The sequence below is a fragment of the Manis pentadactyla genome, chromosome 9 (assembly GCF_030020395.1).
Source record: "Manis pentadactyla isolate mManPen7 chromosome 9, mManPen7.hap1, whole genome shotgun sequence".
NCBI lineage: Eukaryota > Metazoa > Chordata > Mammalia > Pholidota > Manidae > Manis > Manis pentadactyla.
In genome coordinates this window covers 16,205,021-16,349,199 of record NC_080027.1, presented here as the reverse complement: position 1 = coordinate 16,349,199, position 144,179 = coordinate 16,205,021, and the positions used below count along the sequence as shown (strand labels likewise).

General features: G+C 42.6%; 4 protein-coding genes and 3 long non-coding RNA genes across 8 annotated transcripts; 4 read left to right on the top strand and 3 right to left on the bottom strand.

The window, feature by feature from the left end:
- The first annotated feature begins 12,384 nt into the window (after positions 1–12,384).
- On the top strand, positions 12,385–45,333 carry MS4A13 (membrane spanning 4-domains A13). Its single transcript, XM_036924135.2, has 5 exons — positions 12,385–12,525; positions 16,377–16,433; positions 17,384–17,503; positions 20,788–20,883; positions 45,217–45,333. The coding sequence occupies exons 1-5, from the start codon at positions 12,397–12,399 to the stop codon at positions 45,331–45,333; spliced, it is 519 nt and encodes a 172-aa protein (XP_036780030.2). The 5' UTR covers positions 12,385–12,396.
- Positions 45,334–75,861: 30,528 nt separating this feature from the next.
- MS4A8 (membrane spanning 4-domains A8) lies at positions 75,862–89,768 on the top strand. Of its 2 annotated transcripts, none has more exons than XM_036924411.2 (7): positions 75,862–76,100; positions 76,866–77,082; positions 80,286–80,408; positions 83,150–83,209; positions 84,193–84,327; positions 89,157–89,270; positions 89,448–89,768. In XM_036924411.2, the coding sequence occupies exons 2-7, from the start codon at positions 76,873–76,875 to the stop codon at positions 89,550–89,552; spliced, it is 747 nt and encodes a 248-aa protein (XP_036780306.2). In that variant the 5' UTR covers positions 75,862–76,100; positions 76,866–76,872; the 3' UTR covers positions 89,553–89,768. The 2 variants fall into 2 exon arrangements, with proteins under 2 accessions (XP_036780306.2, XP_036780297.2); XM_036924402.2 differs by having other exon boundaries at positions 75,877–76,100; positions 76,863–77,082.
- On the bottom strand, positions 77,089–107,000 carry LOC118931704 (uncharacterized). The gene is made up of 3 exons (XR_005032475.2): positions 106,898–107,000; positions 83,113–83,248; positions 77,089–77,440 (listed from the first exon to the last, which is right to left on the bottom strand). It is a non-coding gene; the product is annotated as an uncharacterized LOC118931704 (long non-coding RNA).
- On the top strand, positions 100,868–118,018 carry MS4A18 (membrane spanning 4-domains A18). Its single transcript, XM_036924378.2, has 7 exons — positions 100,868–101,118; positions 104,152–104,630; positions 106,920–107,033; positions 110,886–110,942; positions 112,582–112,674; positions 115,147–115,260; positions 117,582–118,018. Exons 2-7 carry the CDS (start codon positions 104,193–104,195, stop codon positions 117,813–117,815), a joined length of 1,050 nt encoding a protein of 349 aa, XP_036780273.2. The 5' UTR covers positions 100,868–101,118; positions 104,152–104,192; the 3' UTR covers positions 117,816–118,018.
- On the bottom strand, positions 109,326–111,546 carry LOC130684808 (uncharacterized). Its single transcript, XR_008999167.1, has 3 exons — positions 111,466–111,546; positions 111,285–111,385; positions 109,326–109,562 (listed from the first exon to the last, which is right to left on the bottom strand). It is a non-coding gene; the product is annotated as an uncharacterized LOC130684808 (long non-coding RNA).
- LOC118931697 (uncharacterized) lies at positions 115,209–117,341 on the bottom strand. Its single transcript, XR_005032472.2, has 3 exons — positions 115,836–117,341; positions 115,403–115,505; positions 115,209–115,298 (listed from the first exon to the last, which is right to left on the bottom strand). It is a non-coding gene; the product is annotated as an uncharacterized LOC118931697 (long non-coding RNA).
- Positions 118,019–126,983: 8,965 nt separating the features above from the next.
- Positions 126,984–135,792, top strand: MS4A15 (membrane spanning 4-domains A15). The gene is made up of 7 exons (XM_036924259.2): positions 126,984–127,226; positions 129,968–130,090; positions 132,195–132,251; positions 133,352–133,444; positions 133,788–133,901; positions 134,735–134,867; positions 135,642–135,792. The coding sequence occupies exons 1-6, from the start codon at positions 127,002–127,004 to the stop codon at positions 134,849–134,851; spliced, it is 729 nt and encodes a 242-aa protein (XP_036780154.2). The 5' UTR covers positions 126,984–127,001; the 3' UTR covers positions 134,852–134,867; positions 135,642–135,792.
- The last annotated feature ends 8,387 nt before the right edge of the window (positions 135,793–144,179 follow it).

The following is a 144,179-nucleotide window of genomic DNA, read 5'->3' as shown; positions in this document are numbered from 1 at the left end:
AGAGAGTAGAAGCCCAGGAATGCTAAACACCCAGCCCTGGAGATCTGCTCCAGGAGCACAAACCCACATTACATGGTGCTCTGGAGATTAGTGGGATTGGAAAGCAAAGACAGGCAAAATACTCAGGGACACTGAGATTCCAGCTGCTTGCAGAGAACAGGTATGCACACTGTCCACACCAGGACAAAAGAAAATGAGCACATTGAAAGACTTCCCAACAGCTACAACAGCTAGAGGGGTGATAAAGGGGCAAAGATGACACAGAGCTTGCTACTCGGAAGAACAGGCAGGTAGATAAATTGTCCTGGCACACTGAGCCCAGCAGGTTGAGAACTTTCAGGAGATACAGATGTTCCATCTACCTGGCTGGCAATGAAGCCCCAAGGCCCCCACTGCAATACACAGCCTGCCACTCCTTCCTCCTGGCAGGTACGTGTCCACACACCTGCTGCCCTGCCATTGTGCCAGGCCAGCCAGAGGGTTGCTTTGCCTATGGCAGCTACAGGGGCATAACACAGAGGCTCCTCCCTGCACACCTGGTCCACTGGACCTGGTAGTGGAGGCAGGCACTGCAGCCAGGAAGCAAGAAAGAGCTCTTTCCTCCCAAAAGTCATCCATGCTGCTCACTTGTGATTCCCGCCATTGGTCCAAGTACTCAGCAGCTCCAGAAAGTAGAGTTTCTGGGCAATAGAGGGTGCCACCTACACAGTTATTACTCCATAGGAATCACTAAAAAAAATGAAATGGCAAAAAAAATATGTACAAACAAAAATTCAGCAGACAATGGAAAGAGGGCTAAGTGAATCTGAAATCACCAATCTTCTTGATACAGATTTCAAAACAAAAATCATAAATATCCTCAAGGAGCTACAGAAAAATATTCAACATCTCAGGGAGGACTTCAAGAAAGAGATAGAAACTTTGAAAAATATGGTATCTAAAACGAAACATACAATGGAGATATTTGAAAGTAAATTAGAGGAGGTAGAGGAGATGGTAAATGAAATAGAAATTAGAGAACAGAAAATCAAAGAAGCTGAGGCACAGAGAGGAAAAAGGATCTCTAGGAATGAAATAATAATACAAGTGCGACCAATCCAAATAGGACAACATTTGCATTATAGGAGTACCAGAAGAAGAAGAGAAATAAAAAGGGATAGAAAGTTTCTTTAAGGAAATAATGGCTGAAAACTTCCCCAATATGCGGAAGGACATAGTCTCTCAGGTTATGGCAGTACAAAGATCTCCCAACACAAGGGACCCAAGGAAGACAACACCAAGACATATAATGATTAAAATGGCAAACATCAAGGACAAGGAGAGTATTAAAAGCAGCCAAAGAAATAAAAAAGATCACATATAAAGGAAAGCCTATCAAGCTATCATCAGACTTCTCAGCAGAAACCTTACAGGCCAGAAAGGAGTGAAATGATATATTCAATGCAATGAAACAGAAGGAACTCCAACCAAGAATACTCTACCTGGCAAGATTATCATTTACATTTGAAGTAGAGATTAAACAATTTCCAGATAAGCAAAAGTTAAGGGAATTTACCTCCCACAAACTGTCTCTATAGTGTATTTCAAAGGAACTGCTATAGATGGAAGTGCTCCTAAGGTTAAACAGTTGTAACCAGAGAAAATACAACCAGAGTAAAGGAAGTAGAACAATTAATTACTAAGCAAATGCAAAATTAAATCAACTACCCACAAAGTCAGTCAAGGGATACACAAAGAGTAAGGAATATGACATCTAATATATAAAGAATGGAGGAGGAAGAAAAAGGGGAGAAAAAAATAACCTTAGGATTGTGTTTGAAGTAGCATGCTAAGTGAGTTAAGTTAGAATGTTAGATAAATAAAGAAGCTACCCTTGAACCTTTGGTAACCACAGATCTAAAGCCTGCAATGGCAATAAGTACATAACTATCAAAAATCACCCTAAATGTAAATGGTCTGAATGCACCAATCAAAAGACATAGAGTTACTAAATGGATTTTTTTTAAACTGTCTATATGCTGCCTACAAGAGACTCACTTCAAACCAAAGACATACACAGACTAAAAGTGAAGGGATGGAAAAAGATATTTCATGCAAATAATAGGAAGGAAAAAGCAGGAGTTGCAGTACTTGTATCAGACAAAATAGACTTCAAAACAAAGAAAGTACAAGAGACAAAGAAGGACATTACATAATGTTAAAGGGGTCAGTCCAACAAGAGGATATAACCATTATAAATATATATGCACCCAATACAGGAGCACCTAAATATGTGAAACAAATACTAACAGAATTAAAGGGGGAAACAGAATGCAATGCATTCATTTTAGGAGACTTCAACACACCACTCACTCCAAAGGACAGATCAACCAGACAGAAATTAAGTAAGGGGACAGAAGCACTGAACAACACATTAGAACAGATGGGCCTAACAGAACATTCCACCCAAGAGCAGCAGGATACACATTCTTCTCAAGTGAACATGGAACGTTTTCCAGGATAGATCACAAATTAGGCCACAGAAAGAGCCTCAGTAAATTCAAAAAGATTGAAATTCTGCCAACCAGCTTGTCAGACCATAAAGGTATGAAACTAGAAATAAATTACACAAAGAAAATTAAAAATCCCACAAACACATGGAGGCTTCACAACATGCTCCTAAATAATCAATGGATCAATGACCAAATAAAAACAGAAATTAAGCAATATATGGAGACAAATGAAAACAACAACTCAACACCCTAAAACCTGTGAGATGCAGTGAAGGCAGTCCTAAGAAGAATGTATACTGCAATACAGGCATACCTCATGAAAGAAGAACAATCACACATGAACAGTCTAGCCTCACAATTAATGAAACTAGAAAAAGAATAACAAGTAAGGCCCAAAGTCAGTAGAAGGAGTGACATAATAAAGATCAGAGCAAAAATCAATAAAATTGAGAAGAATAAAACAATAGAAAAAAATTAATGAAACCAGGAGCTAGTTCTTCAAGATAATAAACAAAATAGATAGACCACTAGCCAGACTTATCAAGAAAAAAAGACAGTGTACACACATAAACAGAATCAGAAATGAGAAAGGAAAAACCACTACCGACACCACAGAAATACAAAGAATTATATGAAAAGTTATATGCTAATTGGATAACCTAGAAGAAATGCACAACTTTCTAGAAAAATACAACTTTCCAAGACTGACCCAGAAAGAAACAGAAAATCTGGACAGACCAATTACCAGAAATGAAATTGAATTGGTAATCAAAAAACTACCTAAGAACAAAATCCCTGGACCAGATGGCTTCACCGCTGAATTTTATCAAATATTTAGAGACAACCTAATACTCATTCTCTTTAAAGTTTTCCAAAAGTAGAAGAGGAGGGAATACTTCCAAACTCATTTTATGAGGCCAGCATCACTCTACTACCACCAGGCAAAGATACCACAAAAAAAGAAAATTACAGACCAGTATCTCTAGTGAACATAGATGCAAAAATACTCAACAAAATATTAGCAAACTGAATTCAAAAATACGTCAAAAAGATCATCCATCATGATCAACTGGGATTTATTCCAGGGATGCAAGGATGGTACTATATTCGAAAATCCATCATACATGACATCAACGAAAAGGACAAAAATCACATGATCATCTCCATAGATGCTGAAAAAGCATTCAACAAAATTCAACATCCATTAATGATAAAAACTCTCAACAAAATGGGTATAGAGGGCAAGTACTTCAACATAATAAAAGCCATACATGACAGAAACCCACAGCCAACATCATATTTAACAGCAAAAAGCTGAAAGCCTGTCCTCTAAGATTGGGAACAAGACCAGTATGCCAACCCTCACCACTTTTATTCAACATAGTACTGGATGTTCTAGCCATGGCAATCAGACTACACAAAGAAATACAAGGCATCCATACTGGTAAGGAAGAAGTTAAACTGTCACTGTTTGAAGATGACATGATATTATACATAGAAAACCCTAAAGAATACATCCCAAAACTACTAGAACTAATAATTGAATTCAGCAGTTACATATTAATGATGAACTAGCAGAGAGAAATCAGAAAAACAATTCCATTTACAATTGCATGAAAAAGAATATAATACCTAGGAATAAACCTAACCAAGGAGCCAAAAGACCTGTGCCCTGAAAACTACAAGCGACTCATGAGCAAAATTAAAGAAGACACCAATAAATGGAGATCTATTCTGTGCTCATGGATAGGAAGAATTAATATTGTCAAAATGGCCATCCTGCCTAAAGCATCTACAGATTTAATGCAAATGCAATCCCTATCAAAATACCAACAACATTTTCAACAAACTAGAACAAATCATTCTAAAATGCTTGTGGAACCACAGAAGACCCCAAATAGCCAAAGCAGTCCTGAGAAGGAAGAATAAAGCTGGGCATATTATGCCCACACATATATGGCCAATTGATATACAATAAAGGAACCATGGATATACAATGGGGAAGTGACAGCCTCTTCAACAACTGGTGTTGTCAAAACTGGACAGCTACATGTAAGAGAATGAAACTGGATCATTGTCTAACCCATACACAAAAGTAAACTCAAAATGGATCAAAGACCTGAATATAAGTCATGAAACCATAAAACTGATAGAAGAAAACACAGGCAAAAATCTCTTGAATATAAACATGAGCAATTTTTTCCTGAATACATCTCCTCAGGCAAGGGAAACAAAAGCAAATATGAACAAATGGGACTATATCAAACTAAAAAGCTTCTGTACAGCAAAGGATATCAACAGCAGAACAAAAAGGTACCCTACTGTATGGGAGAACATATTCATAAATGACTTATCCAAAAAGGGGTTAATATCCAAAATACATAAGGAGCTCACATGCCCCAACACCCAAAGAGCAAATAACCTGATTAAAAAATGGGTGGAGGATCTGAACAGACACTTCTTCAGAAAAGAAATTCAGATGGCCAACAGGCACATGAAAAGATGCTCCACGTCACTAATTATCAAGGAAATGCAAATTAAAACCACAATGAGATATCATCTCATACCAGTTAGGATGGCCAACATCCAAAAGACAAGAAACAACAAATGCTGATGAGGATGCAAAGAAAGGGGAATTCTCCTACATTGTCAGTGGAAATGCAAATTACTTCAACCATTGTGGAAAGCAGAATGGAGGTTCCTCAAAAAACTAAAAATAGAAATACATTTGACCCAGGAATTCCACTCCTAGGAATTTACCAGAAGAAAACAAGATCCCTGATTCAAAAAGACATATGCACCCCTATGTTTATCATACTATTTACAATAGCCAAGATATGGTAACAACCTACATGTTCATCAGTAGATGAATGGATAAAGAAGTGGTACATATACACAATGTAATATTATTCAGCCATAAAAAGAAAATAAATCCTACCATTTGCAACAACATAGATGGAACTAGAGAGTATTATGCTCAGTGAAATAAGCCAAGCAGAGAAAGTCAAGTACCAAATGATTTCACTTACTTGTGAAATGTAACAACAATGCAAAACTGAAGGAACAAAACAGCAGCACAGACTCCAAGAAGGGACTAGCAAAGGGAAGGGGTTAGAGAGGGTGGGTTGGGAGGGAGGGAGAAGGGGATTAAGGGACATTATAATTAGCACACACAATATAGGTAGGTTATGGCAAAGGCAGTATAGCACAGAGATGATAAGTAATGACTCTATAGCATCTTACTACACTGATGGACAGTGGTTGCAGTGGGGTGGGGTGGGGACTTGATAACATGGGTGAATGTTGAAACCACAATGTTGCTCATTTGAAACCTTCATAAGATTGTTTATCAATATCTTAATAAAAAAAAAAGCTAATGTCAGGCACTTAAGACTCTAATTTTACAGATGAGAGAACAAAGTCAGAGTAGTACAGGAGCATATACCCAGCCGGAACTGGAGCTAAGAACCAATCCAGACCTTGTGATTTTGCCAACAGTGTTCTATATGCAATCCATGAGGGCATGAGGCAGAGCTCTTAGGGAAGGGGGCCTGGAGAAAGCCAAAAGGGGCACAGCTTCTGGAGCTAGGTTGCTAGAGTTAGAATCTCAACTTGCAACCATAACCTGCCCCAGCTTCAGTAGTCCCATCTGTTATAATAATGAATAACAATGGTGAAGTTAAGTAAAAAAGCCAATGTGTTAAAGTACTTAAACAAGGAGGCCGTTAGACTGGGGTGGCTCTAATGCCCTGGTAACCTACAAAAGCAAACCGAAACCCAAGCCAGAGTCAGTGCCCTCGAATCCAAGAAAACAAAACTGAAGAAGAACTAACCACAAACAGCCAGCTAGCCTTTCCCAAAAAGGCAACCATTTAAACTACAGCCAATCAATTAATTTCATTGCTTTGTTTCCATATCTTCCCCATAAAAACGCTTCCCCTAGCTCCTCTCAGGGAAATGTTTCTAACCATTTTCAGTTTGTCACTACCTGATTTGAATCAATGTTTGCTCAAACTCTTTAATATATTTTTTGTACCTCAGTTTACCTTTAAGCACATGTAAGGCACATAATATACTGCAACATACTAAATGCAAAAAACAAGCAAAATAATTTTTGAATCGTATTTAAGTAATAATGCTAACTATATGAAAACTACAATCTCCTACACATGTGTGTATGTGTGCATGGATGTGTGTGTATATATATATATATATATATATATACACACACATATACATTATACTTCATATAAATATACACATATATGCACATATTGGCTTCTACAATAACTCCCTTGCTTAGTTTCCCCAGTGTTACAGATTTATTTTCATTTTTCTTGCTAGAACACACCGATATTTACACAGAGGAAGCATGTTTTCTCCTGTGTGTAAGTAAGATGAAATTTCTCATAGCAATTTGGACAAGATATATTTTATCAGGGCTTACAACGAACAGTCCTTGTAACAATCCCCAACAATGATTTTAACAACATTATATCAGGCATGATGGTCACAGCACATTTCCTATTGATGTCTTTTGTTTCCTGGGAACCAATACAAGGGAAATGAACAACACAAACTGCATGGAGAAATATCTAAAATGACGTAGATTAAAAATTAAGCTATATTGGATGTCAAACCATGACTGGTTGCCTTTTCACTGTTGAAGAACGCAGCATATTTGAGGATTAAATGACAAAATTAAAAGAAATGAATTCTGAATTTCCAAACCCAGGATATGGCACAGAGAAAAGTCAAGCTGATTTACTGATCTGTGATATTATCAAAGGAAATAAGAAGTAGCAAGGAACTTTGTCTCACACTTTGACTTGCTCATCTTTTCTCATCTATGCTCATATTAAATACATATTTGGGCCCCATCCAAGAAAATCATCAAAGATAACTTCCAGAGATTGTTGGCTAAACTTAAATGAAAGGAAAAGATACATCACTTCTCTCACACCAAATCAATCAATCATGGCAGCAAGTTAAAATAGGGGACCATCCCATCAGAACTGATTCTAATTTCTACTAAATCCATAATCTCAAGATTGAAGACACATGCAAGTTCACCTTCCTATAGCACAAAGAATGCTTAATATTGTCAGATCCCCATCCACTCATAGGCAAAGTACAAAGTTATAATCCTAACGTTAGAAACTAAAGTGTTTTATTACTTGAGAATAAAATCAGTAGCCTCAATGATATACTGATCAATACAAAATGTAAAGGCTTTAGAAGAGCCTGGGTATATATGTTTTTTCTTTTAATTGAAAAGCTGCAGAGTCACAATGTAAGGCAGCAGCTGGTGGTGGAGCTAAAGATAAAGCTGAGTTTACAATTGATTTTCAGGCTATAAAAATGACCATCAAAGATCTTGGCGGATTTAAGACATATTGGTAATTTAACTTTGGCAAAGAAGGGTTAGCAGCACTTAGGCAATTTCTTTATTAAAAAAGAAAATTCAGTCTCTTTCTGAATGTTTTGCTCACTACATATTTGCATCACAAGCCTGAATTTTAACTTTTCCAAAATACCAATATAAATTTCCTGGAATAAATGAGAGTTCGGTAGGGGCAGTAATGTCTGTTCTCCAGGTTGCCTAATGCTTTAGTAAGTCTGATAATTGCATAACAGCATGATCTGTACTTGCCAGTTAAGATTACATTGTTTCCTTGAATTTGGTTTTTCTTTTTTTCTTCACTTCCTCATCCACCTTCCCACACCAGACTCTTCTGTTTTCTCTAACTGCTACCTCTATTTCTTTACACGTCTAGATAAATACTGTTGTAACTGTTCTCCACATCAAGTAGAAAACTGATCCCAGGAATAACCTGAGAAGTAAACTCACCCCAGCAGGTGAATCAAAAAGTCATTCCGGTGTCTTGCTAAATATTCTCTTCATTAATTTCCTTCTTTGGCTACTTAATTTTTGTTTAAGTGAATCATTGAGTCAGCTACTTGCCTTTTTCAATAGTTAGACCTTCTAAAGTGCATTTGTGGCCCAAGTTTTTCTTAAGAGAACAGAGAAAGTGAAGGACCGACTCGACAGCAGAGCCGGCCAGCTTCGCAGGAGGCGTGTACATGGGAAACCGCCCGGAAGGGCCAATACCAGAGAGGGCGTCTGGGGACGCCGACCAAATGCACTCTGCGCGGGTCTGAGCGCGGGCCCACAGAGCCCCTGTGAGTCTGCGCACACGCCCTTCCCAGGCCCACCTCCCGCCGGAGCGAGTGCGCAGGCGCAGGAGGCCCTCGCCCAGCCGTTGAAGGCCCCCGCGGTGTGAGGAGCTCGAGGGCAGGCTAAGTCCTGGGCTCCTGCTACCTCAGGGATGGCCACTGGGCAGCGTCTGGGTTCCTAGCCCTGAGGGCACCACCTGCCGAGATCCGCCAGTTCAGCCGGGCCCGGGCACTGCCTAGGGCACTCTGGTGAGGTGCTGGCCACGCTCTCCTGGGCAGGTGACAGGCCTGCGCCTGGGCCCTCTTCAGCCTGGGCCTGGGCCTGAGAGGGCGAAGCTTGACCGTTGGGACTTTGAACAACTAAAATGAGGGGTAATGACTTCGCTTTGCTCATGTGATTTCTTAAGTGTTCAAAACTGGAAGGGGCAGGGAGAATTTGGTGCTGCTCCCCGCTGCCCGCCCGGTGTTTATTTCAAGCATGAGCCTCACCGTCTTAGCCCAGGACTGGTCCTGGACTTACGGAAATGAATTCCTGGACTCCGGAGCCAGGCCTGAAAATCACGGCGTGCGCCGTGGAAGGAAACGTGCACCGAGCTTTAGGGGACGGCGGCGAGGAGTATCGGGCAGAGACCCCTGGGGCAGAGGAGACTCCCCAAAGAAAATAGTTGCTGTTGGAGTTCTTAGGGCCAAAACCGAGGGAGTGGCCACGGTGCTGCGGCGGTGGGCAGGGAGCAGTTCAGGAGGGCTTTATATGCCCTGCCAAAGAATTGTAACTTTATTCTGAAAACAGTGACTCGTGTTATTGATGTAAAAACGACATGTTAGGAGATGTAGAACAATATAGTTTCAGATCCATTAGGGGACAAAATCCCACAAGGGGATACAATGATTAGCAAGGTTTTTATCTTAATATAAGAAAGTTGCTCTGGACACCAGGGAGAAATGCAGAAGTAACAAGAGAAAATTTTAAAGTCCTGGAGAAGCCTTTAGGATTGTGGAAGCGACTTTAGTAAGTTGTCTGATGGAAGAAAAAGTTCTTTCATTTAGAAAGAAAAACTAGTAGGTTGTAAGTCGGAAAAAAAAAAACACAAGCCTATGATGAATTTTAGTACAAGAACTTGGTTTTGAAAATTCAAATATAGCATTATGGATTGCACTGAATTGATTTTGAATTGCAAATGAATTGTCAAAAGATTTACTGAAAATAACACTGTTCCCTAGGTGTTTTTTTTTTTTTTCTTACCATCCGGAGACACAATTAGGTGCTCAGAGAAAATATTCGTAATATGTCAGTTAATAGTTTTTAGTCACAGACAGAGGCTTTTCAGTTAAGGAGGCTGTTAACTTAGAATAGGGGGATGTAAGTTGATACCTCTAAGAATTAAGGCATGGGGGGGAAGAAACCAATTGTTTCTGAGTTTTGGGGAGTGGTTGAGAAACAATAAGAATCAAATTTAAATAATTTCTTTTGATCAAAGCATGTGTATGTATTTTGTATTGTTTTGTAGAAGTTTGCAAATAAAGATACCACCAAAAATTGGAGACATAATCATCTAGAGGAAATGCTCATAGTATGGCTCCATGCATGTGTTCAAAACTCTCTCCAGCAGATGGACTTGTTTTAGGGGTATGTAAGACTTCACTTTGACTAAATTCAGGATCAGGAACTATTCAGTTTAATACGGAATGTTCTTGGATCTGAAGGAGGCAGATTTGGTTAAGTCAAAAGGGTAAAAATTGTTTTGTTTTTAAATGTTGGTTGCCTTTGCAAATTTTAACTGATCTCATGACCCCTCGTAAACAAATATGTGCTTATGTATAAGCATACTGACTAAACCAACATACACAGGGTTATAGATGAATCCAAAATAAGGAGTAAAAGAAAAAAGAAGAGTGTTATTTTTTAACTGTGAAAGAGATCTGTTGCTGATCTCTCTTATTTACTACTGTATTGTTGACTACGTAAAAGGATTATTATTAATTTGTCTCTTCTTTTAAGTTATAAACAGTTTACCTAACTCTCTTAATAAAGACCAAGGAATTATAAGATAATGTTCCTTTACATCTGAAGAGAAAAGGTCTTTTACACTGAATGTGAACTTTTCCCTTGAATTTGGCTACTGTATAGACCAAGTGTCTAAATCACCTACCTGACTTCAGCAGAAGTTCTTAACCTCTTTGGAGTCCAAACCCCTTTGGACATGGGAAGAAAGCTCTGAATATTCTCCCCAGACTCATGTATATATCATAATCCTTTGCACTTGTTTGTGTGTGTATGTGTCTGTGCATATGTGTGTGTGTGGTATGTATGTGCATGTGTGCCTGGGAGGCCTATGATGTCCTGAAATCCATTCGTTGGCTCTAGGTTAAGAACTGTCTTTAAATAAGAAAACCCATCTTGCCCTTCTCCATACACTAGCAGCCTTGCTTACTTGCATAGTTCTTTACAAACTTTGGCTGCTTGGATATTTCATAGCTTTATATAGAGCTGCCAGTCATATAAAAGGAGACAGTATTTTTCAGGCCCACTCACTCCATTTAACAGTTGGGAATTAATGTACTTGATACCGATACGCTTAACAAGAGGTATTTACTGGGCACCTGCTTACACTGGGCACCATATTAGAAGCTGGTCACAACAGTAAGACAACTAAAGTCCAGGTCCTCAAGGATTTTGTGATCTAGTACAGGATTTTCTCCCAATCAAATCCAAAAAACCTCTGAAAATAATGCCATTCTTCCAAATCTGATGAAGAAGAAATCTTAACTTATAACACTATAAAAATATATAAGGTTGTCACCCAAAAAGTAGTCTATTTAAAAATTCTCTAAAATGTGTCTTTAATATTAACCAATTGCATTTTTGTGTTTTCATGGAGTGCTTGCTTTACAAAAGCTAGGCCTATTAAGTTAAAACATTGAACAGCTTATTAAAGTTTATAAGAAAATGAAAGTAATTCATCCTCTGAAATTTTTAAAGAGTTATTAAAAATGTGGTTCAGTATATGAAATATCTGTTCACATATATAAATTCAGAAATTAATTTACTGGGGACGTATTTACTTGGATTATAATTATCTTCCCACAAATTAGAAGTGAGTAATAATTCTGTCCTACCCTGATCCATCTCTCCTATCCAATAGGAAGACCTTGTACAAGCAAATCTATGTTGGGTATTCTTTGTAACTCTGTGCTGGACTATACCTGACCCCAGTATGCTCATGAAAAACTCCTATAAGAAGTACACCTTGAAGGAAAAGATAAATCAAACCTTTATAAGACTCAAAAAGTGATTCAGTCTTAATAAATTACTGACATACAAAAAAATATTGTATACATTGCTTCCTGCATCCAAAGAGATTAGTAACCATATTTTCTCTCAAATACCCTTAGAATTCTCTCATGCCATTACTTGATAGGTAAGGAGGATAGCCAGTAGAGTCAGGTTGTCAACTTTCTTATGGAAGAATGGCCAGAATTATTATTGTGCAAAGTCTGATGCTCCAAGTATGGCTGATTCCTCTTTGGTAACCCTCAGTACTTCCTGATTAGGGACTTCTTTTTGGGCTAATCAATCCAGGAAATACATGGTTAAATGCATTGCTATTTTACTTTTATCTTTCATAAAAGTGTTAAATGTTTCTTGTAGTTAACACTTACTGGAATTATGTTATAATCACATGGTTTCAGTACTAATAGTATTCTCTTCTCACAGGCTGTCCACATTATGATTGGCATCTTTCACGTTCTCATGTGGTATTTCCTATTGGTTTTGTATATGGGACAAATTAAAGGAGTCTTTGGGACATATGAACCTATAACTTACAAAACAAGATGCGCTTTATGGGGAATTATTGTGAGTAGAACACATTTGTATGATTTAATCACTCAGTAAATAATATTCATGCCACTGTTGGAAGATAAGAAATGGTTTCTAAGCAAAGTTTTCAGGAGAATTATGTAATTAAATCCTATGTTGGTAATATATTCAAAATCATATTCCTTTTTTCAGCAAATATTTTTGGAGCACCCTTATTTTAACAGTGCTGTTACAGAAAATGTGGATACAGGAGTGAATACACAATGACAACCATAGGTTGGATTGTCCTTAGATAATGTGAAAGACCAAGAATCTTAACCATAATATCCATTAGCATGGTTAATTTTCATATTTAGGGTCTTTACCTTAGCTTCTTTGCACAATAAGTCTATGCTCACTCATTTTCTAAATTTGTCACTACCTGCACTCTTCTGCAGTTTCCAGACAGCCGTAATGTAGTAGGAAAATCTGGAGAGTGTGGCATCCTGGAAGCTTAGTGAACAAAGAAATAAGGAGATCAAGTATATTAAATTCTGTTATTTTGTCAAATAAGACAAGAATTGACCTCTGGATTTAGGGATATGGAGGCCAGTAGTAACCTTGACAAGTAGTTTTAATGGAACAGTGGGACAAAAGTCTGATTGGAGTTGGTTTAATGGGAGAAGAGAAACTGAAGGCAGCAAATATAGAAAACTCTCTTAAGGACTTTGGTGTAATGTTACATAGACAAAGTAGTTTCTGGGGAAAATTTGGGTCAAGAAAGGGTTTTCTTATTTGTTTCAGTAAGATGGAAGTAGCATATCTTTTATTGAGGGGACTGAACCATAAGAGAGAAAATTAATGATATAAAATAAGTGGGGCAAGGGAGGGATTATTAGAATTATCTACATGTATAGGCAAGAGATGTTGAATTTTAATACACAAATAGCTAGGAGCATGGACAGTTCATCTCTGGCAGTGGTTCTCGACTAGAGGTGATTTGGGCCTTCAGAGGACATTTGGTAATGTCTGAAGACGTTGGTTCTCAACAGTGGCAGGGGACAGGTATACATCTCATGGGCAGAGGACAGAAATGTTGCTAAAAATGCTACAATGCCTAGGACAGCACCCCACAACAATGAATTATCCATCTTTAATGTAAATAGTGTCAAGGTAAATAACAAGAGAGGTAGAGGAACAGAGAGAAAGGACAGATTTTGATAAGTAGGTAGATGGGATGTTGGGGGCTTGTGGAATTTATCTTCTGATGTCTCCAAATAGCTCAGTAAATTAGGAAGCAAGATCATGAGCTGAGAGTGAGAATGGGAGAACACACTGGTTGTTTGAGGAGAGGATATGGAATAGACATCTAGGAAAAGTGAGCAAATGTATGGATTGTGGAAAAGTAGTTTGACTTTAATGCAGTGTTAAGAGCTCACTTAAGCTTTAGGAACATGACTGTATAGTGAGATGGGTCAAGATGGTTGTGTGTCTATCTCAGGCCATGTGTTAAATGAATTTCCAGGAGGGATGTAAAAGAAACACCATCCCTCAAATTGTGAGGGAACCTGACAGGCCAAAGAACAACTCAGACAAGACCAGCTTGGCAAATCAGTGAGTTTCATTAAGGGATCAATCATGCAGCTGTGGATGGCACTAGGCCAAAGTGCCCTCCCCACCCCCACTCCATCCACCACTGGGCTAGCTTTTATCAGGGAAAGGGAAAAGGGTGCTACCTGAAGGCTATCTTTGTGTGTAGAAAAGCAGGCAACCCTGGAGTTCCTTCTTATCTCGGTGTTCTCTTCAGACACAAAGCAGTTCATTCTTTGTGGAATGGGAACAGGACCAATTCCTCCCTGTTGCTGGAACTTCAGTCTAGGAATGCAGCCCAGCATCTTGGCCTAAGCATCTTTTAAGCATATGGCTTCACTTTGGTTAGGTTTCAGAGGATCACCTGTGCTACCCCACGTTCAGCTGCATGGGTGCTGGCATGCTGTAAGGAGAACTGCATTTAGTCAGTGCTTTGGTTTAACCATGTAACTGATCAAATGAGAAAGGTGCAAAAGAGTTGAGAGTGTGTATAAGTGAATGTTTATAATAGTTGGCCATGGAATTTAAGCTGGTAAAGGGAAGAATATAAAAGCAGATGAGAGGCTCATATTATAGATCCATATGGGGTCAAAGGATTGCTACAGTTGTAATACCACAGGGCATGATCTAGAAAGATAGAAGGTGGTGGTCACCAAGAGATATCCAAATTGAGATTTGAAAGATGTTACACTTATTGGCAGAAACAAGGACAGGAGAATAAATGTGGGAGTGAATGACTGAGATAGAATGGAGTCAAAGGATTGGAGGAGAGAGATTCAAAGAATCACAAGCCCAGGGTATTAGAAGGATCATATATGTGTATACTGAAATTACCAAGGATTAAGGGGTATTAGAGAGAGAGTTAGAGACATAAGAATTAAAATCACCTGGAAGGAGAAGAGCCACCAAGGGATCAATAGATGACTTCAACCAGAAAGGACATTTGGTGATAGAATCTGATGACATTTGACTCAAAGCTGGAGGAGACAGAGTGGTTGGAAGTAACAATAAGGAGCAAGGAGAACACTTACCTGTGCTTAGAATCAATGGGTTAAGGGCCATAAGAGGTAAGACGGACAGCACTTGAGAGGGTGAGAGTGGAGACAGTGGTCTCTAGGAGATTCCCTGACTTTATACATTGACTCATAAGTGTTAAAGCATTGCTTTGGAAAGCAATAGGAGAAAAATAGTGAATTTGCAGACAAAATCCAGATAAATGATTCATGTCCCTCAGTGTTTAATTATTCATATCATAAAAATAGCATATTTAACTCCTAGAATAATCTAAAATTTCATCCAGTGCAAAACTTCTCATTTGGGTCATAAACTTGGAAAGGCATTTTGTAAAGCACATGGCTTGGTACCTAGCTAGAGAGTACTCTAGTTCAAAATTCACAAGGTGTTTTCACTTTATATTCTGAACTAGTTCCTGTCTTCACTGTGTACCTCCTTGGAAATCTCAGCTTGTATTACAGAATGAAGTGCTAAATGTTTAGATTTAAGTTATCGTTGAGGAGTTACTAAACTTCAGCTTTTGCTTCCTGGGTGTGGTGTACAGGAATGCTGTTTTCCACAAATTAGCCTTTGATTTGGACCTTTGTCAAAGCCACTAAACAGATAAGACAAAAGGAATATTTCAACAGAGTTGTGCAGTCCACCGTCAAACAATATGACATAGCTCTGCATGTCTAGGAAATATACAAAATAGCCTGGTATGAAATAAAGGAACCTCTCGTTAAAAAAACAAAGGCCAAAACATGAATAGCAGCTGTCACCTTAGTAATGGCTACAGTCTCAGTTAAGAGATATGTTTCACACAATTTGGAAGAGACTCATAGGCCACTTTTTTCACACCTGGACATGTATACAGTAATTATAATCTGTAATTATCACTAAGAAGGATAACATTACAGGTAATAACTGATTGTGGTCAGAAAGCATGCACAGATAAGGCAAACTTGGTTCCTGATTCAGGACTGCTTACATTATCTTTGGCATATACCACAACCTGAATTTTGCCCACTGTCCCCCATATATTTCTGTTATTAGTGACCTTAGTATTAACCTTATAGTTCATTACTGTATAAAGGAAACTTGTCCTGACTTCTACTAAAACATCTTTATATTTGGTACTCTTAGTATTCTAAAAATAATTGACTTAGAAAAGAGAGTTGTTAAAAATATTTTTTAAGTGGATGAGCATTATCAATAATTATTTAATCTAAAAATAATTGACTTAGAAAAGAGTTGTTAAAAATATATTTTAAGTTGATGAGCATTATCAATAATTATTTATAAATATATGTTTTTATATCCAGTTTATCATTTCAGGAGTCACCATAATAAGAGCAGCAACACATCCAACTCAACGACTGGTAAGTTGAAATGCCTAGGATAGACTAGAAGTCACCTGTCACAAAGCTAAATAGGGCTCAATGAAAAGATAGTATCTAAACAATGGAGGAGTCTCCCTAGCTGTAAAATAAATGGAGGAATTAAGTGAAAATCCAGGAGCACATAACTTAATGCAGACAAACATACTATATTAGTTAGAATCATGATTATGTAAAGGTTTCTAAATTTAAGTGTAGTGGAGTTTTGTAATTCTACCTTCTTTTAACATTGTATGAACTTTAGTATTAGAAAAATATTAATCGGACCTAACGCCTTTATATAGAGTCATAATAACTGCTGTAAAACTTCATTTTCCTAACTCTATAGTTTGAGAACAGGATTGTATCTTAACAAAATAGAGAATTTGTCCAGAATAAAGATCCATCTGTGGTATAGCTAGAAAGTTAGTGGGATGAAAAAAAATCTTAGAATCTCAGAGCTGAAAGATAACTTAGAAATTAATTAGCCTGATCTCATATACAGATAAAAAACTGATATCCAAAGATATGAATGGATTTCCCTAGAAAATGAAAACCCAGAATTAAAAATTACTGAATCTTATTTGGCTTATTTTCATAGTCATTGTCCATCTTTGTTTTCTATTTTTCTTTCTGCAGTGGAACTCCATTTGTTCAAATCATATCTTACAGGGTCTTCTTCCAGATGACTCAGAATATTGTAAAATATAATATTTTTTAGTCCAAATGGAAGACTTATGTTTATTGTGATATTTCAGTGTTTCCTCCAGATTAACTGGGTTTCATGTAAACCAGAAAAATATTTTACTGTAATGGCAAACATACCAACGTTTCTAAAGCTTCAGAAACTAGATCAAACTTTTAGCTAAGTGATTTTTTTTTTCAGGAATACAAACTGTTTAACCAAAGTGCTTATTCGAATATAATAAATTTACCCTCTGTCTTCTTTTTAGGTTTCATGTGCTTTGATCATGAACATCTTATGTGTAATTACTGCACTTATTGCAACAGTTCTAACAACAATTGAATTGTCTTATTTTGATTCTGTGTCATATAGGAATTATGGACAAGCAGTAAGTGACCAATTCTTTAGGAACATCTTAATTTCAAAATGATTCCTTTCAGAGGTTTTGAAGGCTTAGAAGGTTAAAAAAAGGCCTCATGAAATTTTTCAGTAGTAATGATTAGTAGTAAGCTCTTGACTAAAAGTTTTAATTCAAAAATAATTCCAACAATATTTTTGTTAATATTAATCTAATGTTTGAATTCTTGATATGCCCAGTTAAAATAAAGTAAGTAAAAAATTTGAAGGTGTTATTGATGTGAATACGCTTTATGCATGAAGTCACTTTTGATCCTATTAAATAAAAGTGTAATACTAGACCTTAAAACCTTCCCAAAATCAAGAGAATTCTGCTACTGCTGTATAGAGTTGGAATTGTAGACATCTAGTAGTTTCTAGTTTAACACAGAGCTTTCATGCACACCCTACTTTTGCATCTCATATAAATTTTGCTTTCAATCCTCAAATGCATGCATCAATATACATGAATCTACCTTGCCTTCATTTGAGTATCCAAACACATACTTTGTACCACAGAGATAACAATTTCTTCTAAGATAGTAACATTCTCTAGTTAATGTGAATATCTTTAGCTGATATCACACTAGATTTATTTCAACTATGTTGGCTTTATAGTCAGAATCACAGAATGTTTGTGCTGCGAAAGTCTTTGGCAATACTTAAAAAAATATTCCACTTGAAATGAGAGCAGGTTAGAGTAGAGCTCCTCTTTGTTACTGAACAGGACAAAACCAGTAACAATTTGAAAGGTTTAATTCAAAAGTGATTCTAATGATTAGAAGTCATTGAAGGTGAGAGGTAAACTTCCTGCTCCTCACTGTACACCCCATCTCATACCTGCAGTGTATTATAAAAGGGGACCATAAGTGGAAAAAATCCAAGCATGAAGAACAGAGGGGAATGAGAGAAGATTCACTAATACCCAAAACAGACTGTGTAATGAATGATATATTTACTTAAACAAACATGCATCAGATTTTCCCTATAAATTGTGAGAAAATTCTCCATTTACCTGGAAATTCAATCTATAAATCTTCAATTCTAATTTCAGGGATGGGAGGGTGGGGGGAGAATTAGATTATTAAATGTAGAATTGTTTCAAGTTATTTTAGTTTACCACTTTTACTCAATAGCTTCTAATTGTCAGGTTAAGATAGTATGGCCTTATTTCTAAGACCTACCTTTTGCAAACAATATTACAAACAATTGTAGACTGTAATTATCTGACCTGAACTCAGTTTTAATGATCAGTTTCAAAATCTCCCAGTCAGGTGGTTTCAGCTTTGTTTGCTATGATTAGTTACACAAAATGAACTTGTATATTAAACCTACATCTCTAACCCACTGCCTTTTCCTAGAAGCATTATAGAATTATATACCTACTATTACTAAAGCTGCCAACATTTTACAAGGTTTTCCATATGGCAGATTTTCTAACATAAGTAAGCAGCTTGCTTATATCATTATCATTTCAAACTCAACAGATATAAAATGGAAAATATTTACCTCCTCAAAAGTACTGTGCTGCAGGACTCCCTTATTTCCATCTCCTTGGCTCAAAACCCTGATGTAATCCTTCACCCTTCCTTTCCATTGTCTTCCCAATTACCAAGTATTGTCGAATTATTTAAGTTTTTATTAATTAGTGCTCTCTTGACTGTTAATGACAGGAAATACAGGCTTAAATCATGTTGAGAGCTCAGTTTGCTCTCTGTTGTTTTCCTATTTGAGCTTCTCTGGCAGGCATCTTGACACTTTTGGAGGAGAGTTTTCTGAGAAAAACACTAGCACATATGTATTCAGGAATGTGGACAAAATGACTTTTTACAATGTTGCTAGCTAAGAGGTCACTAGTACTTTCCAGCTAAAATGCTTTGATTGGGTTTCTGCCAGCAAAACTAAATAAGAATTCTGATAAGGTCACTTGCCATTTCAAACTCTCTACAGTTTTTTCTTTATCCTCCTGTTAATACCATACATGAATGAACACTATACCTGAGTTAAACTTGTTTTATCACTTTCTTAAAACATATTCATGTATCCAGCCTTTGCTCATATTATCAAGCTGTAGGCTATGTGGTATGTTTTGTAGTTTTATTACTGGTTCTATTTTATGTCTCTTCTTAATTATTTTGTCATACTTTTAATTTGTGCTATTCTTTCTGAAACAAAGTAGGTAAAATTAATTTCAAAGAAACAAGTAATTAAAAATTTAAAGCTGCCTAAGATGTTGCTTCCCCCTTTCATTTTTCTCAGTCCTAATCTTATTTCAAAGGTCCTAGCTCTTTAGGTAGCCTTCCCAGATTTTAATAGCTTAGGGTGAACCTCCTGTTTCCTATAATTATTGAGCAAGTTTGTGTCCATTTTTATGGATTTAACCTTATCATATGTTACCTTATCTTTCTTTTCCACTTGAATAAAAACTTGAAGAAAGAAGGAATATTTTGTCATTTCATTCTCACCATCTAATCCCTACCACCTAATAGACTCCTGCATATAAAAGATAGCAAACCCAACAAAAGAGAAGAGGGAGGAAGAGAAGCAATTGAAGGAGACAGAATTACAGTATTATTCTTTCTAGGTCTGAATATGTTCATTCTTCTTTCCACAGCCAGCGCAAAAACTACATTTATTTTCAGGATCAGTACAAGTACTATTCATCTTGATATGTAGTTGAAAATACCTTTCCAATAGCAACAGAAGGGATAAATAAAATAAACAAACAAATATCCCAGCAATCACAATCACCTTATACTTCAAATGAAGTGTTGTTCTTTGAACTCTTTTTTGGATTTATTCATCCTTCCATAAGTATTACAGCAATTTCTGTGCGATACTTTTATCCCCATACATGTATATTTAAATAAGTTTGTAATAAATTATAACTCTTTATACATGACAATTCTGACCTTATCACAGACAGATGAGTCAAATCCTATTGACTAAAGAGTTTGGGTAGTGAGCTATGCCAAGAACTCTCTAGTGAAGAGAAAAATGAGAATGAGGAGTTGTAAGAAGTGAGACAAGAATGCTGAGTGATGAAGATCAAGAATGAAAGCTGTAGACAGTGATTTGGGGGAATGAAGGATAGGAAAAGTGGAACAGAAGCCAAAGGAGTAGAATGCCTAGGGAAATCAAATGATGAAAGAGGCTTATGTTTTCTGCTTATTTTCCTTCTTTTCCATGCTTCTTATAATAGGAGTTCATTCTGTGGGCATATTTATACTTGCTAAAGGTAATAATGCAAGACCTTTCCCTATTTTCTGGTTTCAGAAACTTGGGAGGGAAGTTTCACGAATTTTACTGTTATCCTACCCCTTGGAATATTTTATTGCATGTACGTACTCCATCTTTGGCTGTATTGATTTGGTAAGTGGTTATCTACTCTCTAACAAATCAAAGGACGTTGATTTCTAGTAAAAACACTTTATGGGGAGATGAAGTACACTGATACAATATGTCTAGAACTAATATAAGTGTAATGTGTGGTAATATTTACTTTAAAATTTTTTCTTTATTATTAAAATTACAAAAGTAACACATGAAACTTTAAATTAAAAAGCTAAAAGATTATAGACTACAAATTTCTGTCCTCTTAATGTAGTCCTTGTCATATCCACACATCCAAATCTGTAGAAAAAAGACACACACACTTGGTTTTCCCTTTACTAATTGTGTGATCATATGTTGTTTTGTCATATGTATTTTTCTCAGCTATCATAAAACATCTTCCCATTATAAAGCATATCACTAATGCCTTTTAACAGCATCATGCTTTTCCTTAGTATTTAACATTCCTTTATTGCTGCATATTTATCTCTTTTACAGTTTTTAAAAATCACAAACAGTGATGTAGTGAACATCCCAAAACATATATCTTTACACACAAGACTATTATTTCTGTAGGTAGTTGATTCCTAGAAGGTAGTTGGAAGTTTAATAACATCCCAAATACTGTAATAATTCACAATAACACCAAAGTTAATAAGAATGATTATTTTCTCACAAGCTTAAAAAACTAGAAATCTACATTCACTCATTCTTAGACAAATATTTATGGAGGATCTGTTATTTACTAGGCATTGTTATAGGCACTATGGATGCAGTGATTAATGATAACATTCCCACCATCAGAAAACTTGCATTCCAGTGGGGAAGAAAGACAAACAAATACATATATATAATGATTTCAGGAAGCAGAAAAATGTTGTGGAATAAAATAAAACAGTAAAGAGATAAACCAAAGATTATTTACATAAGATGATAAGGGAAGACCACCCTAAGCAAGGACTAACTGAAGTAACTACAAGACTACATGGAAAGAGTTTTGCAGGACAGGGAATGGGTGGGGATTCCAAAATAGCTGAGTTAGGATATGGTAAATCTCCCTAAAAATAAATAACAAAAGTGGACAAAATTGTAAGTAAATCTTTTAAAGGTTCTGAAAATTTACCAAAGCATACAACAAATTAAGAAGTGTTTACGTAAAAAATTTTACTGAACTTCAGAAAGAACAGTAGATGTCTGTGATATTTTAGCTGCAGGCTGCTCCAGTTCCTCCCAACATCCTCCCCAACTCCCCAACCCAGATTCCATCTTGCAGTTTACCTGGGTGAGTCAGACTGTGAAGACAGGCAGCCTCACTGATAGAGATGGAGACGGCCAATTTTATTTGGAACAGAACACAGAAAGTTCTATGCCCAGGGATGTTATTTAAAACAATCTAGAAAAGCCAATATAACACCTAGCCTAACTGAGATCACAATACTTGTTGGGTCAAATAATGGACTGGGCAACCAGCCAGAAACTTAATGGGAAGATTCTGAGAACAAGAGAAATAAAGTGGATCTGATAATACCCTAACTTAACCCTCTAGTTTAGATTATAAATGTGCATGGGAATATGCACTCACTAAGGAGACTTGAGAGGCCCTAGTAAGCTCCTCATCGCTGGCTAAATAAGAAGGCTTGCAAACACAAAGTAAAAGTGGGGCAGATTTATAAGTGGCCTAACTTTGAATACTTTCTTAAACTACATTGATTCATTGACAAAAAGTAGAAGTCTTACTGCCTCAAGGTACAGATTACTTGGCTAGGGCTACCATAACAAACTACCACAGACTGGGTGGCCTAAACAACAGAAAATTATTTTCTCACAGTTCCAGAAGTTGGAAGTCCAAGATTATCGTGTTGGCAGAGTTGGTTCTCTATGTCTTTACATGGTCTTCCTTCCATATGTGTCTGTGTCCTAATTTCTTCTTATAAGGACACAAGCCATATTGGATTAAGGCCCACCCTAATGACTTCTTTATAACTTCCTTACTACTTTAAAGATTCTATCTCCAAATACAGTCATATTCAAGGAACTAGTGGTTAGGATTTTAACATATGAACTTTAGGGACAAACAGTTTAGTCCTTAACAAGCTGTTTAAGCACAGCTTTGATCAGTCATTGGCCAATAATTTATGCTGACTCAGGATAGAACCCTAGGAAACCAGGCGTTTTATTTTTTTTAATTGTCTTTTTTTTCCCTTGATGTTCTTCTTTTATTGAAGTATTGTTGACATTTAATATTACATTAGTGTTGGGCATACAACATAGTGATGAACAATTATATACATTACAAAATATGCAGTACCATAGTAAATGTAGTTACCATCTGTCACCATACAAAATCATGACAATATTATTGACTATATTCCCTATGCTAGCTTTTCATCTCTGAGACTTTTTTATTTTATAATTGGAAGCTTGTATCTCTTTATCCCCTTCACCTGTTTTGCCCATCCCCCATCTCCCTCCCCTATGGCAACCACGTTTGTTCTCTGTATTATGAATTTATTTATGTTTCATATGTTTGTTCATCTGTTTCATTTTTTAGATCCCACATATAATGATATTATATGATACTTGTCTTTCTCTGACTTGTTTCATCTAGCATAATACCTTCTAGAACCATCCATGTTGTTTTAAATGTTTTTTAATGGCTGAGATAGATATATACATACATACATATATACATACATACATACATACATACATACACACATATACACCTTTCTTTATTCATCTATCAGTGGACACTGACTGCTTCCATATCTTCGCTATTGTAATTAATGCTGCAACAAGTATAGGGGTACATAGATCTTTTAGAATTAGTGTTTTTGTTTTCTTCAGGTAAATAACCATATGTGCAGTTACTGGATTGTGTGGTATTTCTAATTTTTTTAATATTTTTTATACTGCTTTCCATAGCAGCTGCACCATGTTACATTTCCACCAACAGTGCACAAGTGTTCCCTTTCTTCCACATCCTTACCAACACTTGTTATTTCTTGTCTTTTTGATAAAAGCTGTTCTAACTGGTGTGAGGCACTACCTCATTATGGTTTTAAATTGCGTTTTCATGATTAGTGATGTTGAGCATTTTTTCCTGTACCTGTTGGCCCTCTGTATTTCTCTTGGGAAAATGTCTATTCAGGTCCTCTGCCCATTTTTTTATTGGATTATTTGGGGTTTTTTGATATTGAGTCCTATGAGTTCTTTATATATTTTGGATATTAACCCCTTGTTGGATATATCATTTGCAAAGATATTCTCCCATTCATAGGTTGCTTTTTCATTTTGTTGATGGTTTCCTTCATTGTGTAGGAGCTTTTTAGTTTGATGTAGTCCCACTTGTTTATTTTTGCCTTTGTTACCCTTACCTGAAGAAAACATATCCAGAAAAAAATGCTAAGGATAATGTCTAAGTTTCACTGCCTTTATTTTCTTCTAGGAGTTTTATGGTCCCAGGTCTTACATTTAGGTCCTTAATACATTTCAAGCTTATTTTTGTGTATGGTGTAAGAAAGTGGTCTAGTTTCATCTTTTGCATGTAACTTTCTAGTTTTGCTAACACCATTTATTGAAGAGACTATCTTTTCCCCATTGTATATTCTTGCCTCTTTTGTTGTAGATTAGTTGACATATAAGCATGGGTTTACTTCCTAAAAATAAAAAACTTTAAAAAGTGAGTAGTTATATCAGGGACCACACATTGCAAAGGATACAGACTCCACAAAATTATTACAGGCAAGTCAGAAGATAGCAATGATAATCACTTGTGGAGGATAATAAGGTAATCAAAATCGAAAGTCACTACAATATACTATCTAAAATATCCATATTTCAACATCAGCAATAAAAAATTATGCCATGTTAAGAACAGGAAATTATGACCCATATACTTGGAAAAAATTAGACAATAGATAACAGGCTTTCTGTAAGAGGGGAAGATAATTGTTGGACTTCACAAAGAAAGACATTTAAAGAACTAAAGAAAAATGTGTTTCAGGATTTAACATGTTAAATAACATACTATCAACATGAACATCAAAGATGATATTTACAGTTACCATGTTTTCAAACAGTTAACAGTTATCAAAAAATAACAGTATCAGTGTGTATTACCTTGACTGTGGTGATATTATGGTGTTTGCATATGCCTAAATTGAAAATTTCATCCAATCGCAGTCATTAAATATGTACAATTCTTTGTGTAAGAATTATACTTCAATAAATCTGTTAAATTTTTAAAAATAAGAATATCAACAAAAGAGATAGAAAATTTTAAAGAGAACCAAATGGAAATTCTGGAGTTTAGAAATGTAGTTACTAAAATGAAAAATTCACCAAGGAGCTCAAAAGCAGATTTGAGCTGATAGAAGGTAAAATGAGCAAACATGATAGAATAATATAGATCATCTAATCTGAAGAACAGAAAAAAAAGAAAAATCCTCAAAGAGCTTTGAAATACCATCTCATGTAACAATATATGCACAATGGGAATCCCAGAAAATGAGAAACAGGAAAACAATCTGAATAATGGTAAAAAAAAATTCCCAAATTTGATGAAAAATGCTAATTTATGCATCTAAGAAACTCAATAATCTCCAATCATGGTAAAGACAAAAAGATCCACTCCCGGACACCTTACAGCCACGCTGATGGAAAAGAGAAAATCTTGAAAACAGCAAGAGAAAAATGACTGTTCATGTAGAGTGTATCCACAGTAAGACTTATAGGTGACTTCTAATCAGAAACAATGGGGGCTTCAAGGTAATGGAATGACATATTAAAGGGCTAGAGGAAAAAACAGTCCAGCATGATTTCTATATCCTTTAAAAATATCCCTCAAAAACGAAGGTGAAATAAAGATATAAACATATGAACAAAGAGAATGTATGACTAGCAGAACTACCTTACAAGAAACACTAAAGGAAGGTCTTTAGACTGAAAGGAAATGATATCATATAGAACTCAAATGCACATGAAGAAATAAAAAGCATTTGGTAAAGATAATTTTGTAGATGGATATAAAACCAGTATAAATATATTTTGTGTGCTATCTCAACTGATTTAAAAGACAATTGCATAAATTGCACCAGGTCCACCCAGATAATCCAAAATAATCTCCTTATTTTAAGGTCACGTTATTATCAACCTTAATTCTATCTGTCACAATTACTCAACTCTACTTTATAGCATGAAAGGAGCCATAGACAATACATAAATGAATTTATATGGCTTTGTTCCAGTAAACCTTTACAAAACAAGTAGTGGGCTGGATTTGGTCCATATGCCATAGTTTGCCAACCCCTGTTCTACAGATAAATATTTTCTCTTGTTTTGATATAAGATTACAAAAACAATAATTATGGCATTATATTGTTGGGTATATAACATATAGCTGTAACGTATCTGACAGTAACACAAAAGAAGGGAGAAGGAGTAGAGCTATATGAGAACAAAGTTTCTGTATTGTACTGGAATTGATTTAGCATTCATCTGAAGCAGATTGTGACAAATTAAGATATTTATAGTCGTCCATAGACCAATGACTAAGAAAACAAAAAATTACATTAAAATCAACAAAGAAATTAAGATTATACACAACACAGAAGAGCATTAAAAAACATGAGAAATATAGAAATCAAATGGCAAGGCATTAGACAAATCAACCATTTTAATAATGACATTAAAGCAAAACAATGAAATTAATTACCGATTAGAATGACTAAATATCAAAATACAGTTCTAAGTGATGGTAATCACCATGTTTGATAAAAGAAGTCTTTCACACACTCCTATTTGAAATATAAATTATTGCAACAACTTTGAAAACATTTTGGGCATTATTTACTGTAAGTTAAGATATATATACCGATCAATCATTTCCATCCTGAGTATATACCCAATAGAATATACTTACAGGAAAAAAATACATATATCAATATTATAATAGACCCAAAGTGGAAACAACGCAAATGGGTAAGTGGTAAATATATTGAGACATATTTATCTAATGAAATTTTATGTAATAATTAAAATGAACTGTATCTACACTTAACATGGATGTTAATTTTGTATATATAATGTTAGGTATAGAAAGGCAAACTCAAAAGAATGCATAATTTATTATTCCATTCATAAAACTTGAGGCCAGGCAAAACGAAAGCTAAACTATGTTTAGGGATGGATGTAGCTGGTCGGTAAAACTAGAAAGAAAAGAAATGATCAATTACCTAAAAATTAAAATGACATAATTTTGGAGGGAAGGAAAGAGTAATAATTGATAAATATCATGACAAGGTGACTCTTCAGGTGCTGGTGTCTGTTCATGTTCAAGAAGACCATGAATATTTTTATTGTCTGGAAGTGTAAGTTACAAGTAGGAACAATAGGAACTAAGAGAGCACGTTGAGGTTAAGATGGGACAGAAAGAGGACAAATAGCACTTTAACATTTTGTTCTATAAACCTTAGAATTGTTTTTATTTTTTGAAAACTATTACATATATGATTATAGGAAACATAATTTATTAGAGGTTAATTTTTTTTTTCAGAATGAGAGTCGTGAAGATAGTGCTGTTACAGTGGAAGCTGAGAGTGTTTTCTAAAAACCTTAGAAATGTGAAATTTTTTCCTGATGCTCGTTCCTAATGTGGGCCTTAATGTTATCTTTATAACAAAGTGCTACAAAGCCCACAGATTTTGTGCAGAATACAAAACAAGTTGGATTTTTTCTTCTCAGTATTCAAGAAATCTCTATGCACATGTTTTTGTAGGCTCTAACTGGAAAGCTTTTCCCTGTCTAAGTATAATGTTATTACAGGGAAGAATTTATTTTTTAGGTGCTCTGAATAGCTCTCAACTCTCCCTAATGGAGCTTCTGTAAGAGACCATTAAAAAGTTTGTGATTGTCTCTAGAGCATAAGCTATGAAGACTTGGAGCATGATATGTATAATTCTCAAGAAGACTTAAGTAATTTATGCCCCTACAAGTAAAAAGTACAGTTAAGTCTGAGTTCTTCTACCTGAACAAAGTATGATTAAAACAACATCCAGTTCATAGTCCCTTTATTGCTGTTCCGTGATGGCTACTTTCCTCATTAAAGTTCCTTTCTGCCCTGAAAGTCTCTGCTGCCTTTCTTCCCTTTCATTCCCCTTGCTGCTTATTTGTTATCACTGCTTGGGTCATCTGCTCAATGGCTTTTCAAAGCAAACAAGCTGTTTTTCCACAAAATAGAATTACCCAAGGATCTGTTCTGAATTCAGATTCATCCTGTTTTCTAATATGAAACAGAACTTCAGAAAGCCTTGTTCAGCAATATTAATCATGCCAGTGAGTATATGTAGCTCTCTTTTAAAGGTCCTGCTGTTTCTTTTGTTTTCTACCTTGTATCTCAAGAGGTTTCATCAATTATTATCTAATACTCTTAATTAAGATTTCATGGTTCTAAGAATGTCAGTGCTTAGCTCCTATCTATCAGTTCAACACACATTAATAGTATACTGTGTGCCAATGAATTTATTAAACTCTGGCATATCAAAGATTAATAAGGTATCTCACTACAAAGAGTTTTTACTTTAGGGGAGGAAACAGGTAACAAATCAAGACTACATAGTGTGATACATGCATTAATATAGTAAGAAAATATTGAAGTAGCCAGAAGAGGTGATGATTCTGTTGAGAATTAAGAAGGAATAAAGCTTCAGGAAGGATATGGCCTCTGAGTAGTGGATTAATTGTACTTTACCAAGCAGATTGAAAGGTGGAAGGACATTTCAGATAGAAGGATTTGTTCATGCAAAAACAGAAATGTAAGAAACATCATAGTATTTTCCAGTTTCTAAAATTAATGCATACATATTATATATATACATCATGAAAATATAACTGACAGGGAGGAGTAGATTGAATGAAAGTTGGAGAGGTAGGAAGAGGCCAGATAAGTCAAATCATCAAAAACTAATGACTAAAGTATTGAACTATCTTACAGACAGTGGGTAGAGTTTTTAAGTAGAGAGTCATAGGCTTGGATTTACAATTGAGGGAAAAGTATTAAATGGGAAATATCTTCAAAAAGATAAATTTAATAAGAGCAACTAGACTGTGGGAGAGAATAATGGATAACTGTTGCAGAAAAGAAGTGGAAAGGGTAAGTTTTAGCTTTGTTGACTGAGTAAATGTAAGATACGAAAAGAAAAAAAGACTCTAAAATAAACCCTCAGTTTCTGAATAGGGCTGATACCTGCAGGGATACAAAGTGTAGAAGACAAAGGAGGATTGAATAAAATGATAAATTCCATTTTGGATAAGTTGAGTTTGAGATAACTATGAGACATTAAAGTAGAGATGTCTGTTAGGCAGTTGAAAATACATTCTGGAGGTTGGAGAAAGGTTAGCTATTTAGAGATTGAATTTGATGATAATTAAAAATATGGAAGTGAGAGGGTTTCCATTTCCAGCAATTAAGGACTAGGCTTTTCTAGCCCACACCTCCTACAAAGAACATAATAAAAGTAAACCAAACATCATTGTTTGAAGGTATTGGTGATCTAGTATTTAAGGAAGCTGGGATTTAAGGAGCCAAATTACCAGAGTTGAAACCCCACAATCTAGGCTTTGGGCATAGATTTCCCCCCAGGTGTGTTTTCTGAATTACAAACATCAGATAAGAGGTTAACAAGCTGAGAAGAGATTAAAGATGGCGGCGTGAGAGGTGAGACAGAGGCTTCCTCCTAAAACCACATATAATATGAAAATATAACTTATACAACTAAATCCTGAAAGAGGAACAGGAAAGAGGACTGCACTAGACTGCATAGACCTGGAGAAAAGAGCACACCTCATGGAACAGTGTAAGGTACCAAAGCTGTGGCCCTCCAGGACCCAAGCCCTTCCCCACTCCAGATCACCGGTGGGAGGAAGAGAAACTGAGCAGGGAGGGAGTGGAGGCCTGGAACTGCTGAATACCTAACTCTGGAGATCTGCTCTGGGGACACAAACCTACATTTCATGGTGCTTTCATGATACTCTCATGATTTCAGGGTTGGAAAGCTAACACAGGCAGAATTCCTGGAGAGACTGAGATTCCAGCCACTTGTGGAAAGCAGGGATCCATATCCGGCTGCTCTGGACAAAAGCTTATACCTGTGTGCTTGGCCTACTGGTTCAGGCAGTGGAGACAGGCATAGCATCCAGGAAGGAGGAAACAGCTCTTTCCTCCCCCCAGGCACCAATTCCACTCCCTTGTGACCCCCAACATTGCTTCAGGGGCTGAGCAGCTCCAGAGAGTAGAGCTTCTGGACACTGGAGGGTGCCATACACAAATATGAAATGCCAAAGGAAACTCATACAGAGTAAAATTAATATAACACCTGAGAGAGATGACATGGACCTCATGACTCTTCCTAAAAGGGAGTTCAAAATAAAAATCATTAACATGCTAATGGTGGTACGGAAAGATATTCAAGACCTCAGGAATGAATTCCGGTCAGAGATCCAGTTGTTGAAGATCACAATGGAGGGTATTAAAAGCAGATTGGATATGGTGGAGGAGACAATAAATGAAATAGAAACTAGAGGAGAGGAATACAAAGAAGCTGAGGCACAGAGAGAAAAGAGGATCTCTAAGAATGAAAGAGTATTAAGAGAACTGTGTGACCAATCAAAATGGAACAATATTCGCATTATAGGGATACCAGAAGAAGAAGAGAGAGAAAAGGGGATAGAAAGTGTCTTTAAGGAGGTAATTGCTGAAAACTTCCCCAATCTGGGGAAGGAGATAGTCTCTCAGGCCATTGAGATCCACAGATCTCCCAACACAAGGGATCCAAGGAAGACAACACCAAGACATATAGTAATTAAAATGGCAAAATCAAGGATAAAGACTGTTAAAAGCAGCCAGAGAGAGAAATAAGATCACAATCAAAGGAAAGCCCATCAGGCTAACATCAGACTTCTCAGCAGAAACCCTACAGGCCAGAAGGGAGTGGCATGATGTATTTAATGCAATGAAGCAGAAGGGCCTGGAACCAAGATTACTTTATCCAGCAAGATTATCATTTAAATTTGAAGGAGGAATTAAACAATTTCCAGATAAGCAAAAGCTGAGAAAATTTACCTCCCACAAACCATCTCTGCAGTCTATTTTGGAGGGACTGCTATAGATGGAAGTGTTCCTAAGGTTTAATAGCTGTCACCAGAGGTAATAAAACCACAGTAAGGAAAGCAGAAGAACTAATTACTAAGCAAATGAAAAATTAAATTAACTATCCCCAAAGTCAATCAAGGGATAGACAAAGAGTACAGAATATGATACCTAATATATAAAGAATGGAGGAGGAAGAAAAAGAGAGGAGAAAAAGAAAAGAATCCTTAGATTGTGTTTGTAATACCATATTAAGTGAGTTAAGTTAGACTCTTAGATAGTTAGGAAGTTAACCTTGAACATTTGGTAACCATGAATCTAAAGTCTGCAATGGCAAGAAGTACATACCTATCGATAATCACCCTAAATGTAAATGGACTAAATGCACCAATCAAAAGACATAGAGTCACTGAATGGATAAAAAAACAAGACCTATCTGTATGCTGCCTACAAGAGACTCACTTTAAACCCAGAGACATAAACAGACTAAAAGTGATGGGATGGAAAAATATATTTCATAAAACTACTAGAGAGAAAAAAGCAGGAGTTGAAGTACTTGTATCAGACAAAATAGACTTCAAAACAAAGAAAGTCACAAGAGACAAAGAAGGACACTATATAATAATGAAGGGGTCAATCCAACAAGAAGATACAACCATTATAAATATCTGTGCTCCCAACACAAGAGCACCTACATATGTGAAACAAATACTAACTGAATTAAAGAAGGAAATAAAATGCAATGCATTCATTCTAGGACACTTCAACACTCCACTCACTCTGAAGGACAGATCAACCAGGCAGAAAATAAGTAAGGACACAGAGGCACTGAACAACACATTAGAATAGGTGGACCTAACAGACATCTACAGAACTCTACACCCAAAAATAGCAGAATACACATTCTCAAGTGCACATGGAACATTTTCAAGAATAGATCATATACTAGGCCACAAAAAAGCCTCAGTAAATTTAAAAAGATTGAAATTGTACCAACCACTTTCTCAGACCACAAAGGTATGAAACTAGAAATAAATTACACAAAGAAAATGAAAAATCCCACAAACACATGGAGGCTTCACAACATGCTCCTGAATAACCAATGGATCAATGACCAAATAAAAACAGAGATTGAGCAACATATGGAAACAAATGACAACAATAATTGAACACCACAAAATCTGTGGGACACAGCCAAGGCCGTGCTAAGAGGAAAGTATACTGCAACACAGGCCTACCTCAGGAAAGAAGAACAATCCCATATAAGTAGTCTAAACTCACAATTTAAGGAAACTAGAAGAAGAACAAATGAGGCCCAAAGTCAGTAGAAGGAGGGATATAATAAAGATAAGAGCAGAAATAAATAAAATTGAGAAGAATTAAACAATACAAAGAATCAATGAAAGCAAGAGCTGGTTCTTTGAGAAAATAAACAAAATAGAAAATAGATAAACACCTAGCCAGACTTATCAAGAAAAAAGAGAGTCCACACACATAAACAGAATCCGAAATGAGAACAGGAAAATCACTATGGACACCACAGAAATACAAATTATTAGAGAATACTATGAAAAATTATATGCTAACAAACTGAATAACCTAGAAGAAACTGAGAACTTTCTAGAAAAATACAACTTCCAAGGCTGACCAAGGAAGAAACTGAAAATCTGAACAGACCAAGTACCAGCAACAAAATTGAACTGCTAATCAAAAAACTACCTAAGAACAAAACTCCTGGACCAGATGGCTTTACCATTGAATTTTATCAAACATTTAATGAAGACCTAATATCCATCCTACTCAAAGTTTTCCAAAGAGTAGAAGAAGAGGGAATACTTCCAAATTCATTCTATGAGGCCAGCATCACTCTAATAACAAAACCAGGCAAAGACACCACAAAAAAGGAAATTACAGACCAATATTTCTGATGAACATAGTGAAAAAATACTCAACAAAATACTAGCAAACCAACTTCAAAAATACATCAAAAAGATCATCCATCAAGATCAAGTAGGATTTATTCCAGGGATGCAACAATGGTACAACATTCAATAATCCATTAACATCATCTGCCACATTAACAAAAAGAAGGCAAAAACCACATGATCATCTCCATAGATGCTGAAAAAGCATTTGACAAAATTCAACATCCATTCATGACAAAAACTCTCAACAAAATGGGTATAGAGGGCAAGTACCTCAACATAATAAAGGCCATTAATGACAAACCCACAGCCAACATCATACTTAACAGCGAGAAGCCGAAAGATTTTCCTTTAAGATTGGGAACAAGGCAAGGAAGGCAACTCTCCCCACTTCTATTCAACATAGTACTGAAGGTCCTAGCCATGGCAATCAGACAACACAAAGAAATAAAAGGCATCCAGATTGACAAGGAAGAAGTTAAACTGTCACTATTTGCAGATGACATGATATTGTACATAAAAAACCCTAAAGTCTCCACCCCAAAACTACTAGAACTGATATCAGAATACAGCAAAGTTGCAGGATACAAAATTAACACACAGAAATCTCTGGCTTTCCTATACACTAACAATGAACCAACAGAAAGAGAAATCAGGAAAACAACTCCATTCACAATTGCATCAAAAGAAATAAAATACCTAGGAATAAACCTAACCAAGGAAGTGAAAGACTTATACTCTGAAAACTACAAGTCACTCTTAAGAGAAATTAAAGGGGACACTAACAAATGAAAACTCATCCCATGCTCGTGGCCAGGAAGAATTAATATCGTCAAAATGGCCATCCTGCCCAAAGCAATATACAGATTTGATGCAATCCCTATGAAACTACTAGCAACATTCTTCAATGAACTGGAACAAATAATTCAAAAATTCATATGGAAACACCAAAGACCCCGAATAGCCAAAGCAATCCTGAGAAAGAAGAATAAAGTAGGGGGATCTCACTCCCCAACTTCAAGCTCTACTATAAAGCCATAGTAATCAAGACAATTTGGTACTGGCACAAGAGCAGAGCCACAGACCAGTGGAACAGACTAGAGACTCCAGACATTAATCCAAACATATATGGTCAATTAATATTTGATAAAGGAGCCATGGACATACAATGGCAAAATGACAGTCTCTTCAACAGATGGTGCTGGCAAAACTGGACAGCTACATGTAGGAGAATGAAACTGGACCATTGTCTAACCCCATATACAAAAGTAAATTCAAAATGGATCAAAGACCTGAATGTAAGTCATGAAACCATTAAACTCTTGGAAAAAACATAGGCAAAAACCTCTTAGAAATAAACATGAGTGACCTCTTCTTGAACATATCTCCCCGGGCAAGGAAAACAACAGCAAAATTGAACAAGTGGGACTATTAAGCTGAAAAGCTTCTGTACAGCAAAAGACACCATCAATAGAACAAAAAGGAACCCTACAGTATAGGAGAATATATTTGTAAATGACAGATCCAATAAAGGCTTGATGTTCAAAATATATAAAGAGCTCACACACCTCAACAAACAAAAAACAAATAATCCAATTAAAAAATGGGCAGAGGAACTGAACAGACAGTTCTCCAAAAAAGAAATACAGGTGGCCAACAGACACATGAAAAGATGCTCCACATCGCTAATTATCAGAGAAATGCAAATTAAAACTACAATGAGGTATCACCTCACACCAGTAAGGATGGCTGCCATCCAAAAGACAGACAACAACAAATGTTGGCGAGGCTGTGGAGAAAGGGGAACCCTCCTACACTGCTGGTGGGAATGTAAACTTGTTCAACCATTGTGGAAAGCAGTATAGAGGTACATAAAAATGCTCAAAACAGACATACCATTTGACCTAGGAATTGCACTCCTAGGAATTTACCGTAAGAATGCAGCAATCAAGTATGAGAAAGACCAATGTACCCCTATGTTTATCACAGCACTATTTACAATAGCCAAGAATTGGAAGCAACCTAAATGTCCATCGATAGATGAATGGATAAAGAAGATGTGGTACATATACACAATGGAATACTACTCAGTCATAAGAAAAGGGCAAATCCAACCATTTGCAGCAACATGGATGGAGCTGGAGGGTATTATGCTCAGTGAAACAAGCCAAGCAGAGAAAGAGAAATACCAAATGATTTCACTCATCTGTGGAATATAAGAACAAAGGAAAAACTGAAGGAACAAAACAGCAGCGGAATCACAGAACCCAAGAATGGACTAACAGGTACCAAAGGGAAAGGGACTGGGGAGGATGGGTGGGTAGGGAGGGATAAGGGGGGGAAGAAGAAGGGGGGTATTAAGATTAGCATGCATAATGGGGGGTGGGAGAAAAGGGAGGGCTGTACAACACAGAGAGGACAAGTGGTGATTCTACAACATTTTTCTATGCTGATGGACAGTGACTGTAAAGGGGTTTATAGGGGGGACCTGGTATAGGGGAGAGCCTAGTAAACATAATATTCTTCATGTAAGTGTAGATTAATGATAACAAAAAAAAAAGAAAGAAAGAAAAAGGGCTTACTCCCTGATAGGATAAAACTAACTGTAAATCAACAATTAATGCATGCTTTAAATATCCTTAATTTTGATCACTTAAAGGGTGTCAGATGATCGGCTATGGAGGTACATTTTTCTGATAATATTCCTTTGTGGTGACCTCCAGTGAGTTCTACACAATGGTATAAAGGGCATATCAAAGTGTAGGCAAAGGGTCTGTTTGTGTTTATACAGAGGATCAAAGCCTAATTTGGCTACCCAGAAAATGAACTAAGATATGATATTAAGAAGAAGTTCCAACATCGGCACTCTCTGGAAGACTCATACCAGAAGATGACCATCAAAAAACCTCAACAAAGATCCAGGCGATGCTGCAGTTGTAGCTGCATTGATCCCACCGGTTCCTGTACTTGCCATGGGAATGAAGAAGGAGATATCTAAGCTGGCCTGTGCATCCAGTAAAACAACAAATTTGACTGGATCTATACTGTTGGAACTCAACCAAGAATTAGGAGAAGTGCAAGTTGTAGCGCTCCAAAATCTTACAACTACAGACTATCTACTGTTAAAAGAACATATGGGATGTGAACAGTTCCCAGGAATGGGTTGTTTTAATTTGTCTGATTTCTCTCAGACTGTTCAAGTACAGTTGGACAATATCCATCATATCATAGATAAATTTTCACAAATGCCTAGGGTGCCTAACTGGTTTTCTTGGTTTCACTGGAGATGACTGGTAATTATAGATCTGCTTTGGTTATGTAACTGTATTCCTATTATGTTAATGTGTGTGTGCAATTTAATTAGTAGTTTAAAACCTATACATGCTTAAGTTACTCTACAAGAAGATATGTCAAAGAAATAATCAATCTTCCCATGTTTTCTTCCGTCTGCTACTTCTATAGCTTTTCTTCTTCCTTCCTAATTACAACCCTTAAATAGAATTCGTGCCTCATATCGAATTTACCGAGTATCATAATTCTCCCAAGTGGTAAAAATACCTCAAGACAAATGCTGGGCATAGAAGCCACGGGGCATAAAACTTCAAAGAAGTAAAAAGCTAACCTTTTCATCCAATATGGCTTCTCTCTCACTTACCAACTTTACATTTCCCTGTATGGCCCTGGAAGATGACTGGTTAGCCAGAGACGGGTAAGATTCCTCAAGGGAGGAACAACCTAAGACAGGCACAGTCGCAGGGGGGCCATCAGGTGAGAAATTGGGGATCAACAGAGGTGAGGCTTAGAACCTCACCCCCCCTGTTTTGAGAGAAATCTTCTGCATCCGTGGATGTTTTATTGCCCTTGTCTAGCTTGGATTAACACATAGTCTACAGGCACACACCTGATCATCTACATTTGCTCTCTTACAACACTAAACTATGTTTTCTACCTTTATCTTGCATCTACCTACCACTTCAGCATTTTATTAAAAATAATAATAATAAAGAGAGAAATGTGGTATCCACATATAAATCAAGTATAAAAATCAAATGAGTATTCATATTTGAACTGAAGGTTTATAGTTCATAATGCATGAGCAAAACCGAAGGTTTCTGTGATGACTGCCCTTGTACTGTTCACTATGTAACTTATTCACTATGTAAGAATTTGTTCTCCATGTAAGAACTTGTTTGTTATGCCTCAGAAGATTGGAGACTGATGAAGATTAGGCTTGGGGTGGATTAATGATTGTGCATTGAGCGTTGACTCCCCTATACAGAATTTTATTGTTGTTAACAACCATTTGATCAATAAATATGAGAGATGCCCTCTCAAAAAAAAAAAAACCTTAAAGAATCCACTCCAAAACTACTACATCTAATATCTGAATTCAGCAAAGTTGAAGGAAACAAAATTAATGCACAGAAATCTGTGGCATTCCTCTACACTAACAATGAACTAGCCGAGAGAGAAATCAGGAAAAAAATTCCATACACAGTTGCATCAAAAAGAATAAAATACCTATGAATAAACCTAATGAAGGAAGTGAAAGACCTATACCCTAAAAACTATACAAGACACTCTTAAGAGAAATTAAAGAGGACACTAAAAAACGGAAACTCATTCCATGCTCTTGGCTAGGAAGAATTAATATATTAATATATGTCAAAATGGCCATCTTGCCTAAAGCAATCTACAGATTTAATGTAATCCCTATCAAAATACCAAAAGCATTCTTCAATGAACTAGAACAAAGAGGTTTAAAATTCATATGGAACCACCAAAGACCCCGAATAGCCAAAGCAATCCTGAGAAGGAAGAATAAAGCAGGGGGAATTACGCTCCCCAACTTCAAGCTCTACTACAAAGCCACTGTAATCAAGACAATTTGGTACTGGCACAAGAACAGACCCATAGACCAATGGAACAGACTAGAGAGCCCTGATATAAACCCAACCATATATGGTCAATTGATATATGATAAGGAGCCATGGACATACAATGGGGAAATGACAGCCTCTTCAACAGCTGGTGTTGGCAAAACTGGACAGCTACATGCAAGAGAATGAAACTGGATTATTGTTTAACCCTATACACAAAAGTAAACTCAAAATGGATTAAAGACTTGAATGTAAGTCATGAAACCATAAAACTCTTAGAAGACAACATAGGCAAACATCTCCTGAATATAAGCATGAGCAAATTCTTCCTGATCCCATCTCCTCAAGAAAGGGAAACAAAAGCAAAAATGAACTCATGGGACTACATCAAACTAAAAAGTTTTTGTATGGCAAAGGACATCATCAACAAAACAGGCATCCTACAGAATGGGAGAATGTATTTGTAAATGACATATCTGACAAGGGGTTAACATCCAAAATATATAAAGAACTTACATACCTCAACACCCAAAAAGCAAATAACCCATTTAACAAATGGGCAGAGGAAATGAAGAGATGGTTCTCCAAAGAAGAAATTCAGATGGCCAACAGACACATGAAAAGATGCTCCACATCACTAATCATCAGGGAAATGCAAATTAAAACCACAATGAGATATCACCTCACACCAGTAAGGATCGCCAGCTTCGAAAAGAAATACCATTTGACCTGGGAATCCCACTTCTTGGAATATACCCAAAGACTACAACTTCTCAGACTCAAAAAGACATATGCACCTCTATGTTCATAGCAGCACTTTTTACAATAGCCAAGATATGGAAGCAACCTAAGTGTCCATCTGTAGATGAATGGATAAAGAAGATGTGGTACATATATACAATGGAATTCTATTCAGCCATAAGAAAGAAACAAATCCTACCATTTGCAACAACATGGATGGAGCTGGAGGACATTATGCTCAGTGAAATAAGCCAGGTGGAGAAAGACAAATGCCAAATGATTCCCTCATTTGTGGAGTGTAACAATGAAGCAAAACTGAAGGAGCAAAATGGCAGCAGACTCAGAGACTCCAAGAATGAACTAGTGGTTACCAAAGGAGAGGGGTGTGGGAGGGTGGGTGGGGAGGGAGGAAGAAGGGGATTGAGGGGTATTATGTTTAGTACACATGGTGTGGGGGATCACGGGGAGAGCACTGTATCACAGAGAAGGGACATAGTGGATCTCTGGCAACTTGCTGCACTAATGGACAGTGACTGCATTGGGGTATGGGTGGGGACTTGATAATATGGGTAAATGTAGTAACCACATTGTTTTTTCATGTGAAACCTTCAAAAGAGTGTGTATCAATCATACCTTAATTTAAAAAAAGAATAATGGGAATACAATTCATGAAGATTTCCATGGTCCTTGGGTCTGGTGGTTACATCAAAGCTTTCCCATTTCTGGAATCTCGGTCCAGTGGATCATTATACAGGGGAAAAACTAACGAGAATCCCTCAGGGGATTCTTCACCCACCAAAAAGATTTCTTCAGAAACTTATGTACTCTTGTAAATGAACTTTACCAAAAAACAGTTGTGTAAAATATACTTGAAGCTGTGTTCTTAAGTGGCAAGAGGAGGATAAAAAGCTTGTGTGTGTGTGTGTATATATATATATATATATATATATATATATGAAGAAAAATGATATAAATACATATGAGACAAATCAACATACAATACACTGAAGAAATGAAGATTAGTCTATGGCTAACAGCTGGCTTTTAGAACCTCAAGAGAGAAATGAAACTTCATAGCATCACAGAAAACACAATAAATGAGAAGGAAAATAAACATTTGTAAGAATAAAAACTTTTGCCTTGAAGTCATTCCCATATAATATTGAGTATAATATTGAGCATGTTCATATTTAACATGGATGTGAATTTTATGCTTCCTAAGCATTTAGCTTATTTGTTCATCCCAGAGTTCTTAGACTCATATACACTATGTTAGGGGCTAGTTCTGTCTTGTCCTATGGCAATACCTAATATCCCTTAAGACAAAGCATCAATTAACAGAATTGTATTTTACATGTTACAGATTTGAGCTGTGGAGAATGTCATGTTTAAATTATGATACAGAAAGTTCAAAATAAAGATGCACTGATCTCCAAACAGGAAGAGAACCAAAAGAATAGTATTTCCCTTATTCAATGGTTCTGAAAATCAGTACAGGGAATGATGATTTCCCTGGAAACTTGGAGGCCAAAGCAGCATTTTCCTTTGTGTGGATATAGAACAGTCCCGAGTCTATGTTTTATTGAGTACTCGGGATTCAAAGATTCACTAGTGATCCTGAGTGTCACACACACTCATGACCAAATGGACTGATTTAACCACATCCTCTTAAAAAGCCTCTTTGGTCTTGAGCGAAGGTGGCAACAGCATCAATGCTTTAATGGCTCACACACAGTGGTTGCTGCAAACTCGGGGTCAGGATGAAAACATAGGCTGGCAGCACCTTATTCTGTTTTCCAGAGGTAAGTTGTGAAGAAACAAAGTTCTTACAGCTCAGACAGAGGAAGCACTGCAGTGAGGTTTGCCTGGCTCTGCAGTAATAAAATGTGCTCTACTTCCACAAGAAATAGACAGAGAAGGAAGGAAAGAAGGAAGGAAGAAAACCCCAGAGAGGGGGACAAGTTCTCCAAAGCAGGTGTAATAATAACAAGATGGAGGAAGCATAATGTTGATTGGATATTTTAAATCTTGACTCCAGGAAATCATTATTTCATTATTGAGAGTAAAATTAGCATCAAGTACAAGCATCCCTATATCCCAAGTAGTCTTTTTTGGGTTAACAACAGTGCTAAACATATTATATTCTAATACATTATTCCTGAGTGACTTCTCCTCAGTGGATGCTGTTGAAATTTGCATAGCTTGCCATTAGGGAGAAGGCATGTTTCGATTATCCCTATCAGATTGAGACTGCGTAAGTTAATGCCTGCTGGATTTAATGGCAAATCCTCTCTTAACGACAGTGTAGCCTTCAGTTTTCCAGAAAGTCCAACTCCCAAAGAGTTATGGCATCCTTTATGCCTAATACCCAAACCACAAATAAGGATGCCATATAGTTTTATCACCACATGAACCTTAAAAAATATTTTACGGTAATTCACTCATTAGATCTATTAAATTCCTACCCTATTCTTATTAAATATTTTCTTTTATCTCCACTTTCCACTCTCAATTCTCTCTCCTCATGAGGAACTGGTCCCTTCTATTTAACGGATATGTTTTTTGTTTGTAAGTATTTTTTTAAATGCATAGTTTTATATATATATATGTTTTAATCATGTGGGTAGTATAATATGTGTATATGCACATGTGTGATTATGCACAAACACATGTACTTCTCTTAGTTACTCAGTACATTTTTAACATCGACCCATGTTGCCAGTAGTATATCTAAACTGTTAGCTCTAAATGTTGCATACTATCCCATAAAATGCATCTTACATATTCCCCCTCTCAATGATGGGCACCCAGGTAGCCTCCAACTCCTTACACCTAGAACCCGACAATGTATATTCATACATACTTCTCTTAAGGAAAATTCTCTATGAGCAGAAGGGTGAATTAAATTGTTTACATATATTTAATTCACTTAAGCGGTGTCACAGGGCTCTTCCAGGAAGGCTGCTACAAAACTCCCACAAGCAGTGCATGAGCAATTCCAAACTCCACATCCTTTTCAACAGAGCTATACAGCTTTATAATTTTTGACAGTCTAAAAGTCTAAGGCATTGTGTCTTACTACTTTTCAACTTTAATTTCTCTACCAAGAATTTTGATCATTTCTTTGTACGATTTTTTTGTTTTGTTTTTCTCTATATTGTAATGGAATCAAATTCATCAGTTACTTGCCATATAGTTAAGATTTTTAAATTTCGTTTCGGAAGTCCTTCCATACCTCCAGGACACATGATATTCTCCTACATTCCTTTCTATTAACTTCTAGTTTTACCTTTCGTATTTAGATCTCCCACCTATCTAGAATCCACCATGTGATAACAGCTTGTGATCTAGCTTTATTTACTTCTATTTAACAAGATGGTTTTCCCAACAACATCTCTTAAGCAATCCATCCCTTTTCATTGGTTTTGTCATTATCTTTGTTATACGTTAAGCTCCTAGATATACATTGTAATAACTTATAGAGCAAGCCCACCCATCCTTATTCTTCTTTTTAAAGATTAGTGTTCACAAACCTTTATTCCATATGTAAATTTTAGAGTTAATTTATCAAGTTCCCAAAAGAAATCCAACTTATTCTTTCATCAAATTAGCATATTAATTTTGGAAGAACTGACATCGTATAATATTGAGCCACCCCATAGCAGAGCATGGACTGTCTCCCCACTCATCATCTTCATCATCTTCTATGTCTGTTACCAGAGCTTTAAAGTTTTCTCCCCAAAGATTTTATAACTTGATTAAATTAATCCCTGTATACTTTTTATTATTATTAATGTTGTCTTATTACATTTTTTAGTTGGCTACTTCTGGTGTAGAAAAATTATATTGGTTTTTATAGGTTGATTTTTTATCTGAAAACCTAGATAAATGATTATTTGGGTTTCTAATAGTTGTATTAGCAGATACTATTGACTTTTCAAAGTAAATGATCACATCATTCATATCATTTAACCATTTTCCTCCAGAACTTCACTACTTATTATTCTTTCCTTTAGCTCTGGCCAGTTCAGGGACAAATAATAGCAATAATAGTTGACATCTTTGAATTCTCCCATTCTTAAAGGGAATGAATCTCAAGTTTCCCCATAATGTATATTTGGTGTAAATTCAGGTTTTAGTTTTCACTTAGAGAAAGAAGTTTCCTTTACACTGAATAGACTTGTTTTGGTAAGGGTCTAGAAAACATTCCAGAAATACTAGAATTCATTAAGTCAAATCCACTGGCAAGGGTGCACTTATCCATGATTTAAATTTTAATCTGGTAGCTCAAGTAACTCTGAATGACCTAATAACCTATCAGTTACTAACTAGACCCTGGCTTGCATCTAACATTTGAGAACTTCCTTTGCATACATTAGAAGGAATCTGAGGATTCAGGGAAATGGGGAACTTGGAATGAATCTATTATGTACAATTACATATTCTAATAACATTCTGTAGGAGGTTCCAGAGGGACCACCTTCCCCAGACCATTAAGACATGCATTGGTGAAAGAGCAGTGGCATACTGAGGGGTTTGTGGGGGCTGTTGTTTGTAAGCCATGGATGCCAGGGAATGACTGATGCATCAACAGAGCCAAGTATCTTGATCCCAGAGGGAATTATGGAATCTTAAAGTGATAGAGGGCTGCTGTTGGTACTTAAGTATCAGATAAAATGGGGATAAAATCAGAGTCCTCTTCCATACAGGTTACCCAAACTCTTGCCAATACAGATTGATGCAGTCTTATCACTTTTTAGTGAAAAGATTAACTAAAATCACAGAGATGAGATTCATATCATTTAACCATTTTCTTCCAGAACTTATTTATTAATAAGAGGTAGTCATGTTCCACACTAGGTTACTGTGCTGCCATTATTTTTTCAGAATCTGAACTTGCAAGTCTCATATACTTTTTTTTCATAATAAAAATAACGATTTACATATCATTTATTGGGCATTAACTACATGCTAGGTAAGTGCTTTACCTGCATGCATTTCTTTCTGTCCTTTCCTTTCTTAAAAAATACACATTAGGGATGTTATGCCACCCAAAAAAATCTACACTTACCCAACTCCATCTCCTCTGCATCCACCCTAGGGTATCTAAGAATGTGCAAGGTCTGTGGCTGTTTCCAATTAAACTATTAGATTCCAGAGCAGGTTTTTGGATGTCCCCATCTTAGGCCAGTCACACAGCTTGGACAGAAGCACTAAGTGGGTCTTATTTTGATCAGTACATCAGGGTACTTAATAAGCAAACAAACTTCATGCCCACTCCCCTCCTCTTCCCCTCCAATCTTTTTGCATCAGACTATCTCTGCAAGGCCCTCTCATGAGGAAATTCCAGAGCCTACACTGGTTTATTTCTAAACCCATCATTTCAAAATGTACTGCAAGTCCCCTCAACCCATGAAGAGCACTTACATCACCATTACTTCCCACAGTAACATTCCCTCTCTTCTTAGCAGATTTTATATCATTTCTTTTTAACTCTCCTGTATCGTAAATTCCTTAAGGGCAAGGGCTTTCAATGGATTTATGGCTTCTAGTTGCTCAAAAAAGTTATCCGTTGTATTACTCCCAGACCCCTCTCTGACTTCAGAAGACCTGGGAGGCTGTGTTTGTATTGGCTCCTCCCCATGCCTGGCACCCTTTTTCTCCAAATGTCTGGAATGCTCTAACCCTTACCTCCTTCCGGTTTTGGCTCAAGTATCACATTTGCAATGAGGCCTCTCCTACCAGCACCATTTTAAATGTAAAGACACACTCACATACTCCCTGCTCTTCCTTATTTTACTGTCCACCACAGCACTTTTCTTTGGTCACATACTACATTTCACCTACAGATCTTGTTTATTATCATTCTACTCTCTCCAGAATGCAAATTCAATGGAACTCAGGGATTTTCAACTGTTTTCTTCACTGTTGTATTCCCAGTACCAAGAATGGTATCAGCACATGTAGGTGCCTTATAAATACCTGTTAATTAACTAATTAATATGCAAAGTACAACAAATCCTTATTCACACCTATGTTTCTAATAGTCCTCCCTTGCAAGACGTTTAACTTTTTAGGCAGGACCAGGGTATGAAAGGGGATCTTTAAATACATGGATAGCTCTATAGTTAATCTTTCATTTATTCATTCATTTATTCTTACGTTCCAGACACATTGCTATACACTGTTAATAGCTGATTGCCCAAGGCTGGGGGAAGCACAGAGGTCAAGAAGTCAGTGTCTGCCCCTATGAAAATCACTATCTAGAGAATTCTAAATAGTTGACTCTTGGTTTACTTATTCAAAGAATAGTAACTGATTATAGTGGTAGATTATATTTGTATAGCAGTTTTGGTCTTCAAACTTCTGTAGCATGAATCTGGGAAGGAACAAAGTATTATATTCACTGTACAGAGTAAACTGAAGACCAAAGAAGTCGACTGTTGTTCCTAGTGTTGTACCCACCACATCACGTGGAAGATTCTTGCTGGCTGGCTGGGAGCTTCCATGATGACGCTTCTTCGAAGGGTTGTCTCTGCAGTCATCCGCCCACAGGCGGAGGCAAACACAGCCTCTTACCCCAGTGTGCGTAGGCCCAAGGACAGGGTTTGACACAGCCAAGACAGGGTGGCTTCTCTGTCGAGGCACTTCCCCCTCTCCTCATCCTGGGATCCCGCAGGCTGGGCGGAGCTCCAAGAGTCGCATGTCAGCCCCGGTTCTCGCGCGGCTGCACGCGCAGCGCCTCCAGCAACCGCGCACTTGGCCACAACCGCAGCGTTGGAACCGCGCGGGGTAGGATGTGGGGCACAGCCGAGGCATCGGCGCCCACCGGACTCCCCGGGCTGAGAGGCCGCAGCCCGGGCTCCACCTGCCGGATCGCGCCCCTTGGGCGCTGTACGCGGGCATGACCTGACAGTAGGGAGCTTTGGCCCGGGACTCAGGAGCAGGCCTTTCACCTTGGTTAGATTTACTCCTAAGTATTTTTTCAAGCTGTTGTAAGGGGGCTTGTTTCTTTCTTTTTCAGAATGCATTTTTAGTGTATAGAGACAAAACTGATTTTTGTTTGTTAACTTTGAATCCTGAAAATTTACTGAATTCTAACACTTTTTTGGTGAAGTCTTGTGGGTTTCTATGTGTAAGATCGTATCATCTGCGAACAGACTATTTCACTACTTCCTTCTGATTTGGATGTCTTTTCTTTTTTTTGCCTAATTGCTCTGACTAAGACTTCCAGTACAACGTTAAAATAGAACTGACCAGAGTGGGCACCCATATCTCATTCTTGATCTAAAGGAAAAGTTTTCAGCTTTTCAATATTGAGGGAAGTTTTCTATGTGTTTGTCATATATGGTCTTTATTATGATGGCACGGATTCCTTCTATACCCAATTTGTTGAAAGTTATTATGGAAGTATGTTGAATTTTGTCCAATGTTTTTCCTGCATCTAGATTATTTTATTTTTTTATCCTTTAGTTTGTTAATGTGGTGTAACGCATATATTCATTTTGCATATATTGCACCATTCTTGCATCCCAGGGAGAAATCCCACTTGATCATATTGTATCATTCTTTTAATGTGTTATTGAATTTGATTTGCTATTATTTTGTTAAGGGTTTTGCATCTATGTTCGTCAGGGATATTGGCCTGTAGTTTTCTTTTCTTGCAATGTCCTTGTCTGGCTCTGGAAATAGGGTAATTCTGGACAATAGAATGGTCACAGAATGAATTTGAAAGGGTTCCCTCCTCTTCAATTTTTTTTTTTGAAGAGTTTACAAAGATTCATATTCATTTAATGTTTAGTAGCACTCACCAGGAAACTATCTGGTCCTGGACTTTTCTTGTTGGGAGGTTTTTGATTACTGATTCAATCTTTGTATTGAATTTTCTGTTTAAATTTTCTATTTCTTCATGATTCAGCCTCAGTAGGTTTTACATTCCTAGGAATTTACCCATTTCAAAGTACCTTCTCACAGAGTTGGGATAATCTGTATGAGTTAATACATGTACAGAACTTAGAAAAGTATCTGACAACAATAGCATTCAGTAAATTTAACTTCCCTTTCTCTTTACATTTCCTAGGGGAATGGCAATTTTAAAAGATACTATTTTTAAATATGCTAGGGTTGCAAATAATCTTACCAGACCCAAAAGAAAAATTAAAGTTCCTTGGGCCAAGCAACTTACAGTTTGTGGGGCTGTCAGATGCATGGGTTGGTCGTGGAGTCATGGGGACTGGTTCTGCCACCCAGAGTTACTTGGGTCTGAGCACTGGTCATCAAACTGAGTCTCTCTGCAGTGAGTCTCTGTTACATCACAGGACACTTAGATCCTTGCCCCTCACATGAATATAGCAAGTTTTCCATTTTGCCTAGCCATCGTTGCCTACCCACACCTTTATCCAGCCATTATAATGTATTGACCTTGTTGATTAGAATAATTGGAAATACATGAATACCCTTTTAAACTTTCATTATAATGTGTATAATCCTCAAAGGTTTACATTGTATAAGTAATGGCAGGCTGAGTCTGAGCATTTAATTCTCTACTATGGGACATTTGGCTAATTCACCACCTTGAAATGTAGTGCTGAACCTATCCTTAAATTAGCAATTGTTTGTAAATAACATTTAGTGCTAATTGCTGCCCTCCTCTTCTACCTGGGAAATGAATGGAGCCCCTGGTGCTCATCAGCTCTTTGATGTCTCTTAAAATAACAATAACTGCCAGTGGTTCATATAGCCCACTCATAATATTTTATTCCCTCTTTCATGTTTATACATATAAATACTCATATATTTATACACTTATTTGTGCTTTAAAAAATGGATATCCACTTAAAGGAAGAAACAAAATATACATATGTGCTCCCCTACCACAAGTCATTTTAAATGATCACGATTTTTATTCTTTTCTGGTTATTCAAATTGTCATAACTGACCTAGTGTCTTTGTCCTTGGTGCACTAACATTCTTGGCAGCGTCCTTGCTTTCTTTTAAGAAGAGAATGTGCTGCACACATTATTAAGCTTTTCTACAACAAAATACCCTTCTGATTTCTTCTGAAAGAAAATATAATGAGAGAACCAAGCATGGACAGTAGGGTTGCACCCGAGATTCCATAGTGAGCAAAAGAGCTACTTCTACTGGGCAAATTTTGGGAGCCCAGTTAGAAATGATATTTATTTTGGGGGGATTTAGTTCACATTAATTTTTATGGTTTGAGACTTTATTGACTACCAAAACTCCCTACTCTATTGATGACATCTGAATTAGTAGAATACAGCTATGTTTCTTGGAAATGAGCCCCTTTTGCTGTCTTTGCCACCTTCCGCTATATTAACAGAATTCTCTGCAAAACTGTAGACCCCAATCTCGTCTGTCATCCAATGACCACCAGAGGGATCTTTCTCCCAAAACTTTATGCCTGCAACTGCAACTTAGAAGGGTGGCTTAGTCCTGGCCTTCTCCTTTTGAGGGGGTCACTCCATCCATACAATTTCTCTCTAATTCTCTTTTCCTTTGCAAGCCACCACATCTGTTGGCAAGCAGGTAAGTAAAATCTAGTCTCACATTCTTGCAGGACCCCCTATTCTCTGTGTGTGATTGTTATATCTTCCCATTGCTTTACCAACACTTCATTTCCCCAAATTACATCTTCTCTCCCCACTCTCCTCCTCCATTGCCCAAAGGCATTGGTTGGTGCCATGGTATTAGACAGTGTTGTTGATGCAGTAGCCATAAAATTTCAGATTTATAAGAACAAACATTTATTTTTCACTTACTGGAGCTTAATTCAATGCAGCATGTAGGCTGTGGGCCTGCTCCATATGTCTTCATTCTGGGATCCATACTAAACTACAGCAAAATCCTGGGGAGTGATATTATCACAACAGATGGAAATGAGCAGGAAAGTTGATAAAACCTACAATACTTCATGAGGTTTGGGCTCAGAAGTGGCAAGTGTCATGTCCCCACACTACATCAGTCAAAGCATGCTACAAGGTATCGGTAGGGGAGGGAGTTATACTCCTTTCTTGGAGTGGAGAAGGGACCCTGCAAGTCACAGAGCAACAGATGAAGGTGTATAACTCTCTTGAAGGGAGAGCAGAAAGAAAAGTTGAGGACGGTAATTCAAGGGAACATAGCCACTTCTCTGAATCCTCTCCTACCAACAAGCCCTTGGAGAAGGCTACTGGCCACAACTGCTGGCAATTTTATGAAGTTAAGGTTTAGTGCCAATTGCTGTAATTTGCCTTTGTCACAAGCTGTAAGACTCAGCCTTTATTTTGGAACATTATGAAATACTCACTTGATGTACATCCTTTTACAACAGTTTTAAAAAAATAAAGGGGAATTCAGTTTAAAGATGCAAGTGTAAAAAAGCAACTAGGATGAGGGAAGTGAAAACTGTCAGAATTTTTAGGGGAACATGCTCCCTCCATCTCTTTACTCTGGGTGTTCCTCCACTCTTTCTCCCGTGAGGTTGAATATGGTAATGCTACTACTTCTTGTTCAGGAGACAAGTCCAGATTAGGATAATGTCTTATACAGTTTCCTAGGAAGGGAAATATGATTGACTCAGAGTCAGATGCCCACATCTTGTCCAATGTAGCTATGGCTAGATTGAGAGAAATTCAAAACCAACCATGTCAACCAAGAACTTAAACCTTGTGACTGGGCATTTAGAGGAGCTTGTGATTTCTAGAAAAGATGGAAATAATGGGAGTGGGGCACCAATGTCAAAAGGTATCTACTCAGCCTCAAAGACCATGATGGCAGCATAAAATCTAAGAAGTGACTCTGTTTTTGACAGGAAGTTATTAGCTATGCAGCAGAGAATAATATCAGTGGTTTAACACAAAAAAAAGCCTTCTCTCAAGGAAAGTAATGGAAAACTGGAGGCTGCTATACTCAGTGCCTTATCTCAAAATAATTAGTACTTCTTTTTCTTTACATTTCTCTACAGAAAAGGAGTCCTTTCATTCTCTAGAATTACTATACCAAATCCTAATTAAAATGCCAAGAAGATATGCCCTAAGAATGGAGACCAGAGCATTGGGGGTAAGGACTAAGGGCTACTTGGGTTATAACTCTCTTGAAGGGAGAGCAGACAAGTGTTGACAAGTGTTGCATCTTCCTAATATAAAAGAAAAGAGACACTGACCACAACTACAGTGAACTCCCCAAAGGAAGGAAAGCTGTTGAAAGTGTTGTAAGGTGATGCATGCCAAGAGATCCAGTGCTGACTGGAAACCTATCATGGACCCATAAACCACTTCTGGGTAGGTCGACATCATCACAACCTACCCAGGGTTCTAGCAAATACACTCTGGGATTGCTTCTGAGTGTCATAAGCAACGAGATCTGTTTTCATAAATAGTTTGAAACAAGTTTACAGATCATAAATGAGGTGGTCAGGCAATGGGCCCAAAATCAGAAGGGGTTGCAGACACTGGGACTCTGAGCCAGTGACCATTTGATAACACTGCTCTTAACATGCTCTCCCTATATTCAACTCAAGGAGGTCATATTCTAATCAATGTTCCTTCTCTCACCTCTCTTCAACCACGGAATGCTATACTCTCTTATATTATCCACCAATATTTGTGGGGGCTTGAAGCACACTCTGATCTAAGCCAGCAAGATTGAAGCTTTTAGTAGGAAAATTCTAACACATCAAATCTATTATTATTTCCAGCTAATTGGTAGTTAACTAGCCCACTGCCAGAATGCAAGACACACCTTAATGTAACAAAACCTCATATATAGTAGGGACAGTGGCTGGTGGTTTCTCTATCCCCACCCCCATTACCACGGTGTTTTAGGTCTGGATTGCTCCTTCTCTCCATTTCTGGCCTGGAGGGTCGTGATGGCAATGTGTGTGAGAAGATAAAAGCCTGTCGCTGGCTACCCACTGAATCTCCAAGAAGATCTGCCACCTCAGAGAGAATGAAGGGTTTAGGATCTTCTGTTAGTTCCTCTTACTAAACCCTCCTGGGTCCTTCACTGAACTCAAAGTAAGTTAGAGTAAGTCTGGATGAATGTCCCAGACTTCAGAAAGGAGCTGAAACTGGAGAACATGGCAGTGGTAGATAAGTCCATCCAATCCCATCCCAAATTGTTATCCTCCCTGTGCCAGATCAAGGCAGAAGTCACCAGTAAATGCGTGCTTTTGTGTTGCCTCATGTCAGGGTAATCTTCAAGGAAGAAGATATCACCATCAACAGCCACTTCTTGACTTTACATGATGGTTAATTTTATGTGTCAACTTACCTAGGCCATAGGGTAAACTTGGTCACATTATTTTGAGTGTTCCTGTGAAGGTGGTTGTGGATGATAGTAACATTTAAATCAGTGAACTCTGAGTAAGGCATATTGCCCTCCATGATGGGGTGGGACTCAGCCAGTCAGTGGAAGGCCTAACTGGAACAAAAGACTGCTTCCATGGTTGCAGGCCCCCTCATCACTGGTGTGTGTATGTGACCGTACTCCAGCTTCAGAATAAGGACTGGCTCCACTCGTGGCTCCTGAGAACACTGTGCATGAGAATTATAGAAAACCAGGTGTTATTAGAGAGGCTTCCTTCATCCTTTTCTGAACAAAGCCTAGGGCTCTGGTCCAGACTCTGGTTACAAAAGTCAGCACAGGATGTGGGAGTAGGAAGAGTGGAGAGAAATGGAAGTTCAAGTCCCAGCCAGGAGAGGATGAGAGAAAGAAGGCAAAGTCCAAAACTTTGGGTTGGTGATGGGGAACAAGATCCGAACCTACCTGCTGGAACTGGCCTCATGGAACCAACCCACAGGAAGGAGAGGGGTGTCGAGGCAGACCGTGGCAGATGCCCAAAGCTAGCAACTCCTTTTAGTCACATGTCCTTCTTAACCAAACAAATAGACCTGTGCTTTTGACTTAACTAGAACCAACTAGAAAATTAAATGTTATCCCTGAAGATGGCTGTGAAATAAAAACAAGTAACTCCCTGTTTAAACAAATGTGGAGACCCCACCACCCAACTGTGGCCACCCTTTCTTTATTCACCTCGGTCCTCCCTGACACATAATTATTTCCTTGCTGCTTCAGAAATACCATAGTAAGCTGGACATTCCCATGACTTTTCAGTCACCCAAATTATAATTGTGATAGACTTGACTTGTGTAATAATCATGGCCCTCTCTTCTCACAGGCTGTGCAAATAGTTATTGGCCTATTTCATTGTGCACTGGGGACTCTCTGTTATCGTTTGTTTATCGTAGATGAGGACATAGAAGAAACTGGCTATATCCCTGTAATTGTTACACTAATTTACACATTCTGCTCATCACCATTTGTGAGTAAACCTTGCTATTATTGATTTCAATTCATTTATTTATTTAGTGTTCTAATGTATCAAGTAGATTACTCAAGAGATCAAGCAATGGGCCAGAGACCCAGTCTCTGACTCTAAGGAGCTCATTTTACTATGGAAACAGCCTTAACAAAATGGTAGGGGTGGCGAGTATATTTGGGAGAAGTCTTCTTATGTTTGTTGCGTATTTTGTTAAGTTACTAGAAAGGGTGGGTTGGTGTGCATGCAGAAAATATGTGGAAAGGGTATGCTTGAAGAATATTACAAACAATGGCTATTTGGGTAATGGTAAGGCTTCTATTTGGCAGAGTGAAAATCCAAAGGCCTGAGCTTAATGTCTAGGGCTACACAGGTGATTTTTAGAGAGGCCACATAAAGAAAGAGAAAAAGAGAGACATGTGGGTCCCAAAAGGAGTTTGGAGAAATTAAACAGAGATTTCTAAAGTGGACGTTTCAAGTAAGGACATTGTAATAATTCCACAGACACAGTTGCCAAAGTACCCACCAGGGACATGCCCAATTACAAGCCACTACACCAGGAAAGCCCAAAGTCAGGGCTTCCCACAGGTTATTTTTGGCTGTCATTTACAACCAATCCAGAAGCAGTTTATCAGTTATGGGTCATTTTATTCATACATTATGTGGCCTCATAGTACAACTGATATTACAATTATATCGAGTTTCCAACTGAAATGAACTAGAAAGTTAACCCAAGGCCAAATTTCTCCTTAGAGGAGAAAAAGTTTTATTAACCTCTTACCCACCCTTTTGTACTTTTCAACCAAAACTAGAGCTTCAGGGGAAAGAAGATATGAATATAACCCAGTCCCTGGCTTTATAAAAAGTCCTTTAAGACATGCAACTATAGTAATTTCACCTAGGGGAGGGCTTGGTAATCCATGCTCTGGATGGGACATTTCCTCAGAGGCTTGACATTTACCAACACTGAGAACCTTCTAGAAAGGGCTATATGTCATAAAGAGAAATGCTTTAAACTGAAAGAATGCAACACATCATCCATTCAAAAGCACAGAGAAAGGATCTCAAGTCCAAAATGTAGAAGATAAGCTGTGGCAGAAGTTAACCACAAATAGGAATTATTCAATTTTTTATCTTTTGTGTATTAGGCACCTTCCAAAAGTGCTTTAGTTCCATTTTATATAATTGCCACAACAACCTCATGAGACAGTTATTGATCCCCATTTTACAAATGAGGAAACCAAGCCGTAGAAAATGCAAGTAACATTAAGGGTGACCCAGCAATAAAGTGTCACAGATTTTTTAAAATCAGGCTAAGTTGTTTCTGCTTCTGTGACAGCATCTCAATTTACTGGGCTGTAGGACTCCCAGTCCCCATCAAATGAGCCATCCCTTATTAGTTCTGTGAGCAGACTGCAGGCAGGTATAAGATACACCATTGGGGAAAATAATTAAATTCTTGATATACCAGAAATAACAATCCTTCCAACAGATACCAGGAGGTGATGACAGCACTTAGGATATGATATTTGTGGAAGTTAACCTGTAACTCTTCAGATCAAATGCTTTCTGAAACTATTTTCTACTGATGAAATGTTTTTTCCACAGCATAACAGGGGAGAAGCTCTTGCAAGTGAGAGCCATTAGGGATAAATTCCTAATAATTTAGATCATAAGCTTAATAAATGACATTTGCAACAAATAAAGTACCTACTGCTCGTTCCTCATAAAATCATTGCGAGATCCCTAAGTCCCATCATCCACACAAAGGTTTCATTAATAACCAGAGACTTTAAAAATACCATTTCATCTCTACAACATCTACACCAGAGAAATAGTGAATTCATTTCTTAGCGGGTCTACTACTGGTCGCCACAGAACTGAAATAGTTAAAACTGTTTGCTTCAGAGAATTCAGTGATGTTTTAGATTTCACTGGTATTAGGAAAATACTTGCTTAGGGGACCAACAAGAATGGGTGTTTACAGATGCCTGTTTCTATCCCCAGTTCATCAGCTCAGGATCCCTCAGCGTAACAACAGAGAAGAGTGGCACACGATGTAAGGTATGTTTGAATGTCTGAATGTTTATATAATTGCCACAACAATCCCATGAGACAGTTATTATTGATCCTAATTTTGCAAATGAGAAAACCAAGAATTAGAAAATGCAAGTATCCTGTAGGGTGACCCAGCAATAAAGTGTCATTTGGGACTAGCTTTTTCTTCACTGAAGTTTTTTATTATTAGTTCAAATCTCTTAATGTGTTAATATAGCTATTCAGATTTTCTATTTCCTCTTGAGTCTGTTATGGGTTGAGTTTGTTCTCTGTTCTTGTCACCACTGCAACAAAGAATTGAAAGGCAAAGACACAGTAGTAAAGCAGAATAAAAGTTTTATTTGAATACACTCCAACAGAAGACCGGGCCAGAGTCAAGGTAGACTCTGAGTCAAGGCAAGCTGCTTACTGTGAGGCTTTTTTTATGCGGCTTTTGGCAGTGCAGAGATGTCCTTGATTGACAACCTTTGGCCTGATCTAACTGGTGAAATGGAGACATGGGCTGTGCTCTGATGGTTTCTGTGCCTGTCTTCTGATGTTTTCTTTTGTCTGGGGAATGTCTGTGCTTGGAGGCTTCTCATCTGGGGAGTGTCTGGACATTCCAGTCCCTCCTGGTCCTTGAAACTTCAGCTAATTAACTGTGAGCCTTTTCTGGCTCTCCGGTTTTATCTGGTTAACTCTTTTAGTCCCTTTTAGTGGGCTCCACTGGCCTTCTTCTCCCTCCAGCTGCTTATGTCTGTCCTTCTGCCTAACAAGCCAAATTCAATAATTTGTATGTTTCTAGGAATGTGTCCATTTCATGCAGGGTAATTTGACTGTATAATTGTTCATAGTCAACACTGTCAACAAAACTTCCTTTACATCTTTAATCATGGTTTGCTTCAGTTTTTGACCATCTTTATAATGACTGCTTCATAATCTTTGTCTAATACATCTTACATCTGGTCACCCTACAGTTTCTGTTGCCTTTTCTTCTGATGGATTTTATTTTAATTCCATCTCAATTTTTCTGAATGAATCTCAGTCTTTTGATAAACTTTCATGAACCAATGAGGAGATTCCCCAAAATACTACAGGAGCTGCCTGCTGGACAACCAAAAATTAATATGTCCACTTAAGTCCTTTCCTTAATTGACCAGCATCAAATCACATCCTTCTTCCCATTACTTGAAAAAAAAATTATCTTTAAAATATAACTACCCCTCATACATACATACAGAATACATGAAGCTCCTTCTCATAGGGGCACAGCCCCTCTTCACAGTTCATATAAGACCCTCAGTGCCATTCAGAAGAGTTTGGATGCTATCTTGAGGGAAGTTGGGAACCACGGAAATGTTTTTGTAGCAAAGTGACATTACTGGAGTAGGAGCAACACTGACAAATCCTGGACTTGAGGCTTATCCATATCATGACATTTATTAAATTTTATTAGATGAAATTGTTTGTCATTTTGTCTCCTCCATTATATTGTCAGATTCTTGACTAAAATCTTGAGTTTATCCCTAACATAATGTTTAGCATGTTGTAGGGACTATATAATTATTTGCTTAATGAATAAATAAATACCTCATCTAAAAAAACTTTTAATCCTATTAGGTCTCAGAAAAATCTGAAGCAGAGTCCTAATATTAACCACAGTAAAATTATAGAAAATCAGATAAAAAATTTCAACTTGAATGTTCTAGGTAGTACAGTAGACTGACTGCTTCATCAAATCAATTTATGCTGCCCATGACCAGTTTTCTTTGTTATATCTATTACAGCTTATTTCTGCCATTGTTTTGAATACCATAAGTGCCTGCCTTTCTGCATTTGGTACGGTTATATTAAGCATTGCGTGTTTAAGTTATCATCCAGAAAACAATGAATATGTTTGGTCACATGTAAGTACCAAGTTTAATAACTGGATCAAAATTTTAGGTATAAATGAAAAACTGTGGTAAATGATATATGTTGGAGTGAACAAGGTATGGAAAAGGCAAACAAACTTGTCAACCATCTTTGGCATAGAAATATAAAAGCAAACCATTTCCTCCAAATCTTTGCCATAGGAATATTAAAAAATCAGTTCTCTTCCAAAACTCAGAAACACTAAATCTCAGAAAGAGATGAAATGATCATTATTTGTTAGAAATAAAAGTGATAGAATACCTAGAAAACCCCAAGGACTCACCTGAAAAACTACAGAAACAAATAAAACAACTTAGTAAAGCGGCTGGACACAAGAAAAACTTACAACAATTAATAAATTTTCTTTACACTAGAAATAAGCACTTAGATATTGAAGTGGAAAAAATGATAAATAACCCGATCAAAATAACAGCAACATTATAAAAACATAATAAAGGACATAAAATAAGAACTGAATACTTTGAGAAGCTGTATTCTTGAATGCAAATTCACAATATCATAAAATTACAAGATTCTGAAAAATTAATACATAAATAGGATGCAATTACATTTAGAATCCCAACAAATTTTTGAGAGGGGATGCAATAAAATTACTCTAAAATGCATATGAATGCAAAAATAATTACATGAAAATTTCCAAGAAAGTCTAGAAGCCACATAATGATTGGGGAGGGCCAGAAAACTTGATGTACCAAATATTAAAACATGTCATTAGGCAAATGCCATAGTAGTTACACTGAAAGAAAAATTGATCAAAGAACAAAATTGAGAGTGAGAAATAAATCCAAGTACAACAAGAAACACTATTTGTCAGATAATTTTACTAGTCAATATAGAAAAGACAAAAATAAATAGTATCAAATCCATTAGCTAGCTATCCATTTCAAATAAATTAATAACAGGCCCTACTTGCCCAGTGTATAAAAAGAAATCATAGATTAAATGAATGAGCATTAAAAAAAACACTAAACGACAGCATGAAGTATAAAATTGGTATGTTAGTTACAAAAGCAAGAGAAAAAAAACAAGAATTAAAGAGGAAAAAGAAACACATTTCATGTCACGAGTATGGCATCTTTGATATAGTACAGGGCTGACACAATGATAGCCTAAAGTATAAAGCCACTGCCCCAGTGGGCTGAGAGTGTGATGCCACCACCCTGGTGAGCTGAAAGGGCAGGCCACCTCAGTTGGCCCAGAGGACAGAGCACTAAGACATACAGAATTAGTCTGAAGCCTTGAAATCTAGAGAAATTTACCCTATTTGGTTTTATTGGTTGAGGTCCATGACCCCTTTTTTCCTCCTTATTTCTTCCTTTTGTTATGGGAGTATCTGTCCTGTGCCTGTCCTGCCATTATATCATAGAAGTAGATAACTTGTTTTCTGGCTTCACTCGTCCAGATGAAGAGGAATTTTGCCCCAGAATGAGCCATACTGAATCTCATCCATACCTAATATAGATAATTTAGATAATGAGATTAGTTGCTTTTTGATTTATGATATTTAGATCAGATTTTGTACTTAAGAGTTGATACTGGAATGGGTCAAAACTTTTGGAAGTGGTAGAACCAGATGAATATGTTTTGTACATGGGAAGGACATGAATTTGGGGGTGGTAGTAGAGACAAACTGTTATGGGTTGAATTGTGTCCCCCGAAAAGATGCTGAAGAACTAACCCACAGTATTTCAGAATGTGATTATTTGGGAATGAGGTCTTTGTAGATGTAATTAGTTAAGATGTGGTCATACGGGAGTATGGTTGGCCATTAATCCAATTTAACTGGTGTCATTGAAGAAGAAAATCTGGACACAGACACAGAAGGAAGATGGCCATGAGAAAATGCAGGCAAAGGCTGGAGTTATGCTGCTACAAGCTGAGGAACACGTGGGGCTTCCAAAGCTGGAAGAGACAAGGAAGAATCCTTCCCCTATAAGCTTTGGAAGAATTATTCTCCTACCAACACATTCTTTTTGGACTTCTACTTTCCAGAATTGTGAGACAATGAATTTCAGTTGTGCCAATCCACCCAGTTGTGACACTTTATTACAGAAGCCTTAGGAAACTAATATATGAGGCCAACAAATACCCATCCACTCTTCTCCTCTCATGTTCTGAACCAAATGAGACAAGACACAAGAATTGAGCAGATGTAGATAAAACTATCAGCTTTATTTTTTATTATTACAGTTGGAGAATAAGTTTAAAATCTTTAGCCGAATGAGCTTGCTGATACCTCCTTTCATGAATTAAACTTTCTACCTAGTTACAGATAAACCATAGGCTGAGGCCAGGCAATTATCAGATGTTGAGAATAACTTGTGGTCATAACCACAAATCATTCTGAAAAAAAGTGAAACCAGAAGGAGCTGGGTTCCTTCTCTCAGAATTACCAGTTAGGTAAATCCCTGCTTCTCGCATGGGGGACTATAAGTGAAGAATATTGAGAAATGCTGAAAGCCATTCTTCACCTATTTCTGAGAGAGTAGAAACTCCTACTTTGAGCCATGGTAGAAATGTGGAAACAGAGAATGGTTCCACCAATACATGTAATAATGCTTATAATATATAAGTTAAAAGAAAATAGGACATACAAATTATACATGCACTTACTAGAAAAGCATGAAACACAGATTGGCAATCAGTCCCATTAAAGGAGAAAATACAAAAAGAGGAAAAAGATGGGCCCCCAGTGCCAAACCCTAAAGAACTCTGTCAACCCATGGTAGTATAGGTTCTCTTTCTACTTTTCCTTCCCATGATGTACAAACTAGAAATAAAAGTATCCAATGTGTAGGATTGTTGCTAGAATTAAAGTGCTTAACATAATGTGTGGCACATATATAAGTACTCAATAAATTTAAAACATTATTTTGTTGTTATGATAAATACCCCAAAATAATCATACTTGGTGAGACTAATATGATGAATGGTATTTATTCCCTAAATATTTTCTAAATGTTATTCTTGTATAATACTCAAATGGTTAATTAATGAGGAATCTTTTTTTTTCAGATGGTTGGTGTTATGCTTTTACAATATCTACTGTTCAATGCCATCTCAGAAGTGGCCACTGCAAGCATAATAATCCACTGGGCTATCAAAGCATTATATCAACCAGAACACAGTGAAGAAAGTAAGTCATTTCACTTCTGCATGGCAGATCAGAATGAGACAGTTTCTGTTAAGAATGCTCTCTGAGGACTGAAGTCTAGCTAGATCTGGGGAACAGAAGTATTGCTTCTGAACTATGATCAAGTGTAGCTAAAAATATGCTAAAATGTCTTCTTACTTGATACTATATAAAATTGAAGTCAAATAACTTAGGCAAAACTATGTGGGAGAATTATGACTTTTGGACTTGTTCCTCCTAGGGGATTAATAGAGCAAATATATAGACTGAAGAGGTTTCATGGGTCATACCAGTAATATGGGGACACCGAATGCTATCAACTCTGAAGTTCAAATTTAGTGATGAAATGTTGGTTTCTGAAGTTTGAGATCTTCAAATGCCTTCAGAAAATAAAGAGGACACTGAAGAGAGTACTTCTGAAATAGAAAAATAAGGATCTCTAAAAACCTATTCCTCCTTAAAATAAATAAGAATGCTAGCAAACATTGTTAAAATCAACTTTTCAAAACTCCAGGAATTAATCAAAGATTTGCAACAATCCAATGGGCCCTTATTCAAGAAAAATGGCTGAATCTTGGTAAGAACAGTGGGCTCTGTGATATTTTAATTTTCTCTATTTCCATCCCCCTTGGCCCATCTCTGCAGTAGCCTTTAAATGAAACAACTTGCAACCACAGTACCTGTGAAAAACACCAGCTTAACAACCATGGAGGAATGTGGGGGAATGGGATTGGAGTTCCCAAAAAAATTCCATTTCCAGAGAGTTGTTATTGATTTATCTAGCAGCTGCCTGGAAATCCCCACTGGCAAGATTTTTGTTAATTTGAACTCAGAGCTCCATCTCTGTCAAAGCTTTTTCCTTAGATGTTTGTCAAAACAATAAGTGGCATTTAACATCACATCAGCCTAAAGCAGAGATTACATTTGGAGAAAATAAAAGGCATACCAAAAACATTAATAGAAACAACTGGGGACTAAGATGTCCATCAGGGACTTTGTAACTTGACAATACCTGAAAATAAAGAAGAATGTGTGATATGCAGGGATGTGTCATGACAAAAAAGACCTGAGAGTGCTCTAATCTCCCACCTCTGACTGACCTGAAGCTGTCTGAAAGCAGGAAGCGATAGCTAAGGCAGAGTTGCAACCTGTCTCCCAGGGCTTTAAAGAATTACCCTGTCACATACACACATGTATGTACTCGGTTTCTGAGCAAAGACTGGGAAATTTATTGGTTCAAGGCAGCTAAGGAAATGTGTATCCAATCATTTAATGACCGCTAAGCTAACAGAGCAGAGACAATGTGGATTGGATTGAACATGCCAATACAAGGCAGAAATTGACAAAATGGATTGTTAAAACGTACTCCAATTAAATGCCGTACACAGGAAACACACTTCAGATTCAAAGACATAAATAAGTTGAACATAAGTGTAGAAAACTATATACCAAACAAACAGAAACTAAAAGACAACTGGAGCATCTGTAGTAATTCAGACAAAATATATTTTAAGACAAAAACTGTTACTAGAGATAAAGAAGGACATTTTTATAATGATTTTAAAAAATGGTCAATCTATCAGGAGCACATAGCAAATATAAGCATATATGCAACCTAGCAACAGAGTCCTGAAATACATGAAGCAAAAAGTGATAGTTTTGGCAGGAGAAACACAAATATTTAAAAATAATCATTTCAATATTCCACATTCAATAATACAGTAACTATGCAGAATAGAAAAGGATGAAAGATAACTGAACAAAACCATTAACCAACCAGACTTGACAGACATCTCTAGAACATTCCGTCCAACAACAGTGTACACATTCTTCTTAAGTGCACATAGAATATTATCCAAGATAGATCACATTTTAGGCTATAAAACAAGTCTCAATAAATTTAAAAGGATGGGAATCATTAAAAATATGCTCTCTGAATGCTTTATATTTAGGAAAAAATTTAACAAGAGAAGTGCAAGACTTGTCCATTGCAAACTAGAAAAATGTTGTGCAAATAAATTAAAGAAAATTTAAGCAAATAGAAAACATCCCATGTTCATAGACCAGAACATGTAATATTAAGACGGTAGTACTCTCCCAACTAGCCTACAATTCACCACAATCCCTATACAAAAATCTCAGCTACTTTTTATAAGTTTATTCTAATATCCATATGAAAATGGAAAGGGTGCAAAATATGTCAATCAATTCTTAAAAAAGAAAGCAAACTACTGTACATGTGTTAGAAAGGCCAAAATCTGGAACATTGACGATACCAAATGCTAGTAAAGATGTAACACATTGTTAGTGAGAATGCAAAAGGGTATAATCATCTTGCACAATAGTTTGATGGTTTCTTACAAAACTAGACATACTCTTACCATATAATCTAGAAATCATGCTCCTTGATATTTGCCCAAAGGAGTTGAAAACTTATGTCCACTTGAAGCTTTCTTCATAATTGCCAAAACCTGGAGCAACCAAGATGTCCTTCAGTAAGAATGGATAAATAAAATGTGAGCCATCCAAACAATGGAATATTATTTAGTGCAAAAGACAAATCAGCTATCAAGCCATGAGAAGACCTGGAGAAACTTTAAATGTATATTACTAAGTGAAAGAAGCCAATTTTAAAAGAATACATACTGTGTATTTCCAACTATATTACATCTGGAAAAAGCAAAACTATGAAGACTTTTACTTTTCATGGAGTCAAAAGATCAGTGGTTGCCAAGGGATGGGAGAAGTGAATAAGCAGAACACAATTTTTAGGGCACTGAAAATACTCTATTGTATTATAATGATAGATATATGTTATTACACATTTGTCCAAACCCATAGAATGTACAACACCAGAAGTGAACCCTAAGGTGAGCTATGGACTTTGGGTGATTATGATATGTCAATTTTGGTTAATCTTTGGCGATAAATGTACTATTTGGTGAGTGATATCAGTAATGGGGAGGCTATGCATGTGTGGAGGCAAAGAATACATAGAAAATTTCTGTACCTTCCTCTCAATTTTGTTGCAAACCTAAAATTGCTCTAAAAAATTTAAATCTTTTTTTATAAAAGACAAAGTTGGAGAATCCATGCTTCCCAATTTCAAAAATTACTACAAAGCTACAATAATTAATACACTGTGGCACTAGTATTAAGATAGACATGAAAATCAATGCAATAGAATCAAGAGTCCAGAAATAAATCCTGAATAAATCTGAAAGAAAAATTACAAAAACAGTTCCATTTATAATAGCATCAAAAATAATAAAATACTTAGGAATTAACTTACCCAAGTAAGTGAAAGACTTGTACAATAAAAACTACCAAACACTGCTGAAAAAATTAAAGAAGACATAAATAAATGGAAACATATTCCATGTTCATGATTAGAAGACTTAATATTGTTAAGGTGTCAATGCTTCCCAAAGCAACATACGGATTCAATGCAATCCTTATGAAAATCCTAATGATACATACGCAGATATAGTAAAATCCATCCTAAAATTTATACGAATCCAAATAGCCAACTTAATAAAGAACAAAGCTCAAAGAAAAAACACTTCCTAATTTCAAAACTTACTACAAAGCTACAGTAATTGAAACAGTGTAGTACAGGCATAAAAACAGACGTGTAGACCAATGAAATAGAACAGATAGCCCAGAAATAAACCATCATGTATATGGTCAAATTCTTGACAAGGGTACCCCCATTCAATTGAGAAGGGACAGTCTTTTCAACAAATGGTGCTGGGGAAACTGAATATTCACATGCAAAAGATTGCAGTTAGATTTTTACCTTATACCACATACAAAAATTAAATCAACGTGGATCAAAGACCTAAATGTAAGACCTAAAACAATAAAACTCTTAGAAGGAAACATAGGGCAAAAGATTCATGACATTTGATTTGGCAATGATTTTTTGTAACTACCAAAAGCACAAGTAACAAAAGAAAAAATAGACAAACTGGACTTCATGAAATTAAAATTTTTGTGCATCAAAAGACAGTACCAGCAGAGTAAAAAGGCAATCTACAGAATTGGAGAAATACTTGCAAATCATATATGTGATAAAGGATTAATATTCACAATATATAAAGGAGTCCTAAAACTCAACAACAAAAAGAAAACCAACCCAATTAAAAAATGAGAAGAGGATTTGAATAGACATTCCTATAAAGAAGATATACAAACAGCCACTAAGCATATGGAAAGATGCTCAACATTACTGATCCATAGGGAAATGCAAATCAAAACTATAGTGAGATACCACCTCACACCCACCAGGATGACTACTATTGAAAAACAAAACAAAACAAAATAATAAATGTTGATGAGGATGCGGGAAAATTACAGCCCTTGTGCACTATTGGTAGGAATATAGAATGGTATAGCTGCTATGGAAAACAATATGCTGGTTCCTTAAAAAATTAAAAATAGAATTATGATGCTAAAAATAGAATAATGATTCAACTTCTGCATATGTACCCAAATGAATTGAAAGCAGGGGTCAAAGAGATATTTGTACACTCAGGTTCATAGCAGCATTATTTACCATAGCTAAAACGTGACAACCTAAGTTTCCATTGAGAAATGAATGGGTAAGCAAAATGTGGTTATATATATACACAGTGGAATATTAACAAGTAAGGATTCTGACATATGCTACAACATAGATGGAACTTGAAGACATTATGCTAAGAGAAATAAGCCAGTAACCGAAAGACAAATACTGCATAATTCCACTTACATGAGATAGAATATATAGACAGTTTATATATATAGAAAAAGAAAGGAAGAGAGTTGTCAAAATTGTAGAGACAGAAGATAGAATGGTTGCCAGGGACTGGGGGCTGGGGGAATGAGGATTACCTTTAGCGGGTATAGAGTTTCAGTTTTACAAGACACTAGAAAGAACTATGGAGGCAGATGGTGGTGAGGGTTGCACAACATTACATATGTAATAACACTGTGCATTTAAAAATGGCTAGGATGATAAATATGTGTATTTTAACAGTTTTTTTAATTGATCAATATAATACATTAACAGAAAAAAGGATAGAAATAATCACTAGTGATAGAAGGAAACAGAGTGCAATTCACTGTTAATCTTATCTCCTTACCTGAATTCTTTCAAAATATATCATTAATCCCCATCCCCTAAAAAATTGCATATTGTTCAGTCAACCTAAAACTCCACCTGGAGCCAGAAAAATGCCATGTTTGTGGAATCCCTATAGGATAATATGTAGAAGAGAGTGATGGAAAATGAGACTAGAGAAGCAAATTGAGCCAGATCCTAATAGAGCTCAATCACCTTACTAAAGAATTTGGAATTTAGTTTGTATGTACCAGGATGCTATGAAGGCTTTTTAATGGTGCTTGATCAAACTTTGTGGTTATATAAAGTGGCCCCCCTTATCTGCAGTGTTGCTTTCCACAGTTTGAATCAGACACAGTCCAGAAGCAGATGGTCCTCCTTCTGACTAATCATCAGAAGATCAGTCATAGCCAAACACTGTCACATGCCTAAGTCATTTGCCCCACTTCATCTCATCACTATATCGTCTCAATTATCATAAAAAGAAGTGTGAGTAGTTCAATAGGAGAGAGAGACCACATTCACATGCCTTTTATACAGTATGTTATAATTGTTCTATTTTATTATTAGTTATTGTTAATCTCTTACTGTGCCTAATTTACAAATTAAACTTTATCATAGGTATATTTGTATAGGAAAATAAACAGTATGTATAGGGTTCAGTACCTATCTATGATTTCAGGCATCCAGACTGGGGCTCTTGGAACTCATCCCCTGTGGATAAGTATAGACTACTGTAGTTATTTCCATTAGAATATTTTCTATGGCAAGTTAAAGATCCCCAACTGAAACTGCCTAATTAATCAAGAAATATGTCATCTCTTATAACATCAAGACCACAAGTGTGGTTCAACTGCTTCAACAGCTCGGTGATATTATTAGTGACCCAGATACTTCCTGTCTTCCTCTGCCATCTTCAGCTTTATCCCAAGGCTGTCTTACTTAATGTTCGTAAGGTGGCCGGGGCATGATGCTTCCTGGGTGACACCCAGCAGGAGAAGGGAAGCCTCTCATCACCTCACATTCGCCCAGTTGCCTTGGGCCGGCCAAGCCCCCAACTGAATAATGGCAAAGGGGATTAGATTGCCATGAAGGATGTAGATAAATGCGTAGTAGGGTATTTTGAGACAGTCAACCAGAGTGTCCCCGGTCATTCAGCAGAAGAGAGATAGATTTGGAGAAGAACAAGTCTAGAGATAGGAATAATTAGACAGTTGCTGCTAGGCCACATTACAGCCAAGTGATGAGTACCTAAACTTGAACAGTAGAGAATAAAGAGAAGAGGATAAATTGGAAAGGTATAGAGGAAGTTTATTAATGTTTTGTATATTGGTTAGGTTCACAGTCAATGTTTACTAGGTAACTAAGGTCTTAGTTTAACTAAAATTAGTTTCATAAATTGCTTATCCCTTATTTCAAATTCCTATACAGTTCAATAACTATTGAACTTAGCTTTAAATGATTTGTATTTCACTTGATTATAAAACTGTTCAAAATGTTCATGTATTTTCAGTTTTTTGTGTCTATACTAATACAATACAGTATTCTGCTGTAAACTTAAAAACAAAACACAAAAAGCAAAAACAAGAGTTTTACTCAGGAAAAAAATGACATTGTTCCCATTAGAGTACCTTTTGCAATTATTCCCCAAAATCCTGTAGACTCAGCCAGATAACTCTCCACTGCACTGGTTTAGATATTTCTCCTTGTGACCTAGAACAGGAAGTAGAGGGCCCAAGAGGAATTTTAGGACCCATCAGAGACCAGCTGAAGGTTTGTCATCTAGTGGAGAGTAATATTTTAGTTGAATGTGGTTTTCATAATTGATTGAAACCTCTGATTTCTGGTGGGCCAATAGGTCTGATGTGCCTTTGACTCTCCCCCAGAACAAGGTAGGTGCTGTCTTCTCAGTAGGATTTCAACTGGTCACATTCTAGGTTTATATGATTGTTTGCTTGTTGTGGCTGTTGTTTTGTCTTGTTTTGACTCAATGGCTCGAGACAGTTGCTTATTTAAAGAGTATAATACTGATCAATTTGCTATCACTCAACTCACCCCAGGTTCCTCACCATCGGAATCCACTGTCTCTTCATAATTTGCAAAGAACCACTGTGACTCCAGTCAAGAAAAAATATCAACTGTGAATTAGTGAAGAACTCTGTTAATTTTTTCAAGAGACATGGAAAAATGCATCCTAATGAAATCCTTTCCTGTACTTGCTTTTCCCACTTCAGTAAAGGATGCAATTTGATCACAAGTTGACTCTCCTCTTTTTAAAAGCCCATCTAAGTTCACATGGATAAATGAAGCCAGTCCAGGGGACATGGGAAATAAAGCTGAATGCCCACTTTCTCTCATGCTGATGGATGTTGGCCTGAATGAAAGGACTCCTTTGCCTGAGAGAAGGAACTACTCTGACTTTGGAAGCAGGCACACTGTCTGTAGCATAAGACAGTGGCACTGTCTCTGTGCTTACATTTCCTCACTATAAAACATAAACAATGGTCCCTAGTCCACAAAGCAGATGCAAGGATTAAATGACAATACATCATTAAAAGGACTTAGAACAGCTCTTTATGTCCAGCAATCTCTCAGTAAATTTTTATTATTTACCATTTATTCACTTTTATCATTATATTTGTAGCATGATGACATAGGAAACCAGATGGAATTTTTCTTATTTTCCAAGAATTAGTGACCAGAGTACACCTCTGAAAGCAGATGTACTCAACATTCTAAGTCCAAAAAGACCACTTGAGAGCTCACTGAGAGGTGCTATCCTGGGACAAATTGCATCTCCAAAAGAAGACACATTGGTGTCCTAACCCCAGGACCTCAGAATGTGACCTTATTTGGAAATTAGGTCTTTAAAGAGGTCATTGAGTTAAAGTGATGATATTAGGATGGGGCCTACTCTAATAAGACTGATATCCCTATAGAACAAGGACATTTGGACAGAGAGACATACACACAGGGAAGACTGTGTGAAGGCACAGAGGGAAAACATTGTGTGAGGATGGAGGATCGGAGTGATGCATCTACAAGCCAAGAAATGCCAAAGACTGCTGGGAAATCACCAGCAACTAGGAAGAGGCAAGGAAGAGTCCTTTTCTTACAGGTTTAAGAAGGATCATGACCCTATGAGCACCGTGAATTTGGACTTCTGGCCTTGAGAACAGTGAAACAATACATTTCGGTTGTTCTAAGCCACCATTTTGTCATACTTCATGACAGCAGCCCTAGAAAACTACCACAGATGCCTTTTCACTATAATGGGAAATATATTCACCACCTCCTCCCCCAATAAACCTGGAGGGTGTAGGCTTATGAAGGGAGGTTATCCTCTCACCTCAGCTTCCCACAAGAGGAGGGTGGCATTGGAATGGGTCTTCTCTCTGAAGCTGAGGGAGAGGAGAAGCAGCTGTAAAGTTTGTGTGTGCCTACAGGAAGAATCCCATTCCCCAATAATAGCCTTTGAGACCTAAGTGGACCTGCTGAACTGCTCAGAACAACAGGACAAGAGCTAACAATGTTAAGGGAAGGCATGGCTGTGTGACCTTGCAGAGGGCCATGGCCTACCCTGGGGTTCAGAGTTTGCAAGAGGTAGAAAGGACCCCACCTCCTCCTGCAGGAACCAACACTGGGACAGTGGAAGCCTCAGGTTTCCTGAGAACAGCTGTAGGCTGAGGAGCATGCCTATCAAAGCACTTCAGAAAAATGCTGCCAGCTAAGTCAGTAGGAAGATGAGGCCACACCACAAACGAGGCCTCAAGTGCTTAAGAGAACTGCTCAGAACAAGTGGCTCTTTATTGTAGCCAGGAGAAGTTTCCATATACCCACCTTGATTAAAAATATAATCTGGAGAAAGAAAGAGAACCATATCCTGACCTAGGGAATAACACTCAGCAAGCAAGAGAGACAGCCACCTCTCCATAAGCAGTCATGCTTCACAAATTTCCTTGGCACTAGCACTACAAATAGAGGATATAGATGGTGGGGGTGGGGGTGAGGGGTCCCTCAGCCCTCATACCAACCAATGCACAAGACACTGGAGTCAAAAGACTGGCTCACCTGAGTTGAGGCAAGGGGTGACCTTCGACTCAGATATGAAATGGAAAGCTTAAGGCCTAAATGAGGATGTTTTATCAACCAAAAGGGAAACACTGCAAGAACTCTTCTCATTCTAAGAACTAAAACATCATCGACTCCGTTGCATGCCTGAGTGCCCTTTCCCAGGCCCTACCCTGTCTTCCCCCAGGGGGTAAGTACTACCCTGAGTGGTCATGATTCTCTGCTCTCTTGTGTGTTCTCTCCTCACATGAACAAGTATTCCTAAGAAAGTGGAATGCAATGGCAGGTGGTCACCAGAGGAGAAATCAGCAGATACAGAGGCCTGCTCATCTACATTTCACATGGGAAGAGTCCAGGTGTTCTGTTTGCTACAGATCTGCAATTCATAAGACTTATGGCAGAGCCCCTAGACTTTTTAGTTCACCTTCCACTCAAATTCTGACTAGTTAATTTTTTAACCCCACTTGCCTGCTTTAATGCCCACACTGATCCTGAATGATATGCACAGTTGAGAGCGGTGATGTGTCTGTGCAGCATTACAAACTTCTTTAGCATCTTCCTAGAAAATGTGCACCTCAATTACTATTAATAGAAGAGGACAGTTCAGACCTAGGATAGACTTTTAGTATTTTTCTGCTTGTGTGTTAGCTCTTGCTGACTAATATGTATTAGTTCTCACATATGGGTGGGCTTCTCCCCATCCCGCAAAGATACACCACAGCAGTTCTTTGACAAAGGAAGTAGCATCCCATGGTGGGATTCCTGAGGAATGTATGAGAATGTTACTGTTTGTCACAGTGAGTGGAGGAGGTAACAAGTCACTAAAAGCACTTAGAGAATAGAGCCACAGATGCTAGACTTTCTGCAGTGTTTAGGGCTGTCCTAAAAAAAAATGCATTGTCTTTTATGACTTTTGAATGTCGTCCCACAGACATTCTTGAAAATGATAAATCTATTTATAATTATCTGAGCCCAGAATTTAATGAATAATTTTCAGGCTTTATCCTATATCAAAATTTCCAGGAATGTAGCTGCCAAGTACTTTGTTTTACTTGGAACTTCACCAAGAGTGATTCACCATGTAAAATAACAGAAGAAAAAGGCACTATCACTTGTGGCATTTAAGTCACCAATACAACACAACCATTTCACCCAACTTCAAGCTCTACTACAAAGCCACAGTAATCAAGACAATTTAGTACTGGCACAAGAACAGACCCACAGAGCCACAGACCAATGGAACAGACTTGAGAACCCAGATATAAACCCAAGCATATATGGTCAATTAATATATGATAAAGGAGCCATGGATATACAATGGGGAAATGACAGCCTCTTCAACAGCTGGTGTTGGCAAAACTGGACAGCTATGTGCAAGAGAATGAAACTGGATTATTGTCTAACCCCATACACAAAAGTAAACTCAAAATGGATCAAAGATGTGAATGTAAGTCATGAAACCATAAAACTCTTAGAAGAAAACATAAGAGAAAATCTCTTGAATATAAACATGAGCAACTTTTTTCTGAATACATCTCCTCAGTCAAGGGAAACAAAAGCAAAAATGAACAAATGGGACTACATAAAACTAAAAAGCTTCTGTACAGCAAAGGACACCATCAACAGAACAAAAAGGCATCCTACAGTATGGGAGAATATATTCATAAATGACATATCTGACAGGGACTTAACATCTAAAATATATAAAGAACTCACACACCTCAACACCCAAAGAGCAAATAACCTGATTAAAAAATGAGCGGAGGATATGAACAGACACTTCTCCTAAGAAGAAATTCAGATGGCCACATGAAAAGATGCTCCACATTGCTAATCATCAAATGCAAATTAAAACCACAATAATATATCACCTCCCACCAGTTAGGATGGCCAACATCCAAAAGACAAGGAACAACAAATGCTGGTGAGGATGCAGACAAAGGGGAACCCTCCCACACTGCTGGTGGGAATATAAATTAGTTCAGCCATTGTGGAAATCAATACGGAGGTTCCTCAAAAAACTAAAAATAGAAATACCATTTGACCCGGGAATCCCACTCCTAGGAATTTACCCAAAGAAGACAAGACCCCAGATTCTTTGTTTATCATAGCACTCTTTACAATAGTCAAGATATGGAAGCCACCTAAGTGTCCATCAGTAGATGAATGGATAAAGAAGATGTGGTACATATACACAGTGGAATATTATTCAGCCATAAGAAAACAAATCCTACCATCTGCAACAACATGGATGGAGCTAGAGGGTATTATGCTCAGTGAAATAAGCCAAGCAGAGAAAGACAAGTACCAAATGATTTCACTCATTTATGGAGTATAACAACAAAGCAAAACTGAAGGAACAAAACAGCAGCAGACTCACAGACTCCCAGAAGGGACTAGCATTTACCAAAGGGGAGGGGTGGGGGAGGGTGGATGGGGAGGGAGGGAGAAGAGGATTGCGGGGCATTATGATTGGCACACATGGTGTGTGGCAGGGTGGGGGGTGTCACGGGGAAGACAGTGTAGCACAGAGAAGACAAGTAGTGACTCTGTGCCATCTTTCTACACTGATGGACAGTGACTGTGATGGGGTGTGGTGGGGACTCAATAGTATGGGTGAATGTAGTGATCAGAGTGTTGCTCATGTGAACCCTTCATAAGATTGTATGTCAATGGTACCTTAATAAAAAAAATTTTTTAAGCAAAAAAGAATACCTTTACTAATCACTTCAGCACTAGAAACTCCTTTCTTTTCAGGAGAGTGGAATCTAAGCCTTTAAATTTGAGAATTCTAGAAATCTATACACTTAACTGATTAACCTCTGTACGCTTTGTTCACATTGCTCACTTTCTGCACAATGTTCTTTTTCTTTGGAAAATATGTAGGTCCTATAGATATGATGCTTTTAAATCAAAAAGAGTGAGGTCTCTGCCAGCATTCTGCATCCTCCTGGACTCCCTAGTCTCAGCTGTCAATTCATTAGAGTTTTCACAAGAGGGAAAAGAATTTGCTCTAACAATGGAAACATAATTTTTAATTATTGGGTGAATTGGAGAATATATGAACTTCTTTTAATCTGGAGAGGAAATTTTTTTTAAGTACCTATTCAATAGAAAAAAAATCAAATTCCCATAGTTGCCCTGAGCTTTCCATGAGCCAGGCCTTCTCCAGGGGAGGACAGTCATCATTGTATTTATTTATTACAGCCTTGTGTTAATTTGCATGAGTCTTAAATTGCAAGATCTTCCTTTCAATCAAGCCACAAGTCTTACATTTGCCTCCATTTAGGGCAGGGTGCCAAAGAGGTAGACGAGTCCCCACCTGCCCACCCAGATCCATTTTCTGTGCCTCCTGCAGTCGGGTAACTGGTGAGATTGAGATGGAACAGTCACATGGGATAACTTGAGGGACATTTAATATAGGGGCTTTCTACAAAATGTGGGCAGTGTGTAGAGAAACCCAAATAATAGAATAATATCTCAAAATGATAAAAGCAGAAGCAAATCAGAATCCTCCAAGCCTGAATAAGCAAAAGAAAGAGTGATTCCCCAGAAATCCAGAGAAGAGAGTCACGCAGAGAGATTCACTCTGACAGGAATTGTGACCCTTGGCCAAGGGACCCACCAGCCCTTGGCAACAGAACAGGGAAGAAACTGAGAGAATAAATAATTTCCCCTTTCTCTCTTCCAGTCTCCTAACGAGTGTCCTGTTGTTTGAAATTTACTGGAAGCCAGAGAGCAAGGATGTCTTAATGAAATCCATGTAAAGATTCGTCCCCAGGGACACCATAGAATAGAGAAGGCTGGAGATGCTACTAAAAACTGGTCCTTGTCGCTGAAGTCAAATCACCAAGTTTAATGACAAGGTTTAGAGGAAAGCAAAGGAATAGTTTATTAACTTGCCAGCAAATGAGAAAATGGCAGGCTGGTGCCTTGGAGAACTGCTACCCCTGCAGCACAAGCAGTTAGTGCTTTTCAAGGGTAACTAGTGGGAAAGAGGCCGTGGTGTTCTGACCACAGACATAAAGTAGCAACTTGCAAGGGTCCGCGCAGACACTCTTGGGCTAATTCAATTGTTTTTTGTTTTTCTTATTGGTTCCTTCTCAGTACCCTGGGATGGGATGTCTTGAGTTCTGCAAAATCAGTTTTCTGGGTTGTCTCTGATCTTGAGGCTCACAAAGCCGGGAGAAAAAAAAGAAACCATCACTGTTAACAGTTACAAGCTGTTGGGGGCTACTTGAGTTCATTTTCAGGCTGTTACTGTTAAATTGTAAACGCAGGGATTTAGTTCAGTTTTCCTCTGTTACAGACAGCACAGCCCCCTCTGCCCTGCTCTGTAGCCTGGGAGGCTGACTGTGTGGGCCGCATTATCTATGCTCCCTTGTTCTTATCCTTCTAGCAAGGTTCAGCCAATGAAATTGGAAGTCGGGAGGAGAGAGAAGTCAGAGTTCACCCTCCCTTTTTCTTCTCAGTCTAGGCAGTAGGTGACTTCCTTTATATAAAGCCTAAACTCCTACCTACTATGCAGCTCTTTACTTCCTTAGCTGCAGCTCTTACTGCAATAGTAGCACTGTTCCTGGCTCTTGCCTCTTAAGGCTTAGGGGAAATAACAGTTTCCTTCTGTCTTTGGTCCCTGGGGGTGTCAACACCCCTTTTGGTTACTTCATTAATCTTCCTTCAGACTAAAGTCTTCCTGTTTTAAGGCTGCCTTCTGTTTTCTTCTGGGGACCCAAGTGATACAGTAATGCACAAAAGTAGCACAAACCATCAGCATGCCCAGAACGGGTGAGGTCAGTGTAAACAGCACAGTGAACCCTAAGGATAGTCAGTTTTCTCTAGGTCAGCAGGGGAAGATAATCCATTCACTACCCTTCCATAATAAAACTTAGAGTAGCAACGAGTTCTCCACTCCTAGAATTGTTCAGCTTTGGCAGGGATGCAGTAAAAGAGTTGTGAGCATCGTTTGGGGAATGGGGAGGGTTAAATTCAATATATGGCCTCCATAATCTATTTCAGTCTTCAGTTTCATATTTTCTTATTCTTCACAATTATTTCAAAAGCCATGGCACGGGGGTGTCTTATTTTGGGTTCCCTCAAAAGCAGATGCTGACATAAGGATTTGAATGCTAGTAGTTTATTTCAGGAGATAATCTCAAGACTTAGTGTAAGAGAATGGAAAGCTGATCCAGGAAGGGAGGAAAGCCAATGAAGTATGCATTCACGAATGGGTTACTGGCCCAGGTGATGAGGGCTCCATCTCTTTGAGGACTCTGTACAAGACAGATGAAGCATATTTCAAGATTTTTCCTCTGGGGGGGTGAAGAAGCTAGTGTTTTCTAGCAACACCCACCTTTCCTTGTTAAGAAAAAGTCCTGGGGTATTAACTTCCCAGCACTGTTAGTCTGCCCCCACGCAAGGATCCTCAGGAGGAGAGAAGCAGGAAATATCTGTAGGTATGGCAACCATCCAGATGACATGGACCAAGGGGACATGGATGAGGCATCAGCAGCACCTGCTAAAGTAAGTTGGGATGACAATCCTCTCCCCTGTGTGTCTCCAGTTCCTTCTAAGGAGTTGGTACCCTTTATGCGAATGCAATAAAAAAGTGGACAATTGCATTCTCTCTCTTATCTGGTTAGGCCTGGTCCCTAAAGAATTCAGGCTTAGTCATGTACATGTTCCCATTCAGATGCCTCATTCCTTCCTTCAATATAGGTTGCTTTATGTCATCTTTTCAAAAAGTTGTCAAGCTATTTAATGGAGGTAAACAAATTAATACCAATGTTCATATGGAAAAAGAAACATACAAGGATAGAAAAACAATGAAAAAGAAAAAATTAGGAGACTAGTCCTTTCAGACACCAATATATACTATAAAGTCTCTATAATTAAAACATTGTTGAACTAAGACATGAGAAGATAAATAGGCCGATAGAATAGAGGAGAAAGACCAGAATTAGACCCAAATACATACAGAAATTTAACATGTGGCAATGATAGCATTTGAATCACTGGAGTGAAGATAAACCATTTAATAAATGATACTGGGACACCTAGATAGCCTTTTGGAAAAACATAAAATTACATCCATATCTCACACTGTACACAAGAATAAACTCTAAAGTCTTTCATTAGGAATGAAAATATAAAAAGTAAAATCACATACTGCACCAGTCATAAAAACAAAATTAGTAGTTTGGAGAAAGGAAGTATTGTGGTAGGAAAAATGTACACTGACACCAAACACCTACCCTTAGAGGAGAAAATATAGTTCATTTGGAGTACCTATGAATTGGCTAAAAAAAAGTTAAAACCATGAAAGTACTAGAAGAAAACACAGGTGAATTCCTATTTAATCTTAGTATTGGGAAAAAATTCTAACAAAGACTCAAACTCCATAGATAATTGTCTTAGTCTGTTTGGCTGCTGTAACAAAAATACCATAGACTGGGTGGCTTAAACAGCATGTGTTTCTCACAGTTTTGGAGACTAGAAGTCTAAGATTAAGGCATCTACAGATTGAGTATCTCCTGAGAACCCACTTCATGATTCATAGATGGCAGAAGAGACAAGAGAGCTCTAAAGGTACTTACCCCATTCATGACAGGAACAGGATGTACTAATCCCACCATGAGGGCTCCACCCTAATCACCTCCCAGAGACCCCATATCCAGATACTATCACACGGGAGATTAAGTTTCAACATGTAAATTGGGGGGGATATAAGCATTCAGTGTCTGGTAGTAATAGAAGAAAAGATTAAATAAATTAATACTGCAGTCACCTCTATGTGTTTGCATTCTTTTTTTATTCTCACTTTTATGAGTACTAATCATTAGCCTGTCGGTTGCAACTTTTTGTTAATTATGTTATAATTAGGCAGAAAACCTGAGGCCAAGCATGGATTTATATGTAAAAAAATAATCAACAAAGTCAAAAGACAATTGTCAAACTTGGAGAAAAGACATCACAGATTAATATCCCTAATATATAAAGAACTCTTAAAATTGAGAGACAAAGGTCCAGAAATATGATAGAAAATGGGTAAAGACACAAGGTTTCTCTTCATCTACTTTTTCATTCTTATTACTTTCAATGTCCTTTACACACAAAATGCCTCAATCACTATTATCCATACCCAAAATGTGTCATCCACCTTCTCTCCTCCATACCCTCTGCCTGTAATAATGTTCTTTCTGTTGACCATTTTACAAAGTTCTAGCCGTCCCATCAGCTTCTTTACTTGTTCATTCAGTAAGCATTTGTTGAGTGCCTATTATATGGCATAGAAATACAAAGATAAATGTGTCATGGACTATTCCATCAAGATGCTCATTGCCTAGTGTATTAGTTCTTGAACATTTTGCCTACGCAATTCACATGATGCACTTCATGGATACATTGGACGCCTGCCCATAGGTATTTTCTGAATTTCTATAGGTTTTGACTTAGATTTTAAAAAATAGACTTAAATTGATTGCAATTCTCATTTCACATGCTGTGACTCCTCTTTTCTCATACAGTTTATTGATTTCAAAATTTCACCTTCTGTTTAAAGTCTTCCCTCTTTTCTTCAAATCCAGTAAATCGGTTTCTCCTGTTCTCCTATGATGACTCTTGTTTCTCTACTATGGCATTTACGTTATTCTATGTTGCATTACAGCCATGGACATTTGTACAATGCTTTCTTCACACAGATACTGTTAAACACTTGCTCAATTGAATTGCGTTTAATTGACTCCTTGACCAAAACAGGAAGTAAATATGGGTGGGGATAGCTGACCTCTAAGCAGCTGGTGACCCGGCCTGCACCTAGGCAAAAGTGGAGAGGACTTTGGATCTTTCTAAAGGCATCACCCAACCAAACCCAGTGCTTCATTCTCCCAAGGTGGGAAAACAAGTTGCCTACTGAAGAGAACTGGAAACAGGAGCAAGACAGACCTTAGCTGCTGGCCAGGCAAAGTGAGTATGCTTGACTGAATGGTTTCTGTGGATAATGGAAGGATGGTGATAAGGTGTTTCTGCCAAAGAACATTTATGATGAGTCTGGGTGTGAGATGGAGCCCATGGCAGAGTTTGTTGTACGTACCAGATTTTTTTGGGTCTGCTCCAAAAAAGAAAAAAGAAATTTTTAAAACCTGATCAGAATTCACAAGTAGTCTAGAAAACTGAGCAGATAAGACATCCAATGAATATATGTGCCCTGCACTAACAGTGGAGTTTCCTTTGAGGTGGAGGATCTCCACTTAATATTTATATGACTCAGATCTCGGGGGATCCATGTTCACTCTCCCAGCCTCAGTTACCTTTTCCAGAAATTAAGAGAATTGGACTCAGTATTCTCCAAGAGACTTTTCACCTCTGAAATGCTGAAGACAGTATTACTATATGCAAAGTACTATACCTAGTAGTGCATGCTAAGCATTATGAGATGTAAAAATGAAAAAGATACCCTTGCCCTCCATTAGCACTTAACCTCTTTGGGCCTTAGTTTTCTCATCTGTAAAGCTGGGGAGGTGTGAGGTTAAGAGATGTGTTTGTAAAGCACTGACTGGCACTTTGCAAGTGTCCTATAACTGATATCTAATATTATTTCAAAAACGAGATTAATTAACTCATAAGGGGTAGAGATGCGCAAATGAGCTGGTGGAGACAAAAGTCCTTTTCGGTGTCAACATTAGTGCATATGTGAAGGACAACTCTTTTGCCTTTATTTTCGAACAGCAGGAATTCAATGACTTCAGTAAGCCCCATGGACAATCCTATGTTTGTGGCACCGCCACACAATACATATCCTGTGATGCCAGGGGGCATGGCTCAGGTGCCCTTGTATCCAAGAAGCCAGGCCCAAGTCCAGCTGATTCCTGTGAACCCACCTGGTTTGATGCCATCTGTGATTGGGCAACCTGCGCAGAAAGGCTTGAAAGAGGGCAAAACCTTAGGGGTAAGTGAGACTTCACTCTGCAGGCCAGTGGTCACACAGCTGGAGTTGGAGGGGTGGGGGGAGGCTTGGAAATACAGAAGCTCCAGACCCAGCCAGCAGGACTGGAGCTGACCCAGCCTTGCCGAACTCTGGTCCATTAGAAAGCTCAGCTGAGCAACATCACCAAGGCCTCAGTATGGGGCCTCGTATTTTCTGACTTAGACATTTCAAGAAAGTGGAAGAAAACCAACAAAAAAAAGTGGTAAACTTAAATGCTGGTGTTATTGTCAGCATCCATGTTGATCCATGTGGCCTCTGGAAGAAAGTGGGCCCAGGAAGCCACAAGGTGGACTGTAAACCCAGTGCACTTGAATGGGATCTGATCAACAGGGAAAAAAAGAAAAAAAGCAAGTTAGACATCCAACATAATGAGAGTTCACAACAGTTTCCCCCCTGAGAGGCTGTCCCGGCTAGGACAAGGAGAGGCCCATTTCACTGCAGTGCTGTATGGTGACAAGCATGGATTCTCATCCAGACTGCCCAAGCGCACATCCTAGCTCCAGCCCCCATATTGTTCATGGAAGTGTCTATCGATACAACCTATGTGGAGGGCGATTTGTATCTGCCAAATTTACAAAATACCCAATGATTTCATTTCTGAGACTTTGTCCTGCAGATATGCCTATTTACATGAGAAATGTGATATGTATGAATTTATTTATTGCAGCATGGTTTGGGTAACAAAAGAATGGAAACAACCAAAATATCCATCAAAGTAATACTCTTTAAATCAATGTATTTTACATTCAAAGAATGGAATATCGAACTATAAAAAAAAATCAAGAAGCTCTTTATGTAATGATGTGGACATATCCCAAGATATATCATTAATGGAAAAAATTAAGGGGCAGACACTGCATATAATTTGCTGTCATTTGTACAAATTTAAGGAAATTATACATTTGTATTTGCTGCCATACCTGTGTATGTTTGTATGTATAAATACCCTTTGTCCAAGAATACATCTGTAGCAGTTTCCTAGGGCTGCCATAACAAACTACCACAAACTGGGTGACTTAGATCAACTGAAATTTATTGTCTCACAGTTCTGGAGGCCAGAAATGCATAATCATGGTATCCACAGAACCATGCTGCCTCCGAAGATGCTAGGAGAGGATCAGGTCTAGGTGTCTCTTCTAACTTCTGGTACGTCCTTTGTTTGTGGCAACATAATTCCAATCTTGGCTCACATGACTTTCTCCCATGTGCATGTATCTCTTCACATGACATTCTTTTTAAAAGGACAGCAGTCATATAGTATTAGGGACACACCCTATGCTTATACACCTCATATTACCTAATTACATCTGCAGCAACCCTATTTCCAAATAAGGTCATGTTCTGAGATACCAGGGGTTAGAATTTCAATATATTAATCTGGTGGGTGAAAGGCAGATCACAATTCAATCCAAAACAATATCTTAAGAAATAAGAGATGAGCACAAAGATTTATCTACAAGGATGTTCATCTCATTATTGTTTATGATAGAAAAAGATAGTAACAGTCTTATCTGCCCAATATCTATGTTCTAACTACTCCACAGAACATTCACATGATGAAATCTGGGCAACCCTTAAAAAACATATTTGAAGAATACTTAATCCTATAGGGATGTGTTCATGGTAAAATATTTTTTATCAAAGTATCATTGATATACACTCTTATGAAGGTTTCACAAGCAAAATAATGTGATTATTACATTCACCCTTATTATCGAGTCCCCCCCATAACCCATTGCAGTCACTGTCCATCAATGTAGTAAGATGCCACAGTCTCTATTTGTCTTCTATGAGCTACACTGTCTTCCACGTGACCCCACATACACTATGTGCACCAATCATGACACCCCACAATTCTCTTCTCCCTCCCTCCCCACCCTCCCTCCCCCACCCCTCCCCTTTGGTAACCACTAGTCCTTTCTTGAAGTCTGTAAATCTGCCACTATTTTGTTCCTTCGGTTTTGCTTCATTGTTATACTCCACAAATGAGGGAAGTCATTTTATATTTGTCTTTGTCTTTCTCTGCCTTACTTATTTCACTGAGTATAATACCCTCTAGATCCATCCATGTTGTTGCAAATGATAGGATTTGTTTCTTTCTTATAGCTGAATAGTATTCCATTGTGTATATGTACCACCTCTTCTTTATCCATTCATCTACTGATGGACCCTTAGGTTGCTTCCATATTTTGGCTATTGTGAATAGTGCTGCGATAAACATAGGGGTGCATATGTCTTTTTTAATCTGAGAACTTGTTTTCTTTGGGTAAATTCCTAGGAGTGGAATTCCCAGGTCAAATGGTATTTCTATTTTAAGTTTTTTGGGGAACCTCCATATTGCTTTCCACAGTGGTTGAACTAGTTTACATTCCCACCAGCTGTGTTGGAGGGTTCCCCTTTCTCCACAGCCTCGCCAGCATTTGTTGTTCCTAGTCTTTTTTATGTTGGCCATCCTAACTGGTGTGAGGTGATATCTCATTGTGGTTTTAATTTGCATTTCCCTGATAATTAGCAATGTGGAGCATCTTTTCCTGTGCCTGTTGGCCATCTGAATTTCCCTAGAGAAGTGTCTGTTCATATTCTCTGCCCATTTTTTAATAGGGTTATTTGTTTTTTGGGTGTTGAGGCATGTGAGTTCTTTATATATTTTGGGTGTTAACCCCTTGTCAGATATGTCATTTACAAATATATTCTCCCATATTATAGGATGCCTTTTTGTTCTGTTGATGGTGTCCTTTGCTGTACAGAAGCTTTTTAGCTTGATGTAGTCCCATTTGTTCATTTTTTATTTTGTTTCCCTTGCCAGAGGAGATGTGTTCAGGAAAAAGTTGCTCATATTTATATTCAAGAGATTTTTGCCTATGTCTTCTTCTAAGAGTTTTATGGTTGTTCATGATAAAATATTAAGTTAAATATACAGAGCCATTTTGTATTACCAATGTATATGTTTGAAAAGAATAATGTAAGGTTATACGCCAAAATGCAAGGGGATGTTTTCTCTGAGTGGAGGAATTTTATGGGAAGTTTTATTTCATTTTTATATTTTCCACATTACTATTTAGACCAGGAAAGCAAAGCATTCATTCAGATAAAAAGCAGGCACAAGTGAGCAGGCAGGATCCAGCCTCAAAAGCAAAGGCTTCAGCTTGTATCTCCCCTGACAGGCTATCCAGATCATGATCGGCCTGATACACATTGGCCTTGGCTCCATCTTGCCGATTCTCATCTCAGGGTTCTATATGGCCGTCTCTTTCTTTGGAGGCTTTGTCTACTGGGGAGGCATCTGGGTAAGTAATATGAGTCACCCTGCAGGTGAGTTCCCAGTAAGTGGCAGCACACTCAGGGCCCCTTGTCCCATTGTGTAGCTTGCACCCCAGAGAAGGTTCCAACCAAGGCAGCAAGGGTGTGACTTCAGCTCAGCCTTTTTCCCCAAGCATATTGGTTTGCGTGGGCTGCCATGACAAATGCCATGTACTGGACGGTTCCTATAGGGTTATTCTCCTGGGGACTCTCTCCTTGGCGTATAGATGGCCATTGTCTCCCTGTGTCTTCACGCAGTCCCTGTGTGTCTGTGTCCTAATCTCCTTTTATAAAAACACCAGGCATATTGGATTAGGGCCCACTCTAATAGTCTTACTTAACCATAATCACCTCTTTAAAAGCCTTACCTTCAATGAGAGTCATATTCTACAGTAGTGGAAGTTAGTACCTCAAAAGGTAAATTTCGAGGAGAGACAATTGGGCCATGGCATGACAGTCCTGTAAGACACCACCCACACAGAGCAGGCACCTTTTCTGACCAGCCCCCCATAGAGGTGGGAACCTTGTTCTGGTTGAGCGACCCAGAGGTGGTACCTTTTTCTAAAGCACACAAAATCACCTGTGTGTAAAGAGGTGTACTGGGAATGGCCATCCCGTGTTGTTTCATCATAACCCACTGCTTGAGCTCCAGGAGAAAACATTTCCACCAGTGGCTGCCCAGCCGCAGACTAGACGCAAAGCAGTGGGGACCCAACCTAGAGTCCACAAGTAGACTTGGAGTCCCCATTTTGGCAAAATATTTGGTATGTTAGATGTGTACTTTTTTTTTTCTGGAAAAGTCCATAGCTTTCATCTGATTTTTCAGAGTGATCTTTGATTCCATAGAAGGTGGGAACCACTGGTCCTTTGTCTTCTCCAATTCATTAGCTTTAGGATTCTTTTGCATTGTCTCTAGCATCCTCCCCTGTGCACACCCCCACCACACACACACTCAGTCCCTCCTCCTCCTCCCCTCTCTACCCATCCACTTCCTTTTTCTCCCTGTGATACAGTCTGTCCCTTGACTTGCACACCTATCTGTGATTCAAATACAATTTTTGTCACAAACAGGAAAACTCCAGACTAACCTAGATCTGAGCCAAAGTCACCCTATTCCATGAGATTTAAATAAAACAGCCTAGACTTTTCCCCTCCCCTGTACCCCCACAAATCTGCAAAATGGCAGGGCTTGCATTCTTGGGAGCATCTTTCTCTGAGTATCTGCTCTCTCTTTGCCATCTGGGTCTCATCTTTGAGGCTGTGGTCTTCTCTCTGCTCTGTGCAGACCCAGCCTTGGCCCTCAGCCCCACCCCTCCCCGACAGCCTCTACACCTGCATCTGCATAACCAGCTTTAACGGAGTTTGGGGCAGTGGAGAAGGTCTAACACCACCGCCACAAAACAGCTTGTTATGGAGCCTTCGCTTCTACTGAGTATCTTTAAGTGCCCAGCAACGGCCCTGGCATCTCAAATGCCTCACAAGCCATCTCCCCTTCTGCCAGGTCACTCAGCTCCTTTCAGCCCCAATGACTCCCCTCCCTTTTTTTTTTGCTGTGCAGTTACATTCTTTGTTGCCTTCTTGACTCCAGAACTGTCTGTTTCCCCTTAGAAGGCATCAGAAGCCAGAGTAATTTTTCATTATAAAACCATTTCCTGTCCATGACACAGGCATCTATCTACCCTGAGCAGGCGTGAGTGTAGGGTGAGGGTTAAAAGCATGCAATCTGGAGGCAACTGATTTGATTGATTCCCAGCCCTGCTATTTACTGGATGATCTTGGGTGAGTAATTTAACATCTCTAAGCTTCAGTCTGCCCATCAGTAAAATGAGAGTGATAATAGTGCTGGATGGGCTGGGTAGTAGTTAAATAGGCAAGGTCGGTGCCCTCGTCCCCACAGATGCACTTCATGGAGCTCTCAGCAAAGCTTTTGCTAAAAATAGCTGATGCATCTCAGACTTCTGTTACCACACTGGGCAAATGATGGCAGGTGATCCCACGTGCACTCTGCCTGTGGAATACCAGTGTTGAAATAAGACGCACACAATCTACATCATTATCCTCAGACCTGATGTTCAGCATCATCACAGAGATACGACTTTTTTCTGAGTAACTAAGAAGTACTCACCCAGAGGTGTAGACGGTCATGAACTGGTGGGATTATATCCAAAAACAGTGAAGATGTTGGTAACCCTTTCCTCCCTCCCTCCGGAACTCTCGTGCCTGACTGAATCCTGATATACAGGTGGGAAACCAACAAGACATGCAGGTGGGAAAATGAAAGGCAAGAAAAAAAGTCACATTTCTTGAGCCTCCACTATGTGCAGGATCTACTGTGTACAAGAAATAACCAGGAGCAAGGCATAAATTGTCTCATGACAGTGGCACTTAGGAAGCTATGTAGTTTTCCCCATTTTTCAGATGAGGAAATGAAGACTTAGAGAAATAAATAACTTGCCCAAGATCTCATGAGTTTCAAGAAAGAATTTAAAACCAGGTTTGCTAGATCCTAAAATCTACATTTATCCCGCTTCACTGCCCAGTCATGTGGTATAAGCAACTCCATCTTCCTCTCTCCCTCCCTCCACCCTTTCTTCCATCCACCCACGTTGAGCTAGTCCCAGCAGGGGCACCTAGGGTGTGTGAAAGAATATGGTGAATCATGGTCATGGGGCCCAGGACGAGGGCACTAACCTCTCTGCTCTTTCTAAACCCCTCTCTTCGGTACCAGTTCATCACTTCTGGATCCCTCTCCGTGGCAGCAGAAAAGTATCCAAGAAGTCTTTGCCTGGTAAGTCACATGCTGAGATGGGCTCTCCCACCTGCGGACCTATAGGAGAGGCACACAAGGGAGAAAAGACAGTTAAAACACATCCTCGTGCCTACTTCTGACCAGCGCACTGACACATGTGCTTGGTTGCTCACACTCACACACAGGACCTCATGAACCTGGCCAGTCACAAGTAGGAAAGAATCCAGAGGATTCAGTGGAGGGAAGGGCAACACAGCTAACTTACCTAAGGCATCAGAGTATGGAGACAGAGAATTAGCTTCCTAAAGGCTCTTACAGGAAGAGGCACAAAGCTCCCAGGGCCCAGGGCTCCCCTCCAGCAGAGCAGGAGGCTGAGAGATGCCTGCAGCACACAAAGCAGGCCTCCAGCCCTTTCTGCAGGACAGCCAGCAGAGGCGCTGACACCTGCTTCCCTGAGGAATCCAGCTAACCAGCTCTGCAAACCAACACGGACGGACGAGGCTTTGGAATCCCCTAGCAATGGGCCTAGGAAGTATGTTTGTTTTCTCTCACAAGCAGGTTATCTAGGATAAGGGTCCTCAGGATGGCCAGGTCCCTATACCAGATGAGATCTATTTGCAAATCTCCAGAGGGGAGCTCAAAATTCTGGGCATGTCTTTCTGCACATAGCCCAGAATCATAGAGTGACATTGGGGCCAAACTTCCTGCCTATAGGAAAAAATGCATCAGGTGTTTCCCAAAGATTATTCTTGGAGATAGTTGTTCCGCAAGATACTCTGTGAACATGGTTATGATGTAAACTTGGAAAAATCTCTATTTAGTCTGTAATCCCTGTTAAAGGGTCTGAGAAGTCCTGCAGTAAAGACCTGTATAACTTGGCACAACCCAGTTTTTTTCCAACGTTAATTTACCTCCACACCTTGCTACAGACCTAGGGTTCCAGGGATTCACATTAAGAAGTACTTGTTCATCTCAGCTCCAATAGTTTTCCTCGCCCCCCCACCCCTCTGTGTCTTCTTCAGCTGAATGTCGGCTTGGGCTTCAACATCACCAGTGCTGTCTTCTCTGTGATTGGAATCATGCTCTTCATCACAGATTTAAGTATCAACGTCGTCTGTGTCTCCAGTGCCTACTGTATTCATAGTTTCTGGATTTATGTGAGTATCCTCCTCGGCCAGCACTCCTCTGGGTTCCGGCATAGCTATGTTTAGAAAAATGTTGGAAAAGGGCTGACAAACAAGCTTCTTCACCAAGCACTGTAGGAAAAGGAGGTGCTGTCAGAATCGAAACAGTTTAAAGTCCCTGGCCTGTAGCCTTATTGCTGTGTCACTTTAAGCACATGATTCTTCTTAGTTTCTGCCTTTGTAAAACAGTACTATCTTATGACATCATTGGAAGAATTAAAGGCAACTAATCATGTAATGGATTTATATGTACCCACCAACCTGCAACTCTACTCATATTTTTGCCTTCCTGCCTATTACTGCAAATAAGGGGGCACAAAAGTTTCCTGTAAAGGGACAAAGGGTAAATGTTTAAGGCTTTGTAGGCCATGCAGGCTCGGCTGCAAATACTCAACACTGCCCTAGTGCAAAAGCAGCCATAGAAAATGCATAAATGAATGAGCATAGCTGTATTCGGATAAAACTTTTATATACAAAAAGAGTCAGCAGGCAGGATTTGGCCCCCATAATGTAATTTGCCAACCAGTGCTAGAGACCAGTGCTGTTCAACAGAAATGTAATAAGAGCCATGCATGTGACTTTGTTTTCTAGTTGCCACCTTAAAAAAGGAAAAAAAAGAAACAAGTGAAGTTAATAATGTATTTTATTTAACCCAATATATCCAAAGTGTCATTTCAACATGTAGTCTAGATGAAAAAGTTATTGACTTGATATTTTGCATTTGGGGGACCAAGTCTTTGAAATCCAGTGTGTATTTTATACTGACAGCACGTCTCAGTTTGGGACTAACCAAATCTCAAGTGCTCAATAGCCGCATGAGATCCGTGGCCACCCAAGGGAAGGATGCACCTGTAGAGGACTCCACCTCTGCACCTGCACAGCAGAGCCCATCCTCTCCAGCCCACCCAGCCTCGTCACTCCAGGCTCTCCCTCAAGCCCACCTCTCTTCTACATCACCAGCTTTCCCTCTTTATGGGAATATAAACCTAGAAACAGGCTTTTCTTTCTTCCACCTTAAAAAACAAACAAACTTACTCTCAGTCCACTTCCCCTGCCAGCTGCCACCCTGTTTTTCTGGTCCTCTTTGCAGAAATACTCTTTAAAAAATTGTTTCCACTTACCATCTGCATTTCTCTTCACTCATGTTCTCTCGTGAACCCTCTATAATCAGACTCTCGGCCCCACTTCTCCAAAACCCTCCCGGCCCAGCCACCCCTCCTCTTTGATGGACGTCACACAGCTCCGGGCTCCCCGTCCTTGGCAGCTGCTCTCTTCTCTGTCTCCCCGGCTGGCTCTTCTCTCTTCCACACCCTCTTAGGTTCTGTCCTCCGCCCTTTCATTCTCTCTCTTACACGCCCAGCCTTGGCAATCTCACCCAGTCAGGTGACTGGAAACACCTCCCCAGCAGCGGCTCCCAGAAGAACGGCTACAGCGGAGACCTCTCTCCCAAACTCCAGTCTCTTCCACTCGGTTGTCACTCAGCAGCCTGAAATTGACATATCCAAATCTGATTCCAGACTTTACTTCCCAAACTCTCTCACATTTCCCTTTTCCAGTTGAGGGCAACTGCATCCTTCCAGTTGTTTGGTACAAAACCTTGGAGTAATCATTGACCCCTCTATTTCTTTCATGCCTCCCAGACAATTCTTCAGGGAATCTTGTTAGTTCTACCCTTAAAATGCCTCCAGATCCAACCACCCCTCACCTGTTCCTTCATCAGCACAGCTGGCCCACGCCACCACCGCCTCTCAGCTCAGTCCTGCACAGCCCCTAATTGCTCTCCCTGCTCCCACCCTCATCGCCTGCGGCTCTTGTCAGCACAGCAGCCAGTGAGCCTTTCTGAACTATAAAATCACATCACTCATTTCTCTGCTCAATACCTTGCACTGCTCTCATTTTACTCAAAACAAAACCAAAAGGAACCTCCTGCTAGTGGCCAACAGACACCGGCCTTCTGGTGCCCTCTGACCCCAGACTCTACTACCCACCGTCTGGCTCTCCCCACTTGAGCCACACTAACCTCCTTGGTGTTTCCTCACACACGAGGCATGTTTCCATTTTCGGGCCTGGACGTTCCCTCCACTGGGACCACCCTTCCCTCAGCTGTCCCCACAGCACCCTCCTGCCCTCCGCAGCTGCAGGCTGCTGCTCAGTAATCACCTTCTCCAGGAGGCCCACTGCACAGCCACCCATGACATCCTAGGACCCCACTTCTCTGTAGCCATAAACATCTCCTAACAAGCCATACAATTCACATGCTTGCTGTCTGACTCCTGCCACCAGAATGCAAGCTCCATAAAGTCAGGGATGTCATTCTGTTCCCTGCATTGCCATGTCTCGGATACTAGGACCATGCCTGGCACATATTTGACACTTCATAAACATTTTTCAAATGAACAAGTGAACATCCTAGGTATATCCTATACTCACTCGATAAATGGTAGCCATTGACTGTCAACTTGTACATCATCAGAGCATCCTTCCCAGGATGTTTTCCTCTCCAATATTCCTAAGAAAAGCCTTCCCAGAGAACCTTTCAACCTATCTACCTTGAGTTCCTTGCCTCCCAGAAATATATTATGCTTTCAGGTGCTTTAGGATTAAAGTCCAAATTCCTCAGCCAGGTATTTGTTGCTCCCCAGAGGCTCTGCTCCGCCTTGTGTCACGGCACCCTGCTGCCAACTGGACAAAGCATCTGCCTCTGGAGACTGAGGTCTCCAGGCTTTTACTGCTTAGGGAGTAGCCTAGCAACTCTCTGGGGCCCCGCCCCTCCTGGCACAGCCAGCATCCCTAGGAGAGCAAGGCCTGCCATCTGGACATTCTTTGTTACCACGGAGATGCCCTGGGTTGCCCACCCCTGGAATCTCTGACCTTGGCACATCAGACATATTTCGCTACCTCTCTTGCTTGGTAGGAATAAAGAGGGAGGCTGGGAACTATGCATTTTCAAGATAACGAAGAAGAACCGGGGCACTCAGGGTGTGCTCATACCAACCAGCCAGCCAACACTACCTAACACCCCCGCCTCCACACTGTCCTTCATATCCCTCGGGCATCCTGAACTCCAGCCGCTCCCATCGAGCGGGAGAGGCAGGCACTGGGCAATACTTAGGTCTTTTCCTACTGGGAAAGAACCAGCCAAGGAGGCAGGGACCTCCCAGTGTAAGAAATGAGGACGCAGACGCTGGTTGGGGAGCTCATGGAGAGGAGGAGGAAGAGGTTTGGGAAAGACTAAATCAGGCAGCACAGCCAGTGCCCTGGGGTGGAGAGAGCTGGGCTTCTCTCAGTCCTGCCACCGTCTGACCTTAGAAAGATGGTGATGACCTCAGAACAACATGATGACCCAAGGGATGCAGTGTTCTGGGAGCTCAACGAGCATGAATTAACGCCCTTCAAATAATGACAATCTATGCTGCTTGAGGGACCCCTTACCCATGGGACCCCTTCTCCTACCCCCACCCTCTTTAAGTCCTCTGGTAAGAATTCATCTCTTCTCAGTGCCCCAAGGCACTTTCTTTTGGCTCTGTTACAGCTCTTACCCTGTCTGATGTGCATTACAATTATCTACATCTGCATCTGTTCCCCACACTAGACTGTGCCTCTCAAGGTGCTTTAACGCAGCCGCTGGTACCAAACAGCTCTTTGATAAATGCTTGCTGAACAGAGAGGGAGGAGGGGGGAAAGCACTAAGGCGAGGCCTCTCACGAGAGAATTCCCAGGGCAGCTGGGATCAGCAATGCCATTTTAAAACTTAGAATTCACCAGCATTTATTTGGCACCTACCATGTGCCATGCACATTTACTTTCATATTTATTATTTCATGTAATTGTAATCCACATAGCCATCCGATCATTTGTCCCTTATCCTTTAAGACTAAAATGGATTCCACCAAACTCTCTCCCCAGATACTGTGGGAGACCCCATACTCCTGGGTGTTCTTGAAGAACAGCAAGGGGAGGGTTTAGATTCCTCCTGGTCCTTAGGTGAGGTCTGCTGCTGCTGAGTTGTTTGGGAATCCTTTCGCTAACCCTTTTCCCCAAGCTTAAGACAGCCCCCCATCACCTCCTACCACACAATGCTACTGTCACAAGCCAAGAAGTTTGTCTCAGTAGCTGATTTTCTCTAAAGATTCAGAGTGATGGTGGAGGCTTACATCAGAGCCCTGGGAACCACTGATTCCAGAAGATTAGACACCCTTATGTTATAAAGCCTTTATTGCCCACAGGAAAGCTCCACCTTCCCACCTTCCAGCAATCACTGACAATAAAAATGTAATGGGTATGTAATACTCTGGTTATAGATCAGCCCTTCATCTATCTGTGTTATAAACTGAGATGTTAGTACCTTGGGCGCCCCACGTGGAGAAGCCTGTCCTGTTAGGACCGTTCTTGGAGGGATGGCTGGGGAGAGAAAGTCCCATCTTGCTCCTCTGACCATCTCACTTTCCTCTCTGTGACACGTCCATGCTCCTAAATTTCTATCCACTTCCTACACAAAAGTCCCATTGTTTCAATATAACTCCAGACCCCACCTCAGGTCTCATCCCCTGTATCTGAGGCAAGTTATGGTTTCCCTAAATAATTGACTGCCCTTTCCCTTAGAGAAGCACCAGTAGTAAGTATTGAAATAACAATTAGTTTACAAACAGCCTTGGACCCTCACAAACCCCAGTGAGATATTTTCCGCACAAGGCTGAGATGAGGTTAGGAGACTTCCTCAAAGCCAGAGATGGTCCACTGTAGGGCCACACCTGAGACTCCCAGACCAGCACTCATGACATCCCCGTCCCTTCTGTTTCCAGAGCCCTGGATTGGCACTTTCCAGCCTGCTGCTCATCTTCTGTATCCTGGAGTTCTGTGTTGTGTGTGCATCTTGCCACTTTGCCTGCCAACTGGCCTGCTACCGACGGAATGAAGTGAGTCCCGGGGGCTCCTCACTGGGGGTAAAGATGCCCCAAAGAGGAGGAAGCTAGAGGGCTCTGCCTGCCTCCCCTTCCCACCCGGGAGTGGGAGTCCCAGTGTCTGAAGGGCCCTGTGCACACCACTCCTTCTTGCACCCTTACAAGTGCCCTTCCTGTGTGCCTATTTTCCAGATGGGCATGGTCTTCCCAAATGCCTACGTGGCAAACCCAGCAGTCATCCCAGAACCAGCGAACACACCAATGACTCATTCCAACGAGGCCCAGGTCTCTACATGAGCAAAGCCAATGGTTCTAGAAGCATCTTTCAGTGAGACCAAGAGAAGACCTCCCCTTCTGGGGCTTCTGAAACCCAGATTCCTCCTTCCCTGACAACCTAAACAAATGTTTCTTCCAACTGCATGCATCCTGGACTTCATTCAGTTCAGCCTGGAAAATCATTTACTAGAACTGAATGGGCCTTAGAAAAACAATAAAAATGTAATATGGGGCATATAATATTCTTCACCTATTTGTTATGTAGACTGAAATGTTAGTACATTGGGCTCCACAAATAGGAGAGCCCGTCCCGTCTGATACATTCCTGGGTGGCTGGATGCTGGATGCTGGATGGGGAGAGCAAGTCTGGCCCTCTCTCCACCTTCTTCATTATCTTTCACTGCCCCATCTGATTCCATACCTTCTCACTCTACAGAAGTCTGATCCTCAAATTCAGTCCTCCACTCTGTTCTCTGAGCCTCCTTCCTGACTTGCTTAACCTGCGAGTTAACTCAAACACTCCTGATGTGTCTCACCTCCTACTCTGTGGGTCATCCCAGAGAAAGCATCTTCTAACACACCTGTTACTTCTCCGGACAGATGGGGCTTTCCACCTGCCACCTGCCATCTGCCCTGCTGAAATCACCACGGGCTTGTAGGAAGAGTCCCTTTCCTATCCTACCACCTACCTTGTTAGTCCTGTGTGCTAGGCCCCTGATGACAGAGGAGCCCTTCACCAACCTGCAGTGACAGCTCACTGCCTCCTGTGGGCAATAAAATGGGCTTTTCCACAAGCTTCCATCCGCATACCTCCACTGGCTCCCATGCTTTCCAGAGCAATGGAGCATAACAACTAAAAGAGGCATAAGATCTGGAGATCTATGGCCCAGCCAGCTGTACCGGAAAGCACAGAAAATTTCCCAAGGCCCCAGCCCAGCACAGAGCACAGGCAGGACTGGAACCAGAACTCCAGACGACGAGTCCAGAGCAACTTGCAGTAGCAGGGCACGGTGGGGAAAGCAGGGCACCTGAAATCAGAAGACACTGTCTCTACCTCCTGAGCTCCCACCACTCTCCACTGGCTTCCTCCCCCGACTCCCTATCCAGTGACAATACTGCTCTCCCCAAGTCACCAGTTCCTTGCACAGTAGTTCTGTTTCCAGCCTTATCTCATTTGCGCTCTGCAGGATTCAACCCAACCAACCACTCTTCTTAAACATTATTCTGACTCTGCTCCAGCTTGTCCACATGCCCTTGCCCTCCTCATCCTCTTTCTCACGTGTCTCACAAGGTGCTGCCCTGGGCCCTCGTCTCAGCCTATGTACTCCAGCCCTCTCCCAGGGACTTGCAGTTCAAATCTTGAGTGAGATTCTGAGATTTGAATGTGCCAGTCAGTGCGCAAAAGTGCTGCAAATGTTTATACACTTTCCAGTCAAGCCCAGGGTCCCAGGACTCATTCTCCTCCAATTTGGAATTTCTTATGAAAGAGGCCATTCTGTTTCCTGCTTGCTACGCCTGCCCCCATCTCCTCTACCTGGCAAGTTCAAGAGCCACTCCCACAGAGAAGCTGTCTTAGGTTCCGATGGCCAGAAGTGTCCGGTGCAAAGCAGATGTGTGGAGGGAACAGGGAAGACAATCACACAATGTGGCTGACTGGCAGTGATGACATTCAGGGTTTAACTTTGAGATTTTTTTTAAATCTTGATTGAAGAAATTTCTGATTTTTGTATTGTGGTCGGAAAAAAATAAAACTGTGACTTTATGTTTCACAGTAGCTCATTCACACTTTCAGCATTACGGCCCCTCCCAACCTCCCTAAGAACTTCGGGAGTTTGCACTGGGTAAGTACATTCGGTCTTTGGAAGGTGCACTGTGTCAGTGGGTATGCCACATCTCCCCAGGGTATGCACGTGCTCCCCAGGCCCACCGCCCCAATGCCATGCTATGACCATACTTCCCTGACTTCTTCCTCCCAGGACTCACTGCCCACAGTGTGTACCATTCAGATGGACTCAACCTTGCTTGGCAGGCACAATGTCTTCAACCACTCCCGGTTTTTCTGCCAGGCTCAGGATAAGACTTGGCACATAGCAGCTGTTCACAGACTATTTCCTAAAATGAAAAGTATCCTCTTATTTCCAGGAAAGGATCCCTTACATACCTCTTCCCTCAGGCATTCAGTGATGTTATATTCAGCCTGTTGTGCTACCTCCGCAGTGGTGAATGAAGCAGGTAGAGTTCCTGCCCTCCTGGGAATTCCATGCCAGAGTGTGAGACAGGCAAGTCACTTGGTATGTTAAGTGACATGGAAACAACTAGTATGCTCATATAGACCTGACTGAGAAGGGGAGGAGGGGCAGAGTTTCTGAATGGAAGAAGCCTTCCTGAAGAGGACATGTGAAGATTGAGAAGGAACTAGCACACAGACCGTGCAGTAAAAACCATTCCAGGCAGGAAGCAAACCCGTGCAAAGTAGCTTGAGGAGGAAAGAGCTTGGTGTGTTCAGAGAACTGTAAAAGCCAGCACAGCTGGAATGTAGTGGCAGAGATGCAGAATGTCCCAAGAAGGGACCAGCAAAGCAGACAGAGTCCACATGAAGGGTTTGGTTTTTTCTCCTAGGGCGAAAAGCCACTGGACGGCTTTCCATAGGACAGCGATGTAATCTGGTGTATGGTCTGAAAGATCATTCTGCCTGCTTCATAGGGAAAGGACAGGAGGAGGGTGAAGGCAGGAACCAGGGGGGCCAGGAGGAGATTTAGTGATAATCCAGGATGGGGGTTGGCAAACTAAGGCCTATGGACCAAATCCAGATTTTGTAAATAAAGTTTTATTGCAACACAGCCACACCCATTTGTTTACATATTATCTGTTGCTGCTTTTGTGCTACAACAGCTGATTTGGTAGTGTGACAGAGGCCAGAAAGCCTGAGAAGCCTAAAAAATATCAGCCATCTGGCCCTTCACAGAACAGTGGACCAACCTTGAAGATAAATGATGATGATGATGATGATGATGATGATGATAAAATAATTGACCTTTGTGTTCCAGAATCATGATGTTCTAAGATAGTCACTCACAGTGCTGAAGAATTGGCTGTGATCCACCTGCCTTCTCTTGTCCTGGGTAATCAGAGGGTCCTGGTTGGAACCAATTAGGAAGGGGGCCATGAGCATGAGAACATGTTTAGGAGATGTGCCCAGAGGTATGGATGCTCAATACCTTCTGTTGAAGCCAGGACTAGGTAGTGATGAAGAAGACAAAGAAGCAGATTTGGGACATGGTTTGGAGGTGAGATCTCCAGCGCTCAAGAACTGTGGGGGGAACAGAAGAAGAAGGGGAAATTGAGAGCAATGCCAAGGTTTCGGGCTCAAGAAATTAGGTAAACAGCCATTTACTGAGATGTGTAAGGCTAAGTGAAAAAGGGTTTCAGAAGAAAAACCAAGATTTCAGCAATATTGCCCTCAAAAACTTGTAGAGGCATATCAGAAGTGGACAAGAACTTAATGAAAACTTCCATTTGATGCTTGAGTGTCTTGTATAATCATCCCAATATGTACAGTATCAGCAACACTGGGAGCCTGTAGACATGCAGATTCTTTGGCCCAACTCCAGACCTACTCAGAAACTCTGAGGGTGGTGTCCCACAATCTACTTTTTTTTTTATTGAAGTATTATTGATATACAATCTTATATTGGTTTCAAGTACACACAAAGTTGTTCAGGTTACCCATATGATTAAATTCTCACCCCTAGTGCCATTACTATCTGTCAAGATAGGAAAATATTACAGAATCATTGGCTATATTCTCCATACTGTACTACCATCCCTGTGATCAACTAATAATATGGCTGAGAATTTTTGTGCCTTTTTATCCCCCTCCCCCACCCGAACCCCTCCCCCATGGTAACCATCAGTCACTTCTCAGTGTCTGTAAATCTACTGCTATTTTGTTCATTTTGTTTTGTTTTGTTCTTATATTCCACAAATGAGTGAAATCATGCGATATTTGTCTTTCTTTGCCTGTATTATTTCACTGAGCATAATACCCTCTAGGTCCATCAATGTTGTCCCAAATAGCAGGATTTCTTTTTCTTATGGCTGAATAATATTCCATTGTGTATATGTTATCACACCTTCTTTATCCATTCATCTATTGATGGACACTTTGGGTGCTTCCATATATTGGTTATTGTAAATAATGTGGCAATAACATAGGGGTGCATATATCTTTTCAAACCAGGGATTTTGTTTTCTTCCGGTAAATTCTTGGAAGTGGAATTACTGGGTTATATGGTATTTCTATTTTTAGTTTTTTGAGGAGCCTCCATACTGCTTTCCACAGTGGCCACACCAATTTATATTGTAGTGTAGGAGGGTTCCCGTTTCTCCACAACCTTGCCAACACTTGTTATTTCTTGTCTTTTGTATTCTAACTGGTGCAAGGTGATATCTCATTATGGTTTTGATTTGCATTTCCCTGATGATGAGTGATGTGGAGCATCTTCTCATGTGCCTGTTGGCCATCTGTATTTCTCCTTTGGAAAAATGCCTGTTCAGATCCTCCACCCATTTTTTAATTAAGTTATTTGATTTTTTGCTGTTCAGGCTTATGAGTTCTTTATATATGTTACATGTTCACCCCCAGCAGTCTGTTTTAACAAGGCTTCTGGGTGATTCTAATGCTCACTCAAATTTGAGAACCTCTGCTCAACAGTATCTTCTCAAATGACTGTTTCTTCTTTTTGAGCACCTTATATGCTGTATATTATGATGGTGCCTCCCAAGGCAGCCCACATGATCCTCAAGACAATTCTAGAGAAAAGCTTTTCCAAAGAATGAATTATGTCTAAGTGAAGGTCTGATAAGATACTCTCCAAGGTATCACCTGGGTGATAAAGGATGGCCCCTCCCCTTTAGAGTTGAGCAATCAGATGCTGAAGTCCAGCTCCAGCGAGTCCAGGAGTCCCTGAAGGATGGACAGCGTCAGTGACTGACCGAATGACTAAGAACACAGACACTAGCAAAAGCTGAGCCTGGCCTTTAATGAAAAGTAGCAGTTTGCTTATATACTCTTTGATCACATAAAGTAAAGTGCAGATATCAATCATTCATTTGATATATAGCATGGTTACATGAGTTTGGAAAATGAGATTAAATCGCATTGGCATATCCTAGTGGTCTACTTTTTCCTAAGTAAGCTTTGTTTCTAGTTATTGTGGTTAGAAAATCTTGCAAAGGTGAAGTAGGTGCCAGACTCTTGGTTTCTTTACAGATGACTATCTAAAGTTCACTATTCTATTGTTTTTATGTAGGACCCTCATTCTTTCATAGTTATACTCCCATTCTTCATCTCCAGTAGGAAAGAAAGAGGCTCTCTCTAAAAGGACACGATGACCTTTAGGCAGGGACAAATTTTATGGAGTGTGCCTGGGACCCATTTTCAGGAAGACTTACAATGGAGATTTTTCTGATCTGGAGTTAGGTAATGCGCTGTTCTCATTTGTTTTATAGTTTGCCAGGTTGTTCTTTGGTGGGCTAGCCAAGAATATCATTTGTTCTCTGTACCCACCTGTCACCATTAATCATTGAATATGTCATTTGGAAGCCACGTAGGGGCAGGGGAAGGGACCTCAACCCAGGTAAATTTTCCATACCTTTTTCCCCATAAACTTGGAGCCAATACTCATGGGGTCTCACTTTCCCATAATCGGAGGTAGTCTCAAGGGCAGTAGTGGTTTTTTCCAATTTCCTTTGGGGCCAGTACTTAAAATTTTCAGGGAGAATTGGATATGGCCTCTTCCCTGAAGGGGCAGCTTGAATTGAAACCAAAATAAGCAAATGTATTAGGAGGGGCATTTTGAGCAGGAGGAATATCGGGGTTGCTCCTCTGGGAAGGCCGCCGTGCAGTCCCTTCCCTCTGACTACTGCCCAGACTGTGTCATCAGTCTGGCGGTTTGGACCAGCTCCTGACAATCAGAATACTGGATAAGACTCAGTCCCAGCCCATCCATTTCCTGTCAAAGCCTCTGGAGGTCCAAGTCCCTCCCCATCCCTTTCTTCACCCCTTCTCCCCCATTCCCACCAAGGTGCGGCTACTGTCAATACACTTTTTATGTCTTATAAAGTTAAATCAGCAACCAGAAGTCAATAGAAAGAGGCTATACAGATGCAGAGGTGATGATAGCAGGAGCAGCAAGATTAGACTTCGCACAAGTAAGAAGCCAGTAAAACTCCCTAAAGGGCTACTCCTAACCCCTGAGCCAGTCTAAAGGCTGCCAGAAGTCATCTTGCCATCACAGAATACCCCTGACCCTCCACTGTGAACACTGTACAGGGCTGTAGATGCTGAATAAACATCTGTAGAAGGGACACAATCTTCTGAAAAAAAGAAGGAACTAATGTTTAGTGAACCCTTAATATCTACCAAATTATTCTGTGCAATGCCCCTTCACCTGCATTATCTAATTTCATATTTAAACAATACAGAGTGGCATTATCTATGTTTTAAGCACAAGAAATCTGAAACTCTGGGAGTCAGAAAGGGTAATTTGCCCAAGTCCACACCACTGGTAATAGGTGTAGCTGAATTTGATCCACGTCTATCCTCTGCCTACAAAGCCCACGTTCTTTGAACACCGCATCCTGTCATGTCATCAGTCCTGGCCCCAAGACAGAAAGAAAGCATGTGATGATGTTATCAGTGATGATGTGTGCTAGAATCATCATGTTCCAGGGTATTCACTTGTGCTGGGAACGAATTGGCTGGGACTCACCCACCTCTCTCGCCCTTGGTGATCAGGGGCTCCCCTGGTGATGGGAGCTGTAAGCACATGCCTATGGTTAGGGGAAGGTCCTGTTCATACAAATTGGGCTTGACAAGCAATGAAAAAGGGCAAAGTAAGCAAATGTCAGCAGATGTGCAAACACTGATCTCCAGTGGAACCGGGTGACAGGTTTTCTTAGAGACGGGTCCCTGGGCTTGGCATGAGAATGAATTCAAGAAAAGATGCAAAAAGTGGTGAGCCTTAAAAGTTTATTTGGAAAACAAGAGTATAGAGAAAGCAATAGTACATGCGGGAGACTTGGGCACAGGCGGACCCAGAGGGAGTCTCACTGAGGAAACAATAGGGAGCCTTTTTATGTAAAAAGAGATGAGTATTTGCTAAGTGGAGTTAGGTTTCAAAGGGAACAGGTGTGGTTTCCTTGGAGTTTGGGCTTGCTCCACACATCTCATTGACAGATTTTTGGCTGTATCTGGTTTTCATCAGAACTGTCAAGGCACGGAGGTGTGATTTTTTTACTATGTTAATGATGGAGGGGCATGATTTCTTAATATGTTAATGGATTTGGGGGTAAAATTTGGGTCAATTTCTCCTCTGTGTTGGGACCAGCAAAAATCTGACAGAAGTCCACCTCCCTCTCGCTGCTTAAGTCTAGCTATCTACCTGCTCTAACAGTTTCAGCAAATATTGTTCAACAAAACACAAACCAGTCAGGAAGTAAACCTGATGTTAAATAAATAATCAGGCAATGAAGAGCATTTCCTCTGTCAACCATCAGCCCCACACAAAGAAGGGCAAACTCCAACAGGGCAGAGAAAGTGGGGAAAGGAGAACAGAAACATGTCTGAGAGTGTCTCCCTCTACGACCTCCTTTTTCACTAACTATAAAAAAAACGAGTTCTCCTGCCCCTCAATGACCCCTTCCTCCACCCCACCTCACTCACTTTCAGGTCACACCTACCCTGGCTGTCATTTCCACAAGTGGCCCTCCCATACCCCAGTTTCCCTGTCCCTCCCTCCAACCCCTGCCTCCTATCTGGCTCACTGCCCCAGGTCCTACAGTTCTCAGCCAATGAACCCATCAGTCATCAGTCTCCGACCATCTCACTTGTCTTCTACTCCTTCCTCACTGCTCTGCTTAGACTCCAAGGTTCATTAAAATCACTCAACCCCCTCTCACCTCTATGTACTCCTCTGAAAATATCCCAACAATGGTTTACCCAAACCAGCTGCCTTTTTAGTGCCTGGAATTTCTGTCTAGCAGCTCCATTTCACTTCCCTAGTCTACACTCTCTCCCAACTGCTAGATGACCAGTTCATATCTTATCCTCCCCAATTCTCACCTGATGATCTTGCTTCCCATTTCCCTAATAAACTGAATGCATTCAGAGCAGCATTACAAGCCCTGACCAAAGACTGGATCTTTTTGTGACCACAGCCTGCCTGCCCTCCAGTTATTACAGGGGAAACATCCAGCCTCTTTCTACCTGGATCCAGATTCCACCCCCTCATCTCCTCACTCCTCCCACATCATCATTTTTCACAATTGACTGAATTATTCCCAAAAGCACCCAAACATGTTGTCATTTCTCCCCTCTGCCTGCCACCAGAGCCACCTGGAGATGCTGCCCTGACTCTCTACTCTCCTTTACAGAAATTGTCTCCTCCAAGCAACTTCTGCGTGCTGTCTCCAATGCCTCTCTTCACATCCCTCTTGAATCCACTCTAGTCGGGTGTTTACATCTGTTCACCAGAACCACCCTTGTCAAAACCCCAATGACCCCCGTGTTGCTAAAACCAATAGCGGGTCCTCAGTGCTCAACCTACTTGATTTACCAGCAGCATTTAATTCATTTGGTTGCACCCTTGCCCTGTAAGCCTTTCTTCACTTGGTGTGTAGGACCCCACATTCACAAGATCTGCATTTTCCCCTGCAGAGCTATCTGCTCTTTCTCAGAGTCCTTTTCTTTGCCCTGGCCTCTAAACATTGGAATTTCCCAGGATTTGGCCTTGGTTCTCATCGGATTACTATGAGATCTCTCTTTAGCTGTATTTACTCCCTTGATGATGGTATCCAGTCTCCAGGCTTTAAAGCCCATCCTTATGCTGATGACTCTGTCTTAGCATGAATGCCATAAACTGCTTATGGACAACAGGAATTTAAATCCAAGATCGGGATGTCAGCAGGGCCAGGTGAGGGCCATTTCTGGGTCACAGACTTCTCATGTCCTCACATGGCAGAAGAAGGTGATCAGTCTTGGGCCCTCTTATCCTATCATGAGGGCTAATCACCACCCAAAGGCCTCACCTCCTAATACCATCACCTTGGGGGTTAGGTTTCAACATGTGAATTTGGGGTGGGGGACACATTCACACTATAGCATTTTGCCCCTGCCTCCCCCCAAATTCATGTTTTACTTGTATACAAAATACATTTATTCCATCACAATAGCCCCAAGAGTCTTAACTCATTGCAGCATCAACTTCAAAGTCCATGCCCAAAATCTCATCTAAACTATCAACTAAATCAGTGAAGTGTGAGACTCCAGCTGTGAACTTGTGAAAGAGAACAGGTTCTGTGCTTCCAAATTATGGTGGTGGGACAGGCCTAGGATAAACTACCATGCCAAAAGGGAGAAAGAGGGTAGGAGAAAGAGGTGAAAGTCCTGAGCAAGTCCAAAACTTTATGGCCCACAGGGGCTGGTGTCCTGCCTTCTGGAAAGAGGATTGGTGGGGGTGGGATTGGGCCCCTATCATGGGGCAGCACCTGGCAGCAGTGGCCCCTCCCTTGAAATCCTTCTGCCTCATTTTACTCTGGACCTGTGATGGGAGAGGTGCAGCCCAGAGGATCTCCAAAAAGCCTTCCCAGTCATTCTTCCATTGACCTTTTGCCATGGACAATTGGTCCTGACTTCTGTTTAGATGGCTATCGTTTTGATGAATTGCACCTAACTTCTATCAACCTCCTCACATTTTGCTCTGAAAATTCATCAGCCAAATACCCAGTTTCTGCCTCATTTTACTCTGGACTATGTCCAAATTTCCCCTTTTTACAAGGATACCAGTCATTCTGGATTAGGGCCCACCCTAACAACCTCATTTTAACTTAATTACCTCTATAATGACCCTATCTCTAAATGAGGTCACATTCTGATGTACTGGAATGCCAACATATCTTTTCCAGGGGGCAGGGCAAGGAGGGGATGCAGTTCACCCAAAGCAAAGAGCCATGATCCATGACACAGCCCATGGAGTAACAGCTGGAAGAGGAAAGTATGAGCAAGATCAGTAATGCACGGAAAGCAGGGAAAGAGGGGCAAGAGGCAATGAAGAAAGGCATGATCCACAGCCAAAAAGCCTCCAGGTTATTGGAAGCATGGCCACCACACGCAGGATGGGGGCTTTAGCCAGTCCATTGAAACTAAAGGAAAAGGTGATCTCTTAAGACCATAATAACTGGCAGTTGACATTTGAGACATTTGGGTCTCAAAGATTTATTCTGACCGGAGAGTTCAAGGAAGTCTTCATGGAGGGAAAGGTTACAAGACAGCTGTTAAAGAACAAAAATTCAAGTGAGGAAATTTGAGGATCTAATTGGCTTTATTAAGTGATTCATGAATCAGGCAGCATCCCATCCAGCAAGTACAGGGGAGCTCCAAGGAACTGTACAGAATGGAAGGTTTTTCTAGGCAGGAGGGTGGGGCCAGAAGTTAGTAGCAAAAGAAAAGAAGGGATTGTTTCAGGCAGGGTCACCTTCCCTTAGGGGGAAAAGCAGGGGCTCATCTTCTTTTGGAAGGAGAGGGCCCATGTGACAGATTACCTCACTGGTTTTGACCAGAAAATTCCTGGCAGACCGGTTAAGACTACATTTCTGGGAGAGGTTGAAACTGCAGTTAGGTTTGGTATTAAGACTCCATTTGGGGCCTATGGTTTTCTTTTTGACACAGGTCTTAAAGAATAAGTTAGATGTTATCTTCACTGATAAGACTTTCTTGTGATTTAATCATCCTTGCCTTTCTGGTACAGAGGAGACATCCTGGCAAAAGGGTAACTTCTACCCTGTTTTCAGCGATTTTCCTGTGTCTGTTTTTCAAAATGATCAGCTCAATATAATTACTATGCCAAAGAGGCATATTTTGGAGTGGCACATCCTGCTATCCTTCAACATGCAAGCATGCCTCTGAATCACATTCTTCTGGAATATGCTGTGTCTTTAACCTGACCCACCTTTCAGTGTCTACTGTGAGTTGGATATCCAGTTCACTAGCCTCTCACAAAACTCCAGGGAGCAGTCCAATTCTTGGACGTGTCTCCCAACTTTATCACTTATAGTTTGGTGATATTTGTCGTTAGCCACAACTTGTAATATGATTATCCAATAATGGTTATATTTTGTCTTTCCAATTTATTGTAAACTTCTAGTGACCTTTGTATCCCAGCAACTAGCATACCACCTGGCACTCAATAAATATTTGCTGATTGCTTGCAAAGTGTAATCTATTAGCTTATAAAGTCTTAATGGCCACTTCTGGACCTCTCAATTGTTCAAAGGAAGACGCTGGAAGGAGTTCCCATGACTACCACTCCAACCAAGGCCATCAGCACTCTGAAGGGCCAATAAACCCAACTTGGAAGCCATAGAATGAGCTTATTGTTTGACTCTAAATGAAACTGCAAAAAGGACTTTGGAGCTTCAAAGAGAAACCAATTGTTTTTCCTTCATCAGGAATTCCTGGACCAGGTTTCAGAGGCCCACGGGACGTGAAGAAGTAACATTCATTCGCAAGGCTCACTAGGACCACAAGGTAAGACTTCTATGAATTATTCTGCATGACTGACAGAAACTGGGTCATAGCAAGGGAGACATGGAGCCTAGACAGGCCCTAAGAATTGTTTCTGGGGAACTGCAACAAGTCAGGGTCCACATATTACCTTTTAATAAAAGCACTGCGGATAAACTAGTGCATTCCATCAAGACAGAGCTTGCAGTGACCTGCCCTGGAGTTGAGTTTGGCCAGCTGGGAGGTAACTGAAGAGTCAGAACAGGCTCCAGAACCTAGTTCTTAAGACGAGCAGGCTTAAGAGAGAAGGCTGGGCACCCTACAGGGCATCTGGCTCACCCCCTCCTCAAATACAACTGCAAATACACTGTGATCAGGTTTATTTCGGACTTTGATCTAGAACTGATACAACGTCTCCTGACAGAACCACCTCTCTTTGTACCTGACAGCAGGTGGAACTCGAGGGGTCGCAGGAGTGCCCGTCACAGGACTCAGCTGCCTGTGCCAATTGCTGGGTCTGTGGTTATATGGCTTTGCACACATATAAGAAGGAAGGCTGCTCTGAAGAAGGGACATAGAAATCACCCATTTTCTCATCTCATGAAGCACAGAATAACATTTAGTACAGCACTTATTATGAAAATCGAAGGCAGACAGGCTGGGGTTCAAATCTCAGCATAAGCATTTCCTAGCCTTGTGACTGTGATCAAGTTACTCTGCCTCTCTTCACCTCAGTTACTTCATCAGCAAAATGGTCACAGTAGTAATATATCCCTGCAGGAACTGCCTGATGGGTACAGGGCTGTGAGGCGTGAACACCCATGGATGCTGAGCTGTCAGGTAACAGACCAATGCAATTGGTCTTATGGAAGAGAACAGTTGGAAGGCACCTTAGAAACCAGCTAGTTTTAAAAATAAGAAAAAATCTAGGAATTTCGAATTCTTTAAACCAATATTTATAACTGTTAAGATCCAAGGGAAGGGAAGTAAGTCACTAAGAAGACAGTGTAGGACACTGATGTACAGCCTTGGTTCTCAAACACTGCCAATGTCAGATCCAGCAAAATACGGAAAGCATATGAAATACAGATGGCTGGTCCCCACCCCGGGGTTTCTGATTCAGTAGGTCTGTGGAGGGGACCAAGAATTGGTATTTCTAAGAGGTTCCCCAGTGAGACTGACACTGCTGGTCTGGAGACCACGCTTTGAGATCCACTGTTGTTAAGATCTGGGAACAAAATAGTTTGAAGTCACTTAGAAAATATGTTCAAAACATGGCCCTTCTCTTAGGATGGTCTTTACCCTCAACAAAGAAATGTTAATTAGTATTTCCTCTGTGCCAGGCTCTGCTGGAAGCTTTCTCACTTAATAACACCCTTCGGGGCTGAGGAGGCATTGCTATTATCTACCTTTCATAGACAAGGAGACTGAGGCCTAGGCAGTTTCTGCAACTTGTTCAAGGTCACATGACTAGAAAATGAAGGAATGGGAAATAGACCCACAGCTGTCTGAGCTCTTGATGCCCTCCTGCCTTTGGGTTTATTTTTCAGCTGATAGGTATTAACTACTGACAACCCAATCAGCCAGCACTGAACCCAAGCTGACCATTGACAGTCTTTTTCTCACTCTGGAGCTCTTGAGGTGATAGGGCACTGAGACAGGATACATTTTACAACTCTGATTAGGAGATGGTAAAAGTTTCTTGCTAGCTTATTTCTGGAATCCAGGAGCCATAGAGATTGTTTCCTGCTAGCAGGGAAGGGCATAATGTCAGTGGAGAGACAAGACCAACAGCTACAATTAACACCAAGTAATGGTACTGGTGACCTTTCTCTCATCTGAATGGGATGTCTTTACCTGACAATGTCTTCAACATTCTGAGGAAGATACACACCTGCCTCCTCCCATTGCATGCTTGCTTATCAGCATAGAAAAATTAAGAAATTCTCCAGTCTCTCAGCTTATCAGAGGTCAAATCAGAATCATATCCCAAGTCTCACTCCAAGTGATTCCCTTATCACTTGGAGGATTCAGTAGAAACTACATGCTATTAAGGATTTGGCTGCTATCTAATCTCTAGTACCCTGAAGCATAATGGTTTAAACATGGGTAAGTGGAAATCAGCTAAATTTCTCCATGGACCTAACCCCAACACCACCATAGACAAGACTCATGAAGAGACGTAAAACGATGACCATTCCCAGCCCATTCGGTCCATGGTCCCTCCTCAGATGGCAAGTAGCCCAGGAGAGACAGTCTGCGCTTTCTCTCCAAAACCAATTAATGTTGACAAGTCAGACACAAATTCACTGAATTAAATTAAATCCACAAACTAGTTAACTAGTTATAAACTTCAAAAGGCAGAAAGCACAGCTGGGGTTAGTGAGAACCTGGAACCAAGGATCAAAAGGCATCAGGCTCCAGGGTGGTCCCTCTCTGTCTCTCTCCATCTCTGTCTCTCATGCTCTCTCTTTCTCCTGTTCTTTTTCTCTCCCTCCCACTCACCATATCACTTTCGTTCTTTCCACTGTTATCTCCCTCTACTCCTCCTACACATGACATAAATGGGACCCCTCCAGCTCTGCACAGGCTCCTGTCCCATAGTGGTCCTTGAGTCCAGTTCCAAATTCCCAGGAGAGAAGCGCTATGGGCCCAGGTGGGATCAGTTGTCCATCCCCAGGCCAATCAGCAGGATAGAGAGGAGACAGGGTGGAGAAGTGGCACCTGATCACTCAGATAACTCAGGGCAGGCAAATGGAAATACCGGCTGCAGGGCTCCAGACAAAGCCACTGTGCAAACTGTAAATAAAAGGTCTACAAAGAGTTAAGTAGCCTCGAGAAACCTAGTCTTGTAAATTCAACCCCTGAAATAAAACACAGCAGGTCCCAAGAGCATGAACTAGAAAGAAGGCAAGAAGCTTATTTTGCATAATATTGTGCTAGATTATTTTTGTTTTAATGAAGATGAAGCTAAAGCTAACAGGCAAGATGGAAGGGTAAGATGCATTATTCATTTTATCAAAGGAAGAAAAATGCACCTTCTTACATGTCTTGCAGCAATTGTACACATACCCAAGCCAGAGATCAGAGCCAACAGCATGCCCGGTGTTATTGCCCCAGGTAACGTCCATGTCGCTCAGCCCTGGAACACTGCGGCTCCTGGAAGCCGTGGGCAGCCTTTGGGTGTGACCACTTACTCAACCTCAGGAGTGACCATATGTGATACAGGAAGAGGGAACTTACAGACCTCACTCATGATGATCCAGAATCCAGGGGAACTGAGAGATGTACAGAGTCAGCCCGTTGTGCTCCAGAATCCGGCGGGAGTGGCCCATTGGCAGCCCCCACACGGCGTGATCCAGTACTCCCTTGGAACTGCAGATCTCCAGACCTTGCCTGGGGACCCTCAGAATCCCCAACAATTCATCCCTGTGCAGATGCAAACCTCAAACCAGTCTCAATGGAACATGTCGTTTGGATCCTTTTCTACATTTGATCCCAAGAAATTCATAAATGAGGAAGTCAGAACATTAGGGGTGAGTGTGATTTTTTTGAGTCACTTCATAAGCAAGCACACCTCTAGTGCACTTGGATGAGGAAGGGAATGGATTTAGAGGGCAAAGGACAAAAGGGTAGGTGACAGTTTCTGGAGGCTGGACCAGGACGACCTTCCCTGGCCTTCTTCCCACTCCCCAGTCAGATCTACAGTCTCTGGGGAGGCTGTAAAACTGATAAGACCTTCCCTGTCTAGCTATCAGGGTCAAGAGTCAGCAAAAGTTTCACTGAAATGACCATCGGCCCGAAGTCAGGCCATCAGCTTTCAGGGTCAACTGGATTTGCTGGTGACCTCAGACACACCCTTTCCCCTCCCCGGGCCTCCATTCCCTATCTTTAGAAGGAGAAGTTTCAGGAGCTGCAATCTTAAATTCCTCTCTGATTTCCTCTTCAACCAAGGGGATTCCTGAAACTTTCCTGCTTCCCCTGGTTTCACTGGGTACCTTGCAAACCTCAGTTCAATTCCATTTTTGAGGCAGAAGCCACATCTGTCCTGCACCCCACTGGATGCCTGGCCAGCTGTTAGCATGGAGCCTGGCAGGTAACAGATGCATTCACTCATTCAACATGGCAGCACTCTACAGGGAGCTGGAGATTCAGAGATGGACAAGACACCATCCTTGAAGACCAAGGAGGGTCTTTGTTTCTTACCGGTTGTCATAATAATACCTTCTGGCAGTTGCCGTAAGACACAGGCTCAAATTGTCACGTGTGCCCAAAGAGTGCAAACTGTCCAGCGTCCTTGATAGGACACACCACCTACTGGGGGCAGGAGGGCGGGGACAGGTTCAGAAGGGGGTCAGGCTCATGAACACCCCGACCCATCCTTCCTCTTTGATTCTTCAGAAACAAACACATAGATTGTACCAAGAACAAGCCATTGTTTGCATCCTGAACGTATCAAAACCAAATCTTGGCCTAAATTCTATAAAACAGAACCAGGAATAGGAATCCTGGTCACAAGCATCAAGTGAGATTATAAATGTGTGGAAAGCCTTCAGTAGGTAAAGATATTATATGATATTGCATATAGTAATTTTATGTTATGATTACTTTTCTTTTATTCCCAAATTCTGGGCAAATGCTTGTTAACTTTGGATCCCAACTGCTTGTTAACTTTGCCTCCCAATTCTCTTAAGATACTTTGGGAGGATTTGAGAATTTCTCAAAACAATCATTTTAGTCAGAGCAAATACCTGGCAAACCTGGTCAAACACAGTGAAAAGCCAAAAACATGGACAATCTTTAGTCAATTAAAACTTCATTTTGGAAGGAAACTATACCCACATAAGATAAGATAAAGTGAGCACGAAGACAAAGTCAAGCCCATCCCCTCATGAAGGGACGTCACATGCCATCCAGATCTGTCACCATGTCATAGGTTCATGGAGCGGGAGAGCTGGAAGCTTCTGCTCTGCCCTGGTCCCATGACCCCTAAGGAAACTGAGGCCCAGAGACATCAAATGCCACCCCCAAGTCCTCAGGGGTAGCAAAGGCTGCATGGCCACCAAATAGGAAGGCATTCCTCCTGAATGGGGCATCAGAAAAGGATTTAGTTGGTCCTTGAGGAAAGCATAGGATTTCAGGAGGATTAGGGTAAAGCCAGTAAATTTCACAGACAGAAGTCGAAGAAAAGCAGAGGGAGGAGGAAGACCGCAGGACTTGTGGGCCCTGAGGGTCTCCCAGAATGTCACTGCAAAGGGGAGTTTGGGGCACATCACAGGGAAGGCTGAAAAGAGAACATGGGGGGTTGGGCAGAGGAACCAGGGGGCAGAGGGTTTTGAAACACCTGCTACGCACGAGGAACTGGTCTCCATGTTCAGTGGGCACTTCTCTACAACAACCCTGCAGGCCAGATACGATTATCCTTGTTTTACAAATAAGGAAACAGACTCAGAGAGTGTGCTGGTCTGAGGCCACACAGCTGGCCAGCGCCAGCGCCAGATCCAAGCCCAGCCAGTTTGCAGCAAAGCCCAGGCTGCCTCTTGCACGCCTTGGGGGGATGGATGCTGAAGGCAAGACGTTTCCCCCTTTGGTCTCTCCGTTCTTGTATGCCTGTGGTTGTCAACCCTGGGTGCACACTAGTGTCACATGTGGAGCTTTAAAAAATGCCTAGGCCCAGACCCCACCCCTAGAGTTTTTGACCTGCGGGTGGGCCCCAACACCAGTCATATGTCATGGATTCTGGGGCCCCGCCAGGGCTGCAGAGGGCAGCAGACGGCCCTCGGCCCCAGCTCTGCTTACTTACAGTGACCTGTCCTCCCCGGCAGGCCATCCAGATCCTCATCGGCCTGACACATATCTTCTCTGCAATCAATCCTTTGCTGTATCACAGCTTGTCCGCCACCGGGATATCAGGGTACCCGCTCTGGGGAGGAGTATCCGTGAGTACAAGGCCACATGGCCTCCTTCCTAGGTCACCAGACAGGGATGGGGCAGGGCAGGAAGGAGCTAACTGCAGGTGCACAAAGGCTGAAAGACACCCCCCACCCCTGCAACGCCCTCTCTTGCCTGTCAGAGACTTTTGTCTCCAGACAAACATGACATGGGCTTTAACTCCTCCATTCCCTCTGGGTTCTCTTTTTATGAAATGCCTCATATGCAAATCAGAGTACATAAAATTACGTGCTAGAGCCACATCTACCTACCAGTCCCGAGAACCAGCTGTAACGTTTTCAGGAATTACATAAACTGGTTGTCAAACCATTGGGCGAAGGGAAACAGGCTGTGACAGGTGTGTGCCCACTGCGGGAGTCAAGAGCTTCTCCAAATCAGGGCCTCCCCCTGTATCACTGCCCCCTACAAGGCAGACGTCAAACATTTAGCAGCACACCACTGAGCACATCTAACAGGGTAGAGTTTAATTTGACTACTCTGGTATATAATGATACACTTAGTTCGTAGAGTGGTCAAAGACAAAGACATAGAAATTCACAGACATGGAGGGTAGAATGGTGGTAGCCTGGGACTGGGGGGAGGGAGGAGCAGGGCGTTAGTGTCCAGCGGATACAGAGCGCCACTGCGAAGAGGTCTGGCGGTGGATGGTGGTGGCAACTGCACAACAGTGTGAGTGTGCTTGGTGACTGTGAAATGTACACTTGAAGGTGATTGTGATGGCAAAGTGTGTGTATGTTATGACAATTAAAAATCCTAAAAATCTAAATAATGACTGGCTTATGTGCCCACCCCCTAACTTAAAAGAGAGAGCACCACCAACTATTTTAAAACCCCTGTTTTTAAAATCCCAAGGGTATCTCTCTTCCTACCCCCAGAGGAAACCACTCATCTTAACGTTACGTTTATCATTCCCTTGCTTTTCTTCATCGCCCAACCTCTTATGCCTGCTTTCTACTGGGTGGCTTGTCTTTCTCTTTTTAGCTTTTTTGGATTCTGCATATTCTGCATGTTTCCCCTTTGTTAGTTATGTGTTGCAAATAGCTTCTAATTTTCTGGCTTCTCCTTTTACTTTCTTTATGGTGCCTTTGGATGAACCAAAGATCTTAATTTTAATGTGGTCTAACTTGTGAAAACTTTTATTGTGCATGCTTTTTGTATCTTGCTGAAGAAATCTTTTCCTCTCCAAGGCCATAAGGAGATTCTTTCATATTTTCTTCTAAAATTTTAGAAGTTTGTCTGTTACATGTAAATCCTTAATCCTACAGGAGATTGATTCAGGTTTATGTTATAGAGTGAGAAGTCAGATTGTGTTGTTTTCTCTCTCTGTGGATAATTGTTCCAGCATCATTTACTGGTCAAGCTCTCCTTTCTCCACTTACCTGTAAAGCCAACTGTCTGTCATCTGTCTGTATGTGTGTGGGTCTGTTTCTGGGATCTCTCATTTGTTCCATGCATCTCCATGCCTGCCCTTCACCTACATATTACACTGCATTAATCATTTACTATGGCTTTATAGTAAATCTTGATATCTAGAATTTCCTTGAATTCCTTCTTTTCAGAAGTGTCTTAATCTTAGCTTTGGATCATCCATCTAAATTGCATATTCCATGAAAAATTCTCTTGAGATTTTAACTTATTCTGAATTTACAGATCAATTTAGGAAGAATTCACATCTTTATGATATTGGGTCTTCTGATATATGAATATGGCTTATCACTCCATTTACTAAAGCTACTTTAATGCCTTTCAATAAGGTTTAATCAGCTTCTCCATGGAAACATGTATCTTTTCTTAGCTATTTTTTCCTAAATATTTTTACACTTTCCTTGCTTAAATATAGATTTCATTTTCCTTGTATAAATAAATTATAAACTTACATTTTCAAACTGTTTATTCCTGGTATATGGACATGCAATTGACTTTTGCTTGTTGTCTTTATATCTAGTTAAGTTGCTAAAACTTTCTTATTAGTTCTACTGATTTGCATGTAGGATCTTTTGGGATTTCTCGGTGGACTATCATATCATCTACTAATAATGATCCTATTGTTTCTTCCTTTTCAATCCTTTATTTTTTATTTCTTTTTCATATCTTATCATAGTGGCTAATAATACCTCCTTCCTGCTTTCTTAGATTTCAGCTAAGTTTTAGACATTAATCCCTGAACCAAACAAACCCTCTGATCTAAGTTACAATTTTTAGGATATTAGATCATCCAGCTCAAACGTCCTCTCCAAAATTTACAAACATCAGTCACAATAAATGCTCTTAGATCAGTTTAGTATTTACAAGTATTTCTCAGACAGCATCTCAATGATCCTAATGAAAAGTAATATGAGGTAGGAACTATTTCTGTGTTCATTTTGCAGATGAGGAAGTTGAAGCAGCTTAAACAGCAGCTCGAGGGTCATCTGGCTAGAAAGCAGGGGATCTGAGCCTGGGTGGGGTGACTCCAAATCCATCCCAGTGTTTATTCTTTCTGAGTTGAGGTCCTTTGACGTTCTGTAACTCCAGCACTGTCATGAGATCATCATATATGTCATATAATCTCCTTCATGCACTGGCTTTTTTTCAAAACTTTTTGAAATTTTTGAAATTCATTTGTCAACCCTGCATTGATTGTTACAATAGTCACAGTAAGAAAAATTCAGGTTAGGTCAATAAAATCTTCTTTTCTGTAACTACAAACTTGGAGTTTTCTATATTGCCTTTAAAATGTTATCATTAGGCTGGTGGGAGTTCAGGCTAGCTTATCACCCAGATGACCTTGTTCCAGGCTTGTTTTCTCTGCACAGTGGTGACAGGAACATCTGCCCTTTGGGGCAACACCTTGAACATAAATAAGTCCCATGTGAGGAGAATGTGGTCACAGCTGGAAGGCTGAGAGTTGCTTTCAGTAGGTGGTAGTATAACCTTTATGGAGGGTGAGCAGCTGTCATGCTCCTCAAACCCTGAAAGCCCAATCTGCCCTTTATATTCCAACCTTACTGCCTTCTGGCCTCCCCAATGGCAGAGAAAGTGAGTTCCTTTGGAGAGCAGCTTCAAAAGTGCTACTAAGTCCCCTGCATTCCTTATAATTCCACCTATATTCTCCCATTAGAACTGCATGACCCATGTAGGTAGAGAGCAGGGATTTTATCTCACGCCCATTTGCCAGATGAGAAGACTGAGGCTCAGAGAGATTAGGTGAGATGACCACATCCTCCTAACTAGGAAGTGTTAGAAAAAGTCTTGAGCCTAACCCCCATCAGTTCAAGGCTCTTATAACTAAACCAAATTCTCACTGCCTCTGTGTTCATATATCCACTACTTGCCTCACAGTATTGAGGTCTACTCAGGACCCTCAGGCTGGGGCAGTGACATGGCTAGGATCACAGCAAGGTGAGTTCAGGGCAGAAGTGGAGCAGAAGCCTAGGTCTCCTGTCTCCCAGCCCCAAGGCTCTGCTCACCCTGCTACTCCAACCCCTGGTTTTCCAAGACCACAGCTAAGGATGGGGCAGCATGAGGTCAGATAGGCAAACAATTAGTTTGGGCAATGACCGTGCTCAGGCAACAGACCCAAGAAGAACTAGTCACAGAAAATAATGAGACTTTAGACAAAATTCTTTTTAGGGGAAAGGAAGGTTTTAGACTAGACATGCAGAAGTTTGAGTGTCATGATATTCTGTATACTTGGAGTCTTGCCATTGAAACCATGAAAGTGTTGACAGAAGGTAAACTGATTTGCACATCGTGAGAAACCAAGTGTTTCAAACATAAAGACTGAGCACTGTATCTCTGAATGATGGTGCTTTTTCAACACACTGGACAATTGCTCATTCTCTTTTTTGTCTGTGTAGTTTATTGCATCTGGAGCCCTCTTGGTGTGTGCTGAAAAGAACCCCAGCCCTTGTATGGTGAGTTATGATGCCATCTCTGACCATCCCCAAACGTTAGAATTTGACTCTATAGCAAACACAGGAAAAGAGGCCTCACAGCAGCAGAGTGGCCTGGCCTTGGCCCTGGCTCAGTGCTCTTACAGACTTTATTCCATTCAACCCCCCAAATCTGCAAAGTTCTAGTATCCCCATTTTATAGAGAAGAAAACTGAGGCACAGAGAGTTCAGGTGACTTGACTAAGATCACACAGTGGGAACAGAGCAGAGTCAGAATCTGAACCCAGAGCTCTCTGATTCCAGAGCGGTGCTTTCACTCTTGGCATTGAACTACTCAAAGACTTGGTGGCTTGGGAAACTCACAAGCCTTTGCAGTGCAATGACCTGGGGAGCTCTTAATAAGCAGAAAGCCAGGTTGAGGCTCAGTGGAAACGTGTACATTTCAGCCACCTCTTGGGCTGGACCTGGAAAAGTGAGGGGAATGTTTGACTTGAATAATTTCGAGTCCAAACCCCAAGACACAGGGCCCAGAATTCTCTTTTACCTTTGGAGTGTCATCTTCTGTCGCAGCAACCAGCAATGTATCTTTGCGTGTTTTGAATTTTATCGCAGCTCCAAAGTGTCTTTGGGAGAAATTCAGAGTTCACAGAGGCCCCTCTCATCCCTGGCTCCAAGCCCTCCTTCCCTGCCTCCACATTCCCTGTGTAGCTTCTTCCACCTCTTTAAGAGCAAAGCCTCTGGTCGGCTGGGGGCTGAGTATCTAGCAGACAGCTTCCAATTACCAATCCCCAGTTTGCAAGGCAAATTTCTGCTGCCCCACAGTCTGCCTTCCTCCACCCCCTTCAACAGGACCAGAACCCCCCTGGGAACCCCAACATCAGCTGAGCTCACAGTGCCCCTTAATAGCCTAACAAAAGCAGATCAAGCTCTCTCACACATCCTCTGAGAAGTCTGATGCCCTTTCTAAAACGTCTGCCAATCCTGGAGGGCTCCTCGTCCCCTCTGCTTCTGATGTCTGACCTCCGTCGGAGTCTCTCCCACAGTCTCTGCTCTGCCTGACAGCTGCCCTGGCCTCTGCCCAAAGGTGGAACACAGTCCCCTCTGTATTCCCTCTGCCGCTCCATCTCATAACTACCCTCAGGGGAGGCAGTCTGAGTAGGACATGGATAGTGACTAGTCGGAGGGCTTCAGCATCTCAACACTGAGAGCAGATCCTTTAAAATTGAAATTAGACTTCCTAGGTCCAAAACCCTTCCCTAGCCAATCCTGCCCACCCAGACTCCAGCCTCCCACAAGCAGGAGAACTTCCCTGCTGCCTTCTCTCAAAGCAAGCCTGGAATCCCTGCTCCTGTGCCCCCAAATCCCTGCTCATTTCTTCTGCAGAGCAGTTCAGCATCCTTTCCTTGTCTCCCTCCAGCCCAGCTTCCCAATCTCATTTCCTTCTCCTCAGCCACTTATGGAGGTATTTCCCCAAACACGGTCCCTGCCCTACATGGACTTTGCACATTGAGTAAAGAATTTCTTACCTCCCTGCACATGGGCTAAGCAGGCCTGCCACTCTGCTGAACCATCCCCTTGCTGCCCTGGGCTCTCTTTTCTTATACTCCCAGGAGTTTCCAGCTTCAGACTCAGCTCTCTCTCCACCCCCTGCCTCCTCAAGGTGAATAGCAGCATCGGCATGAACATCGTCAGCTCCATCCTCGCCCTGATCGGAGTCTTCATTCTCATCGCAGATCTGATCTTGCCCCTGATGGTGAGCACTGGGCCCCACACGTCCAAAAGGCTAGGAGGACTTGCTGACAAGGTTGCTCCAGTGCAGGAAGGCGTCGTGGCAGAATTCCATCCTAGTACGACAACCACTGGGTCCAAAAAATTACTTAGCCCCTCACCAAAACGCTATGACCTCTGAGGCAGGTGTGATGGACCCCCACTGTACAGATGAGGACCTGAGACTCAGAGCTGAAGCCAGTGGGCCCATCCTCACACCTTCCTGTTCCTGTCAGGGCAGCTGCCACACTCAGATTCACAAGATCACCTGCCCCCAGGCATCTGTTGAGGGACAGCCTGTCGCAGGAACAGGAGGTGCTGACACTAGTTCTTGTCTTATTTGGGGGCCCCCACATACAGATGCTGGGACAAGGACTTGGTGCAAGTTGTCGACTGCACCAATTACCCCAGGAAACACCAGTAGGGAAGGGAGGTCAGAAAAGCAAGGAGAGGAAGCCACACATAAAGGGTGCCCTGAAGCAAGTCACCCCTGGAGCTTAATCCTGCCAGGGCTCTGGTGGGAGGTGCAGACCATGCCCCTCAGAGTTATACCTCATCCTGGGGTAAGCGAGCCAGGGCACCTGCCCACCAACTCCCCACCAGCATCAGCTGAGAAGTGCCCCTGAGGGGCATTGAGTCCCCAGGGCTTCCAGTCTGCACGCACACAAGCAAAGGCATCTCTGGAGCCAAAGGGAGTGCTCTGGCCAAGCAAGGCAGCCGGGAGTAGGCCAGCAGCACCAGGAGAGTCGGGGCCCGGGGACCTGGGGGGAACATCACTGGCGTTCATGTGGCACTCGAGCAGGCCTGAAGGGCAGGATCAAGAGTAACTTGCCCCACAGTTACCCACAACCTGGTCCTCCCTCTGTACTAACCGAGCAAGCCAGAGAAAGCCGGCAGGGCATGAGGTTTAAAGCCTGACCTGTCTATGGGGTGAGGCGGTCTCCAAGGGGAGAAGACCCTGTGGACCCAGCTGATGTAACTTGGTATCCGGAGGGTGTGGCAGCCGGCCAGAAGCCCAGGCAGGGTGCTGGCCTCCAGGGTCCAGCACGTGCAACTAGGACATCCCCACCTGGGGATGTCATGGTTGTGGAGAGTCAAGAGCCACAGTATCTGCAGGCGTCTGTGGGGCCTCTGCCAATCAGGGGCAGAGGAGGGCAGTGTAGCGCAGGGCTTTGGAATCCGACAGGCATGGGCCCAAACCCTGGGTGACCCACACTCAGCTGCAGAGGGAAGAGCATGCGGGGGTGCGGATGCGACGCCCAGCTCTGTGGACCCACCCTCCCGGCCATGGGTGGAGCCCTGTGGGGCCCCTTCAGTCCTGCCTTGGCCAGGGGCTCAGCCAGGGCCGGGACTGTCTTAACAGAAGCCTCTGCAGCTCTGAAGGCCCCTCCCAGCCTTCCAAGGGCAGTGTCCAGGCAGGGTGACAGGAAGCAGGAAAACGAAGCAGGAGCCAGGCAGAGCTGATGATCCTGACCTTGCTGGTGCCCATGCCCAGACCCCCAGAGACAAACCCCAGCCCCTACCCCCAAAACACATTTACTCCGCCAGTGTGCTCCATTTGGGTGCTTCCCAGAGCTGGCTGTGAGACAAGTAGTTTATTTGAAAGGGGAAGGAAACACCTCTAGGATGATGGGGAAATGAGACAGGAAAGAGAAGGAAGCCAACAAAGGTGTGTTGTTAAGCCATTTACATGGGAGTGTTGGTCTGTGAACTGGCCCCTGGATGTGGAGGGCAAAGAGAAATGGAAGAGGCAGTCGCTGCAGGTGGGTCGGTGGCAGGTTGAATAAGCAAGCAAACGTACCCGCGAGGCTTGTCTCAGGGTGGCTGCAAGAAGAGTGGATCTCTGCGCTTACAAGTTTATACGGAGGTCTGAATGGGGTTCAGGCACATATTAGTCCAGATGGTCTCAGCAACACATTACTCTCTGAAGGCTGCGTTTTTGAAAACGCCTCCCACTGTGAGAGGGCATTCTAAGGCTGGGAGGGGTGAGGAGCCTCCCATTGCCCAGTTCAGCCCACAGGTCAACTGGCGGTCACATCCTCTAGACCTTCTCCAACACTGAGGGCAGCTGGAGCTCAACTGGGAAATACGGTGCAGAGCACATGCCCCAGGCACCCCTTCCCAGCCTAAGGGTGAGGGAGCGGGGTAGTTACCCATCACTGATAGAGGAATTTCCCCAGAATTTCAGGCCTGTTGTGCAAACACCACAGTGGACTCCAAGGGCCAGAGGAGACTCCAAGGCCAAAGCAAATGCAGGTGTTGGCAGCTGGAAGTCAGGCCAAAGTGCATGCAGGGGCGTGTGAAGGGGGCACAAACAGCATTGGCTCCAATGTGCACAAGGCTACACGAGAGAGAGTCTGGGGTCTTCCACATGAGGCCCATGATGAGCCTTGCAGGCGTGGACAGTCACCTACACTCTTACCCAAATGGCTAGAAATCTATTCCTTTCTGCCTCTAGATTTATGTGAAGGCAATTTCTGGTGGTCTCCTCCCCTTTGCCCTCCTGGAGTTCTGCCTCACGTGCATGGCCTCACATTTTGGATGCCAGGCTGCCTGCTGGAACCAGTCTGAGGTGAGTATTGGACTCTATTCTAGGAACCAGTGCATGTTCTGGGGGTAACAAAGGTGACCAGAGATAAGAGAATGTCATAGTCTGTTCAGGCCACTATAAGAAATACACCATAGGGGTATTTGCCCCACTGTTTGCTACAAACCAAACAATCCAAAACTTAATGACCTAAGATCGGGGTGCCAGCATGGTTGGGTTTCTGGTGAGAACCCTCTCCCGGGTTGCAGCCTGCTGACTTCTTGTTAAAGCTTCACATGGCAGGAAGAGAACAAGAGAGCTCTCAGGGGTGACTTTATAAGGACCTGAATCCCATTCATGAGAGCTCCACCCTCTGATCACTTCCTAAAGGTCCTACTTCCTAATACCATCGCATTGGGGGTTAGGATTTCATCATGTGAATTTGGGAGGAACACAAACAGTCCTCTGCAGAGAGGGGCCATCAGTTATGTTTTTTTGCATAACAAGCTACCCCAAAACTTAGTAATACAGCAGCCATTTCTTTAGCTCATGATTCTGAGTGTCATCAGTTTGGGCTGTGATCAGAGGGTAGCGCTTCTGCTGGTCTCAGGTGAACTCACTCAGACATCTGCAGTAGCTACCAGGTTGGCCCGGGGACGGCTACTCCACAGGGGCCTCGGAGGAACGGTGCAGCTCTGCTCCGCGTGGCATCTCCTCCTCCAGCAGGCTAGCCCAGGCTTCTTCAGAGTGTACCTGGGTTCCAAGAGCAGTGAGGCGGGGCCAGCCCCCACAGGCAAGCACTTTAAGTCCCTATTTGTGTTCCGTTCCCAAATGTCCTATTGGCCAAACTAAATCACATGACCACCCCCAGATTCAGTGGGTGGAGAAATGGCTCTACCTCTCAGTGAGAGGAGCTACAATGTCGCGTAGCAGAGAGGCATGAATATGATGATAGGAAGCACTTGTAGCCAGTTCGGTGGTCTACAACAGTCTTCCCCTCTGACCACAAATTACACTTACCTGACATGAAAATATGCTCACCCCATCCCAGGATGCCCAGAAGTTCCATCTAATTAAGGCATCAAGCTTGAAGTCCCAGGATCCAAATCAGGTCTAGATGTGACTGAAGATTTGGGGCTGTGGCTCTTCCTGACCGAGAGAATAATGACCTAAAAACAAGTTCTGTGCCCCATACTTCCATTCTTCACATTCTTTAGTGAGGCAAGAACAGGACAACTGCAGGACACCCTCCCATTAGACGAGGAAGAGCAGGAGAGAGAGAGCTCCGTGGTATCACTGCACCTGATTCCTAAGATCCTTAGAAGCCTTTCTGTCTAGCTGAAAGGGTTGACTAGCCACTGCCTTAAGTCTTTCCAAGGTGTTAACAAAGGGTTATATGGACACATCCTTGATTTGATCTTTGTCCTCTGGCCTAGTTTTACTTGGAATATCATCTATCTGTTGGGGACCCTAGAAATAAGAAGTAATTTTATTTTCCAACTCATCAAGTCCTGGACCCTCAATATTCCTTCTAATTTTATTACTTGCAAACTAAATCATTCTGTACCTGATCTTTCTTACAGAACTTTATTATAGGCAGTGAGGTGAGGCCAACCACATTCCCAGCATTCTGCCTGATGATCTCCTTAGCCAGATCCAGAAGTTATTAGATATGTTTTCTGTCTTCCAAAATGTGGCAGTGCTCTGCCATTTCAGGGCCTGGGGAGCCGCACTCGGGCTGCTGTGGTGGCTTCCTCGCTGCTTCCCCAGCCTCCATCTGCCACCCAGTCCCAAAGACAGCACACGTGTTCCATTTTTGTTACTCCACTTCTAGCTACCAACTTCCATTTCAATTGCCTTTGCTACATACCAAACTATCCAAATCTTAATGACCTAAACAATAACCACTTCTGTGGCTCATGATTCTCTGGGTCTGCTGGACAGTTCTTCTGGCCTGGACCAGCGCAGCTCATCTCTGCAATCGGCTGGTGAGTTTGTCAATGCCTGGATGACCTCGGATGGCCTCACTTACATGTCTGACTGCTGGCAAGCTGGCTCAACAGGGACAGCTGGCCTGCTAGTCTCTCATTATCTGGTGGGCCGGCCCAGGCTTCTTTTTAAGGCAGCCTCAGTGTTTCAAAGAGCAACAAGGGAGAGCAAGCCCCAATGTACCAACACTCTCTAGGTCTCTGCTTGCATCACACTTTTACTGTTGTTCCATTGGCCAAGGAAGTTACATAACCAAGCCCAGCATCAGTGGGGGAGGGTGTACCGAAAGGCACAGGAACAGGAAGGGGAAGAATCTGTGGCCATTTTTGTAATTTACCACAGAGGAAGATGATGATTTCACATCCTTTGTCTTTCAGAACATGCTGGCATTTCCAACCATATTCAATGCCTACCCAGCCAATGCTACCATCGGCCCTGGCAACACCACCACCACCGGCCCAGCCAGTACTACCACTGGCCCCGTCAACGCTACCACCAAACTGGCCAACGGTCCCGCAAGCTCCGCCATCCCTACCCACCCCACCAACACTCCGATGGTAACGCCCCAGCCACATTCCTGTGAGGGTGTAGGTGGTATTGCCCAGAAATAGATGACATGGAATGACTGTTTCAGTGGCACAGAAGATTACAGCAGAATCTTTCCTTTCCCCTCAAATATCCCTGAAACTCCAGCACTGTCCCTGAGCCACAGCGCACAACCATTTTCTCCCTTCTTTATGCCTAAGCTTCATCTCTGTTTGTTAATAATGTCTTTCTTTTTTTCTTAATTCATAAATAATTCCCCTTGGGCTCTGGCCACGTTTTAACATGGTGAACTGCAGAGTGCATTTTTACTCCATGGCTCCTGGCACATGCACACTGTTCAGAAACCAGTTCTAAATTGGTGACTCAGCCATAAAACTCTTGGGGTCTGACTCTGGCCCCTCCCCCAAAACTCTTTGACCATGACATGGTCATCCCCAAGGAGTGTAGAGAGTGTGCATGCTGCCGCCGGCAGTGGACATGCCTCAGCACTCACGAGCAATGAGTGGAAGGCATGTGGACACATATGCTGCCTGATGGAACCCTGGAGAGCATGCGCCGTCCCTGCCCCAGGGAGACAGCTATACAGGTTGTGCAGTGATATATACGCTAATTTGAAACTAAACTTTACTTTCCCCATTTGCACTAAGCACCCTATGGACCAGCAGGGCCTCTATATGCATAGAGTCAGCTGCAAGGCGCACCCTCTTGTCTCCCTCCCTCCTCTCTCTTCTATTCCCATGCTTTCCTCCAGAGTCCTGGCTCCAGCCCAACAACAGTCCAGAAGGTCCAGATGCTGGAAACCATATGTCGGGTGCCCTCCAAGGGGGTGACGGTGGCCCCTTAAAGACTTCCAGAATTATTCCCAGTCGTGCCTCTCCAAGGGACCAACAAACTCTTCTCTTGCTAATTTGACAACTGCTCCTGGCTTAACTTCAATAAGTAATTATGCTCAAGCATCAGTTTTCTACCAGGAGTAAGGGAGAGGATGCAAAATGAGTAAAGGGTCAGAAAACCCTATCGCCTCACACCCGATAGCCCACAGCCTCCCACAGCCAGGACCTCTGGGCAAGGGACACATTTGTGTCACTGATCACCAAAAGGGCCCTGTGACCACGATATACCCACTAAAGTATGGTTCCAGAGACCATTCTAATACAAGACCCAGAGGGCTGGGAGGGAAGGGGATGGGCAACAGTCATGTATGCAGCACCTATATTTCACTGAGCACAGGTGTCTAATTGCCAACAATAATATAGGTAGATATTTTCAGCCAATTTTATGGAGGAGGAAACTAAGTCTCAGAGAGGAAAACCATTGTCTGAGCTACAGTCCCAGAGCAGTGGACACAAAACAGGATTCCCAGTCTCCTGACCTACAGCCACGTGCTCTTCCCACCACACCACACCAGCTCTTCCTGCTGTCTTTTCTCTCTGGATCATAGGATCCAGTCCCCATGCCCACCCATCGGCAGGGAAATATAAGGTGGCATGGGAACAGCACCCTTGCATGGGGCTGGAGAGAGTATGTGGGAGGAACTGCAGATCTCAGACGGAGCTGGAAGCGGATAGACCCGAGGCCTCAGGTCAGAACAGTCACATGGCCGTTTCTACCAAGTTCTGTTGGCAAAGGATACCCCAGGGCAGCTCAAAGGTTTGGGAAAACAGACTCCAGTTCTAGCTGCAGGAGGGGTGTCTACACAGAGGACAACCACCCTGCTGCACTGTTCTGTCCCTGGTGTGGCTGAGAGCTGGCCCAGTGCTCCCCTTCCCAGCCCCTCCCATGCCGCCTTCAGCCCCCAAGTCCCTGAGTGTCTTCCTGACTGCAGAGGCCTCAGGGACTGTTCTGGTGAGACCCGGATCCAGAAACCGATGCACAAATTCTCTGTGCTTATGCCAATTGAATACTACTCTGTGCACGAACACATGCACCACGCATGCTTATACACACTCACACAGTCCTTGCAGCTGACTCTATACATAAACACACTTACATATGCTCACATGCTCAAGTGCACACACACCCTATGTGTGTTCACACACATGCTCACACCCTCACTCTTTTCACACTCACATGCATGTTCTCACTGGCACATGCTCACACCCACGTACTCACTTGCTCACACCGCATACACACGCACACTGCCCCCTGCCACTGGAAAGCTGTGGACCTGCACCCCTTATCCAACATCATCCACAAGTTCAGGTAGAAGGAAGTCAGGCAGCCTCCTGGTTTCTCTCAGCTTCCCTCCACAGCTGCAGGAGGGCGAAAGCCAACATGGATCCCACTCCCAACTCTAACGCTAATGGGGGGATGCCGGCTTGCCACTTGCCTCTCTGGGCCTCAGTTTCCCCTTCTGTACACTGAAGGAAGGACCTGAGTGCTCCCAAGGGGCCCTGCAGCTGGAGGCCAACGACCCCACCAGCAGCTTCCGGGCCCTCAGCTGGCCGGGAGGGGCTGAGAACTTCCCAGAGCAGCAGCATATGAGCAGAACGGGTTTCCAAGCCCCACACAAATCGCAAGGCTTTCACAGGAATATGTGTGAACTCAGGAGAGGCGGCTGCGGGGGAGCAGAGGCAGCGGCGAGCGGTGGCGGGCACAGCGGCCGGGGCAGCGGGTGAGCACACGGGGCCCTGCCATGGGTGACGGGAAATGGGGCAGGGGCGCGGGTGCCGGGCATGGAGGGGCAAGAGAGACTGGGCCAAGAAGGCTGTGCTGGTGGGTCTTACCCACCTGGCACTATGGGACCTCCCACTGACAGGGGCCCGTGGCCCAGGACCACAGCCCCGCTGCCCAGGTGGTGGGGGCAAAGGAGGCATCACAGCTTGTTGAGCTCCTCTCTCCTCAAAGCCAGTCCCTGAGCTGACTCCGTATTCCCAGAGGCCCCAGCACACTGACCATCCTCCCAGGGGCATGGAGTCCCTCTCCAACAGCCCCCAGCCTGCCCGGGAGGGTCAGAAAGGCAACGCCAGCCCAGATGCAGGTGCCTGCCCTGTCCCTTCTGCAGGGAAAGAGGACCCAGCAGGGAGGCTGAGCTGGACAGGGGCTTAAGGGCAAATACTGCCTCGCCCCTCATTTCTGGCTGGGGAGATGGAGACCCAGGAGGGGAAGGGGCTGTCCGCTCCCCCAGGCCCTCAGGGAGGAGCGGGCAGCGGAGCCCAGTGGAACCTGCCGAGGGGCCGGGCGGTGGGTGTGGTCCAGTCTGATGAGTGTGGAGCCTGGGGGGTCTGTCTTCCTCCTCCATGTGTCTGCATCTCTTGGCACCCTTTCTGGGCAGTGGGTCAGGTGTATGATTCCAGGGTAGCTTGTGTCTGGGCTCAGCCTGGACAAAGGCAGTGAGTCAGTGCCGGACCAGGAGACCTCAGGTCAGCTGGGGGAAGCCGGTGGAGTCAGGATCCTAGAGCTCACCGAGGCCACGTGGTGCAGCCCCCGTGCCCTGACAGTGCGGTGCCTAGACCAGAGAGGCTGCAGTGGGCTGGGAAGGAGCAGGGGATGGAGTCAGAGGACCTAGGTTTGCGCCCAGCTCTACTCCATATCCTGACCGTGTGGCCCTGGGCAAGGCACCTTACTTACCTTCTAAATGACAGGTAATGAGCCCTCTCTCCTGGCCGGGTGTGCTGAGCTGCTGGGTCTCTGCCTGCCAGGAGGGTCCTGGGGAGAGGCTCCCAGCAGGAGCACAGTTCACCTCACCTCAAGCTCTAGAGGGGCAGCATTCAAGTGAAGGGTCTAAGGAACCCACCTGGACCGTCCCCCTGCTCCAGTTTACACGTGGGGAAACTGAGACTCATGAACAGCTGACTTGCCCTGAAGGGCTCTGAGCTCAATTTCCTCATCAGCAAAGTGGGAAGAATGATGGTACCTACCTCACAAGGCTATTGACGACAGCAGCTAGAAGGCACTGCATGCCTCCAGGCCAGGCCAGGCCCTGTGCTGGGCGCCAGGTGGGCACGGTCTCTTTTACAGTTGGCAGTGACTGTTTCCTGGCTGTTCTCAGGCAAGACAAACAGCCCGACTTAGTCTCTGGGGTGTCCGATCTTGTGTTATGTCACAATCTGATTGAGGGCACATCGGTCCTCAGCCCAGCACAGGGCAGGTGAGGAGGGGACATGGTGGGGCTCCCCTTCCCATTCCCGCCAGTTCTCCCTCCTCCTGCCCAGCTGGCTAACTCAGTTTCTGCCTCGCCTGGTGGGTGGGGAGAATGGGAAGGTGCTGATGAAGGGGACAGGGAAACACACTTGCCTGCTACTGCCCCTGAGGCTGGCGGTGTCTGAGCTGACTTCTCTGCAGAGGGGTCCTGTGGGACCCCATCACGGGGGGCATACCCCCGTGGACCCTCCACAACTCCTCCCTCAGGGCAGGAGTCTGGCAGGTGCAGACTGCAGGCGATGCGTACCCATCCTCCATGGCTCCCAAAAGCCGGCCTCTCCCTCCTGTCTTAAGGTGAACAGGATGCACCCCTTCCCCCACAAGGGGCCCAGATCACTCTAAATATTCTCTCCGCAAATCCTCCTCAGTCTGCATTCCCGGCCCTGTGGGTGGGAGTGTCAGAGTCATCTAGCAGTTTCTTGGTCACCTGCTTTTGGCAAGTCCCACTGGGCCGTCTGTGGGACAGCTCACCGCAGTCACTGGTCTCAGCTGAGACTTCGGTTTTAACGTGTCTGACGAATATTCCCAACTTCGAGGCCACAGCCTGTCCTGCTCCACCACACTGCTGCTGCCGACCCTCGGTTTGCTGGTCTGCAAAGTGAGCTACCACCCAGCTCGCAGGGCTGCTGGAAGGATCTATGGTTCTCACACAGATGACAGTGTTTTATGTACTGTAAAGGGCTGTGCATATGCGGGTCCAGCACTACCGCTGCTCCTTCAGCATTGATAACAGGCCTCTTGTTGATGTCTGCATGTTTTCTGTGTCTCTATCGTGGGCAGCCGGTGCTCACCTTGTAAACTGCTGGAGGCAGGGGACTCTGATTTGCCCTTCTTTCCACCTGCCCACCCCTGGCTCACGTGCATTAGCGTTTAGGGCAAGCTAGCTTGTCACTTAGTAATGAAAAAAGGAGTTCTCTTTCTGGGTGGCACAGAGCCATAGGCACGGGCCAGGTGGCTTCTGGACTGAGGCATGGTCCCCAGACAGGGGGTGCAGATGCGCTGGTGGTGCTGCAGGGGGTGGATACAGAGAGGAGCTGATGAGTCTCAGGAACTATGTGACACTTTCCTGCTCGCTGTTACCACTTAACCCGCCTTATCAGCAGGAGCCTATTTTTGTAGGTGTTTTCTCTTCTTCTGAGGAGGGTGAGGTCTCAGTTTCAGCCCGTTTCTCACCACCTGCCCGGGAGAGATGTTGTTAACTATTCATGTGCTCCCTTCTGGGGCTGCTCAGGCCCCAGCGACAGCTCAGGACAAGTCTGCCAACCAGCGGTGGCATCAGCCTTTAGCACCCCAGTGAACATTCACAAACACACTGCAAACCTCAAGGGCCTCATGCCCAGTTTTCACCTGTCCCTGGTGAAACAACAACTATATGGACAGAGCAGCGAGGTGTTCACTGAGTTAAATTTGTTCCATTTAAAGGTTTCGTGCTTTTATTCTAAAATTACATCCTTCCTTCCTCATGGATGAGAACGTGGATGCTTTCTTTAAATGAGCTTATCAAGGACATGGACAGTGGCAGATTTATGCAGTCCCCACTGGTTTGTGATTTGCTGCTGCATGAACTCCAAGCATCTTGGAGTGGTCACTCCAAGGGGTGAGCACAAGTGCTGGTCCTTCCCTCTGACAAAGGCAGACTTCAAACCCAGGAGTGGGTAAATTCCACACAGTCAGCATTCCTCCCAGGACAGGGAGTCCAGCACCTATCCCCGTCCGTCCTCCGAGGTGCTGTGTGACCACAGGAGAAACCCTCACCCTCTCTGAACCTCCAGTTGCCTCATCTCTAAGCATGACTAATAATCCTTGCTTGTCTCTCCCGCAGAATGAGATGAGGGCTCATGCTCACTAATCACACCTCAAGAAGACCCACGGGGCAGGAGGGTCCTCCCCAGCCTACATCCCCATCTTCCTGCCTCCTCACTCTCTCTGCCCATTTTCTTGGCCACTCGGACCAGGAGATGTTTAGCAGTGTCCTCAGCAACTGTGCACTCCCCCAAGATGTGTCTGGCAGGGAGGGAACAGGCCAATGGGAAGGGGAGGAGAAAGAAATTGAAGAGAGAACAAGAAAAGCAAAGGAACATGGGGTGGGAGAGGTGGCAGCAGAGAGGCAACCACCTCCGAGGACCCTGCTTGGGTCCACGTCCCCCTTGAGGACATCCCTGAGTTCTTCAGTCAAGGTCGACCAGGCCTCCCTCCACCCACCGACATCCTTCTTCTAGTGGTGGCCCTGCTCTACCTTTCAAGACTCTTTGAGGACAGGACATCAGGTCTTAATTCATCTTTATATTCTCAGCACCTAAGCTTGGTGCTCATAGTAGATGCTCAATAATCATTTGTTGGACTGAATAGCAAACTTCTCTTGCTAGGCTCCTGGAGGGCATGGACTCTGTGTCTGACCCCTGTTTATAGTCATTTTTTGGGGAATGGAGGAATCAGGAGAAGCTAGGCTGTGCTGCTGTAACAAACAGCTCAGTGGCCTAACACAACAAGGGCTTGTCTCCTCCTCGTGTTGCATGTCCCTTGGGGGCTCATCCACACGTCATCCTCATTCAGGGTCCCAGGGAGACAGAACAGAGCAAGTCGCCACAACAAAGAGGGAAAGGGCCTTGCAGTGTCTTTTTCCCTGATGACTCATTGCCTCCACCAGAGTTATACAATTACTTCTGATTACATTTATTTAGCCAAAACAAGTGATGTGGCCACACCAAACTTTAATGGAAGAGCTGGAACAACAGGCAAATAGCACCCATGACTGCCCCTGAGGGTGGAGCCAGGTGGGGGCCAATGCAGGCTTTGGGGATGGACAAATGTGGACTTGAACCCTGGCTCTGCCATTTACTAGCCACGCCACCCTAAGTAAGTCCCCTCACTGCTCGGAGCCTGGGCAGTCTCATCTGTAAAATAAACCTTCAAGAATTATCAAAGGATCCATGTGAGGATAAGAAATAACATATTTGAGGTGCCTAGAAAAGAGCAAGTCTTCAAAAAAAAGAAAAAAAGTTTATTATAAGCTCTGAGGAACCTGATGCCCAGCACCAAAGCAGCATGGAGCTCCATCACTGTGAATTGGTTTAGAAAGTTCCAGAGAGGTGCATGATGAGATAGGATCACATCGACATTGCTTTGAAACTATCACCCTAAGTCGAACCCCAACACGTTCACAGCACCCTGCCAATGTCCAAGGACTAAGGCGCTAACCTCTGCAGCAGGGTGAGCAGCCATCACCATCCTCATTTTATAAATATGAGACAAACTCAGTGCCCCAAACAACAACAAATCATCAACGTAACGATGTTTGAAGCTGTAGCCAAAATGTACTGTTTCCCATGCGCCACACTATGCCAGACGGTGTTCTAAGAACCAAGTTGGCAAACTACAGCCCACAGATCCCACAGGCCTGCCACTTGCTGTCATAAATACTGCTCAGTTGGAACACAGCCACACACATTTGTGTACTGTGCTGCCTCTGTCTGCTCTGTGTGACAGTGGGAGTGTCCTTCTCTCAACAGACACTCTATGGCCCCACAGAGCCCTGTAGATTTACTATCTGACTCTACAGAAAAACTTAGCCAACCCTGCTCTAAGCAGTGTCCACGTCTTCTAATAGTCATTTCCATGTGAGTTTCTAGAAATGAGACCCCAGCTGAGTGGGAGCTGCAAAGTGAGGTCACAGTGAAATCCCTGTGGAGGTCCCAGACTGCAGGGAGCCCCATGAGCAGGCCCCTCAAAATGACAAGTGACTTCCATCACCCCCTAAACACCAGCAGCTTTTTACCCTGTGATGCCTCCAGTCACAGAAATCTTGGATACACTGCATTCTGTCTCTTTGTAGCAGGTCCAGCACAGTCCCTCCACCCCCACTTTGTGCACTGATGTAGGGCAAACCTGTCACAAATAAATGGGCCAGAGGCTCCCCCAAAGTTGAGAGCATAGTCACCATAGAACAGGGAGGCTGAGCCCTCATCAGCAGAAAACCTTTGCAGAACCACTGAGACTTTGCTGCACAGTCTGTGAGCTGGCTCTCTCCTGACATGTATGATAGCTCTCAGGGCACCAGGTTCAGCACAGGGCTCTGGAAACAGAAACCACGATTTGAATCCTGACCTCTCCAGGATATGTATGATAGCTCTCAGGGCACCAGGAAAAACGCACATTAATTGTTCAGTGTAAGTGACTCATTTATCCATATTATTTTTAAGAACACACATCAGGCAAATAGTGTTAAAACAAATCACACTCTAACGGATGGCTTGTATCAGGTTTGTGTGTGTTATTTCGATCCAATTCACACCAAACCCTGTAAGATCGGTACCAGTGTTATTATCCCTTTATACATAGGGAAACTGAGGCACAGTGATTGGAGAGGTCAGGATTCAAATCGTGGTTTCTGTTTCCAGAGCCCTGTGCTGAACCAGTTAATGCCAATGGGATGCATGACTGGCTTTGATTTTATTGTACAGTCTGGCGGGTTTTGCCCTGCTGCTGTTGCCTAGTAAACTTCCCTCCTGACAGCTGGTGGTTTTCCCCAAAGTGCCCACATAGCGTTTCCATAATCCATGCCTATCTGCTCTACATCAAAAGCAATTGCTTGGGTAGCCAGAGAGAAAGCCTCCATAGCTGGAGATCCCAGAGGAATTATTTACACAAGCTCCTTAGCCCCAGAGCTGAAGGACAGGAAATGGCAGATGAGTTCCGGTCGATGGTAAAGAGGTTTGTGCCGGCTCAGTGGCCTTACACCAGCTGTGTGTTCTTGGGCAAGTCACTTGCCCTTTCTGGGGAAAGGAGGAAGTTTAAATTCATGCCCCTCCTAAACATCCTTTCCATGGGATGTAGCACAAAGATTAAGAGAGAGTGGCCTCTGGGGACAGGGAGAGGGGAATTCAAGCTTTGGCTTTGCCTCACCTAGAGGCCCTTGACTTTGGACATCCTGTCAGGTCTCTGTGTGAAGCCTCCTCATCGACAACCCCAGATTTTGGTGCCATGTTCAGGGGGCCGCAGTGAGCAGGGCTACATGGCATGTTGTTTATGATCTTAAAAGCCTGATGCAAATGTGTAACCATCCTCATTACTATCTCCTGAGCCCTCGTCCCCCAGGCTCTCTGAGCACAATGTCCACGCTGCCCACCAGCAATGGGGTGTTTGTCGTCATCCCGCCCAGCAACGCCAGCGGCCTCCGCCCTCCTCCAGCCATTCTGCCCACCTCCATGTGCCAACCTCCCGGGATTATGCAGTTCGAGGAGCCACCACTGGGGTCGCAGACACCAAGGGCCACCCAGCCACCTGACCTTCGGCCCATGGAGACATTCCTGACAGGAGAGCCCAAAGCCTTAGGGGTAAGAACGGCCTCTCAGGATTCCCTAGGGTTGGGCTGGGAGGGAGCCCCCCAGCTCTGCAGCATTTATGGACATTTTGGAGCAGGGGCAGGCAGTTGAGAAATATTTAGTAAGGACCTGGGGTTCAGCTGTGCACCAGGCAGACAAGGACCTGTACCCATGGGGCTCACACAGCACAAACCAGTGACAACTGATGAAGATAACTCCAAATAGGGCAATGAGGTTGAAAATGATGGATGGGAGGGGCAACGCTAGCAAGGGGGGGCAGAGCAGTCTCTGTGGGAGCTGACATTTAAGCTAAATCCTAGATGCTGGACAGCAGCCAGCCAGGGGGAGACGGCGGGTGGGGGCCCAGCAGGTAGAGGAACAGCCAGGGCAAAGGCCTTGAGGTGGGAATGAGTGTGGCCTGGTCAAGGGTGAAGCAGAAGGTTAACACGGCTGCAATGTGATGAGCAAAGGAAGGTGGGAGACGAGATGAAGCTGCAATGGTAGTGAGGGCAAGCTCATGCAGGGCTGACGGCCCAGGAAAGACAGCCGCTAAGGTCCTTTCCAACTCAGATGGCCCTGAGATACTGGTCTCTGGGAGGAAATAAAAGATAGATGATAGACAGATAGATAGATGATAGATAGATAGATGATAGACAGATAGATAGATGATAGATAGATAGATGATAGATAGATAGATAGATAGATAGATAGATAGATAGATAGATGATAGATAGATAGATAGATAGATAGATAGATAGATAGATAGATGATAGAGAGATAGATGATAGACAGATAATTAGATGATAGATAGATAGATGATAGACAGATAGATAGATGATAGATAGATAGATGATAGATAGATAGATAGATAGATAGATAGATAGATAGATAGATAGATAGATAGATAGATAGATAGATGATAGATAGATGGATAGATAGATAGATAGATAGATAGATAGATAGATAGATAGATAGATGATAGATAGATAGATAGATAGATAGATAGATAGATAGATAGATGATAGATGGATAGATAGATAGATAGATAGATAGATGATAGACAAACAGACATATTCATCTTCATACATACAGGTAGTGTCTTCAGTTTACCTCTGGGCCTCAGTTTCTCCAAGTAGACGATGAAAGCATGGCTTCAGCAGTGGTGGTGGTGGTGATGGCAGCTCTCATTCACTGACCCCCCCATGAGAGGAGCACACACTGAGGCAAGGAATTTGCATGCATGCTTTGTCTCCTTAGATCTCATCACCATCTTTTGAGAAGGGGTTGTAGTTTCTATTGGACAGATTAGGAAACTGAGGTTTGTCGAGGCTAAATAGTGAGTTAGCCAAGACCACACAGCTTGTAAGTGGCATGCTGTACCACAGACGACCTGATGCCAACGCTCTGCTTTGAGCCTCACCACCATGTAGCATCCAGAAGCTCTGGCTCGGACATGCTGGGATTTAGGATTCTGTGCTAACGGCTGCACCGAGTCCACTGGGGCCTGAAGGGACTAGAGAGAATGAACAAAGACGGGGTCATTAAGTGCCGGAACCCTGAAACCTCAGAGCAGACCTCGGGAACCGATGACCTGCAAAGAAATTTGACAAGACAATACTAATGGCTGGAACCCATAAAAAGTAGAAATTATAAGGAGGTGTTAGGGAGCGTCAGCCAGTAAGAAGAACACCAGCTTTGGAGTTAGCCAGCCTGCCACTTCATGGTTGGAAGATCTCAGGCAAGCGACTGTACATCTCTGTGCCTCATTTTCCTCATCTCCAAAATTAGGATAATAATACATAGCATTAGGATTAAATGAGATAGATATCTGTGAAGCAACCAGCACACTGCTCAGTGTAGACAGGCACTCGCTACATGGCAGCCGGTGTTCTATGAGGCCTGATTCCAGTAGGTGGGGGCCCAGCAGCAGGACAAGAGCTTGCAGAGAAGAGAGCAGTGCTGGCAGCAGGGACACCATGCCACCCGGGGAGCCGGGAAGCTGAAAGACGTGCAGCCAGAGAGAGGAAGAGAGAAGATTCAAGAGGGTCAGGCCTGTCAATACCCAAGTTCTTGGCACTCCTGTTAGATACCTCACATGACCCCAAGAAAACGATTCTAGTTATTCATTGTCAACTCTGCCCATACATGGACCACGGTGGTCTGAGTAGTGGTGACCACTTCATCACCCACAGGTCCGTTTAGACATCAGGTGCCAGAAAGGGCTCCTGGATTAGACAGAGGTTGAATTCGGGGGCCTCCAATGTCCCCTCCCACTCAGTTCTAGAATTCAACTGTTACTGAAAACGTGGGAAGAAATGTGACAGAACTTGCCACAAGCCCACAGGTCCCCATCCTTGGGAAGACCACCCCACTTCTGGGAGTGGATGTGAGTTCACAGCTGGGATGGATGAGTGACAGACGCACCAGCAGACATTCGCTGCAGGACGAGGACGGAAAGGGGCGGCATTCCATGCAGGGAATGCCGTTGAAATGAGGGCCAAGGAAATCGGGAAGCAGCACAGAGCAGCGATGCTAGAGGTCCAGGGGTCAGAGCCCACAGCGGATGCAAACCACAGAAACACGGGAACAGGCTGCGGGGAATCGGCTTTCCTTCTTAAAACCGTCAATTATGGTTGTTGGGATGGTGTCTCCTCAAAAGATGGGGCCGGGAGCTTCCCCGTCGCAGACCGTTCGCGGGGGAGCACGCTCTCCTCGGCGCCGCCCGCCTGACTGCGTCGCCCACCGCTCCGCAGACCGTGCAGATCCTCATCGGCCTCATCCACCTGGGCTTCGGCAGCGTGCTGCTCATGGTCCGCCACGGCCACGTGGGGATGCTGTTCATCGAAGGCGGTGTCCCCTTCTGGGGAGGAGCCTGCGTGAGTGCCGGGGCCCCCTGGGAGGCCGTGCCAGCTCACCTCTCCCCGCAACGCCACCCCCCCACGTTCTCCTGGGCACCTCCGCCCCTGGGGGGCGGGGGGCCTGGGCCTAAACCTAACGACGAATCTCAAACCCTACTCGTAAACCTAAGCCAGACCCCACTCCTATATGTGAACGGCTTCCAGCAAAGAGTCTGCCACAGAGAAGGCCCCCAAAAAGCACAGGATGAAAGAAATACGGGCCAGGGTAGGGACCCTAACCACCTGGATTATCTGGATCCTGAATCTCACCCAGCCTCCGAACCCCCAGGGTAGAAACCTGTCAGTTCCTCTGGGGGTCCCAGCCCACCAAGAGCCCCTGGGAGTCTAACCTGCTTTTAATCCCCAGGCCCATTCCTCTGCTTGCACCCCAGCCATCGCTGCCCACCCCTGCTGGAGGCTCAGTGGAAGCACATCCTCAGTCCTGTCACCTCCAACGCTGAACAAGCACTGCAGCGCTGACGCTGTGCCTGTCTGCACCTGAGCCTCCCAGCCCCCCACTCCCCCACCGCCACACCCCATCCCCCGGAGCACAGGCTTCAGGGGAAGCCAGCGGGGTCTGAATCCCAGCTCCACCCTGTGTTACCACGGAGTCCCTTAGGCAAGTCACCCCATCTCAAGCCTCAGTTTCTCATCTACAAATCAGCTCGTAGTTCTGGCCCTGCCTACCCCACAGCTTGAAGAAATTAAGAACTAATGCATGTGGGAGCCAATTACCCACCCTTGATTCTGCACCAAAGGGAGAGGATCAGATTTGAGAGGTGCCTCCTTCCAGTGAGTGGTGGTTCCCGAACCCAGGGCACAGTGACTTCCATCCCCTGTCCCAGGCTGCCTCCATCAAGAGCTCAAAGCCCCCAGAAATGGGGCCCAGAGATGCCAGAGGAGCTGACCCACACACAGCTAGAGCAGGGGGGCCTGGCTAGCCTGTGGGGCCAGGCTCTGGCCCTTCAAATAGTTCCGAGTGACCCGAAGCTGGCAGGAAGTGTTGGCAAATGAGAGGGTCTAAGGAGGAAATTGCAACCGGAACAAAGGTGTTGCTTTCTGCTCTGAGCTTCCTCCTGCCAGCTGTGTCACAAAGTACACCCCAGTAAAGATTTCAAAAATGGTGGGAAGGAAAAAAAAAACAATTACCCTGCCTTACAAACCCAGGAGATATCAGGGCTGGGAGACCGGGGCAGTTCACCTGTGAGGGCCAGCACTTGGTCATTCACTTGGGTCTCCACGTGGCTGGCCTCTGGGAACCCTGGGATGTCTCCCTGTAGCCCCAGGGCCCCTCCACCTCTCCCCTGGCCCACACTGGCCTCTCCCACGGTCTGGCCCCATGGTCTCTCCAGCGTGGCAGCTGAGGCCTTCTAACAGTAGGCCCAGAACTGGCACGGCACCACTCCGGCTGCCTTCCCCCAGCTAAGCCGGTCGCGGGGACAGCCCAGGCTCACTGTGCAAGGCAAGTGCCAAGGGGCAGGCGTGTGAGGCGGGATCCACTGAGAGCTGTCTTTGGAGGCTGGCCTCCCAGCCGGTCCCTCCCCACCTGCCCTGAATCATCATCTGCCCCATGCCCTCTCACGTGCTTCTCAGCTCAGAGAGGCCTGCCCTGACCACCCAACCTCGTGTAGCCCCCGGTGACCCCTTGTCACGTGGTCACAGCTCCTGTCCTACCGTACTTCTTGACTGTTTATGTGCCAAGCCTCAGTCTTCCCCAGCTGGACCACCAGCCCCGTGAGAGCAGGATCCTGTCTGACTCACGCAGCTCTGTGGTGACCTGGGCACACCGCGCTGCTCACTTCAGGGTTGATGGGTGACGGCTGGAAGGCACAGTGCCTTCCTATGAGCTCCTGATGACAGGAGGTCAGTGAGACCAGCATCCCTCAAGCTGCGCCCTGGCTCCCTGGGTGCAGGCCCCTCGTAACCAGGGGGCACCTCAGGGAAGTCAGGAGGCAGAGAAGGTGACAGCCGAGAGGCTGCTGCCCTCTCCCTGGTACCCACACGGCCTCCGCTGAGCCCAGGCGTGGTGTGCCTGCCCTGGGTCCTGGCTGCAGCCTCACCGGGGACCCTCTTCCGCACACAGTTCATCATCTCTGGGTCCCTCTCAGTGGCAGCGGAGAAGAACCACTCCAGGTGCCTGGTAAGTCCGAGTGGGGGAGGGCACGGGCAGGGTGGCGACTTCCACAGACACTGCCTGGGGGCCTGTTGAGTGCCAGGTGGGGGCAGCAGCCAGACCCCAGCACCACGCAGGAGGGGCCGAGGTCCACTTTCAAAATACAACACAGAGCAGAGAGTGAGTGTTCCGGGTCGAAGGGCTCACGGCTGTCCGAGGAGGGGAAGATGCAGAGAGCCCTCCTGGAAGAGGAGCCAGCTCAGCGGGGCCTGGGCGGGGATAGGATTCAGATATGGTTGGGGGCGGGAAGCAGGGCAACACGAGGAGGGCCGTGGGCAGGGGTGCTACAGAAACCGTGTGTGGTTCCGTCCACCAGGGCACAGGCCTGGGGAGGAAAATGGGGGGAATCAGATGGAGGGGTGTCCTAGGTCCCAGTGGCAAGAGGCTCCAATGCCCTCTGCAGCAATGGGGAGGCCACCCAGGCTTTGAGCAGGAGCAGCCAAGTGCTGTCCAGGCTCCACGAACGTGGCAGTCAAGGGCAATCCCTGCCCGTGCGGAGCTTACGCTCTGGTGTCTGGTCGGACACCCAACCCAAACTAACACGTGAGATAGTTACAGAGTGTGAAAATTGCTAAAAGGAAGCCCACAGGCCAATGGGAGAGTCACTCTGACCCCAAGCAGGTGGCCCTAGGCTGGCTGTTAGAAGGGGACAGCCACGGAAGAGCCTGCGGACCAGCGTCCCAGGCTGGGAGACAGCAGAGAAGAGCCTGGGCATCAGAATGTGGAGCAGGAGCCAAGACACTGGACTCTAAGAGGCAGACCAGAGGTGGGGGGAAGGAGAGGGGGTGGGGGCAGCTGCACCTGCAGGGTGCCCAGCCTGGGGGAGGGCACGGGGGGTGGGGGCAAGGAGCCTGCTGCAAACCCCACCAGAGAGGATGAAGGTAGGGGAGGCCGTTGTCCTGGGGTCTGGGAAAGGAGGGGAGTCAGCAGGAGCACCACACGCACCCGGCGGGGCCCCTGCGGCCCGGCCACAGGAGGGCTGTGTCAGGAGGCCCAGGTGCAGCACTGCTGCCCCCTGTCCTTTCTCTTCCCCCTGCCTCTTCCCTCTGCTCCTTTCCCTCCCGCAGGTGAGGAGCAGCCTGGGGACAAACAGCCTCAGCGCCATGGCGGCCTTTGCTGCAACGGCCGTTCTGCTCATGGATTTTGGTGTCACTAACTGGGTGTGTTGTCAGACACACAGGGGTGGGGAAACATGGGAGAATAAGAGAGCCATGCCCTGGAGGTGGGGGGAGGCGGGAGTTTGCAGCCCCAGGAGGCCCAGGGCCCTGGCATTGGCAGGGCCAGCCAGGCCCAATAGATCCCATGTCCCTACCCCAAGAATGGGCAGTGGGGGCACAGGGTGGAGTGAAGGGGGGGCACAGGGGGTGCCACCCACCGGCTGTGTGACCTTGGGTAAGTTATTCTCACTCTGGCAAAGTATAAAAGGGCCTTTTCTTCATTCGGGGCCCCCTTCTTCACTCCTGAACTCTTGGCTTGTCTTGACTGTGTATTTTTGGCCCCCAGGATGTGGGCAGGGGCTACCTGGCCGTGCTTACCATCTTCACCATCCTGGAGTTCTTCATTGCAGTCATTGCCACCCACTTCGGATGCCAAGCCACCCGCGCCCAAGCCAACGCTGTGAGTACTTCCACCCCCGCGCCCATCCCCGGCTTGGGCCTCTGAGGAAGCCGTTGGCTTGGAAGGCGCCCTTCCTGCCCCTCTTCGTGCCTCTGGGACGCAATTTGCAAGGATCGCGCCCAATAAGCTCGCCAACTCTCTTAACATCCGGGTACCCAAAGAATCTTTGCGGGAAGATGGGACTATGTTCCTCAGGGACACAAGGGGGCGCCATCACCAAAGGCCCAGCTCCTGTGTAACCTGGATGCTGAGCAGTCGAAGGCTTGACCTCAAAAGGGAATGGGAGGGGGGCATTCGTGACAGGGGAACCAGCTGCAGGAAAGTCATCCTCCGGCGGGAAAATGCGGGCCGTAAGGCGGGGGTGCTGCCTGGGAGGTGGCTTTGTGCAAAACGGGAGGTGAGGCTATTGAAAGTCTTTGAGCAGAGGAGTGTTTGCTCAAAGGGAAGGGTGAGTGGAGGGGACTCAAGGAAATCAGTCTGTGGTGGTGAGGGGGCATGGATTGTTGAAAGAAGGGGATGCAGGGGGTTTGGGGATGGGGGAGCCCCAAGGAGGCCAGTGCTGTGGTAAGGAAGCTATGACCAGTGCGGGGGTCGACCGGAGAGAAGGAACACCGGAACTATAGCCCCTAGGGAAATGGGGCTTTTGCCCGTTTCCTTCACCGCTGCACTCCCAGTGCCTGGGTCACCGTTGGCCCCAGTAAATATTTTTTGAAATATTAGTTGAATGGGTGAGTCAGCCAGTTCAGACCTGGGCGCTGTTCTCAGAACACCCACAAGGAGGCGCTATGGCATCACCTCCTTTAGGACTGTCATTGGATTTTCTTTCTCTGCAGCCTGTGATTTTCCTGCCAAATGCCTTCAGCACAGATTTCAACATCCCCAGCCCCGCAGCCTCTCCACCCCCTGCCTACGACAACGTGGCCTATATGCCCAAGGAATCATCCGAGTAGATGGTCACGCTGGCCGGTTGGTGTCCAGCCCTTCCCCTGTGGGCCCAGCCTCTCCCCCGAGTCTCATGATTAGGGGGCAGCCCTGGAATCCTCACATATCATGGCACCGGAGTAATGTGTTTCCCAGGGATGTAGGTCCCTCACATTTCCCACATTGGTTTCTTTCCTAAAAGAACCAGTTGATGTCAAGGGTGCATGTTCCTCAGCCCCCTGGTACCCTTGCTACCCTCTGGGAACACCCCCACGTGCTGCTCAGCATTTATGTCTGCTCATTAGAGGAAACCATGACCTCGTGGGGAGCCAGGTTTGGGGGCTGCCCTGGCCCTCAGGCCTTGAGATCATTAAGCACAGAAAGCACAGAATCCCCCAGAAAGGGGAGTTCTGTGTCCAGCTGCCCTGGCTGCAGAGCTGGCGTGGCCCGACCTCAGGTCTCCAGGCCCCAGGATCAGCTCTGTTCTTGGAAATCTGCTGCCACGTCCTTGGGCCTATTTTCCCACCTGGACACTAAAGCCTTGAACCAGGTGACATATAAGGCCTTTCCAGCTTCCCTGGGCTCCCTCAAGACCTGGTCTAAGCCAGGCATCGTCCCCCCGCTGCCTCTGGACATGTTCACTTTCCTCTGTAAAATGGAGTCAGCATTAACACTAGCCCTGCCCATCGCCCAGGGTAGGGGAGGTTGCCAGTGGGGGGGGGGGCTAAAGCCAGCCCACTGCACCCCAGTCAGCATCCATGGAGTGCAGAGATGGTGGCCCTCCCTCTGGGAGGCTCAGGACCGCCCTGTGCCTTTCAGCACCTCCCCTCCCTGAGCCTGGGAAGCAAGTCAGCCCCTGGAAATTACCGTGAGATGTGCAGGGTCTCCAGGCCAAGAAGATACCTCCACCTGGTAGTCAGACGCCCTGGGGGATGGCTCATCTCATCCATACAGAGGGAAATAAACAGTGTGGCTTACACTTTGGAGCTAATCTCCTTGGAATAACTTTTTCTTTGTAACCTCAGGGCTTTGAAAAGTTACACCATATTTACCAGAAGACCTGGGGAAATGTCCCCCTATCACAGCAAAAGGGCACCTCTGGGTGCTGGGCTCAGGTGGTGTGAGCCTTACACTTGTTCTGTCCCCACCTGGGCCCAAACCAGCAGGCATTCCTACCCCCACTTTACAACCAAGGACGCGGAAGCATGAAGAGGTTCAGTCAGATGCCCACGGTCACCGAGCTAGTAAGAGGCAGTGCTGGTACTTGAACCCAGCTCTATCTGACGTCAGAGTCCATGCTCTCGCCAGTAGCTCTCAAGTCCAAACCCAAGGGCTTTCCACCAGCCCCTTCCCTCCATCCTCTTGTTTCTTCATTCCAAAGACTGGGATGGGGCTGCATTCCTCAACACCCCCATGTCTTCATCCAAGAAACTCCTGATTTTCTTTCAAAGCCCAGTTTACATGTGGCCCTTCTGAGAGGTCTCCTCAAAGGAGGGTAGCTGGCTGGGTGGCTAAGTGCCTTTCAGCCGCAGGACTAGAAGGAGGGTGGGGCAAGTGAGGCTCCCTTACGAAGACACTTGCCCTCAGCATCGTGCAGGTGCAGAGCTGGGGTGAGGGATACAACAAGCTTCGGCTTTCAAAATCCAGAGAGGAGACTTGAGGACTCAGATCTGTGAGTTTAAGACCACAAAGTCTGGCACTGGGGGAGATGTGTTTGCAGATTTAAGACCAGTTTTCTTCCCCAAGAGGAGATGTGGGACATTTCTGAACTGAGGGGAGAAGTAGGGAGAGAGGGATGGAGGAAGGGAGGCAGAGGAGGAAGGGAAGGCTTAGCCCCAGGCTGGGATTCCCCTCGCCTGCCCTCTGTGGACCGAGTGTCTCAGGAGAGATGTGGGAGCCAAAACCGCAGATCAATTGGGAGGAATTAAAGAGCTGGATGTTTCTGCACATCCCAAGCTGTGATGGGAAGAGACTGAAGAACACTAGAGATGTCCCAGACAGCATGGAGCCAGCATATGGTGACAAAACTCAGGGCCCTATACTCCCATGTGAATAGAAGTAAGTAAAAGCATCAGAAACCTTCCTGTGTCCCCAAGAGAAAACACAAGAGTCTGAGGGGGCTGATGTGCAGTGTGGATCGCCTGAGGCTCTAGCTTTATAGCAAACTTAGAGTGGAGACAGTGGCCATCAGCGAGAGACCAGCAGGGACAAGCCACCTCCACAGAGGCCAGCAAGGGCTTGTGGACTGCAAGTCAAAGAGAGTGACTGAGTGATCCTGAATTGGCACAACTAAATTTCTACCACTGAGAAGAGAAATGGGAACAAAGAAGTAATTCCCATGAAGGAGAAGAATGCCAAAAACTGCAAATCATTCCTAAAGGAAATTAATGAAGAGCTAAATAAGTGAGATATATATATTAATGGACTAGAAAGCTTGACATTTGTTAAAATGACATTTATCTCCAAAGTTTAGATTCAATACAATACCATTCAAAATTCCAATGGTTAATTTTAGGGGACGTTGACAAGATAATTTTTTAATTCATATGGAAATTCAAAGGATCTAAACTATCCAAGGAAACCTTAAAAAATAAATTTGGAGGACTTAAACTACCAGGTTTCAAGACTTGTTACAAAGCAATAACTAAGACAGCATAGTGCAAAAGCAGACAGAGCAATGGAATAGATGAAGAGCCCAGAAACAGACCTCACACATATAGTTCCCTTGATTTATGACAAAGGTTCCCTCAATTCAGTTGGCACAAGATGTTCTTTTCAAGAAATGTTTCTGGAACAAATGGATATTGGTATAGAAAAAAAATGAACCTTAATTCTATTCACACCATATATAAAAATTAATTCAAGATAGGTGATAGACCTAAATTTGAAAACAAACTTCTAAAAAAATATACAGGAAAATATTTGTATTACTTTGTGATAAGCAAAGATTTCTCAAGCCAGACACAAAAAAACACTAATCATAAAATAAGACTTATAAATTGGAGTTTATTAAAATTAAGAACTTCTGTCTATCCAAAAGACCACAATAAGCGTGAGAATGTTCCACAGACTAGGGTATCTTGAAACACATAATATCTGGCAGAAGACTCATAAACAGAATATATAAATAACTCCTAAAAATAAATACAGGAAGGAGAGATAATTCAACTGCAAATGTACAAAAACTTGCATAGGCACTTTACAAAAGATGAGATCATGGCCAGTAAGTGGGTTCAACATCTTTAGTCTTTAGAGAAGCACAAATTAAAATTACAGTGAGACACTACAGCACATCAACATGACTAAAATGAAAAAGACTGACTATTCAAGGGCTGGTGAGTCTTGGGAACTCCTGCATTCTCGTACATTGCTGGTGGGAGTATTAATTGATACAACCACTTTGGAAAAAATATTTTGCTAAATGTTAATCTAAACATGTGCATATAGAATAAACCAACAGTTCTATTCCTGGATATATACCCAACAGACAGGAGTGAACATGTCCACTAAAAAGAGACACAATGAAAGTTTTTCACTGACAGCTTTACTAAGAATAACAAAAAGGTGGAAATATCACCAAATGTTCATCAATAGAACAGGTAAATAAATTGTGATATATTCATTAAAAACTGAATAAAAAAGAATAAACTGCTAGCCATGGCAATCAGGCAAACAAAGAAATAGAAGGCATCCAGATTGGCAAGGAAGAAGTTAAACAGTCCGTGTTTGCAGATGACATGATATTGTACATAAAAAACCCTAAAGAATCCACTCCAAAACTACTAGATCTAATATCTGAATTCAGCAAAGTTGCAGGATACAAAATTAATACACAGAAATCTGTTGCATTCCTATACACTAACAATAAACTAGCAGAAAGAGAAATCAGGTAAACAATTCCATTCACAATTGCATCAAAAAGAATAAAATATCTAGGAATAAACCTAACCAAGGAAGTGAAAGACCTATACTCTGAATATTACAAGACACTCATGAAAGAAATTAAAGAAGATACCAGTAAATGGAAACACATCCCATGCTCATGGATAGGAAGAATTAATATTGTCAAAGTGGCCATCCTGCCCAAAGCAATCTACAGATTCAATGCAATCCCTATCAAAATACCAACAGCATTCTTCAACAAACTAAAGCCAATAGTTCTAAAATGTATATGGAAACACAAAAGACCCCAAATAGCCAAAGCAATCCTGAGAAGGAAGAACAAAGTGGGGGGATTTAGGATCCCCGACTTCAAGCTCTACTACAAAGCCACAGTAATCAAGACAATTTGGTACTGGCACAAGAACAGACCCATAGACCAATGGAACAGACTAGAGAGCCCAGATATAAACCCAAGTATATATGGTCAATTAATATATGATAAAGGAGCCATGGACATACAATGGAGAAATGACAGCGTTTTCAACAACTGGTGTTGGCAAAACTGGACAGCTACATGCAAGAGAATGAAACTGGATCATTGTCTAACCCATACACAAAAGTAAACTCAAAATGGATCAAAGACCTTAATGTAAGTCATGAAACCATAAAACTCTTAGAAGAAAACATAGGCAAAAATCTCTTGGATATAAACATGAGCAACTTTTTCCTGAAGGCATCTCCTTGGGCAAGGGAAACAAAAGCAAAAATGAACACATGGGACTACATCATGCTAAAAAGCTTCTGTACAGCAAAGGACACCATCAGCAGAACAAAAAGGTATCCTACAGTATGAGAGAATATATTTGTAAATGACATATCTGACAAGGGGTTAACATCCAAAATATATAAAGAACTCACAAACCTCAACACCCAAAAAGCAAATAACCCGATTAAAAAATGAACAGACACTTCTCCAAAGAAGAAATTCAGATGGCCAACAGGCACATGAAAAGATGGTCCACATCGCTAATTATCAGGGAAATGCAAATTAAAACCACAATGAGCTATCACCTCACACCAGTTAGGATGGCCAACATAAAAAAGACTAGGAACAACAAATGCTGGTGAGGCTGTGGAGAAAGGGGAACCCTCCTACACTGCTGGTGGGAATGTAAACTAGTTCAACCATTGTGGAAAGCAGTATGGAGGTTCCTCAAAAAACTAAAAATAGAAATACCATTTGACCTGGCAATCCCACTCTTAGGAATTTACCCAAAGAAAACAAGTTCTCAGATTAAAAAAGACATATACACCCTTATGTTTATCGCAGCACTATTTACAATAGCCAAGATATGGAAGCAACCTAAGTGTCCATCAGTAGATGAATGGGTAAAGAAGAGGTGGTACATATACACAATGGAATATTATTCAACCATAAGAAAGAAACAAATCCTACCATTTGCAACAACATGGATGGAGCTAGAGGGTATTATGCTCAGTGAAATAAGTCAGGCAGAGAAAGACAAGTACCAAGTACCAAGTGATTTCCCTCATTTCTGGAGTATAACAAGAAGCAAAACTGAAGGAACAAAACAGCAGCAGACTCACAGACTCCAAGAAGGGACTAGTGGTTACCAAAGGGGGGAGGTGAGGGAGAGCGGTGGGGAGGAAGGGAGAAGGGGATTGTGGGGTGTCATGATTGGTGCACATGGTGTGTGTGGGGTCATGGGGAAGACGGTTTAGCTCAGAGAAGACAAATAGGAAGTCTGTGGCATATTACTACATTGATGGACAGTGACTGCAATGGGGTACTGGGGGGACTCAATAATAAGGGTGAATGTAATAACCACATTGTTTTTCTTGTGAAACCTTCATAAGAGTGTATATCAATGATACCTTAAAAAGAAAGAATAAACTGATATATCTAACACACAAATAAATCTCTGAGTGAAAGAAGGCCATACTGTATCATTCCATGAGTATGAACTTCAAGAGCAGGCAACACACTGGTGGGGACAGAAGTCAGCACAGTGGTTTTGCCCTGGGTAGTACTGTCTGACTCAGCAGGGCATGGGGCAGCTGCCCAAGGCATGAAAAATACTCTGTATCTTGATCTGGGTGATGGCTACATGGGTGTGTACATATATAAAAATCAGTCATGTTCTGCATATATACCTAATTTATATAATTACCTCAGGTTTTTTTTTAATAGGAAAAAAAGGAACAGAAAAAGTTACTGTATTAGTGATCTATTTCTGTGTAACAAATTACCACAAACTTAATGATTTAAACATCCCCCATTTATCTCAGTTCTGCGGGCAGGACCCAGGTACAGCTTAGCGCCCTGGGTCTCACAGGGCTGTGGGAAGGCGACAGCCAGACTGTGTTCTCATCTGGAGGCTCGACTGGGAAGAAACCTCTTCTAAGGTCACACCGGTTGATAGCAGAACTCCTCTCCCTGCAGCTGTGGGGCCGAGGGCCTCAGCGTCTGTCCGGCAGTCAGCTTCCATCAGCACCCCCACCCCCAGCCAGGCCGCCCAGAGCTCCTTGCCACGTGGGCCGGGCATGCGGTGGTTTACCTCTTCAGGGCCCGCTAGGGAGAGAGTCTCTAGACTCACCTGCCAGTGGGATGAAGTCTTACATGACAGTGTGACTATGGGAGCAGCATCTCATCACCTTGCAATCGCCTGTTGGTTCAAAGCATGTCATGGTCCTGCCCACACTCAAGGGGCAGGGTAATCGGGATCCGCCTTGGAATCTGTCCACTACAGTTATGCTTCTGCCCATTTATATTTTGCAGATGTGCAAATGCAATGTGTTTCATTGTCTCCCAACTTAAAAAGCCCCATTTGACCCCCAAAGCCCTGTGGTGTGGGTTTATTTTTCTCTCCTCCTTAACAGAGTTTTTCTCCCCTCTCACTCACTTCTCCAAAACTGCCTTCTCCAAGGCAGTTATCAGCGACCTCCTTGTCACCAAAGTCAATGGACTTTTTTTAATCCTTACTTTAGTAACGATCGCTCCATCCCTTCCTTAAGTGTTGCCTACCCTAGGCCCTCCTCTGTGCTCTCTACACCCTCCCAAAGGGATCTCACTGCTGCTTTGGTGTCACTTAATGTTTTATTCAGCAGGTGCTTATTGAGCACCTACTATGTGCCCAGGCTCTGGGAACACCAGACATTAGCCAAGGTCCCTGCCCCCGTTGAGCTGCATTAGCTGTCCCTCACTATGCTGACAGTTCCCAAATCTCTAACTCTCACCCAGATTTCTTTCTGAGCCAGCTTCAGCACCTACTTTCATGTCCCACTGAAAAGGAATTTCCATCTTCTCTTCCAACTCAAACCATTTCCCTCCAGTGGTCCTTATGTCAATCAATGCTCACTCAGACTTGCTGCCCAAGCCACAACCCCAGCATCATGCTTGGTCCCCATCCCTCGGCCCCTTACGTGGTCACACCACTGGTTCTCCCTGCATTGGCCTCCTCAGCTCCGGTCGCCCTCCCCAGCGTCCTTCCTAGCACCTATGGACTGCCACCTTCATTCACCCACATCGAGGCATCAGCCTCCAGGCCTCCTAACCTGCGTCCCCAGCTCCAAGTTCACCCCACCCACCTCTGGGCTAGATAACAGCTAGAGGGAATCTTCTAAAGTGCAAAAGCCATAGTGTTACTGCTCTGCCTACAGCCATCTGGGATGCTCCTTTGCCCTCAGGCTGGAGTCCAAGTGCTCTGACAAGGTCTACAATGCCCTGCAGACAGGGCCCCCTCACCTCTCCTGCCTGTCTCTCCACACCCTCCTCCTCCACTGGACATGGCAGCCGTAGTGAACCGGCGAGACCCTTCTGCCTGGAATGCTGTTCCCTGCCTGCCCCCGCTCCTCTGCTTTTTGTCTTGCTCACTCCCAACCCTCCTTCACACCTCAGTGTAGACACCACTTCCACCAGGAAACCTTCCCTCTCTCCCTTCTAGGGAGGTGGCCTCTGCTGGGCTGTTGGCACACCTGCAAACCCATGGTCACACCACAGCCCTACAGACAGCTGTCTTCCCCACTGGACTCTCTAGGAGTTGCCTGCTTTTTCTGTAAAGCATTACTACAGACTTGGTAGCTTAGAACAACACACTTATTATTGTGCAGGTCTGGAGGTCAGAAATCCTAAGAGCAAGGGGTCAGCAGCACTGAGTTCCTGTGGAGGCTCTGGCAAGAGCCCATTTCCTCGCATTGTCCAGCTTCTAGGGGCTCGCACATTCCTTGGCTCGTGACCCCGTCCTCCATCTTCAAAGCTGGCAGGTAACCCTGTCCTGTGTGAGGCAACCTAGTCACAGGTTGCAGGGTTAGGGTGTGGACAGCTTTGAGGCCATTATTCTGCCTCCCACAGCCTCTGAGCTCCTCATCGGCAGTGCACAGCCTGGTGCCCAACCTGTCAGAAGTGTTCATTAAAGGTTTTGTGAAAGAGTGAGTAAATTAATGAACAAGAGCACAGGGTGGTGTGTGCATGTGTATATTGTATGTTACTGAGTGTGAGGCACAGCCTCTAACCCAGTGAAAACCCACAGGTCCTAGGAACACACTCATGCCCTGTTGGAGGAAGTAAAGGTGGGGTGATGAAAGGGTCCAAGCAACTGAGGACAGGGGGCCCCACCCCACAGGAGGTGCTAGGACACGGATCTGAAGACTGGATGGAGAAAAGGGTCTTCAAGAGCTATCGACTGCCTGGTCCACCCCTCACTGGAGGGTTGCCCTGTCCAGCCAGACTAAGAAAAGGTGAGTGACCTTTCAGTGGGTGTGAGAGCTGAGTGAGTGTGGGGAGGTGTAGTCTGCCTGGTTGTGTGTGACGCAGACTTTGCATGACAGCTGAGCCTGTGGCCCTTGAGAATGCATGGTGGCCATAATACTTAAACACAGCACCTAAAACATGCCAGGCACTGCTTTAAGCATTTTACATATTCTAACTCATTTAACCCTCTAGCCACTCCATAGGTAATATTATCCCCACCTGGCAGAGAGGAACACTGAAGCCCAGAGAGGTGCAATGACTTGCCCCAGGTTTCACAGCTCTGAAGTGTTTAGAATCAGGGTGTGAAGTCTGGCAGAGCCATGGGATGCAGAGACAGCTCTGAAGTGCTACGCTGTGCTCAACAAGCTGAGGGTAGTAAGTGCTGGCATGGGTGGTGACCTGGGGTGACCACAGCATGCTTCCCTGCCCACCCTCAGCATAATAACATGGGGAGAGAAGCCAGAAGGAAAGGGAGCCCACAGTGGGAGCTCAGGGTGGTCACACCCCACCCGCACCCCCTCCACCAGAACCACCTCACCGAGCATCTGCACATGGCCCAGCACCACGCCATGCTCGGGGCAGAGCGAGGACAGGGTGCCAGGGCAGAGGAAGACGGCACCTTGCAGCAGCCTGATGCAGTCTGCAGGCCATGCCTGGATCCTGATTTGAGCCAATCCAAAGTAACAAGAGGCTTAGGAGTCTCA

What these genes read in the sequence shown, in the direction of transcription:
- MS4A8 (XM_036924411.2), top strand. Translation starts at nt 76,873, where the DNA reads ATGACTTCAGTAAGCCCCATGGACAATCCTATGTTTGTGGCACCGCCA. An exon ending in AAGAGGGCAAAACCTTAGGG is followed by an intron (nt 77,083 to 80,285) that starts GTAAGTGAGACT and finishes CTCCCCTGACAG; the next exon opens with GCTATCCAGATCATGATCGG. An exon ending in TTCATAGTTTCTGGATTTAT is followed by an intron (nt 84,328 to 89,156) that starts GTGAGTATCCTC and finishes TTCTGTTTCCAG; the next exon opens with AGCCCTGGATTGGCACTTTC.
- MS4A13 (XM_036924135.2), top strand. Translation starts at nt 12,397, where the DNA reads ATGATTGGCATCTTTCACGTTCTCATGTGGTATTTCCTATTGGTTTTG. An exon ending in GCGCTTTATGGGGAATTATT is followed by an intron (nt 12,526 to 16,376) that starts GTGAGTAGAACA and finishes TTTTATATCCAG; the next exon opens with TTTATCATTTCAGGAGTCAC. An exon ending in CACATCCAACTCAACGACTG is followed by an intron (nt 16,434 to 17,383) that starts GTAAGTTGAAAT and finishes TCTTCTTTTTAG; the next exon opens with GTTTCATGTGCTTTGATCAT.
- MS4A15 (XM_036924259.2), top strand. Translation starts at nt 127,002, where the DNA reads ATGTCCACGCTGCCCACCAGCAATGGGGTGTTTGTCGTCATCCCGCCC. An exon ending in CCTTCTGGGGAGGAGCCTGC is followed by an intron (nt 130,091 to 132,194) that starts GTGAGTGCCGGG and finishes TTCCGCACACAG; the next exon opens with TTCATCATCTCTGGGTCCCT. An exon ending in ATTTTGGTGTCACTAACTGG is followed by an intron (nt 133,445 to 133,787) that starts GTGTGTTGTCAG and finishes TTTGGCCCCCAG; the next exon opens with GATGTGGGCAGGGGCTACCT.
- MS4A18 (XM_036924378.2), top strand. Translation starts at nt 104,193, where the DNA reads ATGCCCGGTGTTATTGCCCCAGGTAACGTCCATGTCGCTCAGCCCTGG. An exon ending in AGGAAGTCAGAACATTAGGG is followed by an intron (nt 104,631 to 106,919) that starts GTGAGTGTGATT and finishes CCTCCCCGGCAG; the next exon opens with GCCATCCAGATCCTCATCGG. An exon ending in AGAACCCCAGCCCTTGTATG is followed by an intron (nt 110,943 to 112,581) that starts GTGAGTTATGAT and finishes TGCCTCCTCAAG; the next exon opens with GTGAATAGCAGCATCGGCAT.